Raw genomic sequence first — 125192 nt, forward strand, 5'->3', positions numbered from 1 at the left:
TTCACGCGTGATCACATAATTGACATGAGGGGCAGCATGCCTATAGACAAAAGCAGCCAGATGGACTGCCAACCAATCAGCAATGCGTGCGCACACACATCAGAAAATGATTTTTGATTATCAGTTTTTACATTTTGCACTTGGTGTTCTCAGATTTTTTTTTTCTTTTCATTTTGTACAAACACAAAAAGACACACTTTATCACAATCTGAGCGAATGAGTCGTCCTTGTTTGTCTGATTACATGAGCAGCTTTTCATCCTGTGTCAGCCCAACAAAAATCTTCAGACACTTTCTCATCTTCCTCTGGATTCTATTCTCTTATATATGTTTTGTCTTATTCTTCTGGAGGAAGGTTTGGAGCTGCAGCCATCTCCTACCCTGACTGGGAGTTTGGAAATGACTGCACCTCCTTGCCTTTACTCCCTTTACTATCCTACTGTTCGATTAGTATCCCATTGCACAATATCCCTGTTGTTCCTAATGTCCAACTGTGCACAAAATTTGCAATTGATACAAGCTGAAAAAGCTGCTGTGTGTACAGTGACATAATTATTTGTTCAAATGTTTAAATATGATGTAAAGTGAATGTATAATAAAGAATAAAGCGAATAAACTATTTTTTTGGATATTTTCTATGTATTTCACAAATCAAATCCAAATTGATCCGATTTAATTACCAACCTTAGAATATTGACAAAAAAAAGAATTTTCTAAATTTGAATGGTTGACTATAATATATATATAGTCAAGCAATCTTATAGATTTTCTTGCATATATCCACATTTCTATCCTCTGCTATAGCCACAAGCTGTGGGTAATGACTGCAAGCATCAGCCTGCAGATGCGAGTGGTGAAAATGAGCTTTCTCTGAAGGGTGCCTCGGCTCAGAAAGGGTGAGGCGCACAGTCAGTTGGGAAGGGCTCAGAGTAGAACTGCTACGGTAATTATTAGAGGTGGTTCAGGCTTCTGAATATGATGCCGCCTTGGTGAGGTGTTTCAGACATGAACAACTGGAAGGAGAGCCCAGGACACTCAGCTGACCTGGCACCACCTCATTTTCCTCACAGAAGACCTGAAGGTGGTATCTGGGGAGAGGGAGGGCTGGGCATGTCTGCGTTGACTTCAACCTCCACCACCCCTAACCCAGATGAGGAGCAGAAAATGGATAGATGGATATCAGGATGGCTCAGAATGGCTCTTTGGGTGTGTCTACAAAATTATATTACACTACAGTGAAGGCAGCAAGACTGTATTATATTATCTTCACTAATATCTGTATATTTTTTGTCATTATTGGAAAAATAGATGATGATGATGGATGATGGATGCCTGACTTAATAAAAGCCCGATTATCAAAACTGCTTAAAAAATAATTTCCTTTGGGCTCTCACTAAAACCTTTTTGGAAGATGTGTAAATTCCCATTGTGAAGGAAAAACCCTAAATATACAGCATTTTGCCCTGCAGGAACCCAAACGTTGTCTGTTGGCTAATCCACAGTGTAATCCAGTGTGCTGATACTGGGTGCCTTCTTCTGTCTTAATTGGACAGATGCTGAGAGATTTTTCATCTGAGATGCCCCAGTTTCCAGACACCGGAAAACTGGATTTAAACTCTAGAATAAACGCTGGTAACGGAATGATTTTTGGCACAAAACCAAGGGAGTTGAAAGTCATAAAAATCATCACAAATGAAGCTTTAATCCAAAAAGCATCAACCTTCAACAACCTGCAAATCCCTGTGATTTCAAATGGAAATTTAAGATCCTGCACCTTAATACTGGTACACATTCAGCATCCCCTTTCCTCCTCCTCCCACATTATCCTGTGTGTGTGTGTGTGTGTGTGTGTGTGTGTGTGTGTGTGTGTGTGTGTGTGTGTGTGTGTGTGTGTGTGTGTGTGTGAGAGAGAGAGAGAGTGTTAGTAATGGCTGCCTTCAGGGACCAGCAAAGGCATGTTCATTACTGGCTACACACAAGCACACACAGATACATGCGCGTGTGTGTGTGTATCGCACACGCATGCCATACACACACACAGACAGACACACACACACACCAAGACACTGAAAGATAAACAATTTAAATGTAAATGTCAGTGGGAAAGACAATAAATTCAGACAGAATACTAATGAGAGTAAAAGCTCACTGTGTGTGTGTGTGTGTGTGTGTGTGTGTGTGTGTGTGTGTGTGTGTGTGTGTGTGCGTGCGTGTGTTTGTTTGCGTGTTATAGAAAAAGAAAGATAAAGAAAAAACAAAGCTCTGAAATGTAAACACCTTTCTTAGTAACAGCTGTTGCAAACACACACGCACACACACACACGCGCGCACACAACCACACGCACACACAACCACACATGCACCAGCCCATTTGTTTCTTGAAAGATTTGAACAAGAGCAGATAATAATGTGTACCAATAAGTTTGCAGGATATATTTAAACTCAGATGAGATAGAAAAAAAATCCGTTATTTATTATAAAATTGCACTACAGCTTTTATAATTTCACTGCACAATATTTGTTGTTTGGCCTGAGCTCTGCAAAAGGACTGACTTGAGTTTTCACAAAATCGGTGCAGCAATTCTGCTCATTTTAAAAAATGTATTCTGCAGTGACAAATCAATTGCACACTGCTATTTAAGCTGCTTTTTTCCACACATTTCCCAGGCAGGGCTGATTTTTAATGCTCACAAGGTTCATGTTTTAGTTCAAATGACACCCAGATACAGTAACTGCGCACACTTCAAAGTATTGTTGAAATTATGCTCACTGGTTTGCTTTCCTGCTTCTGCATGCTGCACTTCAGAACCTGAAACAAAGCCCCACACCCTACAATTTCCATCAATCCTTACCAATAAAAATAGAGCCAAGTTGCCACCAAGTTCGTCAACAAATTCCTGTTTTTTAATGCCAAAAATATATCCATTCAACTCAGATTGACTTCACATTTTTCCTCTCTTCATCTTTGCCCCACTTGCAGTAGATCCAAGCCACAAATGGGACCTGTCTCCTAGTTTCAAATCCACTGGTACCGACCATCCAAGAAGTTTGTGCTTTAGTTCTCATGGGTGAAGTTGCAGCATTGTTACCAAACACTAATTAGCAGATGTGTGTCTGTGTATCTATTCAGATTAGTCAGCTAAGAACGACGGCTGTTGTTAGCTGATAAATTACCAATCCATTGTCTCATCCAAATATGTTAATATCTGGCTCAAAAAACTAATATGATAGCAGTCAAAACACAGAGGCTTCAAAATGAGGTTACAGTGGCTACACCCACCTTATATATGTAGAATCTTTAGAAATATAAAGTACCAATAGAGTAACTACATCAGTTAGTCTATTGTTTTTAATTAAAATAATTCAGGAACCATAGTTTACCCTACAATACCTGCTCTGCAGCCTTTAAAAATATTTATTATTTCTTTCAATGTAACCTTTATGATCTTGTGAGTTTAGAGCTTTACCACAGCATTTATAATACCGCAATTTATGTTTAAGATATTAATGTGTATAATATTCCCAGTCCCACACAATAATACAAATCATTTGACATGCCAGAATTAAATTCCTCTTCTACTTAGTGCCAGCCATGCCATTTCAATTCCAGATTTAATATGAAATCATCTCAGAATGCAACAGCGTGAAAAACAAATGAAAAGGAATGAAATCTGGATCGCCCCCCCAACAATTTCCTTTCTAAACTTACAGGACTGCGGGGACACTCAAAGTGAAACATGCTTCCTGATTTAATTGTTGTTTGTGCTGTAGACTGTTTAGAGATGAAGAGCTAAAAACTAAGGACATTCCCCCCTGTTTCCACCAGCCAATCGCACCCTGGGCGTATCTGTCGGGACTGAAAAAGAAAACATAATAAGAAACTGCCTTAAGTGTGCATTTTTTGTAATGGCTATCAGAGGGCAAGAAAACGTATAGTCCTATGGAAGTCTACAGACTGACCTCAGCAAAGACTTTCCTGCTGGGTTTATGGTCACAGTCAGTAATTTCATACTGAAACACTGAATTTATTTTAATTTTTTCTCAATGTAAGTATCAGAAAGGAGGATTATCCCAGATATGTTCATTGGCTAACCACTTCTGACTGACCAGTCTGACTGCTTGTCACATTCAGTTTCATAACACCAGGACAGTGATGGCTTCAAAACGAGACTTCAAAAACTAGTGGGTGACCTCACAATGGCAATTTTCATACTGTTACTGGAATCAGTATACTGGTGTGTATAATCACAGGTGCGTGCACCAAGGAAGAGCTCATCAATGCTGTGGTGCCCAATATGTGTTCATGTATTGCATTTAAAAAGTCAAGCAACAAGCAGTAGCAGACATATTATGGGACTAAAAACACACAGACTATTTTCATTCTCATGCTTGCCTGACTTTGCGCGCTGATTTAAAGAAGACAAAACAGACTGCAGATTGTTTCTGCTCCGCATCTTGTTTCTGTGTTTATTCAAGACAGTTTCTGACTGTTTGCACTAATTTTCTTTTATTTAGTGGTAAAGAGCAGCGAAAGAGGTTAGAAAGCACTTCAGGGCCCTTCACATCAGAGACCCACTTCATTTTAGGTTTTGTGTGTGTGTGTGTGTGTGTGTGTGTGTGTGTGTGTGTGTGTTTGTGTGTGTGACTAACCAGCCTGCCTCCCGGTCTCTTCTCCCGCTCCCTAAATCCTGTCACAATAATAAGCCTGATCTCAGGACAGGCGTTTATCCATGGTGACATCTGTGGCACACACGTTCACACTCTCCATTAGTGCTGCTCTATTTCAGCTCAGGCCTACGTGTGTGTGTGTGAGTGAAGGCAGCCAGAATCAGCCAATCAGCACTCAGTACATTCCAGTTTATCTCCATGGCCTTTCATCACGCCCTTCATCGCTTTTTAATTTTCTGTAGTGCAGCCACAGATAACAAAAGAGAAACTGATAAAATAAGAAAGAAAAGAGTTAAATAAACCGATCAGCACTGAATTTATTGTTGTGTAATGAGGCTATACTGCGTCATTAAAAGATAGTCACCTCAATCCTATGAATCTGCATGATTTCCATCAGCCTATTCTGTAGAAAATGATGTGACTTTCAATAAATTTCTGCCGATCCGAGATAAACGAGAGCAGAAAATCTCTTACGTCACCCTGCACACAGAGCTGACAAAGTGCTGAGTCAGGCTCTTGCGTCATTGTCTTATATTTTGTAGCTATTTCATCTCCCTTTTTCCTTTACTTGGTTTTCTTTCACTGTTCATCAGCAGCACAATAAAAACCATTATGCTTGAAGGAAGAGCAAACTCCATGTAAACTGAAAGGATTAAAACTTTCCTTGTGTTAATTGAAAGCACGGGAAAAATTAAGACGCAAAATAACACCCAACAAACTTGTCAGATGTTTGTTGGGTGCAAACTTTTTCCAATCAACCACTCAAATCTGTGAGAAACATCCAGTCAAACTTCCCAGACTTAAGACTAGTAGCAAACAACAAAGGAAAAAAAAACTTCTGATCTATGAGATACAGACGTGGAGGTAAAATAGTTCAAGAAGATTCTTGACTCGATGCTGCCTAAAGCTGAGAAGTTGAATTCTCTCAGGATCTTACTGAGGGATCCTGGGATGGAAAGGTGGAGCATGAGTTGGACTGGTTAAAAGAGCTATGCCAAAATCACAGTGTGGGTAACACAGCACAGTTCTCAATTTTAGTAGTTGCCATTAATGGTTAAACAAGCGGAAAGCAGTCAGTAAACAGTAAAGTGCCAAAAACTCTAATGGCCACTTGAGGCTGGCTCCAACAGAGAATCAATCCCAAATCACATGTTAAAATGTCCAAATTAACAGGAAAAACAAACATGTTTACAGCCTGATACAAAATAGTTTTGGTTTATAAGCGTAGTTTTACTCTTCATAGCAACCGAATGTTCTTTTAGAACTCGTCCATGTGAATGGTAGAGTTAGGGGCGTGGCTACTCTGACTAACAGGTATGCAGATGCAGGCAGCTGGAGCCAATCAGCATCTGCTGGGCCTCACCTCTGCTAATCCAAGTGCATCAACTGGACCTTTGCCATGGAGCATGTAATCATCTGACAATTAATTTGAGTTTCCTATGTGTGCCTATCTACCGAATTTTTCGGACGATAAGGCGCCCTGGATTATAAGGCGCACTGTCGATGAACGGGTCTGTTTTCATACATATGGCGCACCGGATTATAAGGCGCATTAAGCAAAACAAAACAGTCAGATAAGTCACACTTTACTCAACTCATTCTTCTTGCTTCCTCCACTTCGGTACCATTGATTCATTAATGCTGAATTCTCTCGTAGCTGCTCTATTCCCATGTTGTTGCAGTATATTAATGACTAACCTCGTATTGTGGATGGATTATCTCAGTTGTTCTCCTGACTGAAGTTTTGGTCCATTTACAGCATCCTGCCATGCGACTGCAATTGTTCCTAACCACTGGGAATCACGTTAACTTTTATCGAGTGGAAAAAAGTTAGCATTCATTCTCCAGCTTTACTGTGTTTATAATAATGGATTGGATTTATATAGCGCTTTTCAAGGCACCCAAAGCGCTTTACAATGCCACTATTCATTCACTCTCACATTCACACACTGGTGGAGGCAAGCTACGGTTGTAGCCACAGCTGCCCTGGGGCAGACTGACAGAAGCGAGGCTGCCATATCGCACCATCGGCCCCTCTGGCCCAGTAGGCGGCAGGGTAAAGTGTCTTGCCCAAGGACACAACGACCAGGGCAGAGAGCCCGGGAATCGAACCGGCGACCTTCCGGTTACAGATACGCTTCTCAACCCCCTGAGCCACAGTCGCCCCACGTATGTATACGTAGCACATCATTATATTGCCCAGAGGTTGGCAACCTGCGGCTCGGGAGCCCCATGCGGCTCTTTAGTCCTTGTAGTGCGGCTCCGCGTGGTTTGGGAAAATAAATTAGAAGTATTTAGCTGAAGTGTATTTTATCTATGTTAGTTCTTTTTTAACTTGTAGTTCTAAATTGGAAGATTGTTGTGATATTGAAATATAAAAATAAAATTATATTCTATTATTTTTTTCACTCAAAATAAGCGTCACACTCGCGGAAGCCGGTGTACCCTCCGAAACGCTGTGCATTTATCGAGACTTTCAACCCCAGGTAGGCCAATTATGGATCTTTGTATCCACATTATGTCAGCAGCTGTTCTCCACCGTGAGCTATGTTAAAAACAAACACCGCTCACGCCTCACAGATGACAGCTTACAGTCCTGCGTAAAGATGAAAGTGACTTCGTACAGCCCTGATTTGCAGACGCTGTGCGCAAAGGTTCAGGAGCAGAAGTCCCATTGTAAACACGGCAGACCCGACGATGTTTGCACGAACAAGCTTTTCACACACAGTTGCTGTACGCATACAGCCGGCTGTAGCTTTGCAGCTCACAGCCCGACACACGCCAACACAACAGCAGAGAGAGCACAGACCTTAAGGCGGCGAGGCGTGATTGCGGGTGTCGCTCAGGTGCGTCCGCCTCCCCTGCAGCGGCGCTGCAGACCACGCCAGGTCTGGTCAGGTAAAATACATATTTAGGCAGAATTTTGCAAATATCTATCTTTCTTTTTTTAGCAGCATAGTGCTTTTTTTCCAATTATTTTTTAAAAGCCAGGCCAAGGCTCCAAAAGCCCAAAGGCAATATAAGGGTGGCGGCTCACAACAGTTGTTGTTTGCTACATGGATCATTTTAGTTCAGCTGGGTGTCTTTCCGTTTGTTATATTTCGTTCAAAATGTGTTAATTACATAAATAAAATATAATTTTCTCTGTAGCACTTCATGGGTTTCATAAGCAACACACCTTAGTTGTTCACACAAAGCATAAAGATAAAAAACAATAATTACAGTGTTATCTTCATTTTAGATGTCAAAAAGTATTTGCAGCTCCCGGTGTTTTCTTTTGCGTGGAAACCGGCTCCAAATGGCTCTTTGGGTCTTAAAGGTTGCTGACCCCTGAGCTTGCCCAACTTCAGTAACCCTGCAAAAGTACATGTTTGGTTTTCTGTCTTCATTTATGTTGGAAGTGGTGGCAGAGCTGTATGTTTTAATTTTATCACAAATCACTCAGTCAGAACATGCTATATCATGCTTAGGTAACTAGCGAAACTAACTTCCTGCTAACTTCGAACTCCATTAAATTTAATAAATCTACCTACGGCAGATGAATGGTATCTCAAAATAATGTGACGAGACATGGCCTTCACTGGATCCATCTACTGTTCGTGAAGCCTCATCAGAAATGGCCTCCATGGAAGGGTGGCTGTTAAGAAGCCATTCTTAAGGAAAGGAAGAAAAGGCTGATGTGTGCCAAATTACACAAGTGGACAGATGTTTCAATGAATATCTGCATCAATGTCTGATTTTCTGCGCAAAATATAAAGAAATTAGGGGTAATTCAACACTTTAGACATTACTATATGTACAAAAATTCCCACATATGTTTGTGGTTCTACAGAAAAAGTCTAAAGATCACTAAAGTATGTCTTCTTCCATTTTAACCTGTCTGAAGAGTGTCTATGCAAAATGTCATGGTAGAAACTTCCAATTACTGCAGTTATTAGCATTTGTCATGTGGTCTTCTTTTTTGTATTTCCTCCAAAATTACTTTTCTCTTTAAAAATGCTGCTGTTTAAGAAATGATTAGTATCTATATCAGTAAAATTGTAGCTAGAAATATTGATAACGCATCAAATTGAAAAAAAATTGGTATCGCCCATCTCCATGAAGAACCCCGCCTCCTCCCCCCTGGAGCTCCCGACTTGACAGTGATAAATGAAGCACTGCAGCTAATGTCTAGCTTGGGGAGATTGGAGTCCACACACACACACACACACACACACACACACACACACACACACACACACACACACACACACACACTCACAGTGAAAAGATTGCTTCTACTGCACTGCAATTAAATCTACAAAGTAACCTCCCCCCACCCTCGCCTCCTCTGATTGCCTGGTTTCTTCATCTTCCTCCTGCTCCCCCTTCCTTGCATCCTCTCTTTACCTCTCCCTCCTTCGCCCATATCTCTCTTTCCATTTATTTCTCCCTGCTAAAGGATTTCTCTCTCCCAATCTATCCGAGCCCCTCAATCAGCTGCTCTGATTGCCGTCATCATTTTTTATAACCGCCCATCATTACAAGCATCAGCGTTACCGTTATTGTTCTGCGGCTCGCAGACATACTGGACATGACAAGGAACCTGTACACTCACTTATTTTTAACACAAGGTTGTTGGAGTCCCCTGTGTATAATGGGGAAATATTACATTTTAGAGGGTAGAGTTTCCCCAGAAGATTATGTAGGCATTGAATTTGTCACGGTCCCAGGTTACAGTGTTGTGTTTATTGAGTTTTGGGTTCCTGTTTTGATTTGTTACTCATTCTTCTCTTTCTAATGTTCTCATTTTCTGGGTTCCTATGTGTCTTGCCTCTCTCTGTCTTCTCTGTGTGTCTGCTTGTTTATCCGCATGTGCTCTCCCATGACTGTCGTCTTTATTAGTGTTGATCTTCATGCATCAGTTTAGTTTTTTCTCTACGTGACTTCCTGTCTTGTTTTTCTGGGCCTCGCTCTAGTTTCACTTCCTGTTATTTCATTCAGTCGGGATTACCTGCTCCACAATTCTTAATTTTATTTGTGTTTGTTTGCCTTTACCTCGTACTAATGTACGAGGTAAAGGCAAAGGAATAGGTAAAGGTAAAGGAATCACAGTGTTTTCCCTGCATCCTGTGTAAAGCCACCTGATTATGTTCTCTTTTCTCCTGGTTACTTCTGCTACTGGTGTCCCATTTTTGGGATTTTGGTTACAAGTTTCCCTTCTGAAGTTTAACACTGCTATCAGCTTTTTGTTCGTTTTGTCTGGACGAGTTCTCAATTCCCCCAAACCCAAGAGAACCAGCAATAAAGCAAATGTTTCGCTTGAAAAATTACAAATCAAGCTTCATATGGAGCAAATTTTCAAACCTGATGTGCAAATTAAAAATATCACAAGCTGATCTGATGTATCGATATCAAAAGTACAGCAATCCAAATTCTGACACTTTCTTTGTTGTATTTTTCTTTTATTTCAGGTGCTTAAAATGCTGCTTTCCTTTATTAACCAATGTTTCATTTATTACTTTAGTTATTTTATTACCATTAATAAATATTCAGGTTTTAACCAACATTTAACGGGGCTCGGCAATTAATTTAATTCTCATTTCAATTACTAATTTGCCTTCTTTATTAAAACAAGATAATGGAGGGAAAAAATAATTATTATGCTGCATTTTGATTTGCAATGATTCCTTCATTTCACCTTTCAGCACATCCTTTTTTTTCTTCTTTTCTTTTACTGCTCCAAAAAGGTCGGCACTGACTCTCCACTGGACTGTGGCAGGTTTGGCTCAGTTCAGATTTATTTATGTGGTTCGTTTTTTTAGTTGATTTGTATTTAAAATTAAACGGCATCCACTAAATGAAAATGATGTCTTATAAATCATCACTTTTCCCAAAGTCTGAGTGACTGCGTTAAAATAACGTTTGGTTAGAAATGTTTGATTAATGCCATAATAGCCTCATTATTTGAATAACTGCAGGGTTTCTGTTAAAGTGGTCACCATAAATGTTTATGGTTTATAATGTGACAGTTATTCAGTTCAATTAAGTTAATTTGCATTAACTTTTTTCTTTAATTGCAACACCATAAACTAGAAATGGTCATCGGAAGTTTCTCTATTCGAGGTTCAAAAACAGTTAAAACTTCACATCTGTCACTGTAGGACAAAACAAGCATGTCCATCTTTACATATATGGATCAAAAGTGGTAACGTAATTGTAAAAAAAAAAAAGAGTTTAATGGGTTAATTGCACAAAATTAAATGTATGTGGTATATGCCAAACACACAACTCAATCAGCCCCAGCAAAACAATTTCTACACCTGAAGGTCTGTTTTCTGTTTTGCACTAATCTTCTTCTTCTTCTAACCTCTGAATCAGTGGATTGACAGCTATGAGTGTAGTTAGAGCGGGGGTGTGGGTTAATAAGCCTCCACAGGGCTCATATATGCGCGTGTGCACCTTCCTGACGGTTCGACTCGATCGATCGCTCAGAGCCATTAGTCTAGAGACAGTGTATGGTGCAGGGAAACTTGAAGCACTTTGCACTGGTGGAGTGCTTAGTGTTTTCCAGACATCTTTATGTCATAGTAATGGTTCTTTGCATTCATACATGCTTTAAGTACATGCTTTGGAGAATTTTGACTGCTGGTTAGAGCAATAATACTAACATGTAGCACACAAAATTAGGCTTTAAATTATACTTTTTACTACAAGATGTAAAAAAGCTTGATTTAAATCAATACATTTATGATATACAGTTATAGCCTGACACAAGCCTGAATTGGATAAACAAAATAAGATGGATGGATGCTGATGATGTAGTGCATACATATTTTATCTTATAAAAAGTTATTTTATTTAATACTAAAACTATTCCTACACTACTGTAAGTACAGGCTGGGTTAAAGCTTTAGTATATCTTCATTTACTGATAAAAGATTGGTGTGTCTACTGCACAAAAGGGGATGTTTTGGGGATGGCTAGGATGGGAATGAGGGACAGCTCAGGTTGAGCAGTTTAGAGACAAAGTTAGAGAGGCAAGGCTGAGATGGTTTGGACATGTGCAGAGGAGGAATAGTGGATACGTTGGACAAGGATGCTGAACATGGAGTTGTCAGGCAGGAGAAAAGAGGAAGACCTCGAGGGAGGTTCACTGATGTAGTGAAAGAAGACGTGCAGTGTGTTGGTGTGACGCAGGAGGATGCTAGGGACAGGGTGAGACAGAGGCAGATGTGCTGCTGTGGCAACCCCAGAATAAACAGCCGAAAGAAGAAGATTTATTTGTAAACATAAGCTGCCGTGGTGATCCACAAACAAAATTTTAATGGAGATGGTTACTGTAAGAGGCATCTTCTTAGCTACATCTATATCTGCATCTTATATCAGTGTAAGGCCAAAAACATATGACATGAAAAAAATCCCGGATAACTAACAGTGTGCAAAGCTAAACAGAGTTCTAGTCTCACAACAAGCCGACATCAGCTCATGATTTCTACATATGGTCATCTGTTACAACATCAAGTTGAGTCAAGTTGAATCAAATTGAATCGATTTGTTTTTATATCAGCACATAAACCAACAGCAGGTGTTAGCCAAAGTGTTGTGCAGCTAAAAAACTAAAAGAATAATTAAATAATAAGGAACATTTTTAAAAAATGCTGGGATGGGAAAACCACAAATAAAACAACATAATAACTCTAGGTTAAAAGTCAAAGATGGGTGTCTATTCTACAAATATACCATTCCCACAGAGCGCAGGAGTACTATTCACAAACTCCTCAGTAGTCTTCCATAACTTGGCATATCAGAAGAAAATGGGCTTTTATGGGGGTGGGTCTTAAAGAGACGAGAGGCAGAATGGCCTGTTTATGACAGATAATGAAATTATAGGCTGGATAAAAGGGCAGTAAAAGTCTTTTTTTTTTTAATCCTACAACAATAAACAAGCAAATGAGCAATAAAAACTGACAGTGATACATTTTTACACCATTTCAACTATCTTTTGTTTTAAAGATAAAAAAGACAAAAGACATTACTAAACTATAAATACAGGTACTCACAATGCCAGCAAACGCTAACTTGTGTCAAATGAGGGGCTGCATTCGGCTTACAGAGAGTGGTGTGAAGAAACAAATTTACAAACGTGATATCTGCTATTCAAAGCCTCATTAGCACAATATCACATCAGACATTTACATCACACTCAAAAAAAAAATCCCTGGAAACATTTGCTGTCAGAGTTATTATTATAGCAAGTTGCAATAATAATTATTTACACCTACAAGCACACCTGGTAATTAAAAGACATCGACACACCAGCTGCTGTGTGTCTGAACACATCTGACATTAAATTCTTCATTAGTCTTTTTGTTACTATTTTCCATCTGTGTGTAGGTGGCGAGAGCGGAGCTAAGACATCTGAGATGAGTCAGGTAGGAGTAGTAATGTCCAGATAACACCATTAAAAAATATTTAGCTCTAGACTTCTGACCCCAAACACGAACATCCCAGTAGGGATTCGCTTTTTGGACAACATATTGCAGGGCTAAGGTTACTAGTGAAGGTAGAGCAGATAAAGAGCGGATAAACTGAAAAAGTTGAGGAAAAGTTAATTAAAATAAATGCAAATATCAACTAGATTGATTAACCTCTAGACACTAGCTGTAAAGAAAAAACAAAGCCAATGCAGTGCCAAACAGTGCAGTTCCTCAAACGGCCTCATGGGCCTGTCTAAAACTCCCACATTAAAACGCTTCATAACTTCACAGCATTAAAAAGCATGTTTACAGACTGGTACAAAAATGTTTTGGTCTCTATGAATAATTTTCCACCTTCATAAAAACTGTACAGGCTTCCTTTTGATTTATAAATTTTTTGAGGGATCTTATTGATCTAGGCTCCAAAAACTTGGCTTCAGGCAAAACTCCAATGTTTTCCATGTTTTATATGTACCTTTATAGTAGAAAGGTACATATACCTTTCTACTTGTATGTATGTATGTTTAAGAATTGTTTGGTGTTTATCATAAATGTTGTGTTCAGCGTGTAAGAATTTCAAATCATACGTGTGGTCAAAGTTTGGAAATATTCACAAATGTGCACGCTACTATGACAATTACAGTTAAATGTTGCTATTATATGTAGACAAGTTGTTTGTTTCAGTCGGAGCCAACAGCTCTGGCCTCTATGGACAGTATCCCCAACAGCTCTCATTCACTCATCAGCCTAATAATTTCTCAGTTATAGCCCAATGAGCATATCTGGGATAATCCTCCTTTCTAAATCTAAAGTTGTGTCCATGCTGGATGCAATTTGCTCGTTGCACATCACTTTGAAGCTGATGGCTGGTGGATTTTCCAGGCACTGGGCCATGTCAATCACAGGTACCCTTTACTCTCATTGGAAGTCACTTAAATCCCTTACCTGGAAGTTTAGAAAAGTTTATCTAAGATTCCTGCCTTCATAATGTTAAAAGTGGTTATGCCACCCATAGTCACTCAAAGTCGCAGGATACCCTTGAATTTCTGTCATCTCTGGTTGTCACATTGCTGCAATGTTCTGCTTTAGAATGTCAAAATTCTAATTTAAGGTGCTGGCATGTTGGCTTTATTTTCTATGGGTCCAGATCATTCAGTTAGTTTATGGGGAATGGAATTTCCCTGTTTTTCTGTCTGTGTTGATCATGCACAGGTATGGCTGCTAACTGAGCTTCCTGATAAATGAGCACTTTCATTGGGATTTCTTAAATTATAAATTATTAAACCGTTTTATTTATCTGCAAGTATTTTATTTGCCTGATCAGCATTATTTAACTGATCAGCATAATAAGCTGCCTCTTAGGCAAGTTTTCCGTGGATGAACTCTACTTCCACGGTCATTGACTGCAGCTGTGAGCTCGGTGTAGCAGCACATAAATGAACCAGTTCTGGGCAGCTGGATGACGAATGCTAGCTGAAGTCCAAAATGGTGAAACTGGAGAACTTCCAACACTGCAGGATGAGACTGTCTCTGTGGACTGCCCCAAGAGCTAGCAAGCCAGCAAAACAACTGATGGGAAATGAAACATGGCGTGGCGGGAAGCACTGGGTAAGCAAGTTAGGAACAGTTAAACTTTCAAAATAAGAGCGAGGGGATTGCCAAATTTGTCATTTGTAAATCAAACACAGATGGTGCCATTCTTTCTAAGGGAGAAAGAAAAAATGCGAAATACACCTGTAGGGCCACACCTTTCAAAGTCTGTATGTAGATGAATGCAGATTAATGTGCAGATTTTACATTATTATATACATCTAAAACTAGGCAGATTTAAATAGCTGCAATTGGTAACTGTATTAATTGAGACCCATCTTTCTAAAGAAAATACCTGCAACCATCACTTTTTCTGGCCCTTTATGCTGAACCTTAGAAAGTCTGAGAGTTTAGGTGAAACAAACCACTAGTTAAAAACGACAAAGGAAATTTCTGAAAACTTAAAAATCATTATAAATTATTTCAGTCAAGGTTTAAGCTAACATTCCAAACAGTCCCAGGCTCCAGCTCGACTAATGTCACAATTTGATACTTTTCTTAGTCCTCTATCATAATAAAGCAAACATCTTTGACTTTTTAAAGTATTCTTGAAAAAAAAAAAGTTTCCATGACTTTTATCACTATTGCAGTTTTGAACAAAGTCCCATAAGTATTCAAGTACTTATTTGAACCCATTATTTCTGATCCTACTACTAGGCACACCTGGTCAGACATGTTAACATGATTAAAAATAAAGTTATAGTCCTACTTAACATTGTAAATACATAGTTCTGTGTAAAGTCTGATTGGATTCACTGTTAACCATGCAAAAGCCAACCAAAAGATCTTGGTGGGTATTTTGGTCTTTTTCTTAGGCTTCTGGCCCTGTTTTGCCTGCTTTGTTTCCTCAAGCTTGATCATCAAACACATACCTGGCTGCTCTTTTTGTGTCTACTCCCTTAAGCATGAAACCTCTTCCCCCAAACAATTACTATTGGTCTATGACGTTTCAAAGCCCAAAAAGCATTGATACACAAACCTCTTGCGCTGCACACAGATGGCCTTCCTCTGGCTACTATGAGAGTCTCTGAAGTCCAGTATCTGGCCTTGTCCAGTTCACAGATGCTGTTTGGCGCTCCAAGAAATACGAATGCTTTATAAACTACTTTTTTAGCATTAAAATCACAGGTCGACCTTTTGAACATTGTAGTCACGCTACACTTTGTCTCCAAAACCTAATCGCGTCCAATTGGTCCAATGCGGAATTTCGTTTAAATAGAGAAAAGGGCTTGTTTGTTTCTGATTTCCATTGACCTCAAAGACGCTTCAGTCCGTTGAAAATACTTTTTCTCTCCCGTCTTTTTGAAGCCGATGCAAAGCTTGTCCCCATCCACCACCACCTTCACCACCACCATGCCTGGACGTTTCTTGATTTCCTCTGGCGCTGCATCTCTGAGCCAGACAGACAAAGGAAGGGAAGTCCTGCCAAGTCTCTCGACTGCAGGCATGGCTTTTTCCTTTCCTCTCTGCTCCCTCGCTCTTTCTTCGGCTCTCTCTCGATTGTGGCAGTGTTCCCGAGGAGCCTTGGCGATGCTCCAGCATGTCTGCCACTCCGTCTGAACCTTTCCATCCTACCCTCCATCCCGATCGTCCTTTCGCTGTGGACCCCCGCCCCGCTAACCCCTCCACTCCCACATCCTCCTTCCCCAGTCCAACCCCCTCCAGCCTAACCAAAACATTAAACACACTCCAAAAAACAAAACAAAAATTTACATTCAACTCATTTATAATCAGTCAAATATTTGATTCCGCATCTTTTTCTTTCTCTTCAACCCTTAAACCAAAACTCACTCAGTATTCCGAAAAACTGTTGTCGCCCAACAACCTTTACACTTACCACTAAAAGGAAGTGACCGCGTGTGTCTCTGACTGTGTGTGTGAGTATATGTGTATCTCAGGTCTTTTGTTTAGTGCCAGTGCAGATCTATTCATCATGTGCCAAGACTCTGTGCCCTCACTTGTAGTGAAGAGGGGGCAGGTTGGTGCCAAGTGCCCTGACTGCCAGCTTAGTGCTGCTGTCGGTCTGTTTATGCTCACAGAAAGCTCTCTATCTCACACACACACACACACACACACACACACACACACACACACACACACACACACGTATAAGCACAGTTTTCTTTGAGCCATTTACAAGCAGGAGTGGCAAATATATTTGTAAAGAGGGAACAAAATAAACAGATGTATGGAATATTAAAAGCAAGTGCTAATATGTATAAAATTAAGCTGATATTATCTGATGCTTAATCGGAATATATCTCCCCTTAATATCCTCAAAGTATAGTTGAGCAACATTATTGTCTTATGGTTTATTGTATGAAATATTAAAACGTTTTAAAATTCTACAACATTATTCGGAGGAAATTGTGACATAAAATGCACCTTTTTTTATATACATGAACATGTAACATTCTGTTACATGATATCTAATTTTGCTGTAATTCTATAAAATTATACCTGAATTTTACATACACTACATACATTATTTAAATAGTTTTCTTAGATAAACCTTGCTAGTAGCAGGTTTGACCCCCTTTTCCTTCAGAACTGCCTTAATTCGCCATGTTAAAGATTCAGCAAGGTGCTGGAAAAATTCCTCAGAGATTCTGGTCCATATTGACATCACAGCATCACACTGTTGCTGCAGATTTGTCAACAGGACATCCATGATATGAACAACCTTTTCTACCACATCGCAAAGGTGTTCTATTGAATTGGCATAGCACGTTATCCTTCTGGAAACAAGCATCGGAAGATGGTACATTGTGGTCATAAAGGTGTGGACACAGTCAGCTACAATACTCAGCTAATTGGTACTAAGGGGCCAAAAGTGTGCACAACGCTATCATACAGTACCACCGTCAACAGCCTGAACCAAGGCTTTCACATAGTTTACGACAATTTCTGACCCTACCATCTGAATTTTGCAGCAGAAATGGAGACTCATCATACAAGCCAACGTTTTTACAATATTCTATTGTCCAACTTTGGTGAGCTTGTACTAACTGCAGCCTTAGCATCTTGTTGCTGTAGCACTTGTGTTTCAAGGTTCAACATCTTGTGTTTACATAGATCAGGGGTGTCCAACTCCAGGCCCCAAGGACCGGTGTCCTGCAGGTTTTAGATGCGTCCTTGATCCAACACAGCTGAACCTCCAGGACACTGGCCTTTGAGGCCTGGAGTTGGACACTCCTGACAGGAATATTCTTCTGCATATCTTTGATGTAACTAGTAGTTATTTGATTTACTCTTGGCTTACTATCAGCTTGACCCAGTTTGGCCATTTTCTGACCATTCTCTGTAAACTCTGCAGGCGGTTATGTAGGAAAATCCCAGCAGATCAGCAATTTCTGAAATACTCTGCACAACATCGGCACATTCAAAATCACTCAAATCTCATTTTCACCAACAATATGTAACTATCAAAGGGATTCCCAACATTTCTAACTTAATCATTTTTAAACATGCAAATATCAGAAAATATTTTGAGAATTAAATTGATTATACTGATACTAACAAGTTATCCAAGTTAAGTTGTACCCCAGCTCTTGCAAAATGACAGCTGAAACAGGCAAATGCATCCACAACACTGAATTTGGGCAAATGGTTGGAAAAATTGATGGATGGGTGAATTTTATAACACAATGGATTCAAACTTAAACCAAATATATTGCATAATGTTTAACTGCTGCAACTATCAAAATGCAGTTTTGCTGCAAACTGAATGCAATGTTTGGTTAGTCACTAATAAAGCATCATATTTTATATGTACTGTACTTAAAATTTGAGGAGCTGTTATCAGTTTAAGCAGTGGTTTATAATCTTTGGACCTTGTCAGATTAAAAATCACTTTGTACTTTTGATCCCGTTTAATCTTTCACATATCTGTGGGGCATTTCCACTCTAACTTTTTCAGAATTCAGAATTCAGAGAAAACAAATATCTAATTCTTTGCGAAATACAAACAATCGGAGGATAAAATTACAATATGTAAAATTATGACACTTTTTCCATTTTATTCACTTTCTATTGGTCTGATCTATCTTTAGATTTATCTACCGATGCTTAACTAATCATTAACCAGGTAAAGGCACAGCAAGCTGCAACTGTTAAATATTGTTTACTTTACAAACAATAACTTCACAATGTAATAATAAATCAAGCTTTTTTTTCCTGGCTCAAAATGGGCCTATGAAGCATGACTCTGCACATAAGCATGGTTTACCCGCATACAGTAAAAGTGTTATAAAGCAATATAAAGATATCTTTTGTGATTTCTGCCCATAATTACATGAAAATCTCGATTTTTCCATCACAAGGTTAAATTCTCACACATATTTTTCCTTTTTTAAATTTTACTTCTAATACTTCAGCATTTAAGTTTCCTTATTAGGTGCTGAAATATGTTTACATTCATACATTGGTATTAAATAAGTGAATTATTTACAGACCTCTACATTTGCGGATATTCGTTTTTTCCTCTACCACTGTTAAGAGACTGGGACGCGCATGCGCAGTAAAAGCATACTTTAACTGGGTAGTAGCATGTGTAGCATCGGATAAATTTGCGATTGTTTAACTTAATTACATTCTTATAACTGAAGCTGCTTTCTTCGTGAATGGATGGAAACACCTGGGAAGTAACCCACAGACCATTGTAACACTAAACAAACCAGCAAACAGCTCGTTTCATTTCGCTACATAACGCGGATATGTAGTAAAGTTATATCACAGGGCTAACTTAAGCTAGCCTGCTGAAGCTAACCGGGTCCACTCTTACCAGAGACTTTCATACTCTCAGTCCGGCCGGGCAACGCTGTCTCTGGGGTCGGCATCTGTGCTTTGGAGGCCATATCTCCCATCCGAATGTTGACAAAGTGACGCCAAACGAAAAGGATCCTGGATGGAGAGACCATTGACCCTCAGCACCTCTCACACCCTGCTGCTGCTGCACTAGCTAGCCTTACCTAACAGACACATGGGTTTGCGTAACTGTAAGTGTCGCCCCTTACACAATGATGACTGTAAACAAAACACATTTTGAAAATGTTTTATTGCACACTTACAACATAACATAGTGCATTTCCTCATTGAAGACAAAGTACACATTTTGCCACACACGATGCAGAAAGTGAAAGTTAACTACAAAAGTTTTTCATTGTTTTTATTTGTATTTTCTTGTAAATAACTGGGACCACAATAAAGACGAATTCACCTGCTGGGTTTGTTTTTCATTTCTTCTTGTTTCTGTGAACACTGATGAGCTGTATATTCACCAGTGGCTAAGTTAACATAAAAATTCCTATTATTTTGAATGGAGTTCAGTCGTAGTCTCTCAGATGTGAGCTGGTTTGTAGTTTTATATGACTGGTGCTCCGTCGCTGTTAAATACTAATATGAGAGATTTATGTATAAAGCTGGGGAATTCTTCTGTCACAGGAGCCAATCCACAAAAGTGTAACAAAACAACTTCAATAAGGAAGAACCACTGAAAAAATAAACACAACATGACAAAAATAGCTCAGCAAGTTTAAAGAAAATGGTACAATCAGAGATTTTTTAAATAAAAGTTCAAATATAATACAATAAGTGGCTTAAGTAAAAACAAATGCATTGAGACAGCCTCCACACTGAGCTGTTAGCTGTTATTTACTGATTCCACTCAGTTAAACTGGCCATCTGTCATTTTACCTAAACCTCTGTGTCAGTTTGAACTCATCAACACCAAACTGTCGAAAGAAACATTTGTCTTTCACACCATTAAAAGCAATGTCACTTAGTCTGTTTGGAGTTTGAGTTCCCTGTGGGTTTCAAAGATCTTTTTCTTCTTCTTTCAGCTGTTTCCTTTAGTCACTACAGCTGATCATCTCAGTCCATCTCACCCTGTTCCTACCTCCTCCTCTGTCACACCAATTCTCTGCATGTCCTCCTTCACTACATCCGTCAATCTCCCCTGTGGTTTTCCTCCTTCCTGGAAGCTTCATAATCAACTTCCTTTGGCAAATATATCCACAATGCCTTGTCTCCAAAACGTCTCAGCCTTGCATCTCTAACGTTGTGTCTAAACTTGTTTTTTTGCTGTTGTTTTGGCCTTGGAGACCCTGATGTCTGTTTGGTTCTGTATATTTTTTCTAGCTAACTTTAATACTGTACATTAATTAAATAAATGCTTTGTTGCTCATTCAGCAAGCTGATTCTAAGACTTGTGGTTTGTCCTCCCTAGACTTTTAGGTGAGGGGCAGTAGCACCCTATGGCAGGTACCCCTCTTGTGGGACAGATGGGATAGACCTCAGGTCCCCTTCATCGCCATGGTGGACAAATGGTTTAGAAAACTAAGAGACACATGATCAAATATGACTTATTTAATACATCTACATAAATACCATGACCCTGAAATTTACCTGAAGCTGTTCATAATGTAGATTTATGTCTACAGTAGACTAGAAGACTTTAAAATGACTTTTACAAAACTAATGTCTGACACTGTCTCATATCTAAAGGCAATCTGTCATAAGTCAGGGTTTTTAGTTATAGACTGTAAAGGCTTCTTTAAACCCGCCAAAGCTTTTTGCAGACAGACTATGTCAACATTAACTGCCCTTTAAACAACAGCATCTCATTTGTACATTTGTCAAATACGAATTAAGCTCTGTCTCAAATTATACATTTTAATACTTTTCTCACTGTTTTGTGAGCATAAGTGTTCACACTATTACAAAAGTATATACAACTACACAAACCCCAGTGGTGTACTCAGGAGGGTCAGAAAGTAGTCAGTAGAACACTTTTGTTCGATGTTATAATCACAAAGCACCTGAGGCAGTAAAGTTTTTCTCAGCTATTCAGGGACAGTTTTTTCATGCCAGTTAAATTACAACATACATTAATATGTAGATATAACGTACAGTAAGACAGCACTCTGAACTTTGTGCCAATGCTTTGGGGAAAAGGGTCCTTTCTTTACAAAGCTAGATCCTGTGTGACGTGTTTCACCCTCCACCTTTGAAGAACTCCACGAAAACCGTCTTTATTGCCCAGTGCTGCACCTCCTGAGCATGAATGGTAGCGCATTTCTGCAGAAGCCAGAGGCTGATTAACAGGCCTGGTTTGGGGACTACATCATCATAGAGCCACATAAAACGTAGCTTTGGGTGTCCACATCCTTTAGGACACAAAAGCTAATTGTATTGTTAGTTAAAACTATCTGGATTAAATTAACAGTTTATGTTGAGGTGGAAGGGGGCTCATTTCACCCTGTGTGTTTGGTGACGCAGTGGTCCTCAGAGGAGGACGGAGCATCCATGAGTGGTGTACTCATTATATATTGAACATTTCAAAGACTGTGGATCTTACACTTTTACTGCTAATATGATATTATTTCCCATCATGTCGTCACCATTATAAGAAGAAAAACTGCTGATCAGTAAGGCAGAGGCAGCTTTTGTCACTGCTGGCCTAAGAAGAAAAGACGGTGCAGAAAGTGGACACGGCATGGAAAGAAAGCAGAGGGGGCACTTATTGGTTACTGGCAGTGGTCACGGGATTGAACTTCACTGGTTTTAATTAAAAGCTTGCCCTAAAAGAGCTCCAGCTGAGTTTTGTAACCATTTTACACTAAAGAAACAATGTGACAGGGGCGCCAAAACATTAGAAAAATACAGCCATTAAAACGAACATGCACACAATATTAAAATGGATACGTTTTATTCCATACCTTGAAAAATGAAAGCAGAATATGAAAGATAAACAATGAAAATTGTAATTACAGGGAGTTAAACACCACACGGGTATAATGGTTTGAATTATGAAAGTAAACTGTAAATATTTGACATTTTAATAAAAATCCAAATAGCAGAACAGTTTAATGTAAGCTGTGAACACTTCAGCCCTGACAAGAAATGAAAAGTAAATATTAAATGATCACAAACATTACACAATGAATTAAAACAAAAAAATGTTCAAGAAAACGATTTGTGTGTTACTCAGATGGTTCAAATAAGGTTGTAGGGATTTCTTGAAGAAAATCAGGCTCCGTGAGATGGAAGATGATGATTATTTCATAGTCGGCAGCTATAATGGTGCAGTCAAATGAGCACCGAACAGCCTCCATCAGTCAACTGGTTCCCAGTACACTAGGTGGTGGTGGGGGGATGGATGGAAAGAGGACAGATGATGAGCCATATGGAAGAACCCAGGAGGAACGCTGCTAATGCTGGAAAAAATGTTAATTTCGGTGTCTCATTGTTCGTGTATGAAGGTGGGAATCATCAATAATTCAGATGGCAGGTGCACAGTTTTAGTTTTCACTGGAGAAGAAGACTTTTCTAAATGTACACTTCTCTGTTAACTCTTTCCATCCCTTGGCTTCTTTATATTAGAACCAAGCAATGCAGCATTTCTCCAAACATTTCTGAACATCTACTGATTGGAGCACATTAAATGAAAATGTCACCTGGTGCAACTCTGAGTGAAAATAATGTGCTGCATTTCAGCTAAAGTTAGTAGATATATTGAGTGGTTCAGGTGGGGGCAAAGAAGGCAGGGGCCCATTCGTACTCGAACTTTGCCCTGTCTGACTTTTTGAGGCAGGGATCGTGGCTGAATTTGTTTGAACATAAAGGGGGAAAAAAAGTTGTGCCAGTCTTCATGATGGCAGCACTGACAAAACTCAACCACAGAGACAAAAATCAATACTTTATCTGTTTAATGCAAACCCAATTAAACTGCTTTCTCATCCATAAAGAGCCTGTCATCTAATTTAACTTTTTTGGTTTGGTTTTTTATCCCTGTTGTTCCAATCACTTTAGGCTGGAGCCACAGAATGGAGATGCTCAGTATCTTTTATTTATACTCAGAAAAGGGAAGAATAAAGGGGGAAATTCTGAACATTTGTGAATAATGGTGTTTATGTAGCCTCTAAAGAAAATTTGAGCACCAAAAATGAGAAAATTGTATCCAGCAGCTCTACAATCACCTTATTATTGTGCATCTCAGCTGGGAGGCCATTCAAAATTCTACCAAAAATCTCGTCATCAAACAGGTATATAATTATAAATGTCAACCTATTTCTTGAATGGTTTGGTAAATATGATATTAATTACATACCCAACCATGATGTCAACATATCTCCTCTAATATGAATGTATTAATCCTATAATTAATCAGTATTCTGATTCTGATTCTGAAAATGTAAAAATAAAAGCCTTTACTAACTAATTTAACAAATAAAACAAAATAAACTAAATTATTACGGCTTTATTTCCCATTATTCTACATGATAATCACAAAGCACTTTTATTTATTTATTTATTACAAGACTACACTTTGTGGTATGGCTTTGTGGTGAGCACTTTACACATTCAGCGTGGCACCTTTTCATTTTTCTAAGCTATAGCCGGTTTGGTTGCTTCATCCTGCACCTTTGTTGAACTCCATGCAACCCGTCGTCATTGCTTATTTCAAGTACAATAAGCAAATCTCTGTAGACGAGTTTATAAATTCTCACAGCAAGCCTGAAAACACGAGAGCAGAGGCTGATGAATGCGCCTGGTTTGGGAATTACATCATCATTTAAAATGTAGCTTTGGGTGTCCGTATACTAGCACAGAGGCTAGCTGCATTGTTCCTTGAAGCCATTTGGATTAAATTAATGACAGTTTATGGTCAGATGGAGTGGGGCTTGTTTCACTCGGTGTGTTTGGTGAGGCAGATGCTTTCACTCCCCCCTCCCTCCTTTCTTAGAGGAGGACGGGGCGGATGAAAAGCGGAGGGAGGACGGAGCTGGAAGCTGAAACTGAGGATGTAAAAACCCGGCTTCATCTGACTCCCTCTCTTTCAGAGGACCACCCCCTCCCCTATCCTCTCTCCATCTGACTGCGCCCAACTTCTCTCCCTCCATCCTGCCGTACAGCTACACGGACTGCACCCAGCACGCACAAAACCTGATTTTGATGGGTTCGGGATATTTGCTTGACTCTTGTACTCTTTATGGGTCTGGACTATTTGTACTTTAAAGAGTGTTCTCTGGAAAGAGAAAGAGAGAGAGAGAAATACCGCCTATTCAGCTCGTGTGCAGAAGAAGGACGGTCCGACCTCCGCATCCCTCGCAACATCCCTCCGCTTCCTCCGCATCCTCAGCATCCCATCCCTGGGAGGACCTCCAGAGAAGAGGACCGCGGACCAAGCTGCAAATAAAGCCGGTTTACATCGTTCTCTCACCGGGCACACAGAGCCTCAAGAGTCGGTGTGTTTAATGGAGGTCTGGGCTGCCTTTTTATTTATTTATTTTTAAACATCAAACAATAAGAACGTGCTCTGTAATGGCAAAAGAAATAGATACCTGCGCCATTTATCCTGCACCCTGCCGCTGAAAGGTATTGTTGTTCGGTGTTACACACTTTTACAGCACATTTGTTCGTTTTAAAGCTAAGGTATTATAGGCGTTGTGTGTGTGTGTGTGTGTGTGTGTGTGTGTGTGTGTGTGTGTGTGTGTGTGTGTGTGTGTGTTTAAAAACCCTTTCATCTGCGTTTTGCTCCTGCGAACGCCGCAGTGTGCTGTCGTGCTCTGCGGAACTTCTCTTTTTTTCTGTTTCTGTTGCGAAAAAAAGAGCCAAATTCTGCATTCACGCCCAAATCCATCCACAAATACTGCACCAGATGTAATATTTAACTCTGGCAGGCCGTGGTGTTTTCTGGTAAATTTGATGTTATAATTGGAAAAACGCAAAAACGGAAATCTTTATTGTGTTTTACTGTCTGTTAGACCAGTTTTTACAGACTGTAATTTGACTTATTCGGTGCCTGCAGTCGTGTATTGGTTAAAAATGTTCAATATAAGCTCTAGCACACACACACACACACGCACGCACACACGCCCGACCCCCACAAAGGCAACCATCCACCCCCTCCCTCCTCTCTGCAGTTTTAGCCTACATGAGCTATCTGGGTCATTAGCATTTCAGCGGTTAATGAGGCTGCAGATGGGTCCTCCTCTCTGCCGGAGAGCCGCTGAGCAGCACAGATGATGCTGATGCTGCTGCTTTTCATCTGCACAAATCAAAAGAAGAGGCTACATGTCCTGATGCCCCCCTGCCCCCCTCCTCTTTTTTTCTGTTTAGCTGACAGGATGGTGTACTCATGTGGGATGAGAAGTAAAATTGCAGCAGCAGCTTCCTCCCCTGCAGCTGTGTCACTAATGCAGTGCTGTATAAGAACGTACATTATGGCTGCTGCTGCTGCCGGATAATGGAGGATGATGCTTTAATGGTCCGCAGTGCTGCCGTGTTTTTAATGATTTAAAACTGCACATCTCTGCAATACTTTTTACACATATACTGTATTATTTTAGATTTTTTATTTTTTATTTTTTGGCCTCTTCCAAATGCATTTTCCCCTCCAGTCTTCCAGTAAGCCATTATTGGTTTCCACTCATCCGGGGGTATGAAAATCAATTTGCAGAGATTTTTACACTTGCTCCATGCGGTCAATCAATTTCAGTGAGCACCATGTCTGCGTTTAATGCAGCTGAAGATGCATTACTGTTGCATGCAGCGCAACTAAAAAGCAAAAACAGGGTGAAGAAAAAAAACAGAGGGAGGTCACATGATGTAAAAAAAAAATCTTTTTACATTGAACAAATGTTAATCTTTTTTTTTTTTCAGGCCTCCAGAAATCCTTCAGATGACACTTTTTGTGGAACTTCTGCCAAATTAAGCCAATGAAATGACAATACCAGTAGAGATGACATTATTTCAAGTATGCTAGAAGCCAAAGGAGGAGATTGAAGCGATTAATATTCAAATGATTTGGATGGATTTTGACATAATTTTTAGTCACAGGGCTAAAATCTGCAAACTGTCCATATACACAGCGGATAAACTGATTGTCACTGAACCACTTCTAACACTGCACCCATTTACATCTCAGGGAAAAGAAAGATATGCACACACAGTCACATTTACGCCTATGCATGGACCACTACAGGGTCCTCCTGAGCTGCCTCTCTGTGTGTGGACTGCAGGAGGAGACAAAGCACTGCAGAGGAGCAGAGCTGAGTAAAAAAACCTTGCCGTTATTGTAACGAACCACTCTTTTGCTTTAACAATAATGTATTATAACGCTGTCAATAGATTGCATTCACAATATCTAGTACAATCAGCACCAATATCATCATAAATGTTGCTGTCAGTGTAATTTGATCAGCTGTATTCAATTTGTAAGGCAGTTTTAGCAGCATGCGGAGGCATGATAAATAATCAGTGCAGTCATAGTCAATATAACCCAACGGTGACAATAAAGCGTTCACTATATTGATATTTAATACATTTATAGCCCACTGAGTGTCATGGGAGATTTACAAGCTCAATATATTGAAATTTGTTTATCTGTTTATAGAAATACATTAAAGAGGAACCCCCTCAGCGCTTGATAACTTGGCAGCAATTTTATTTTCTGGAGTGCTGCTGTTGCAGAAAAACTACTGAGACAGATAAGGACGGGAATAAAGTGGAAGTGATTCAGTCAAGCTGGACAGAGAAAGCTCTAGTAGGACAGAGCAGTGCTGGGGAAAAAAAGAAAAGAAAAACAATGGTAAAAATGGACTCACTGGAAACGTTAAAGCGAGGTGCACAAGACCACAGCTGCATTGAAAAAAAAAGCAATAAATGTATGAAAACTGTACAAAATCACGATGTTGTGAGTCAGATGAGAACAAAGGGGAATAAGAGAAATATGGGTTGTCACTCCTCGTGTTCACAGCGGACCTTGATTTAAATGTCCATACAATTAAGGCACGCGGTGAATGCCAAGAGAGCAACCAAATATCAGCCATTACAAACACTTATTTGACTGTTCATGTCATGCAAAGATGTAAAGATGCATTTCCAGTTTCCAGTTTCTCTAACATGGCTGTCTTGACGGTAGACTGGGTAAGACGCTGCAGTACCACCACGGACCACTAGTGCACATATATATATATATATATATATATATATATATATATATAAATAAATGACTTTTTTGTTCCTTTATTATTTTTTATTAAAAATTATTAGATATAAGATTGTCCTCATATTTTTCTTTCATGCCGTTACAACCCTATCCATATTTAAGAGTTAACTATGACAGCGCCTTCTAGTGTCTGAATTACATGAGCTTATATTTAGTCTGTGTGTAGTATTATAGCACCAGTATTAGGAGGAGGTTGGGGTGGATGGATAGGTCTACGGTTCTGCTTTTGTTCTCCGAAACCTGAATCAAAAGATTTGAAATAAGTGCTTTTTGCCTTTAATCTCAATTGGAAATCAGAGAAACTGGAGTAGAAATAAGTAGAGAGTAATATTAATTGATTTTCCTATCAAATTAAATGATTAAATACAGTTTATCATAAAGTGCTATCATTTCCAGGCTCTTGTAAGTGTCTAATGCCACATATTGCAACTGTTTTCAAAAGTCATATTTGTAGCTAGCTGAGTTGTGCCAATTGGGGTTAAATATCAGCATACTCACATGTGCCAAATTTGGAGTAGTATTATATGTGCAGATTTGGCCCAGTTTAGACTGAGGAAATGACATTTATTTCTACTGGCTGGCAGAATTAGGACCATTTCAACCATGGGGAGCTGCAGGAAGGGACTAATATTTTGTAACTGAATGCCAACCACCAGTGAGCATTCAAAGAATCAGTATATACAGAGATTGGTCCAGAGATTGTGCCCAATTAAATGCTCACTAATAATGAACTTCAAGATCAAACTAGTCAGTAGTTTTATTTACAAAGGCCTAAATCCAACCAGATCATTTCTATCCTCAACTTCAGGTAAAGGAAAAATCCTCAAAAACTAATTAAATGAACGAGATAACGCTGAAAGACGCAAGATAAACACTTAAAATGTCTCGTTAACATCAGCAGAACACATCAGTTCATTCTGCTTTCATTACCATCGCTGCTCTGTTGCGTCTCGCTTACATCAGCCTCCTAAATCCTAAGAAATCCACTATAATTTGTAGTCTTTGAGACTTTGAAAGCTGTCTGACATGCAGGTCTAGTTAATGTCCTCACTGAAAGATCTGATTAATTATGTTCTAAAATGAGATTAGATTTAAATGAGATTGGAAGCACTGATTTGAAAAAAGTGGAAAAGGGTGTGAGCGGCCGGGTTAATACCCACCACTAATTAATGCCCTGTGTTTACAGATTAAAATTCGAAATGGAATTAAAAGTATGGACAAAGCGGGTCTGCTGGAGGCTTTAATAATGTATGCTTCACTCACATGCATGTCTATAACATGTAGCATGTAATATTAATAAGAACCAAGTGCAGCTACGGTGTTCCTGTGCTTCCTGTTAATTTCCTGTCAGCCTGTATGAATCCACCCTGGCATGCTTTGCTTCAGTGCTGCAGGATTGTGATTAAAGTAACTGTGTTTCACATGGGTCTCATTTGTTATGGTTCTGACATGCAGACAAGGCCAATAAATACTATACAAGAGGATAAAGCCTTCTGATATTGGATGGAAAACAGCAGCAGAGCAACTGCAAGTAATGCAAATAGGAAGAGATTTTTAGGCTTAAAATCTTTCATAGAAAAAGGATATTTTTGGACTTCAGCACAAAAAAACGGACTCCCAGCACCTCCAGGCTTTGTTCCCAGTATAATTAATGCTTGCTTGTATAATTATTGCTGTCCAATAAGCACTTTTTGCTCTGTGTGAAATAAGAGAATACATTACATGGATGTAGGTGAAGATTTTCTGATTCACGGTAGAGACAAGGATAGCAGCAGGACAGGAAGTCTCCCGAGTTATCACTTACTAATGCATTGTCCCCAAACACAGAGTGTATCGATCAAGGATGTATAGTTCCTCTGCTGGGAACGGAGGTCGTACACTGGATATTTACTGTATGCTGTTCTGAACATGCACAGAGAGTGAATTTAATCACTCTGGTGCATCTTAATGTATTTTCTTCAGACTGTGAATTTTGCAAATAAATTGATTTCAGCTTGTTAAATTATTTAAAGAAACCACGTTTTTGTTTTTTTCTGTCCCATACAGCTACTTTACTTATACTGGAAATTTGCTGAACTCTGGGCTTTTCTTAGATGAGCTAAAATATCTGTAAAAAACAAACAAACAAACAAACAAAACCTTCTCCTTCTTCAGAAACTGCCATGTACGTGGGAAAATACGGACGCATGGATTGTGAGTGTTATATGAGCACATATTAGATCTTGGGTTTGACAGCTGAAAGATGAAACAGATGATTAATGTACACGCACTGCAGAAAAAGACACCACGATTGCATTATAGTTTATCCTCTGGCTGAATTCTTTTTATCCCAGTATTTTTTTTTCGCATTTGATTAAATAAAAGTAACCAAATCAATGTGATGCAGTTTCCCTCCACCCTTGTTCACAGCTTTTGCACTTTTCTGCTATAGACGTGTTTTATTTGTTGGCTGCGGTATAATTTTGCAAGATTTATATACTCGGATCAACTGTTCAAGCACTGTGGTTAAATGATCTCAAAGCAGTCAGTGTTATGTGTCTGTGCGTGCTGTTTGTCTATTGTATGTTCTCAGGGACATAATGATACCCAAGAGTGTCTTATGAAGATGCTAAACAATAAAATACAATTTAAAAAATGACCTTGTTTTTGTCTTTATTCTTTTTGTTTCATTTTTTATATATTTAATGAGAACCTACCTTAACTTCTGTCACACAGTTTTAGTTGTGGATCTCCATATTAAATGGCAAAATCTTCATATAATGATGTAGGGACTTCCTGTGAGCCAAAAGCTCAGGCTTCAAACTCCTCTAAATGCTCTGTTGATTTTATTTTATTATTTGAGAACAGTGAGACGCCCTAATATGGTCATATTAGCTAGTTATATAGCATAGAAGCCCCACCCACCTGCAGGCTAAATCTTGTGTTTGTGAAGAAGGTGGTCTTAAAGGGAGAGGAGCTAAAAAGAACTGAGGGCTCGCTTCTTCTCCTCCAATCCATGTCCAAGTGTCCTTTGGCAAGATACTGAAGTCCAAATGGGTCCCAGTACATCCATCATAGAGTGAACATGCAGTAATAGAAAGCTCTTAATGGTGTGTAGAATAAAGCACTTTGAATGCTCAAAGTAGAAACATTTATAAGTACCAATCCAAATACCAAGACCCAGTAAAGGATGAATAAGTTTGAACCAAAGCTACTCCAAAACAAAAAATATGGAGCTCAGTAGGTTGATTTGAGCTACATTAAAAAAGAAAACACACACACCTACACACACACACAAACACACAAAACCACATAAAGCTGATTTTAACATATTCACAGTAAACCTTTGTGAAAGAATCTTAGCAATAGACTGTTTTTTCCAGTTTTGAGCTGATATTTATTGTATCATGCGTATGAACTAAACTAAATTAAACTAAAGACTCATGTTGAGGTCTAACTACTGATTTATACAATGTTTACAGAGAACAGCAGAAACAAACTGGTGTTTTTGTAATCACCAACCAGAGAACTAATCAGAAACGTAACGTCAGAAAGATGAACAAATCTTTCTGCTTTTACAGCTCTGAGCTGCTTTTCAGTCTTCTCACAATAAAAACGAATAAAAGAGGCTGAGAAACACAGGACTCATTGTTAAAACCCTTTCTCGAGTGTGATCCTAATAAGCCGAACCAGAATAATCCTGTTTCCTGAAGAGCCGAAGATCTCTCTAAAGATCCTTTAAAAGAGGGAGACAAGCAGCTGGTTTAAGTCAAGACTCCCCATAATGAAATGTCACTGACTGTAGTTGATAATAGTTGAATGTATAAGGTGTATAAGGTGTTGAATGTACAGTGGGATGCAAAAGTTTGGGCAACCTTGTTAATAGCCATTATTTTCCTGTATAAATCGTTGGTTGTTACAATAAAAATCGTCAGTTAAATATATCATATAGGAGACACACACAGTGATATTTGAGAAGTGAAATGAAGTTTTTTGAATTTACAGAAAGTTTGCAATAATTGTTTAAACAAAATCAGGCAGGTGCATAAATTTGGGCACTGTTGTCATTTTATTGATACCAAAATCTCAAACCACAGACCAGCACCAAAGACTTACAACATCATCTTGCAGCAGATGGAGTCGCTGTGCATCGTTCAACCATTCGGCGCACTTTACACAAGGAGATGCTGTATGCGAGAGTGATGCAGAGGAAGCCTTTTCTCCGCCCACAGCACAAACAGAGCCGCCAAAGCACATTTGGACAAGCCAGCTTCATTCTGGAATAAGGTGCTGTGGACTGATGAAACTAAAATTGAGTTATTTGGGCATAACAAGGGGCGTCATGCATGGAGGAAAAAGAACACAGCATTCCAAGAAAAACACCTGCTACCTACAGTAAAATATGGTGGTGGTTCCATCAGCTGTGGGGCTGTGTGGCCAGTGCAGGGACTGGGAATCTCGTCAAAGTTGAGGGACACATGGATTCCGCTCAGCATCAGCAGATTCTGGAGACCAATGTCCAGGAATCAGTGACAAAGCTGAAGCTGCGCCGGGGCTGGATCTTTCAACAAGACAACGACCTGAAACACTGCTCAAAATCCACTAAGGCATTCATGCAGAGGAACAAGTACAACGTTCTGGAACCGCCATCTCAGCCCAGACCTGAATATTATTGAAAAACTGTGGTGTGAGTTAAAGAGAGCTGTCCATGCTCGGAAGCCATCAAACCTGAATGAACTAGAGATGTTTTGTAAAGAGGAATGGTCCAAAATACCTTCAACCACAATCCAGACTCTCATTGGAACCTACAGGAAGCGCTTAGAGTCTGTAATTTCTGCAAAAGGCGGATCTACTAAATATTGATTTCATTTACCGTATTTTTTTGTGGTGCCCAAATTTATGCACCTGCGTGATTTTGTTTAAACAATTATTGCACACTTTCTGTAAATCCAATAAACTTCATTTCACTTCTCAAATATCACTGTGTGTGTCTCCTATATGATATATTTAACTGACATTTTTTATTGTAACAACCAACGATTTATACAGGAAAATAATGAGTATTAACAAGGTTGCCCAAACTTTTTCATCCCACTATATAAGGGCTTGGTAATTATGGTATGAACATGGTAAAAAAAAAACATCTGTATACTGCACATCTGTATTTGCATATTGTGCTAGGATTTATTTGTTTGTTGTTAAAGGTTTAACACCAAGCTTGGATTTCCAGACTGAACTCAGCTGGAACTCATGAAACCTAAATTTGAAGTCCCAGAAAGTTGATTCTGCTGATCCTGGACAGGAGGAACGCTTTTTTGAGCGGGAGGTCAGGGAGGCCATTTACGTGAAAAGGGGAAGACCGTCTCTGAATCGAGGAGGGGGCCTAAGGGTACATCTTTCACCATCTTAAAATGCTGTGATTGCAGCCATTCCCCTACTCTCTGTGAATGGTACTCATTGATCAATTGTGATTGATCAGTGGTTGTTGATCAATGGTAATGACAGTTTGAATATTAATGATCAAAAAACTGACCTCACAGCCCATTGTTCATCAATGGTGCTAGTTTCAGTCATTATACACGTGTACTGTTTGTAAGGTTGGGCAAACCTGCAGACACTGAGGCTGAAGAAGTCACTTGGATTTGGGATTTCTTGGTGCATGCTCAAACATAAGGAAATTCATATTTCTGCTGCAATGTTTCAAAATTATGAAAAAGAGTGTTTATATAAGAAATAACTAACTTCAGAAGAAGAGTGCAGTAAAAGAGAAGGTCTAAAACCAACAGTATGTGCCACCGTTTCTGTCATTTCCTCGTCTGTTTTGTAATCCCTGAACCTTTCCCAACTGGTGTCAATCATCCAGGTGCTCAACTGTTTGTATGTACTCCACAGTTTCTTTTTGCTCCCTGTCTGACTGCAGTGGTCTCTGTTCAGTACTCTTTGTGTTGCCACTGTTTCTAGTTTTTGTTCTCTTAGTCTCAGTTGCCTTCCTTGCAATTTGTCTAGCGGCCACTTAAGGTTGGCTCCAAAAATAAGGCAGTCTCCACAGACTCCTGTGTTAAAATGGTTAACTTTACAGCATCAAAAAACATGTTTAGAAGCTTATAAAAAAATGAAATTCGAGTGCTTTATTAGACTGTTACTTGGCGCTAATTAGTAGATATGTGTGTCTGTGCATCCATATGGTATATGAAGACAGCTTGCTAATTAAGCCTGACAGTTAGCTGATAATGTATTGCAATAAGTGCAGGATAAAATGCTCACGGTTGTATTTTCAAAACTGTAGTCTTCAAATTTTTGTGCAACTTCTATGAATATTTTACTATTCCTGTCAGTGCACCACAGTCCTGTAGGCCTGCTTCACACTATGGTTATAAAAGGATGGGCATGGTCAGCAATAATATACGGCAATAAGCTGTCACATTTAAATAATGCTTTATTGGTAACAAGCCCCAAGAAAATATTCCACACATCCTCACACCACCACCAGCATCCTGAACCTTTAATCCGAGGTAGGTAGGATGGATCCATGCTTTCATGCTGTTCACACTAAATTCTGACCATCTGACGGTTACATTTGCTGTGGTTTTGTTGTGGTTTTAAACTGAAGTGCATTAAAATGGAATTAAAAATTGAATAAATTTCCCAACTATGTCTGCACATATAAATTTTGTACTACAGAATTAGCATTTAGCATTATAGTTAGTGGATAGTGCTACACTGAGCATTTAAAAGAAATAAAATTATATTTTATTTATTCTTAAACTAAACCAAACCCCTGGTTTCAAAAAACCTTTCCTACTCCTCATGATCTGTAACTGGTGGCGTTAACCTTTAAAACACTAAAAACACACTCTTGAGCTTAATGTATTTAGTTTCTGACTGGCAAAGAGATCCAAGATCAGTCTGCCAGCATGAGTCAGCGTGCCCTGAAGGAAAATGGCAGTATCCATCAAACCAATTACGCTAACACAGAGGAATGAAATACACCCCTGGTTTATTACAGCTGAGCATTTAGAGGAAAACCACTGAGAAAGCACCTCCCATTCTCTGACTCACTCAAGTTATTATGTTTCCACTGGAAGGAGACGCACCAGACATAACCTGCACCTGAGCGGGGTGGTGGTACAGGGAGCCAAACTGGAATACTGCAGCCCGAGTGAAATCACGACGGGAAGTATTGCTATAGAATTAAGCGAAACACTTTTGGCAACCTGCTCGTTGTGTTTTTGGCTTCACTCAGAGAGAAAATGGCCTCCGGATCAGAGGCCAAACTCCACTGTCCTGTGTGCTGTGATATCTTTAAAGATCCAGTTCTTCTTTCCTGTAGCCACAGCTTCTGTAAAGTCTGCCTCCGGAGATGGTGGAGAAGGAAAGAAGCACTCGAGTGTCCTGTTTGTAAGCGCATATCTGGGAAGAAACACCCACCTTGCAACTTGGCACTGAAGAATCTGTGTGAGGCCTTTTTACTGGAGAGTGATCAGTTCAAGAAGCTTCACAAGTTTCTAGAAGAGGAAGAGAAGGCCAGGATTGCTGCTGTGAGTGCAGAAGAAAGGTGGAAGCGTGAGGTGCTGAAGGAGAAGATGGACGTTCTGAGAAGAGAGATAGCAGCTCTTTCGCAAATTATCAGAGCAACAGAGGAGGAGCTGAGAGCTGAAGACACCTTCTTCTTAAACAACTACAAGGTGTTGAAATCTCCCAATTCTTTGAATCTTTGGGCTGAAGGAGGGACAATACTCGGTGTATAAATGCTCAATCAACAATCATTTATTTCCATACAATTCAACAGTCAGAGCATTACAACGTCCGGACGGGAGAGATGCTACCAGAGGGTCAGGCACATGTCTCAAAATGGTGACGGGTTGCTCAGCTTTTTATAGTCTCTAGTGGCCCCCAGCTAGTCGTAAAAGCCAAAACATCACATTCTTTCTCTGTTACAGCGCCTAAGTTATGACCTCGGCAGTTGTTTCTCTGCTTTCTGTAAGGTGGGGGTGTGGAATGTGGTCTATCTATCTCCCCTGTCTTTAGACACAGAGTCTCCTGCTTACAACCTTCTCTTCATGATTCAACAATTAAGCATGTCAAGAAAACAGTGTAACACATTCCCAGCAGATCAAGGATACAGAGTGATGCACATTTATCTAATGAACTAATATGTGAATATGTTCTGTTAACTCAAAAGTATAATGAGAACTAAACTACATACAGCTCACACACTCTATATTAAAGGGTATAATATGATCTACAGCAGTATTCTAATTCAACTACTTTGATTACATATATAAGGTAACATATAATAACAGAATAATCTAACAAAGGCTACAGCAGAACAGGTCCAGGAGCAGCCCCTGATGGGTGATCCAGAGCTTCTTCTAGGAGTTTTGCTGGACCAGGCCAAACACCTGGGCAATCTGACCTTCAACATCTTGAACAAGATGGCTGAGGCCAGCTCGTATACTCCTGTGATTCTGGATCCAAACACTGCCCACCCAAGACTCAACCTGTCTGAAGATCTGAGTGGTGTTAAACGGGGACGGACAGTAGAGTGTCCCAACAACCCGGAGAGATTTGACAGCTTCTGCATCACCCTCGGCTCTCAGGGATTTAACTCAGGACTTCACAGCTGGGAAGTTGAACTTGGACACAGTTCACACTGGATCCTGGGCGTGGCACCAGTCAGTCAAAAGGAAAGGACATTTAGGCTCGCACTCTGGGTTATGGACAATGGAGTTTTGTAAAGGTAAATACAAAGCATCCTCACCATCAAATTCAGTCTCTGTTCTTTCAGTGAGGAATAGGATCAAGAGGATCAGAGTTTGTTTGGACTGTGACACAGGGGTGCTGAGTTTCTCTGATCTCGACAGTCTCATATACTCCAACTCATGTACCTCCACCGAGGCCCTGTTCCCAGTTATAGGCACAAGTGATAAACGCCTATTAAAGATACTACCTGAAACAATATTACTAAATAATACCTGTTAGATTCCAACAGAGAGGATAATGACCTATTGGTTTGTGGACTAGTATTTTAAAGCCTTTAGTATTGCACTCAGATACGGTCAAAATATCCATATTTGGATGATGGTGGAGTACCAAGTTATCAGCTAAAGCTAGTTAGCTTGGTTAGGCTTTGGACAATGACATATATTTTCTAGTTTTGCCTCTGCACACCACCACAGTGGCTTTTACATCTAAATAAATCAACATCAACTATGCTTCAGATGATGAGCTGTTTTTATCTTTCTAAAATGCTAAAATTGCTAAATCTACATCTTAATGGCTTAACATAAAGCTGAATGTGGTTCCACTCATTACAGTCACAAAGAAGCATGAAGCAGGATATGATGAATGCTTAGAAAACCACTGAACATTTTTATATTGCAACTTTATTAAACAAAGTATATTCCATATTGAACACTCAGTAAAAGCTTTGCCAAACATTACTGGCCTCTGAAAAACATTCACAGAGAAAATAACTCAATTTAGTCCGCAGACATTAAACAGTCCTAAACCGCCGCCACAGCATTATAGTGTCAGGTTATTAAGTATTGTAATATCTGCTGCAGGAGAAAGCCTTCACAGATGGAAACCTGAGACAAAGTCCTTCTGATGATGAGAAAATACATAGAAACAACTAGATGGATGATATGTGTTTCCATGGTGACTGCACCTTGGGATAAACTGACCAGTCAGAGGATAAAATAAATAACAAAAATGAAACATCGTGGAAAAAACAAAAGCAAACAGCATCACTTCATCCCGATGCATCGGATTCCTTGGTGCTTTAGAGCTCTGATGTTGAGTTTGTTCTGATTCTGCACCGCTCTCAGTAGAGCACCAAACAAGGATTAATCCGCCGCTGAAATTATTCCCCAACAAAGTTTATTCATTTTTAACTTAAACTACAGCACAAGAGCTGCTTCAGGAAATCACTTTTTTGTGTGTTTTTGCTCAGGAACTAAAAGGGCTTGTGGTTGGGGCCAACACACACTGAGCATATGAACAGGTTTTTGTTTTTTCTTCTGTGTTTTCAGCACTGTCTATTTTTTTTGTTGTTAGCTGTTTTATGAAACATTTTCGAGCTCCTTACTGATTTTCTGAGGTTGCTTCAGAAATATGTGAACCTGAATTCTAATAAATACTTACGAGTTTTTATCTTGTGCTTTTGCTCTGACAGTGGTCAAATTCTAAGACTAGTAATGTTAGAAAAATGCTTATTGACTCTTGTCAGCCTGGTATCTTACTCTAATGACCAGAAACGAGCAGAAACTGCTAAATCGGCTCAAAGTGCTACATTTCTCAGTCATTTCAATTTTCTAACAGGCTGCTAGCTGATGAATGAGAAATGAAATCAGAAAAATGAATCAGAAAAAAGCACTAAATATATTTCTTGAATTCTTAAATTGTCAACTGTTAAGGTTCAAAGTCATTTATATGTACTTTTATTATCATGTTACCAATTTACAGTTTAATATACAACGGTTTAACATATAACATGTAACACATAACATTTAACAGTTTAACTATACTTTTAAGGTGCCTTTTAAAGAAGAAAATCATGAACTGGTTTAAACTGAAATGAATCCAATCCAATCCAACTTTATTTATATAGCACTTTTAAAAACAACAAGTTGACCAAAGTGCTTTCCAATAATAAAACAGAGATAGCAGTTAAAAACCATACTGAAGGGATTGTGTATTCTCCTCTGGGCTTAGAAACTACTTTTAAAGTAAAAAAATGATAAAGTTCTGGGGACAATAAAAGAGTTGGTTTCCTGTGAAATGTTTGAATTTGCGGAAAGAAAAGATGAGGAAGAATAGAAGGAAGAGCAGGTGTTTCAAAGTGTGTAACAGAGTAATAAAAAGAAAAGGCACAGGGCAGAGCTGCAGGTCGTTCTATCAGTGGAAGGAGAATCCGGACGCCGGCAGACCGCCACACCACTGCCTGATGAACTCGAGGACGTCCTGACACTCTGGACTGTGAGTGGTCTGTGGGGAGGTGGAGGAGAGAAACACAAACAACAGCCCATCAGGAAACACACGTGAGAAGGGAGGTAAGGATGCTATGTATATTCATCTGCTGATTCAAACTCAAATAAGCACCACTGTTTTCATTTCTCTCAATGTGATGAACTAATTCAGTATTGTAAGACTCAGAAAGGTTAGGCCTCAGTTTCATGCTTTGCCAGTTGTGAACCACCAGTCGCAGGGGAAAAATTTGTATTCCCAAGTCAGTTAATGAGTAGCTGCTAGAAGTTGCTAAGTGAACTCAAACGCTAAAGCCCCATTCACCCAGACCTGGTCTCTAGCTGGTGGCCAGTGGCCCCAAGTAACCACTGATTGCTATGATAAAATATGTATTCTGCGACCAATTGGCAGACCATACCAATGTCAAATAGGTCTCTGGTTTAGCGCCTTCTTAGTGACCGATTTTACCTAGCAACTAGCCAGCAGCCTCCAGCAACTGCCTAATGACTGGTGGTGGTGCCCAGCCAATCTTATTTTTTGCAGAACATCTTGAAGTAACACAAACATGCTATAATCAACAGTAAAATACAATTTAGAGTTATAAGAAGCCAAGAAGTGTTGAGCTCTAACTCATGCACCATTATGTTTTTTTTTTCTAGTTATAATGAATCCAATAAATTACAATCCAACATTAGCATTTTCACTAAAGATCAGCGCTGTTTCAAAGAGAGTTGAACCTGAAAGAAACATTTTCTTCATGCCTTTGCTTTGAAAAAAAAAAAAAGAAAGAAAAGAAAAGCTTTGAGTACTGCTCCATGATGGGAGTTCCTTTCTCTCTCAACCAATTTTAAGTTGAGGACAGACGATCTGGGTAAGTTTTAGGAGTTTTGATTAGTTTTGAGTTCCTCAAAACTAATCAAAACTCTTCAAAACCTTGAATGACACTGCATTTAATTACAGTCCCTGTGGAGTCAAATACACTCCTGAGTAGAGCAGGGCGATACGACCAAAAATATTTATCACGATATACATTTGAAAATTTGCGATAACGATATAACTGATGGTATAATTGACACTAGATAAACTACTTTACGACTCCACAACTTTATTAATGTTAAACAAACCCAAAAAACCCATCAATGTATTTTTGCTTAAACTAGCAGCTGTTTTTTATGTGCAATAAAGTTATATAAAAATGTAACAGTGCAAATGCAAATTCCTTGCTGAAAATTTAACCAAAAGGAATTTCCAGTGGAAACTGGCCGACATATCCTCAGCATAACCATGTATAATATCCACAAAACTTAAAAGAGGTTATACACACAATACAGTAATATTATGTTGATGCACAGTATGTATCTCCTGCCTACAGTAGCCATAATGCTCCGACAATCCATCAAGCGGTGCGGCTTCATAGCTTAGCAAAGTCGTACTAAAACATTGGACAGATTTTTGAGCGGCGTGTACGACATAAAATCGTTTCGAGGTCAGTAAACACAACCAGAATTCATACATAAGGCACACGGGATTATAAGGGGCACTGTCGATTTTCAGAAGAATCAAAGGATTGATTTTAAGTGTGCCGTATTTTACAAAAAACACGGTAATAACGACGGCCCGCTTGCATGCTCTACCAAAAATAGTGCTTTGTTGTGTATCTGATGGATGAAAGCCAAACCAGTTCCACACCCCTGAAGTTGCAGCTTTTTTACATTCTGGTTCATCAGTTTCATTCAACGATCCTCTTTCGCCCTTCTCATTCTCCGTCGCCGAAATGCTTTTCCCGCCACGTGTCTATGAGAACAAAGGCACTGCGCATGCACGTTTTACCCATATTCTATGGGTATCGTGATATTTCATTTTCTTATCGTTGCCCAACATTATACCGGTATTACCATGAACAGTATGATATGGCCCAGCCCTACTCCTGAGGTTTTTCATTCAGAAAGAAGGAGAGATCCGTTTGTGTTGTTTTTATATGCACGGAAATTTCTCAGCTTACAAAAACCCAGTTTCTCTGTTTGATCTCACCTTCGTGGCCATGAGGAATTTGTTCCAGTCTTCCTTGTTGGCTGCTTTCCCCGCAGCAGAGAACTCGATTTTATTCCTCAGCACGGGGTAGCCTGAAAGCAGGAACACCACAGAGCGAGACTACATGCTGTGTATGACTGCACAGTCACGCAGCAAACTGGAGAATCAACACTTACAGCAAGGCCACAGCATGTTTTGTGTATGATAGCATTCTATTATACAGTAGCTATCATTTCATATTAAAATTTAAGAAAGAAAATCGTTGAATGGTCCATTAGGTTTTAAATGAAGGTTCTTGAAGTGGACCTGTTATACATTTCTTTCTCTGTCACATATATACTGTTTTATTGCTGGATTAATATTACACAAGGCCACAGTTTCATGTCAGTGCTGTTCACAGTGAGAGAGGATATGCTGATCAAACCTTCTGTTTTGTGACAGGTAGCCAATCAAAAGAACGTTGGCTTTATGGTTGTGGAACTAGAAAAAAGGTGAATTGAGTGGCTGCACTAAGGTTCAGTATAAGATATATAAGAGAATAACAAAAAGCTTCGCTAGTAGAGACCAAGAGTAAAAACATGAAGATAGAAATGAGCAAAATAGGTCTCCCTTAAATACAGATTACCTTCTTCAAATAACACAGAGGTGAAAATTAAACATTTATTTGAGAACAAATCCATCTTAAATCTCCAAAACACCTCAAACAACAGCTCTACACTTTCCTGAAATTAGATTTCATTACATCAACCTGCTCACGTTAAAGCGTGTGTGAAATCTCGTGCATTGCAAAGTGGATTAAGTGTAAATGTCAGCACTGTATGCAAACATCATGGGTGTGAGAAGAAAGTTTAACAACAGGTAAACTATAAAAGCTCCAAATAACAGAGAACATGTTGCAACTTTATGGTAATTACACAATTTTTTATTAAATTATTATTATTTTTTATTTCATTTAATTATTTCATGTTTTCCACAAAATAAATGATGAAACGTTTCTTCTTGCTTTTTGCTTTTCTCTGTTGCATCACATCAGTTTGCAATTTTTTTCCCCTCTGATCTCTTTTCAATCTTTGAAATTAACAAAACTTTGATAAGTCTTGGACATGCTTGAGTGTTTCTGTGTGTGTGTGTCTAACCGGTGAGGACACAGGGCATCGAGCGAAGGCCGGTGTTGGCGGCCACCAGCGAGGCTTCGTATGTGTTCCTCTCGTCACGTGGCAGAACCTGCTCGAGCCGATGGTCCATGGACACCATAAGCACCCAGTCGCGCATCTGGTCTCGCTGGGCAACCTGTAACACACACGCTGTTTTCAGACAGCTTTTCTAAACATTGCTCATTGCAACTGAGCTGCATGTCAGGTTGAGTTTGATTTTTTACATAAAAAAAATACAGTTTGTGTGATGTCAGCCTGCAGTGATAAGAGTTTCCTACACAGAAACTCAGTGACTGTGTCATAAACAGGAATTGGTTGAGCTTGTTCAGACAAAAGAAGACTTTTGGACAAAGTAATCTTAAATGGGCTGTTATATAGTTACTATTATTCTTTTCAATTTCTCTAACCCCAACTCCTAAACCACCCCAAATTTTGGTCATCATATTTAAGAAGCTATAACCAAGGTAATAAAAATAACTAATAAAAACAAGCTTTAATGTGACCTATAAACAGGAAAATGTGAAGTATGATTTTTGTTAAGAGGGCCTGATTTAGCCCACAGGCCACCTGTTTGCCTGCCGATACTTTCTAATTTGCAGCTACAGCGACCCTGCAGCTTAAGACTGGGTGCTTAAATGGAGCGATCTGTCATCTGTGCTCATTTGTAAAGAATATCACAGAGGAATGTGACACTAACTGCACCAGATCTGATTTGTAGCACATCACCAATATTGTCTTCATCTATCAGTCTGACCGCAGCATCCGGTGGGATATGTGTTTGGTGGGCGGTGATGATGTCTTACTGTGACGCAGAGTTTGGTGGGAACTGGAACCTCAAAGGGAATGTCGGTGTCTAGGAAATCGGTGTGGTCCAGAGTGTCCAGAGTCCCCTCGTCAATGCCCTGGACAACAAAATTAGCCAATCACAAATGAAAAGATTCAATTTTACACCTGTTTTACACATTAGAAGTTCAGATGGTGTAATGGTGTTATAATAGGATTTTGCTGGTATTCACGGAATACATAACGGAAAGGTCACAAATAAAGATTTCTACAATACATACATCGCACAGATCCAGGAAGTGGTTGAGAAAGATGAAGGCCATGTTTTCCCAGCCAATAGCCTGCCAGAATTGAAAACATAGCACGTAGAATCAACACCAGAGAGAGAGTATCTGCTCCTTCAAAAAGATTATCCTCTAATGGCCAATCACCAATAGAGCAGAGTTAAAGGCTTGTAAGTAGTCATGGACTACCTGAAGTGTACAATGCATTTTTAAATGTACTTCAATCATTGAATATCTGGGAATATTACCAACTTTGTGGAGAAAACTCATTGAATTTTGTGGTCTAGGAGGAACATTTTAGACTATGAACATGCACCTGGAACTAAAAAAAAAACAAAACATCAGCACTACCAAAGCAGAACAGCTGCACCTCATCCTCTCTAATTGGTGGACTCACCTTGCAGGCCAGGCCCGCCTCATAGAAAGCCTTGTCCGCAGCAACAAGCTCAGTGTGACGCAGCAGAGACACGGAGAGCTTGGTTGCTATACTGATCTGAAAATGCACAGCAGAAGAAGAGAACACTTAAAAAACCCCAAAGTAAAGCTTCCTACATATCATCATCAGTTACCTAGCAGAGGTTTAGATTTGTACCATGACATGGTCTTCTTTTTTGTCTTGTTCCCTGTTACAATTTAACTGATATTCATACTCGTGTTTCTAGGTGTTCACATTTTTCTAGAGTCTCCTCCTGTTTCGTCTATCTGTTTGTTTGTCTTCCACTGTTTTCACTTCCTGTTTTATTTTGGTAATTACCTCTTTGTGCATCCTTCCTGTGCTTTTTTAAGACTGCCTGGCCAAGTCTCAACTATGTTCACCTGTGCAAATTGAGCTCTGTGTATTTTTAGTTTCTTTTTGTTTGTCTACTTGGTAACTCCCCTCATGGATTCCTGTTTAGCTTAGGTCAGACTATCATCACTGAAGTCTTCTATAATGTCCTGTGGTGTCTGGTTCCTGGTGACGTTGTCTTCTTTCCCAAAATGAAAGGCAGAGATCGAGTATACATCACAGATGGTAATGTGCAGGTGGTCAGAAAGAAGCTTACAGGAGGACATCTAAAAATAGAAGAAGCAGTACTGGTAGCATCCAAGGTGTACCAGGAGATGACCTTGGGACCAAAATGAAATCTGGTCACGTTTTTATTTTTCTGAGCAAAGACACAGAACTTTTGGCAGGCAAATGTTGCCTTGCTGGTCACATTTTCTGCAGTTCACATGGTTGATCTACCCACAATACAAGGTGTTTTCACATCCGTCAATTCTCTAGCCCAACATCATCTATGCTGTTACCACAAGACTCCAGGCTTCACAGTGCTTTGTTCTATTGTTGAATTCTCACCAATTATGAGCAACTTTTACAAAGTCATTTTCAAAGATGTCCTCATTCTTAAATATTCTGTATTTAGGCAGGTGCTGTTTGCGTTTTCATACCAGCTGCTCGACTCCTTTAGCAGCAGATCTTGTGGCGTAGTAGTGAGAGATTAGCAGCATCTGTTCAAAATCTTCATGAGCCGGAGTGTTTGCCTCGGTTGATTTGGACATGTTCTCACACTGAAATCACAGCAAACAGAAATTAAAAAATTAAAAATTGATGCATTTTATGAGGACAAACTTATTTTCATGTTTTTTAAAATGGATCGATAAAGGCATTTACTAATTTTGATTTACCAGTTGGAAGAAGAAATTGCGGAGGTCGGCGAACATGCGGTAGGACTCTGGTCCATCGGTGTCGGGAAGGTTAATCAGGTCCAGGAACAGGCGTTTGTAGATGTTAAAGTTCTGATTGTAAAAAATGGCAAAGCTTGTAAAAAATAATAAACAAGAGATGTCTCTTTTTAATCATGTTGTTAAGGCTGTAATAGAAATCAAAATATCTTTTTTTTTTTTAAATAAAATACAGCTGCCTTTTCACAGTCAGTTTGCTTTTTATTTGTGTAAATATAATTTCCGAAAGTCACTGATATTATTGTCTATTGAAATAATCTGGAACTGACTGACTCAAGAACCATAAAAATCTGTAAACCAGGGCTCCAAGCTCTTAAGGTAACATAGAGTTTTGTTGTAAATACCGCTTTATAGCAAACAAAAATACTGGCAGTGCCACCTGCTACCCCTCAGCCTTCTAATAGATACACCTATGGTTTAATTAGAAAATCTTGGGTAATTTTCAGAAAACCTGCTGTCTGACCTTTACTTTCAAACTCGTCTGAGAATTTGCACCTATGCTGTCAATTTGAAAATCCTATATCGTCTCATTCTCAAGCTATTGCATTCACAAACTTAGGTGTCAACATGCTCACTTTGCAGCAGCTGCCTGCCTGCATGCTGCTATGCAGGCAGGTGGCGTGGGTAAAAACTGGAGAAGAAATTGGTTTATTATGCTTAAGAACACTAGCTATTTGGCTTTTGTGGTGCTAACTGAGACTCACACTGTACATAACAACAAAGTCGACAATCTTGGCAATCAATGCAATCTTGTCAACACTGAACTGCATAAAAACATGTGGGTTGTTTGAAACTATGCAAACATTCCCATCGTGCCAAAATCTTGCACAAAATACACCACACCCCAATCTGTTTGTGGTCTCTCTATGCTTACTTTATCTTTTCTTTGCCTAACTGGCCACAGCAGAGAGGCAAAGCGTGAAATGGACATGGTGGACTGGCATGTCTATAACACATTTTGCTGTGATACTTGGTTGGAATATTCATATAATTTCACCTTCTATGAAGACTACAAAACTAAGAGTAGATATTCTACATTAAAGAGGGAAACTTGGGTTATCACGCAGTGAAAGAAGGATAATGTACCTTTAGGGTACCCACTAGGGGGGAATGGAATTAGCTATAAGAAGTGTGTGTGTACCTGAGGGTTTGGTGGTACTCCGTGCTGTATGTAGAGCTGAACAGCCTTTGGAGCTTCCTTATCCTTGATGAGATGTGTTGCGTACAGAGCAATGTACTTATGGAGGATCTGAAAGGTCTGACAAAACACAACACAAAAATTATGAAGCCTGACAGAAAAAATGAGGTCAATGAGGCCTGTTAACGAGCAAACAAGACCAAAAAGCACGAGAGAAAAAAAAAAGTGTTGCCTCAGCAGAAATAATTGTCCATGAGCGCCCGGATATGCTTCATCTTGTGTGACAGAAATGCCCATGCAGGCCTTATTTGTCTGAATATTGCCACAGTGCGGGGATGAGTTTAGCTAGTTCATAAAAAAAACTGCACATTAAGGCCCACTGGAGGGAAACATAAATCAACATAAACTACTTAGCTGCTGCAAAGTTGCTTTTCTGTCTGATATCACCAAGGTTGAATCAGGGGGGACTTCGGATAGGACAGAACCCCCACCCAAAACAAGAACCACCCCCTCAGTGCCGAAAAGTGTTCGATTAATGTCTCAAATTAACTTGTAATACAATTTCAGAAAGCTCCAAAGTGGATCATCTCATTTCCAGACATGGACACTTTGGATTCGGCTCTAAGAAGGATTGGAAGTGCTTTCCTGGAGCCTTGCAGCACATTTTTACTGGAGGTAACAACAAATTACCCTTAGCTGCAGCTAGGACATGGTTAGTCCTCTTTGTTTCTGTTGTGGAAAATCTTAAATAAAATTGCAACCACCAGGTGAGCGTTTCTTTGAAGTGAGGTTTATTAAGGAAAAAGAACAAAAAACACTGCAGTGGAGAAAACATTCAAGTCAAACACCAAAACAGTTTTCTGTGGAAGGACGCCCCCTTGAACTCTTTTATACCTTCTCAAACACTCTCAAACAAAGAACACTTCACATCAGACCATATATTCCTATACCTTCAGTCCGGCTCATCCTTGACCCTCTCCCACTCTAAGAAAAGTTACAACCACCGGTCACCGGTCTGACTGTACATGTTGTTTTTGTCCATGCTTTTACAGCTGGGGCACCTGCTCATCATTATCACCTACCTGCATCATAAAGCTCCAGACCTGAACTCTGCTCAGTGATTGTTTCATCCCCTAGTGTAGTACTGGCATCATTTAACCTCTAGTTTATCAATTGCTCACTGCTTTGTCTAAAACTCTAACACCTTGACCTCACCTGGTTATCTGCTTTTGCTCTAAAATTGCCTGGGATTTTAGCCCGCTGCCTATATGTGTAATACCTTATCAGAATCACCGGATTCCCTGTAGATTTCCCAGCATCATCGCTCCATCCCTACTTCCCAACAAATTCGCACAAAGTTCCTGGTTGTTTGAAGTAACGATGAATGACTCTTTCCCCTGTGCCCTGCTTTAGAGTTCACTTGTTTTAGAACTTTAAAACCCTGATTTGAGCAAAAGCTGTTTGCTTAACAACCCGAAAAACAAAAGAGGTGACAATATAATATGAACTCTTAATGACATCAAACAAGACATACCTGTTTGGATGCTGTCTCCAGGCACTTCTCCCACTGGCCTCTTTCTGCGTAGATGTCCAGGGCTGCCATGACATCCACTCCCACCAGCTGAACGAACACAGTCATCAAAAATAAAAACAAACAGTTTTTTCAGCTCTAAGAAACACAGCATGAAACTTGAAATTAGACCATTACATTTTCTGTCTTTCTCTGCTCATATTTATCAAATGGCACTGGCAAAGTAAACAACTCGGAGGACATGTAGGGCTCCACAGAGCAGTGAAATGGTGCAGGAAATACAGAAATCACTGTAAAATCATCTCAGTGAAACTTAACAAATTCTTATTCTGGGAGGAACATGCTGCTGTTTACTACAGAAATGGATCAAATGAGAGATATTTATCTCTTTTTGCTTTATATAAACGTTACAAAAAGTTATTTTTCTGGACCAAACTGCTTGGAGTGATTTTGGAAGCTGAATTTTGTCATAATTGGGTCAATATTAGCTTGATAACATGTCAGCTTTTCTTTTTTTTTTATTTGTTTGGTTCAGGGTGTCATAGAGTGTATACTTGTACTTACAGACTCCACTCTGCCCTGGTTTTTAAGGTGCTCCTTGTACTTCTGGTCCACGTAGTCCTCATACCTGTCAAATATCAGATTCATAAGAAACAGGGCAGAGAGGCACGCATGCTTAATAAAACTGATATGACATTGAAAAAATAACCAGCATGTCTTAGCCTTTCTGTTCACTTCTTCTATTCTGAGTTTTAATTCAGTGTCGGCCCTTGTCTTTGTTGCTGTTCTGCCCGTAATAACTATGATACACTTGAGTGTTTGTGTGTGTTTGTGTGCTCTCAAACCTCGGCTCCAGCTCCTTGGCGACTCTCTTGGCTTTGTTCCACTCCTCACCCTCAATAAAGACATCGATTGCCTCTTTGATGAGGTCCATGTTTAAGTAGAGCTCAGCAGCCTTCAACAATCAAATACAAACAGGACACAGGAAAGAGGCAACCTTATTATAAGAGCATATATATTTGGATTGTGTGTGTGTGTGTGTATTGTTTTATTAACTGAATCTACGTGTGTTTTCACTCACGGCGTTGAACTTCCTCAGCTGTGCGAGTCGTGGTCCGACCACCTGGATCACCTCCACTGCTACATCTGCTGTCAGGAACTTGATGGACAGCTCTGCCGCCTGGACATATGCACACAGCGAGTGCACACGCCAAACAGTACAGGACACCCAAAAAGACACAAAAAGGAAAAATCAATTCAAACCATATATAGAAATATAACATTTAGCTTTGTCATTATTTTGTTATTCAAGTCTGCTCAAGACGTTTTCTTTTTTTTTTCCTTTTAGGGTTTATTTTTGCAATTATTTCATGAAATAGAATCGAGGTAGGCAACGTGTTTTTGGTAATAATGGGCAACAAATCCATGAAACCCTTTTGATAGATTCTGCATTTCCTTTTCAGCAACCTTTCTGTTTTCTGGTTTGAGAAAATGTAGCTTGGGACAAGAGAGTTTATTCTGGATAGGAAGACAGAAAGAGTGGGTACCATATGAAGATAAAGCCAGTACTGATTTATTTTATCTTCTTCATATGGACTCGGTATTAGTGGTATTTATATAGCACTTTTCTGCACTTACTGAGCACTCAAGGCACCCGACTCCCACTCACACATATACACACATCCTGGTCATGAACACATTTACACATGTCATCATGCAGATTGGAGAAGCCCGGGATCGAACCACTGACTGGACATGCAGCTGAACGTCTGTTTCTGCTCCACTGCCATGAGGATAGACACAGAAAAGCTTTACCACTTCCACAATATTCATTATGGACTTAAGCTATTTCCTATTTAACTACTATAGTTTTCTGTTGTTTTGAATCTGTTCTGTGATATTGATTTTAATGAACTACATTTTTTTAAATGTTGTGGGTGCCGTAGCACAATATTTTCCCAACTTTTTCGATAAAAAATATTTATTGTGTCTTATTTTTCCTACTTCAAGTGTATTTTATTCAAATTTTTTGCATTTTATTCTCAGTCACACATACGTTTAGTATGTGTGTACACCGAGACATATAATGTACAAAATTTTTTCTCTCCTTACAATATGTGTCTTTGGCATTTTTGATATTCTATACAGCAAAAATATTATAAAACCAAATTTTAACAAAGTAGCAGTTCTTTCATAACCTTTTCAGGACAAAGTTAAGAAAGTAGGTGGGGCTATTAATAATAATGAATTGCATTTATATAGCGCTTTTCAAGACCCTCAAAGCGCTTTACAATGCCACTATTCATTCACTCTCACATTCATACACTGGTGGAGGCAAGCTACAGTTGTAGTCACAGCTGCCCTGGGGCAGACTGACAGAGGCGAGGCTGCCATATCGCGCCATCGGCCCCTCTGGCCATCACCAGTAGGTGGTAGGTGAAGTGTCTTGCCCAAGGACACAACGGCCAAGACAGACACAGCTGGGGATCGAACCGGCAACCTTCCAGTTACAAGATGAGTTTCCCAACCCCCTTAACCACGGCCGCCCCCAAATTGATGTTATTCCACCAGTTTCTGAGCCACCGCAGTGTAAGAAATGGCATATATTTAAAAACTGCCTCTTATTACCACTGCTGTTTTGCCCTACCAGTACTGACACTGATGATGTCATACTTCGAGGGAGAAAGAGTTCAACTTCTTCAACTAATCCAGTTTTGAGATCCCTTCCCAGACGCCTTAACGCCCACTCACATCCTGGGCCATCTGATCTCAGGAATTCGCATGATAAGGTGGGGCCAGGTTTCACAATGAACGCACCCGAAACTCTGGCTGATTGGGACCCACGCCCAGTTTCACACCTTGGCTCAGGCGATTAGAGGATCATCAGGGGTCCTTTTGTCCCTCTGTGGGGGGTTACTCCCACTAGGTTTATATCTGGGACTCTCCACCATTTGACCTTAGAACTGAAGAAGCTTCTCGGATGAGAGGTGAAACGTCTTCAAGCAACTTAAAGAAGTCCAGACGCTTTTCTTTCCAAGCTCCTTTGACTACGATGACCTGGATGACTGAGAACCTTCACAGACAGCTTAAAACTCATCTGTTTAGACAGGCATTTGGGTAATGTTAATGCGTAATATGTTGTTTTATTTTATATTTATATTGTACTATTGCTTGTTTGATATGCTTTTATATTTCCTCTATGTTGCTATATTGTTTGTTTGACATGTCTTCATGTGAAGCACTTTGTAACAGCGTTTTCGTCTTAAAAAGTGCTATATAAATAAATTTTACTTACTTACTTACTATCTCAAAAAGCAATATAATGTCACCGTAATCATTATATAATCCATTTGATTCTGATTGTGGGGATAGTTGGTGATACATGAACTGACTTTGCTGTTTGTGTCTTGAAGAAAAAGTCTTTAATTCTTCTAATGCAATATTTCCAATACGGCTGTACCTTGTATTTCTATCTATTTTCATTCATAGTTAACTAGTTAATTTATAAATATATTATATAAATAGCACAAAATAAATGTCCACATTTCATTTTCACAGGTTTAAACAGAGAGTCCACAGTAATCTAATTTAAAAAGAAACAAAACACCATAAAGCAGGAAACGTGTCCCTTTTAAACCACATCTGTGTAATCTCTGATTTAGCACTTCTACATTTAAATAGACTAGAATCAGCTACTTCTGTGAGTCATTTGGCATGTTTGATAGCACTCACTTTCACCTATTAAATATAATGTGTCTTAAAAAAACAGATAATTGGAATAAAGGTCATTATGAAGCGCACTACAGGAAGGAATCAAAAATTCAAAACTTAAATCAGTGTATCGCCTGACTCATCTGTAATGCAGATGCAGCATTTTCTGACCTAATGAAACTCACTTGGGGAAAAAAACTACCTATTGATCTCTGTGATCTCTTCAAGACCGCTTCTTTACAATCACGGAGATTGACCATTCCCATTTCAAATAATCTGACCTCTGCACTTTAATCAATAACATGCAGTATGTGCTGCGTATCTTCATACTCACAGCAGAAATCACCTATTGATGTTGGTGACATGGTGACCTTTCGCCCTCCTCCACCTTTAGTGGTACTCTTGACTACAATTAAACATCTATTCTGTCCTTCACCCACTACAGAGCTTAAAGTAAAAGTGAAAAGTAATTACTGATGCTGTCTAAATATAAGATCTACAGTACGGCCATTAAAGGTCATGGTGGGAAGTTTTCTTTTATTTCTGGATTATTTTTGCAGAACCAGAGAATAAGTTACTGAATAATTTCCTTCTTTAGGGAAATAAACACTGTTTGAAATGGTTATAAATCACTGTCTGTAGTTTTATGTCATGAAAGTTCAAACAGTACAGCGATGCCAAAGATAAAACGAACACTCCAGGGAAAGCGGCTCAAAGGAAGACAGAGAAAACTATGAAGAGTGGACAGACCTTTGCAGAGACCTCAACCCTCGGCCGCAGCCTTGAAGCCAAACTGTCAACTTACTACAGATTGTGATTTATTTTAATTCAGACCGCCTTTTAAGATTTGACACAATGTAAGTAGATATTTTCGGCAGGTTGACAAATCGAGTTAATACTGTTAATCTATCTGAAAAGGGGATTCTCACATTCTGAGCTGCAGTAATGTTTTCATTTATGGCATTTCAAAATATGAATAAGGTTTCTGTATGCATCTAGGACAAAGATCTGAAAATAATTCATTTATCCTTTAGATGGTTTCGACCTTTTTGAGTGTTTGTGGTGTAAAAATACATTTTGTGAATAATATTTAACTGCAAAAGCTTGTGATGACTGTTGTACTAGAAGGTTAAACCTCCCACTCACTATCTTAACCCCTTATGTCTAGTCTATCATATTTGTGTAGTTTTTTTTGTGAGTTTTCGAGACTTCTACATCAGCAGTGGGATTCCCCCCCCCGATAAAACCTAAATAAATTGCACAATACATCCATCCATCCATCCATCGATTTTCTTCCGCTTATCTGGCGACAGGTCGCGGGGGCAGCAGCGTAAGTAGAGAAGCCCAGACCTCCCTCTCTCTAGCCACCTTCTCTAGCTTCTCCAGGGAAACACTAAGGCGTTCCCAGGCTAGCCGTGAGATAGTGTTTCCAGCTTGTACTGAATCTGCCCCCAGGGTCTCCTCACAATGTATATATATGTTTTTAATTCTATAAGACATTTTAATCTATATTCAGGGTAAGATCTTTTTAAATATGCCTAGGTTAAAGGCTAACGTTTTTTTCAAACCTGCCTCTCTAATAAACCCATAACAGACTTAAAAGCTCTTCTTTATTCAGTAGCAACTACACGTGTAAAAGACTTACTATTAATTTCATATTGTTAAAAAGAACTAATGATCATGTGAATTAACAGTTCTATGCAGTTGTTTTTCCTTTTTACCTTCATCCAACACTTTTCCATCAGCGCTGTGTTTGAGTCATCCTTAACCTTCAAGTAATACTCCACGGCCCGGGAATATTCACCCGACTGCTCCCACTCTCTCGCCTGCTCCAAGAAGCCCTCCACACCCCTGAAACCAACAGGCAATAAACTCTTTTTTTTTTAATTAAAAAAATATTAAACATTTCACAATAGCTTTATTTATTTTCTATGTTATTTTACCAGTTCATAACAATCATGGCATAAAATAGTTAATGCTATAATAATAATAACCACCATTACTAAATGGTAAATTGACAGTTAATTGTGTCAATGCTAGGGTTCCCTTACAGTCGATTTACTCCGTACAACACATAAAGTATGGGATATCCCGCCCCTGTTTGTCCTGGCTGAAGAAATCTCTATTCACACCTTTAAGGCGGATGGCCTCAGACAACATGTATAGGGCCCTGTCTACACATATACCCCCTGCCATCACAATCAGCCCTCAGTTCTAACGCTCTTCACCTCGCTAAGAGCATATCTACTGGGTTGGGCTAGCTAGCTACTGCTAGTTAGCTCCATTGTCTGCTGGCATAAGTTAACCCAACTGCCTTGTTGGTGTTAGCCTTCACTCCACAGCTGGTGTGTAGGCTGCCCACGAAGTGCTAATTTCAAATCTTCCTGTGCAGCACTTTGCTTTGCGTTTTGGTATGGATATCAAACCAAAGAGAACAAAACTGAAATTTTCTGTTTGCCACTGTCTTCAGTGGTGCAGTTTCTCTTTGCATGATAGTGACCAGCAATGACGCGTGCCCCATTTGCCTGGGAATTGTCCAAGTTAGGAGAACGCTGACTGACCTGAAGTCTGTGTGCTTCTTCACACCCTGGAACGATGGGTGACTTTGCGGAGAAAATTCCAGAGGAGGTTAACAGTAACCGCATCTTGCATGCTAGCTACCGGTGGGAGCCTGGGCTGTTGCACCAGGGATCTTGGATTGGGAGAGTGTCGTTTTACAAGGTGGTGTCCACAGATGCTTCCCTAAGAGGGTGGGGAGTTCTGTCCGATGGCGCATCAGAGAGAGGGGTCTGGACACAGAGCTTCACAATGATGTAAGGCTGCTAGCTGTGTTCTTAGCTCAGGCATTTTTGTCCAGTTCTGAGGGGCCAACATTTCCTAGTCAGGATGGACAATTCAACAGTGGTCTCCTACATAAACAGGCAAGGAGGGAAACGCTCCCTTCCCCTGTTAAAGTGGTCTCGCTCTCTGCTATTATGGTGCAGTGTTCGATGTCTGTCTCTAAGAGCAACCCATGTTCCAGGCCATCTCAACCTGGGGCCAGACCTTCTCTCCAGACCTTCTCTCCATTCCAGTGAGGGAATGGAGGTTGCACCCCTTTGATATTGGCCCAGATACGGGATCTATTTGGCGAGGCAAGTAGATCTTTTTGCCTCCAGGGTGAACACTCACTACCTCATGTTCTTCTCCATAATCGACAGTGATTCACCCGTGGGCATAGATGCACTAGCACACCAATGGCCAGACGTGCTCCTCTATGCATTTCCCCAGTTGAAGTGATATCTCCAGTTCTTGATAGAGTGCATCGGCAGAACATCTCACTGATTTTTGTTGCCCCCCTGGTGGCCAACAAGGTCATGGAATGCAGAGATAATCAGTCTACTAGCAGCAAGTCCTTGGCAGCTTCTTCTCTGTGGGGACCTCCTCTCTCAGGCAAGAGGAGAAGTGATTCATCTGCCCGGATCTATGGTGCCTTTATGGTTACCTACTGAGAGATCAAATTTGATAGCTAAGGTTCTGCCCCCATGCGTGGTCCTGTAGAGGCTTTTATGAGTACAAATGGCAAGCCTTTGAGCAATGGTGCCAGGACGGGCACATTCCCCCAGTCCAGTGCTCTATTGTGGATGTTTTGACATTCCTGCAGGAGATGCTAGATACTGGCGGTCCAGTGTCTTTTCATGGGACTTGTGTTTGGTGCTTGAGGCCATTTGTGCCTCCCTTGAGTCTGTGGATATAAAATGTATTTCATATAAAACTGCATTGTTTTTCACTTTGGCTTCTGCAAAGTAAGTGGGTGACCTTCATGCTTTGTCTGTGCAGCTAGTTGGGCATCACCGCACACTTTTTTTTTTCCGGTTCACTTGTTTGTACATTACAGCCCCTTCGGTGGCTCATACTGTCCTTTCAGCTGGGTCTACCACACACTAAGGTGGTGGTGGTCCAACTCCAGTTTGATGGATACTCTGCAGGGCGTGTATATATGTCCCATACTATATGTGTTGTACCATGTGAATCGACTGAAAGGGAACGAACAGTTATGTGTATAACTTTTGTTCTCTGAAGGAGAGGAACGAGTTACAACACAAGGTTGTCTCTGCGCAGCTTGGCTCGATGAAGAGTGGCTATCGAACTGAGAGAAGAGGCTGAGAGAAGGGGGTATATGTGCAGGCGGGGCCATACACATATCATCACAAATAATCAGCCTTAAAGGCGTGAATAGAGGTTTCTTCAGTCAGGACATGCTGGAAAGCAATATCCCATTCTATATGTGTGTGTGCCTTATTCCTCAACTTCATGAAGCATAAATTATACACATAAATGTTCATTTTGTGTTGTTTTAGAATTTTGGATTTTTGGGTTAATATATCAGAGTTTTGGTTTATCTTTAGTTGTTTTTGTTTTTTTTACAGTATATTGCAAGTTTCAGTGCTTGATAAACGACCGAGTCTGGTTCCTGTTTGGATTTCTTTATCATTCCTGTAATGAGTTTTCTGTAGTATTAAGTTTAGTTTTTTTTTCTTTAATTTTCTTTTCTTCCCTCTCTATCGTGCAGTATTAGTTCCTTTGCCCTCCTCTGCCCTGTTAGTCTTCAGTGAATCCATGTTTTTCTCTGTCTGGAATGTACTCTACATTTTCGTATTATCCACAGCCTTTTCATCTCAATCACTTAATATATTTACTTGTCCTGTTAATAATCGGTCTTTGTCATTAGCTTCCATTTCATTAGAAATTAGAGATTAGAAATGTGTTCATCCTCTACAAGCTGCAGTTCCATCACAGCTTTGCAGATGGATGCAGTGGGAGATGAGAAGCTTTGCACTTATCTGAAGCCTGAGCTGTAAAGTCTGCAAGAATAATTCATTGTTTTCTCTCTTCAAACCCTCTTTTTCATCCGTTTCCATTGGTAACTTTTGATGTTTCCTCCCACAAGTCATTAAAGCGGGAGAAACGATGGGAGGAGGGTATGAGCTGCATTCTGCTGGTTTGCTGTCTAATGAGCTGTTCCTCATCGGGAGTTGAAATTTGGGAGTACACGTGAGGTGTTTTTTAAAAAAATGAGGAAAAAAGCATCAAACTGATTCGTTGTGCATAGATGCATTTCTGGTAATGTTCAAAATATGTTAAAAAATGTCCCACAAATAATCACGAGTCAAGTTGAAAGGCTTTTGACTTCAAATGTTGTAACTAGATATAGCTTCAGTGACGGATTTGGGTTTTCTTTAGTAGGACTGTGCTTCATCTTTTACTCTGCCATGTTAGACCTAAAATATTTGAACACCACAAGAAATGAAGGTCAGTGGTTACTTATTTTATGGGCTTAATCTCACCTGAGTCCTTTCTTGGAGGCCTCCCTCTCATACTCCTCTTGGAGCATGGAGAGTTTATTGGGGATATACTCTTTACAGATACGTATGGCATCACTCCACATGTCTACATCCTGAATTTAAAACAGACACGAAATCAATTAAATAACTGACTATCAGGCAGATTGTCAACATCTGAAAAATGAAAAAGGAATCCTGCAACTTTAGACATTTTTCACTAAATTGCAAAAAATTCTACAAATACTTTCTTGTCTTTTTTCTGTATCAGCGGCAGATTGACTACACTGGTTCACCTTATACCTAAAAAAATAGATCTTCTCCTACATTACTGGAAACTATTCTTCTTCAACAGTAACAATTTCCTGTGGGGTACCTCAGGGCTCCATTTTAGGTCCCGTCCCATTCTCTCTACACATGCTTACTTGGGGTCAAATAATCAGTAAACATAATATAATTTTTTGCTCCTAAGCTGACAACATGGAATTATATCTCCCCCTCAATGCCAACAAGTCCAGGCTGAATAGCATCATCAAATGCCTTGTGGACATTAAGAACTGGATGGCACAAAACTTCCTTCAGAAATTTTCTGTTTTGGCTCTGCCAATTCCTTTGTAAGTTTTTCTGATCAACTTGGAAATCTGTCCACTTATGTAAACCCTTAGGCCAAAACTCTTAGTGTGATATATGACTCTGGCTTTAGGTTTAACAAGCAAATTAACTCAGTGGTTAAAACAGCTTTTTTCATTTCTGTTCCATTTCAAAAGTTAGGTTTTCCTTTCTGTGAGAGATTGCAAAATTGTGTTCATGCTCGCATTTTCTGTTGTCTGGTGCTGGTAGGCTGTCCACAGGTATCTTAGGCTACGTTCACACTGCAGGTCTTAATGCTCAATTCCGATTTTTTGATCAAATCCGATTTTTTTGTCTGCTCGTTCACACTACAAATAAAATGCGTCAGCAAACGCGCTCTAGTGTGAACGCTCAAAGCGGCCCGCATGCGCAAAAGAAGATGTCACACACAACGCGCTCTGTTTAGACCCAGAGCAACAGTATTGTTTGACTGATGGCCCTTAATATAAAGACTTCGGACTTCACGTTTCCCAATTTTTGCTTTAAGTTATTTTGTTATTTACATAATAATGTAAATAACCTAATAATGATCCTTATTGCTGTTTAAGAGAGGAGCGGTGCTTCAAAGGATAGCTGCAGATTTCTGTCAGAATCTGCAGATTATACAGTACAAATAAAATGTTTACGTTGTCTTCCCAACAGTTTCACTGACATCTACACTGGATGGCCAGGAAGCGTTCGCGATGTCTTCTCCGGCGCTGATAATTGGCTTCAGTCTTGTGTCGGTGACGTAAAAGACGGATTTAATGCGACATGACCGTTCAAACAGCAGTCGCTTTCTAAAACATCGGATATGTATCGGATTCAATACCACATACGAAAGTGACCCAGATGGGATTTGAAAATATCGGATTTGCGCCGTTCACACTGTCATAGCATGATCGGATATGGGTCGCATAGGGTCAAAAAAATCGGATTTGATGCGCTTTCGCCTGCAGTGTGAACGTAGCCTAAAAGAGAGGTCATATTACACATGTTTTAGCATCTCTCCACTGGATGCCAGTGAGGGTCGGAATCAGTTTCAAGATACTCCTGTTTGTATACAAGCCATTCATGGTTTGTCTCCTTAATACATCTATGATCTCTTACACCCCTATTAATCTCCCATGTCCCTCCAGTCAGGTGATTGGAATGCTTCTGACTGTCCCTAGCGCTAGATTTAACCTCAGAGGAGACTGGGCCTTCTGTGTGTTTGCCAGCAAACTGTGGAACAACTTTTCCCTCACATTCAAATCTGCTCCCTCCATTTGATCCTTTAAAACTAGACTTTTTACTCACTGACATTTGAGTGTGTCATTGGTCTTTGTATTTCCTGTGCTGTTTTCGGCCATGATTCTGTTTATCACCCACTAATATCTATTTTTTTCTTATTTCTTTATTTATTTCTATTCCCTTGTCTTTTTATCCACTCTATCTTTTGCACAGAACTTTGGGTAGTGTTTTTTTTTTTAAATGTGCTTTATAAATAAATTTGAGGTGGAGTTACCTTGTAGTATTTAACAGCTAGTTCAGGTCTCTGTGCTTGGAGCAGGAAGGCCTCAGCCTTCTTGAAATCATTCTCTTTAAAGCAGAACTTGGCTTGGCCAACCAGAACCTCAGACAGGCTCTCTGGATCGTGGCCCTCAGCCACCTGCTGTGCATTGGCCCAGTCCTGGTTGTGGACATACCTGGAACAGTTCACACACAAATACACACAGGAAATAAAATCCAAAAATAATCTGTTTTAAGATTAACGGAAACGATTTTTTAAATGTTTTTCATCAAGTACCAGAAAGGGGACTTTGAATAACTTCAGGTTCATAGAAATTTACTTACTTAAAGCTGTGGCTATCTGGGGGGCTGGACATTAATTTCAAGACATATCTGCTTTCAGTGGCTTAGGGAAGTAATGGCACTTCTCAAACTTAAACCTCAAATCTCTACATACTTTTGTGAACCGTTAAAACTGCTTTTACCTCTCTGACGACGAAGTCATAACCCTACCTCAATCCTATATCTTGGGGGAAAAAATGAAAAAAGTTAATTATTTTTGATGTGTCTGTTAGAATCACTATTCTCCTTCTTCCATGCCTGCTATCCTTGAAAGAGAAATTAAAAACAAAGACGATATTTTCTTTGCCCAGGGTTAGTGTTAACATTAGTGTTAGCATTGGGGTTGTCACTGATCATGGGTTACTCTCCATCATTCATGAATACTCACACACTCCCCAATTTGAATATTACCTAAAATGACTTAAGCATGTGCGTACAAGAATCATTGCTGCGCAGTGCTGTGTGGCTGGCTGTGGTGTAACTTCACTATGTCTATTTTTAGAAAGCTATACATACTTAGTATTTCTACTGCTGATTGCTATGCAGGCTGTTTCCTCAGTTAACTTTCTGCTAACACTTTAGATTAGGCTTTAATTATCTTGCTATAAACATGCTTATTAGTAGCCTGTTTACTCTTTATTAGTCATTGCAAACCACTTACTAATGACTTGGGCTGCATGGTCCTATTATACCCTTATCAGACATTTAATTAAGAGCTAATTAATGGTTAATATATGTAGCGTAATTTAAAGTATTACCAACTTATCAAATGATTTTGATGAGGCTTGGTTGTTTAGTTCAATTATGGAAGAAAGAACCCCTTAAAAGAGATATGTGATTAGTGAAACTAATCACATTTGGACTTTTTTTAATGACATGAGAAAGTTTAAAAATTGAAGTATTCCAATAATTATATTAACCAAAATTGTCCTTAAACATTAAGCTTCAAACTGAGCCTGAAACTGATATAAATCTGCTCCTCACTGATGCTGATCAGCTGGCAGTAATGATGGGCTCAAAGTGTGAGCACAACATCATCACCTCCAGTACTCACATCAACACAGCTTCTTTGGGTTTTCCTGCTTTAATGAACTCTGCCTCGGCTTCAGTGAACTTCCCCTGTAAGATGAAACCATGAAAAAATTCAGGATTAACACGACTTAATGTGTGCAGCATGCAGTGAGTTCAAGATTCTCAGTAACAGAAATTACGAACAATAACTCAGTGAGTTAGTTCACAGAAACAGCAGCAGCAGGTTTATTGTTATTCTCATATGAGCTGACTATGCTGGGCAATAAAAAGAAAAAAAAAAATCACATATTGATGTGCTTGGTCTGGTTGAATAAAGAAGACAGAGAATAAATTTGGCATGAAGCAGTTTTGTAGGAGGAAAACTGAAAAGTCTTCATGTGGGTAGTTGTAGCAACTTTTTTGAAAGTGTATAGAAAGAGCAGAAAACTGACTGTGTGGTAAAACTGTGATGGATTTACCTCATCTTCCAGGTACAGTGCATGCTTGAGGTGGATCTCAGGAATCTTCTCCTTACATGCAAGGCGGGCCAAGTCAAAGGCAAAGTCAAATGAGCTGGAGAGAACATGAGGACAGTCTCTGTTTATGTCACATATAAGAGATCTGGCACTCAAAGGATTTTTAGTAGAAATCTATGAGATAAGTGTGTATGCATGTGTAAACCTCTAATTGATATCATAGTAAGTAATTAGAAATGTGGATTTGACTGAGGATACATGCACGTTTTGTCCCTGTGACCACAAAAGTCAAATATATAGCTTTCTCCCCATTAATTTATACACGGTCTGGGAATTAAAAGCACAAATAACTTTATAAGATGGTTACTAAGTGACCTTGCTCATTTCCTTTTTAGGAAGGAAACAATTGATCACGTTTTACCGTTAGGATTTCCTTTCAGACAGTACAACAGATAAAAGATTCTGAATGAGTGTCAAACTTGTTTTAAAGCTCTGCAAAAGGTTTATCATATTTTAAGCAAATAAAAAGAAACTCAGTATGTGAGTAAATTGAACTTAGATAATTATTTGGGTCTTTGTGTTGTGATAATGCTCACGATTTATTTGAAGCAGACTTGATGGCGTACTCCAGCAGGCCAAACTTGTTTAGCAGCTTAACAGCTGCCTCTCCTCCCAGACTCCGGGCCCACAGGTAGGCCACCTGCTTCTGCGCATCAGCACCTCCGTGGCTTTTTGCCACCTGACGAACACACAAACACATTAAAAAAAATCATTACACCAGGCCTTCACTCCTGTGGCTCCCTAACCCCCTTACAACACATAATCCCGGGGAGAAACATTTGAAAGAAGCTATAAAGCTGTGGTGCATTCCCAACGAAACTACAGCAATAAACAGAGAGCCACACACCTGTAACAATGCTGTGGACATGAAACCCAGTAACAACAAGTCAAGCCGTCCTATTCTGTATTTAGCATCAGGAATAAACATTATAATATATGCAATCTACAGTATATGCTTTAACCTAAAACAATTACAACAACAGATAACAGCTGATATAAGCAGAGTGTGAGGTGTAAACATTTGCTGCGTGGGGACGAGGTTCTAGACTTTACTGCTCTCTGCCATATCTTATAAATGTAATGAGATTAAACACAAGTGAACAAAACAAAACAAATGTGGCGTTTGTACCCTGTACGCATCCTCCCACATATCATTGACACTGTACATGTGGACTGCAGCCTTCCACTCTTCAGCCTCCATGAAGTGGTATTCCGCCTCCGAGAACCTCGATTCAGCCTCCAGCTCCTGCAAACAGCACATTTATCATCACCGTCACTTACCATAACTTATGTATCACATACCGGCAGGCTCAACCAAACCACACAGCCCATTAAGGGTCGTTGAATTAGAGCTAGAATAGAATGTAGAGGAAGAATTAATGCCCCAAAGTTTGCGACACTGTGAAAAAAAAAGTTAGAAAATTGGTCCCAAAAATGAACAGATTCAGTAATGAAAAAGAAATCTAGAGCTCAGAGACTCAGTTTGAAAGCGATTATGTCGGGACATGATTAAAAGACTTTAAAATTTGTCTGTACAGTGATCTGTTGAACTTCACAATTCAGGAAAATGTTGAATAAATTATTGTTTGAGTTTAAACTGCTGCAAGGCATTTCTCCCAAGACAGCTGGACAGCTACAAACATTAGAAACAGAGAGTGGTCTCAGACACAGACCTCCCAATAAAAACCTCACACGGCTCTAGAACTGCAGCAGTTTCTGAGCCCGTGAGAGCTCTTCTGATGAGAAGCCCCAACCAGTCGTGCCTGCGTAAATGCTGAGCTGTGAAGTAATGACATGAACCAAAACGCAACCCTTCTCTCACTTTTAAACTGGTTTCAGATGAGCAGGAAGGATCTGAAGACATTGTTTTTGTTGCTCACATTCTTGGAGTTATGTTCCTCATCTCCAAGTAATTAAACAAGAAAAATAAGCAGATGAACTGCCACAAAAAAAACTTTGCTTTACAGTATAAACACTGTCACTGCAGTTTAATCCTATTTATCTTTCATAGCACGGAAAGAGAGAACAAATTATACCTGTCTTAAAGTCCTGCATTAGTGCTCTGGTACTTTCAGTGTATGAACCAGTACAATAAGCAGAAAAAAGGCAGCTTTTAGTTTCTGTGCTCTAACTGTTGGAGTAACTGAGAGCAGCTAGAAGTAAAGCTACCACTTCACCCAGTATTTTAAATAAGCAAGGTTTATAGACAGTGTTTATGTGACTGTATTTAGTTATTCTGTTGCATTATTTTATTTTATTTGACTGTTTTATTACATAAACAAAGATTTTTGTTTACTTTATTTACTACTTTTATTTGATTCATTTCTATTTAGTGTGCTCATATTATTCAGTCTGTTCAACATTATTTTATGTTATCTTATTAAACTATTCCTTATTTCTGTCATTTATTCATATGGTGACAAAGGTGGATGCTCATATAGAAGAATACCAACATTGTAGTTCCTCTAGCAGCCACTTGAAGCTGGCTCGAAAAGCTTAAAGAGGAAATAAGCATGTTTACAGTCTGGTACAAAACAAAGGTTTTAACATGCATCCATTTGCAAATCTATAGATGCATGAGGCAATTTGCAAATATGTGTGAAGAGAGTTGTTTTACACAGTTAGCATGCCCATCACCCGAACTCAGGCTCGGTTCGGGTCACAGTTAGATTTATTTGATTGTAACATGTTAAATCTGTAGGGCTTAACTCTAGGAGTAAAAACACTGTCGTTAGATTGTCACTGCAGTGTGGTGTGTACCTTGGCTAGGTGGACATGGGTCTCAGTCAGCAGGTCAGGGTGATGTTTGGCTACCAAACGAATGACATCGTCAAACATCCGGTTCTTCTTGTACATGGTGATGGCAAGGTCAGGCTGCTTCACTGTAGCAAACAGCCTGCATGTGTAAAAGGGGAAAGAGGGCTTTTTAAAACACTTCAGGTCTAAAATACTACGCCCAGACTTTTTCTCCTGCTGTTTTCAAGGTCAGAGATTAACTCAAATGGTGTCATGGTAGTTTGTCTCCCACCAGCTCGACTCCAGCAGACAATGACGTGACAAATTCGTGTAAATATGGAGATTTGTATTTACCTCTCGGCCTCCTTGAACTTCCCATCTCTCTCCAGCTCCTGAGCTCTGCTGATGTACAGAGCCATAACCTCCTCCTCCGTCATACACTTCACTGCCAGCTTTATAAGAAAAAGAATATTAAAAACACGACCTTAAATATTACATTTCTTAATTAATCCCACATTAGATTCTTAAATATCTATTCCAGGGAGATTTTCTTTAAAAGGACTCTGGAAAACACAGAATATTTAAAACTATGCTGTAATGTGTCCGTGCTGACCTTGTGAGCCTCCTCCCAATGCCCTGCTGCGGTGTACATCTCTACAGCATCTTTAATGTGACCTCCTTTCACAAACAGATGTTCTGCCATCTACAGGTCAATAAAAAAATAACAAAACACACAGAAAATACAGAATGTCACATTAAAAAAAAATTATATATTACATTACTTATACAGAGCCCATTCTGAGAGTTTAATCCAGATTATTTTTGCAGCTGAAATCTGCATATTCCCCCCCTAACCTAATCACAAAGTTACCATTTTCAAAATGGGACAGCTTTAAGGATACTCTCATTGAATATATGTGTGTGGGCATGCCTGCCAGTGCAAAACAAGCAGATTGTGGGTTCAGCTAAACAACATGAGTGATATATTAAAGTCATCTGTCACAAAGGCAATAATAAAATCTTGCCCAGCTATCTTGATAAGAAACTGTTTGAGGTTTAGCGAAACACAGTAATTATATTTTCTAAGTTAGAACTTTTTGGCTGGCTCTTTTTTTATTCTCCAAACCTCTTCAAAGACCTGTTTAAGGATAAAACTTGATTTTAGGTGATTATATTAGAGTGTTAACTAGCCATCCAGAGCCTGTCGGAGAAAAAGCAATGGGCGCAGAGTAGATCACTTCCAGAGTGGATGCACCTTTAAGATTAGGGTATGGAGCTTACTGATGTTGGCTTATTTTCGGGATAAGAGGCTTTGGAGTGCATTAATGTCAATCACAAAGAAACCTGTGTGTGTGAGTCCCCTCCCCCTACACACAGAGTGGATCAGGCAGCAGTTACTACAAATGTTTATATTCCTCTCTGTATTTAATTATTAGTTATTATTAATCACCGGCTCTCTTCCACAGTGTGTCTTTGTCCCGTCTATCTCCCCTCACCTCCAAAGCGGCAGATGAGCTTGCTCATAGGGAGTCATATGATTGTTGTGGTTTTCTCTGTATTATTCTGGGGTCTTTACCTTACAGTATAAAGCACCTTGAGGCAACTGTTGTTGTGATTTGGTGCTATATAAATAAAATTGAATTGCATTTAAAAAAATGTCGGGGGAACACTAGTAACAGAGAAAGCATGTAGCCAAAATATGTGAAACTCTCATCTAAATGAACTAAAACTTAGCAGCGCACTTTGTTTAGGTTCTCTGCAATAAGACCACCAAGTCGGAACCAGACTGGGACAGATGGTATATGACATGTTTGTATTTATTTGTTTTGTTGCATCTCTGCATGTTTTTGTTTATTATATAGTTTTATGTGATCTGCCTAGGGACTGAGGATGTGAATTAGGAGTATAGATAAAATCTGCCGTGTTTACATCTCATATTTTCTTACACTGCTGTCCATTAATGTGCACTGCCCCTGTTAAATAAAGACAAGACTGGAAACTTTGAATGAATACATCAAACTATGAAAAAACTCAACTTAATTTTAATTCAGATTGCAGAAGCCTTACTCTCGTTGTTCATACCTGAGGAGGTGAGAATAGAAGTGATATATGCAGAGACTTGCACAGAGTTCACCACACTCCAAAGGCTGCTTTTTTATCTGCACTAGCTAAGGATATGCAATTTGTGAAACCAAATTCTAATTATACTTATTCTGGTGGTAGACTTTTTCAATGTTGCAACTAGGGATGGGTATCGAAAACCGGTTCTTGTTGAGAACCGGTTCCCACTGTTTCAATTCCTTGGAATCGTTTGCCACTTTTAAAAACGATTCCCTTATCGATTCCAGTCGCCCCGAATGACGTCATCACGTTGAGTAGCGTCTTTTACCCAGTAGGAAACACGGCGCCTGAGCGGCACAAACGCTCAAAAGTTTGGTTACACTTTATGAGAAAGGATGACAACAGGGCAACGTGCAATACTTGCAAAGTAGAGATTTCATCAAAGGGAGGAAACACTACGAATATGCAAAAGCATTTGCTCAAAAAACACGCGATTGCTTTCAACGAATGTCGTGTTTTTGATCCGCTCCGGACTAGCGAAGCTCAACCCAGCAGCAGCGGTAGCGTTTCCACGTCCTCTCCCGTTAATACTGCAGGTAACTAATCAATTAGCATTGCATATTATGTTAGCGCGATTTACCTTATTACAAAACCTGCTATTACTGTGCGTTGCATTTAGATAACCATGATGAGAGAGACAGAGTCTGGCTGGCTCAGATGCTGGCAGTTCTCGCTGCAGTCTACCGGTAGCGTCTCCTTTCAGGCCAGGATAGACGAATGTCACCCAGCAGTGTCTAAGTTTGTGGTCAAAGGCTTGCACCCATTTGCCACAGCAGATGCCCCCGATTTCACTTTGGTAAGTGAATGTGTTTAATTGTAGGCAGGGACATTACTGGATATTCTTGTGTAATTGCTACAGAATAATTTATGTTAAACTTTGTTATTGCTACAGGAGAATATTTATTTTATTATTTTACATATACGTTTTTTTTCCTGGGGACCCTGTGACACCCCATTGAAGAGCCGTAGGCTGTGGATCTCTTAAGATCCCACTGTTGGGTTTGTAAGGCCATGTTACTCCTAAATTTCTATCTTGTTCAAAGAGAAGATATAAAACAAAGTTCTAAGCTAATCGACCTTAGTGTTCTCCTTTTTTAAAAATAAGAATCGATAAGAGAATCGATAAGGAATCGAATCGTTAAACAGAATCGAAAATGGAATCGGAATCGTTAAAATCTTATCAATACCCATCCCTAGTTGCAACTCGTGAGTTTGGTTGTAAACAAATACTGATCTAGAAAGGCTCGTGTAGGACTGTGCCATTACATGAAACATGTAATTACAACAGTGTAATATCAGACCTACTGAATAACACTGTTTTTTTTTTTGTTGTTGTTGTAAACTCTGCTGCTGGTTGCCAGTTTATGTTGTGACCAGTGATCTGACTCTTAACACACAGTAGAGACTAAGAGAGTGAATGAAGCAATTAAAATTTTATCGCATTTTAAAAAGTATAATATAATGAAAAAAAATCCCGCTACTTTACAGTGAACAGACTTTTGCTACATAAAGCCAGATACTCATAGAATCAGTCTGTAATAAAAGTCGCTTCAGTACAACAAACAGATGAGCTGGTTGTTTGCCATTCTGATTAAAAAGTGTTTAGTCACTGTTTTTCCAGGATACTTTCTCTATAGCTACAGCAGGTGCGTGCGCTTCATTGTTTATAGCTTGCACTGAAATTCACTTTCCTGCAACAACTACCCCCCAACTTGGAGAGCAAAGAGCTTGTTATCTTAATTACTTTCTGTGAATATGCCCATGGAGCAATCTGACTGAAATAGGCTGCTATTTTCAGAGCCTGGCAGTCTGTGGAGGCCGTTTGGCTCAGCTGAGCTCATCAGAATAAGCACAGCACACTGCGCTTCGCCACCATCATCTCGCTTCCTTTTCTTTGTATTCGTACCAGATTGCTCTCGTTATCGTTTTCTTTTCAACAGTCGTGTTTTTTGTGGTATTGGGGCAACTTTTAAAAGTATTGTTACAACTACCAAACTTGTCCTTATTGCCAAAGCACCCTGGAGCAAACATGGGTTACAGTGTCCACAGAGACTGCAGTAAAGTGAAAACTGGCCACCGTGCATGTGTGTGGGTGTGTGTACGTGTCCACATGAGATGAGTGGAAATTAACTGCCAGTGGCAAAATGTCACAGCCTCCTTCATTTAGCCAAGCCTGTACAGTATTTTTATGAGGTACATATATAACACAAGTGAAAGTGTAACACTGACTCAGTTCAAAGTATGTAACCAGCACAAATATTTAAAAATGCAGTTTCTCGTTTACACGCATTTGAAACGATCTGTAGTCGTGTTTTGCTTTCTTTTTGTTCCACTGTTCACCAGTTTCTTACTTTGCCATCTGTCTACTGCTGTGTAGAGCAGATTTATCTTTTTCAGTTAAAACACCTTGCCAGTGCTATCCCCTGAGCAAAACCTTGTTGAAATGACATTGAAAAGATGACTTTTCCGGACGTCTGAACAATGTTGATATTTGGTTGTAAAGTGAAAGGTGAACATGTTTCACGTTTTAGCCAACTTTTCCTGGCAGTTCTGCTGTTATCCTAGAGGTGCTCTGGAGGAGATGCCGGGGTTTCAGAGCTGGAGCTTAATGGAGAGCTGTGAGGAGGAAATATGAACTATGTGTTCAGCTATCATTGCGGAGAATGTGAGATTTTTGGAAAATCAAATGGGCGAGTTTTGCTGAACTGTCTTTTAGTTCCAGTGAATGGAACTCAATGTTTCAGCATACCAAGATATTTGGAAAATTTCATGCTCCCAGATTTTGGTAAACAGTTTGGGGATGCTCACTTCCTGTTTCAACATGACTGTGCACCACTGCACAAATCAAGGTACCTAAAGATATGGACGAACGTGTTTGTCATGGAAGAACTTGACTGGCCTGCATGGTTTCCTGTCCTCAACCCAAGAGAAACACCTTTGGGATGAATTAGACACAAGACTGTAAACCGGGACTTCTTTCCAAAACACCAGTAAGTGACCTCACAAATGTATTTATGGAAGAAAGGTCAAAAAGTCCCTTAAACACACTTCTAAACTTAATGAAAAGTCTTCCCAGAGGAGGTGGAGTTGTTATAGCTGCAAAGGGTGGGCTGACATCTTATTGAACCCTATGGATGGAATGGGATGTGTGAAAGCAGACAAGCATGTAAGTGCTACCGTCTCATATTATGTATAAAAAATACATTTAAACCTCAGTTCATCATTTATATCACGAAAAGAATAGTTTATATCAGACATTTTTAAAAAGTTATATTTACATCTGTAGCTTATTTTCATCTTACCCTTAAACATTCCCACAATTTAATAAAAGTCCAACATATAATCTATTATACAATAAAGACAAAAACTTGTACTTTTTGATGCCTTCCTTTTCACTGATCTGAAAGAAAACATGTTGTGGCTATACCTTCACCTGTTTTTGTTTTTCATTTAGGTTTTCCTCTTTACCTCCTACCTCAGTCCTCCTGTCTCTCACCTCATAGTCCTGCATGGAGGCGTAGTGTTGAGCTATCTTCACATAGTATTTTGCTGATGACGAATCCTCCTGTAACTCCAGGATGTGGACTGCTTTCTTCCACTGGCGAGCTGCGATGGCTGCCTCGATCGCTTTAAGAGAACAGCTGCATGGAAGACCATATGAACACGTTAATTGTTCAGATAGCAAGAGTCAGCATTAAAATGCAGATTGTGTTGGTAATACTAGTTGCATTTTTTAACTATTCTGCAGAGAGAGAACTTATAGTTAGCTTATAGCTATCTGAAATAGTGCCTGAAACTTTACTAACTATATTTAAAAGTAGTATTTTTAACGTCTTTGTTTCTGTAGAGACTTGTAGCCAAGTCAAAATTCAGTTTCAGACGCGTCTCTAAGTTCTTTCTGAGCTCTGACTACCTGTCTTATTTGGGATTTTGGGGCATTGGTATAGCGATTTTTTTAAATCTCATCTCTCCATTATCCTGGTGATGATTTTAAAGAATTGTTGGCCATCACTGTTGGACTGTTTTTCAAGTGTCATCTTTCTGCCTCTCCATCTGTCCTTATCTTTGTCTCTCCAGTCCTCTCCCTCCATCCATCCCTCCTCTACTCTACATACCCTGCTTCAATGAAGTGGTTGATGGCAGCGTCCATCTGTTTCTGCTGGACGAGGTAGTCTCCCCAGGACTCCTCCAGTTTCACCACCTCAGCGGGGAAGGTTATGCGAGCCAGCTCTACCGCTACAGGAAACAGGAAGGAGAAACTTTCTTACCAGAAAAGTTACAATTGACTTGATTTAGCTTAAACCTACCATCTAAAATTGTACAAAACATTGTAGAAGTTATCAAATGGTATATGCAGTCTAAGCTATCTAACTGTTTTACCTTTCCTGAAGGCACCTCCTTTACAGTAGCACTCCAGCGCTCTCTGGTTGTTCCTGATCTTCTCATACAGATCTCCTGCCTGGTCAGAAGAGATGACATACATTTTGCTGTCAATTGTCTTTCAACTTAGGGTCATATGGGGCTGAAGCATATCCCAGCTGTCAATCGACGAGAGATCTGGACAAGGCCATCAACTCCAGCAGCCAATTATCAGTTAAGCTGACATTCATGTCACTGGACTGTGAAGCCAGAGCACCTGGAAAGGACCCAGGAAGGCACAGAATTTGCTACTTATAATCAGGAGGTTTGAACTCTGTGACTCTGTTAACTGCCACACACCACTATGGAAATCAAATATTTCAAATATTTATATCAGATATTTATAATTGTTTCAAAATTTGACCTTATAGCCAGTAACATATTGAAACAATGGTGTGCAGCCAATCAGAAGACAGCTGTCTAAAAGAAAGAGAGCTGTGTGGGGCTATATCACGGCCCATTACAAGATGAATTGTAAAGTTACTTTAGTATAGTTTAGTAATGAAAACATGGAATGTCAAATGAGAATAATGTTTGTTGGTGTAATTAGAAGAAAGATGTTCCGATGTTCTTGGAACAGTGACTACTATCACTTTTAAATGTCTTTAGAAAGTTTGTTTTCTTATTGTGGATTTAAACACAGGTATCGATATACTCCTGGCCACTAACTGTGAATTTGGCTGAGGCTGTGTGAACTAAAGCTGCCAATTACACCGTGCTACATTTTAATTAGTTACCTCAGTTTTTTGTTTGTTTTAATGGACTGAGTGGGAACATTTTGTCCCTGTATTTCTCTGCTGCTAGGTATTTCATGATTCAAACAACATGATACCTGAATCAGATATTTGTTCCAGCTAAATATTTTCTTGCGTTTCTCCATCTGTGACTACCCTCAATTAAACATGTTCAACTCTTTCAACCTATAATTATTCTTACTTTTAAAAGGATACACACAATTCAAATGCTAACTCAGTGGGTTTTCTAACAATAAAATGCAATGAAGAATAGTGGCACTTTGTAAAATACAGAGAAGTTTTATTTTAGCTACTGCAAGTTAAATTGTAATCACCAACTTCCATATCTAATTCCAGACACCGAAACTGATTAGAACACAAAATATCAGGTTACAAAATTTGCTTTGAGGATCCAGTCTCCTTTTCCAAGCCTCTTTCCCACCTGTTACATAAACACAGATGGCTAGAGGAAAAGAAGTGAGCTTTTAGACAAAAAAAAAAAAGAAAAAGCACACAGAGAAAAACAGGCAGATGGAGGGAGACAGAGTTCAAAACTGAAAATAACAAAGAACACTTGTTCCGGCATTGAAGCTGAGGCGAGGAGAGATGGGCTCAGAGAAGCGGGAAACACAGGAGGAAGAAATGATCCACTCACTCTCTCGTAAAACTCTCCCTTGATGAGACTGGCAGCAATGCGGTCGACGGTCTCGCTGCTGTTGGTGATCTCCGACTGGCTCATGGCGAGGCGAGCGGCCTTAGCTGGCAGCCCTGCTTTCAGGTAGAGGTTTATGGCACCCTGGAAGTCTCCCTCGCTCTCCCTCACCTCGCCGGCCCTGTCTTCCTGACCCGTCTCCATCAGCCACCGGTAACGGTTTTCACGCAAGGTGTCGAGCTCTGGGTAGCCCTGCAGTTATTTTGCATTTAGAGTTCAACCAAACAGTTATCCTGTCCACAGATAACTAACCAACAACACTCTTGTGGTTGACAGCAGGTGTACATTGTAATTTGGTAATCCAAATTCTCTGAGAGGTAACGAGACTCCTGCCTCTGCTGTGGGTTCTGTTTTCAGAAAATGAAGCTCATAAGGACACTCGCTGTTCACCCACAGGCCTTTTCAGATTTGATAAAGTGAGTATTATAAAATAGTGTATGCAGGGAATAGATCTAAGCAAGACAAAGGCATAAATGGGCTAAATTATTTTGTTTTTAGAAATGCTATTTTAGGCAATTAAGAAGCCTGTGCTTGTCATATGAGAAGGCTGTCTGTTTACACATTTTGGGTTTTCCTCTGTCTTTTCCGATTTAAACTTACTGTAGCTTTATATACTTTATTAAGCAATAAATAATTTCCCTTTTTTTCTGTCTCTTGGGGAATGCATTAGATAGGGCATCAACCCTTAAAATCCCCCATAATATAAAATGTAATAAATATATAAATAGAATATGTGGAGCTACCCACTGTGCTGACCTTTCCCGAATAAAGAGGCAGTAAAAAACTAGCTTTTGGCTTTTATTCTGTAATATAAATATGATAAATAAATATTTAAAATGTGCTGAAATCAAAGTAATCAATATAAATACGCTACCTCGAGCTGATTTGCGACCACGTAAAATGACTTGATCAAATATTATCAGTAATTGCGTGTGATTCAATTCCCTTTTTTTACCTTGGCTTCGGCTACAGCAATGCAGTCATCCCACATGTGGAGCTCTTGGTACATCTCTATGGCTTCTTCGATGGCATTCTGCACAGCAAAAACAAAACAAACAAAAAGCCAAACGTTGGACTTTATTCTCCAAAAATCTAGTATTAAGGATGCAGAGCTGGGTTTATTTATTCAGTTCATTTTATTCCAAGACTTTACCAATCTCAAGTGTTTGGTAAAAGACTAAAATGACTTGCCACTGCAGCCCTCACAGGGATTTGTTGGTTACCATCTTGTAAGGTAAACAATACTTTTAGCAGTGAAAGCATCTCTGTGTTGCTTGTCCTTCCCATTCTTACATGGGGAAGAAATTATTAATCTCTAGTTTGTGGCTGCTTGTTGCTCCTAAGCCATATTTTACTGTGTTGAATCCCTCTTATAGCAGGTGACAGCATTTATGTGTGCTTGTGTATCTGCATTGTTCACTGTCATCACAAGTGAAACTGAGCTGTTTATGTTCGAGTTGGAGCTAATAAATTGTGAAGGGTTACTTTAACTGAAGGAGAGGAGACTTCAGAACACACTGAGTCTATACAAGTATCATCAGAGCTATGAAAGCAAGAAAATGTGTGTGTGTATAAAGGGACACCGTATTACTGACTAAATTAACATTATATAGCAAGCTAGAAACAGTTAGTCTGTTAATATTTTGAGCTTTATATTAAAGTGGTCTGTTTTTTGCTAATCTGTAGAATGAACATATTTGACTAAAAATGCCAGTTTACCTGCAGATAGAGTTCCTCATAATATGGAGCAATAGTTCCTTTTCTTTAAGGTATTACTCCTCTGTTACTAATATGTTGTGCTTAACCACAAATATTAATACAAGACGTTACTGTGATGCTGTTTACTTAAATTTCTGTGATGGTGCACATCAGGCTGTGCTGTAGACATGATGCAGTAATATAAATCAAGCATAAATACACATTTAAAAGCTTAACAGCTCTGTGAATTTTGGGGTGTTCTGTTTGTTGTAAAATCTGAAAAGGAATTCATTCTACATATTACATATTCAATCTTATTTCTAACGCTCTTTTTTTTTTTACAGCCCACCTGCTCTGTGTAGTGCATCTCAGCCAGTTTAAAATTCTTGTCCAGCATGGCCACGCGTGCTTGGACTTGATAAAATGATGTCCCATCTTCTCCCTAATAAAGAGACAAAGAGATTAAAACATACAAAAGCCAGGGAGCACTTTTGAGCTTTGCAGAGAGAAAAAACTTTTCAAGAATTGCAAAGCTGCATTTTTTTATAAGGACCACTCACAGAGATTCAGCTAAAAGGAATTTCATTAATATCAACTCCAGCAGAGACTTGCTGTACAATGAATGCTGGATTTCCAGTTCCATCATAAGACACATTTTTAAGAGAAGTGTTGAATTATTCAGGTGTCATTGCATAAAAATGTCAAATACCGTATTGCATTTCATTGGAGAATACTAATAATTAGCCAATTAGTCAGAAATATTATTGCCACCCTTAAAGCTCTTTATCTGCTATATTTGTGATCAGTGCGTTGGGCCTTTCCTCACCATTTCCTGTGAAACTTTGTCTACGATCTCGTTTGTTTGCCGCAGGAAGTGGAGGGTTGAGACATCACCCAGCGCAGCAAAGCACCTACAAAATAAAAGGGAGAGAAAACCATAGAGGAACTAAGCAATTAAGCAGCAGATGGTGACAGAGAAAGTCAAACAGAAACAGAAATAAAGAGAAATATATTCAGTTTAGTGGAGGAAGAATGCATTTCTGGTCAGTGAAAACTTGTTCACTTAATGAACTGAGATAAATTAAAGCTCTTTCTCTAATTAGCCTTTAGATTCAGTGTGAGAAGCTGAGAAATACACAGGCACATCTTAGCATTTGGCCACTTTATTACCAACTCTCTGTGAACAGTTGCATCAGATTAATGAACAAGTCATGAAAGAAAAAAAGTTTAAAAACTCCTACTGTCTGACTCTTTTTTTTCTGCTTCCCTCTCTCATTAACATCACTTCCCTCCCTCATTAACATTATCCACTCCAGACAAAACTGTTTCTTTCCCCGATTTCATGATTTATGCAATTCAAGACGATGCCTAACGAACAGCATATGCATTATTAATGACAGGGAATTCAAATTTGAAAGGTTTCTCAAAACAGAGAGAACTAAAGATGGAGAGAGAGGAATAAAATGATAGAAAATTAAAAACTGTCTTTGATGATAAATGAAGTTGGGGGGGGGGGGGGGGGGGCTCTGGCAGAAACACAGCCATCGGCCGTGCGTGTGCAGAGGGTATACTTCTATTATGTTGTGGGGACATTTATCTGGTTATAAAATAATATTTCAAGGAACTATCTGATTATCTTTAAGGTACAAAAATCAAGCTGTATAAGCTGAATCTGTATATTTTAGATAAAAGAATCGGTCAGAGGAGTACAGGTTATAGTAAATGTCCAGGAAATGATTGTAAGTCAATGTAATGTCCTCTGAAGTGATGAAAAACAACTGCCCGGGAGTGCGCAAGTGTGTCCAAGAGTGTATTTCTTCATTCCAGGTGATGAAGGTGCCCTTGTTGCCTCTTTCCTCTTTTTTTCTCTCCAGCCCCAGAGATAAGTCTCACTTGCAATGACGACTGATACTGAATGTAATTATTCCGGAGACAAGAACATTACTTTGAAAGGGCTTTGTGTGTGGCTGTGTGTGCGTGCGTGTTTGTGTCGTGCTGACCTTTCTGCGATGTGCAGCTGGCAAGCCTCTAGAGCCAGCTTGCTGAGTGTCTTCCACATGGCTTCAGTCTCTGGTGACATCTCCAGAGTCTCGAGGAAGGCTGTGGCTCTGGAAAATACACGCACATGCACAAGTAGAGCTGAGCCAGGTGGCAAGACAGAACATAAAGCAAGTATTCTGTGCTGCAGATACCGACCACAAATGGTGTGTAAAGATAAGGAGCGGCAGAAGAGCTGCAAATATCGAGGAAACTGTGTTACAGCAGCCACTCCCAAATTTAAGTCTGAATTGGAAAATCTTCTACGGCCTTTTCATCACTTTTAAATATGCTTTAATTCAGTTTAGTCTAAGTTTTTATCTTGTTTTTTAGTCAGACTTGTTGGATACTGGACCGTAAGACAGATAAAGTAAAAAAATAAAAATAAATTAGCCTAATTTGGCTGATGCAAATGTCCAAATGGAAAAAACAAGGAACTCCAAAGTAAGGATGAAGAGAAGGTTAGTGAACATGATACCAAGAACATTAAACTGAAGCAGGAAGATGGCATTATAGATACACACGAGGGGGACTGGTGATTAGACACAGGTGACCCAAAAAAACCCGTCTTTTCATAAATCTGGATCAAGTTGGTTCCTGAATGTCCCAAATTCATTCTTCATCAAGACAATCACAATAATAGCCCCACATATAGAGCCATAAAGAAGATGTTTTGTATTACTGTACGAAGTAAATCAATGAATAAAACCTATTCATGGTCCAGTGTTTCACTATAGCATGCTCTACAAAAACATAAAGCAAGTCACAATGGACCGTGAGATGTTCTGATCTAATAAAGTCTGCTGAGGAGATCAGTGGACATGTTAGAAAGATTATTACTGGTATGACCTGAAAAGATGCTGAACTTCTTCAATGTGACAGCTGCTAAAGAGGGGCCAGGGCTATCTTCTTAATCTAATTCAATCACATTCACCAACATTAGTAAAATAGAATTTAGAAGACTTATTTGACAGATTAGCAGATTAGAAAGATCATGATTTATAAGAATAATGAGAGGAATAACAAATAGCTCCCCAGAAGGCACAAAGCTGTAACATTACTTTACAAAATAATTGCAATAACACAGTGATCTTTTAACTCAGATCATGAGTGGATGAAATAAAATGCCTGATTTCCACATTCAGTGGTACTTGTCCCATTGTAAAGTATAATTTTTGCTTTACGTGATTCATAGCTTAAAAATAAAATCTGTACTTATCATATCTATTAGCTCACCCTATGTTCATCTAATGTCTGAAAAACAGAGGTTTAAGCTCCGCCCCCTTTAAGACAACCTTCTACTTATTGGCTACCCCGCACAAACAGAAAGCTATCTTCTCTCACTGATTTAACACAGAGACAAGTGTATATAAAATGTTAGGAAGAAAGGACTTAAAACAGTATGAAACCTAAACTTATTGGCTAATGGCGATTACTGGTACATTATGGACCTGCTAATATGGACATTCACCACTATAACTGAAGATAACAGAGTATTTAAAAGAACCAAGAAGATTCCCATAAGACCACAGAGAGTGCAATTAAACTTTTCTGTCTCTTATTACCCAAAATTATGCCAACCTAAACTTCACAGCATTGTGCTGAAAAACCTGATAATGTAACCTTGACTGGAATAATCAAAATAAAACAATTGATTCCCTAAATTTATTTACATTATGCCTCTTCCAGAAGCTTTTCTACTGTAGCTGACTTTAGTGACATTGTCAGCAAAGGCCTGACGGTGCTCAGCGGAGGACCAAATGACCTCCTCCACACACAGTTCCATGTCAAAACAATACTATATTCAGTTAAAAGTTGTAAACTGTTTCTCAAAATATATGAGTTTCAAAAATATAGTCATGATTTTTCAATTCCTTATTTGGTAGTTTGAGCTTAAAAATTTTAATTCCAAACTTTGTATGACAATTTCTTCCTATGAAAGAAGACCATTAAACATATAAGCAACCAAATTCCTCCTAAAGACTCTCAAAGTGCTAGAGGAAGGAGCTGAGTTGATGCTCCTCTGAATAAGAGAGGTCAGTTATAATTATTTACTCCATCTGATGAGGTGGCTTCACACGAGCATCCTTTCGGAGGTGATCAAATCACAACACGCTGAAGGGAAGGATTATATCTCCCAGCTGGCCTGGAAGTGCTGAGGAAATACTCGAGAAGAGCTGGAGGAAGCTGCTGGATAAAAGGACATCTGGCCTGTTCTGCTCACCCTACTGTCACTGCGCCTCTGACCCAGAAAAGTGACGGGTGCAAGGAAGGACGGACGGATGTTCACGCTGCATCGTCATTTTGATAGGCTGTATGGTTTTATTTAGTGGGCTGTACTCACCTGTTATAATCTCCATCATCAACAGCCGTACCAAACTCAATGAGGCCTTCGTCGAGTGTGTATGTCACCATGTTGACACCCTCTGTCACAATCACATCCGTCTTGCCATCGGCTCTTTTGAGATCCACAATGTCTCCCTGACAAAGAAAGGAGATACATATTATGCATAGGTATGAAACCTCCGCGCTGTGTTAATAAAGTGGAAAACGTGTTTTTCGTGCTACTGCATTTATTAGACAGTTTAAGCCAGAAAATGCTTAATCGATGAAGCTTTTACTTATAAAAATACATTTTGTCAGGTTTTTATATTCTGCAATTCTGCAGTATGCATGGACACAGGTTTACAACATCACAGCTTCATTAGTGGGTCAGTCCAGTCGACCACCATAATCAACTTGCACCCTCCAAATTCACATTATGGATGCTTTTAGCCAAGAAAAACAATATATTTAAGAAAAACACTTAAATATACTTGCATAATTATAATGAAAGTTTTTGTTAAACCTTTATTTAACAAGATAAGAATGTCTTTCTTTTTGGAGAGTGTTCTCAGCCAATATATGCAGCATTAGCAAAGCAGGGTTTTTTTCTAGAAACCAGAGTGCGTAAAGAAAAGTTTCACAAGTACGTGGAGAACAGAAGTGCACACAGATTGGCCTTGGAACAAACATGATGGGCGTATGTTTCCCAGTTTGGCTCTTCAGAAGTTTTACGCTTTTGTTTTTCACATATTATTAGATAAAGGCATCAAAATAACGTTCCACATATATGGCTGGATGTATCACCAAGATAGCTGCTGAGTAGCAAAGTATATCAGAAATATTAAATTTCAAAATTCAATTTATTTTAAGCCAGTTTTAGTTATACTGCACCCCTTCACAACTACAGTCATCTCAAGGCACTTTGGTACCCAATAATATGGTGATTATTAATGAGGATTTCCACTAAACACTATGAAATCAAATACTTTTAAAGGAATTATGACCAGCTCATAACAGCAGCAATTCTTTGTCCATTACTACCCTCTGCTATTGTCTACAAAATAAAAATGTCTTGCACAAAGCTCAGTGCACTTTGCAAAAACATAAATCAGCCACACAAGAGGCTGCTGCGATGGTTTTTGTTATTAATGAGAACAGCAGCAAGTGTTAACGCAAGCAACTTTCAAAACCCTGCGCACACCAGGGGCGACTAACTGCCTCAGGACAGCGGCACAAAAAGCTGGTTCTCTGTTAAGGCTTTGCCAGCAACACAAAAAGGCTTGAGAACAGTAAAAATACAAAAACATGCAGCTTCAGTATAAACACTGTGGAGATATTAAAAATAAAAAGGTTTATCAAAACAAGCCGACCAGGGCAGATGCAGAGCCTCCAGTTAACGATGCCGACCATACTTAAATCACACTTACAAAGAAAACAAAAGCTCACCTTGACGGGGAACATGGTGACGGTCTCTGGGCTGTCAATGCTGTACCAGATGCAGAGGTTTCCCCGGTTTTGGGAGACCACCACATCGCTGCCAGGCACCCACTGGACGTAAGAGCAGAAACTCAGCAATGTGGTCTTCACGCCAGACTGTATGTCGTACAGATGGAGCTGCAGAGGACAGAGAAAGATAGAAAGATATAGAAATTCCTATTTTCATCATCAGGAAATGGTTTCAAGTCCAACAGTAAAGGCAAAGTCCAGCAAGTGTCACTGTACATAAGAATGGATTTCTCCAATTCCAGCTGTGACCATTAAATTTAAAGTTCGTAAATATAGAGTCCAGAGAGTTAATCTGGTTTATCTTCGCATAAAATAAAAAAATAGGTTCTATACAAAGGTAACAAAACCACTTTACAGTCCATCAAAGCTCATTTGTATCCACAATAATATTATATTTTTATTATATACTGTATAATTTAAATGTTTCATAGGAAGTTTATGCCGACAGTACTTTGCACCAGATTATCTTTTGCTATCTTTAAAATAGTCATTTCAAGAGTATTCAGAGCATCATCATCAGTGTGTGAATGGGTGAATGACTGAATGTAGTGTAAAGGGACTAAGTAAAGCGCTATACAAATACAGGCCATTTAGCATTTAGCATTTTACCATCATGGATCACCACTTAAAGTCAGGCTAAGTTGAATTTATTTAGATTTATTTTATTTGAATCATTGATTTATTTTTTGCACCTGCATTTGTTGGTTTAGTTTACTTATAACCTCATTAGCTCAGGAATGTAAGTTCCAGGCCCACTGCACAGCAGACCCACACTCCTTCCACCTGTTTGTTTCCTTTGGCCATGTCTCCATACCTTATTTTATTTTAATTCTTGAACTTCTGTAGGTACACTGACTCTTGGTTGTGACATCCTCTTTATAGCCAGTCTCTGGAATAAGCCAAGCCTTTATGTTTTCTTTGTTGTGGCAAAAATATGTAACTAGTACTTGGATTTTGGGGTGCATTTGAAGATATAATGTGGTTATTCTTCGATCTATAGAAAACCTGGTTGGTGAAGTTTGTTACCTTTAGGTAGGAGACCTTAAAAGTGAAAGAGTTGTTTCTCCTTGTCCACAGTACAAAAATAGGCCTTATGCATCTTCTAGTGTTAGGTCCATAATTTGTTGGACCTTTTGGCACATTAGGTCATTGTCAACCGTCCTAAAAATGTTTGTAAAAACTCCTTAAATTAAAGCTGAAAGTATGCACTTCAAACGCATCTTAATAGTCTTGTTTAAAACCCACTGGTTTACACAACAGGTTTTACTTCTTTTTATTCCATCCATCTGTTCTCTCCCACTTATTCTTGTCTAGGGCGAGAGGCAGGGTACACCCTGGACAGGTCGCCAATGTGCCACAGGGCTAACACACAGAGACAAACAACCATTTACACCTATGGGCAAATTAGAGTTACCAATTAATGTAACCCCACTAACTGCATGTCTTTGGACTGTGGGAGGAAGCCAGAGTACAGAGTACAGAAAACCCAAGCAAACATGGGGGGAACATGCCAACTACTGACAGCAAGACCCAAGCCTGATGGTGGAGCTGAACTCAGGACCTTGCTGTGAGGCAACAGCGCTATCTACCATGCCACCATGCTTTTTAATTCTTTCTTTTGAAATATACTACCTAAAATATCATGCTATGCATGAGAAAATGTGATAGATTAGATTGCATTTTCCTTTTCATCTTCCTTTTAGACCACCCTTGTTCTAATTGGCTGCTACTGGAAACCAAAATGTTTGAAAAGCAGGTAGAAGGGTACCCCAGCTCTGTGTGCCTGCATTTAGAGCAGTCTAGCCTAAAGCCTAAACACTTGGCCCACTTCCTTCTTTCTTTGAAAATGTAACCATGTTTGACATTCCACATACACTTTATGGCTTTATTATTACTTACATCCTTTATAGTATAATTTGTTGCCGCTGTACCATCTCTGGATTAACATTTTAGGTTTTCGATATATGACAGCAGAACACTTAAAGTAAAGATTCGATAGGAAACATTTTGCTAGCAACCTGTTCTTGTAGGTTGAGGTTTACATTAGCATAGTTAAACTCATTTGGCTTGAACAAAGTTGATTAACATCCAGCAGCTCCACGTGAAAACTCCCACTGCAATAATCTGTTCCACTGTGCACTTGATGAGAATGTAGATTCTATAAGCTACAGAGACTCCCGCAGCACTTAATGTGCATGTGTGAGTATGTCAGACCGCCCGCTGATGTAATCAGCTTCCTTAATGCCCTCCCCACACCCACCATCACTAATTTTAATAATGCTTTGTCTATAGTCTCACCCGGGTGCTCAGCTTGCCAACTTTAAAATGCAATGAGGACAAGCAGCCTGTTGATAAGGTCATCTGAAAGCAAGGAGCAATTAAAGAAACATTTTATGACTCTTTACTGTTGAAAAAAAAAATGGGAAAATGAAATTTCTCCCAGATTGTGGAGTATACGGAATTGCAGTTGGGAAACCACCATTAGTGCTGTAATAAAGGTAAAAGTTAATAACCACTGCAGATCAGATGAATTAACATTTACAGTAAACCTGGGCATAAAAAACATTTCACTGAAAAAAAAATCTGCACACGAGCCACAAAGTTTTTCAGTGATTGCAGAGATTTTTTTCTGGCACTAATTACCGTCAAACTTTTCTATTCTTCTACTTCTTCTTCAAGTCATTGATGGTCATAAATATTTTACAATCTCTTTCGCTAAAGTTGATTTTGCATATACTAAAAGGAAACTTGTACACTAGATTTGTAAAACTGAATTATGTGTCACAGCAAGTCACACTGGAGGAAAAAGTTAGACTCCACAGAGGGATTCTCAATTACCTGAGTTCTCCTTGTCTTTGCCCCAAGGCTTAAACATCAAACTTTTTTTTTACCCCGAGGCAACAACTGACAGCATCTCGCTGCTGCTCTCATCCTCCACACAAGGCCTCTGTGAATCTCAGCAACCTCTTACATATAACCAGAGGAAAATGAATACTGTTTTTTAAATGGGGTCTATGACAGCAAAATTAATGTTTTCCCACTTATATGACATAAGACGTAACTAAAGGAAAAAAAAATTAGTTTTGTGCAAAAAAAAAAAAAGGCTTTTAAATAGGGACAGTTCAACGTCATGAAGAATTAACATTTAAAGGCCTAGTTTGCTTTTACTCCATCCAGATTATTATATACAGTACGATCTATATAGAGATGTCTGCCTTCCCTGGAACATATCTGTACCAATTAGAGCTCAACTTGTGAATTTCTTAATACAATATAATCTTTCCCAGACATTAAACATCGTTATAAAAGCAGATTAAATGTTCACGCTACACCAGAAAGCACTTTCCAATTTTCCTCTAGTCTTATTGTTTTATTCTTTTGTTGATTAATCTTACTCCTTTGGGACTCAAAAACAGCGGGACAAGTGGGAACCGTGTCATTTAAAGGGATCAAAAGCCAAAAAAAGAAAAGTTGGTAACCTCTGATTTAAACCCTATAGCTAACATTTCATGCCTTTCATGGTTAATTTATGGCACCCCCTGGTGGCAAAGACGGTTTCACATTTATCTTGACTGTCAGTCAGAAAGGCTGGATGACCAAAATGGTTCAAAACAGAGCCACAGCGCCTGTTTTGGATGATGGACATGGCCATAACTAAAGAAATGCCCCTAGCATTGACAGCCTTTTCTACTTTCCTCATCACACTGTCTATCATTTGCCCCCTCGCTCTCTTTTTGCCTCTGGGTCTCTATCTCATTGTGCCGAGGTTTTATTCTTACCCGCAGCTTCTTGTCCCTGAACAGCAGTTTGCACCCAGTTTCATTGAGCTCCAGCCAGTCAATCTTGGAGTCGTGGCTGATGGTTCCCAGATTGTAGCCTCCGGCCAAGTCCACTGAGGGGAGAAATAAACCGACAGATTAACTGAGTCAGACTGCCAGTGTCTAGCTAACGCTGGCCTTTTATTCAAGATCACAAATCAGCTAGTTCTTTTATAATTTTCCATAATTCTATCAGGCAGAGCCTGAGCTGTTTCTCTGCTCTCAAAATGTACCTGCTTTGGGATCCAGCTGATATTAGTGTGCTGATGTGAGGCCTATACAGTCTTTTTAATTAAAATGGGGGTTTATACTGCAGTTATTGTAGGTATATTACTTTAGGAGTTTAATATTATGGTAAGTAATCATATGGGCTGGCTGAGTTCCTATATGCTATGACTTGGTCAAATACTACCAGTTTTCACTGAGTTGTATTTGGAACAAAAAGGTGGAATTATCCTCTTTGAGGCACAGGTACCTGTGTATGGGCCTCAGTAAAGTGAAGTTCAGTTACATAATGATTTCATTTATGCCTGTTTGCTTTCCTCTTGTGAAGAGTCTCTGCAACCTGCTGTTACCCGTAACACCCTCCTCTGCGTAGCTCTGGGGAGACATTTACTTTTGCGCATAATATATGTACAATATGACTGAAAATGTCAAAAGCAACAATCTAGATCCAATTAACAAGTATGACTTTAATGTCTTATTTATAAATGCTATTAATATATGTTATATGCTCCCCTCAATGACCAGAGGCAGACTTTCATTATGAAGAACATGGCCTTATAACTTCATTTTTACTCAGCCCATCATACACCATGCTCAAATCAAATCAAATCAAATCACTTTTATTGTCACATCACATGTGCAGGCACACTGGCACAGCACATGTGAGTGAAATTCTTGTGTGCGAGCCCCACAAGCAACAGAGATGTGCAAACACAACAACACAAACGAGCAAAATACAAGAATGGCCAACCTGAAACTAATAAATATATGTACAATATATAATAGTGTATGCATTTCTGGATGTGTATACTAAATATTTTCCTACGTGTGTGTGTGTGTGTGTGTGTGTGTGTGTGTGTGTGTGTGTGTGTGTGTGTGTGTATACACATTTTTACAAATTAAATAGTAAAAAAAAAAAATAATAATAATAATAATAATAATAATAATAATAAAATATATAAAATATACAGAGTTGAATATGTGCAAAACAAGTGGCATTTATATACAGTGTGGAGTGCATAATGTTGCTGTCTAGTAGGCCTCCATAATATATTCACCCGCTGCTTAGAATAGTCCCCGAAAAATCTACTGTTTCGTCCTGTTTACATAATATTAGCCTAAAACACTTTTCAGAATCAGAATCAGAATCAGAATCAGAATGGGTTTATTGCCAGATGTTGAGGTTTACAACATTAGGAATTTGCTGCGGTGCTTCAGTGCAAACAATAAGAATTAAAGTGCTATGTAGAAAGAAAGATATGTGCATGAGATATACATGTGATATATACATGAGAATAAGAATTATGAGTGCTACGTAGAAAGATATATACATGAGTGCAGGTGGTGATCAGTGCCAGACATGAAATGATGCAGTGACACAGCGTAGGGTCATGTGTTAGTGTGTTAGTGGCGGGGACAGTCATGTGGTTATTGTTCATGTGTCCAACAGCAGAGGGGAAGAAACTGTTCTTGTGGCGAGAGGTTCTGGTGCGAATCTTATAAGCACATTTATAAGATAAAACTTTCTTGAGGATGTTTTATGTTTTCAGTACAAACCAAAAGCCTTCAAGGTGTGGGCCAAAGACAAATAATGATTATTTCATGGGAAAATGTAATTAATTTATGAGAACATGAATTACCTTTATGTTTAACTATTACAACTAAGGGTGTACTCACAATATGCAATCTGTACCATGCTGAGCACATCTGACACCCAAAGTTTCTTTAACTGCGACCTGGCCACTGAAAGACTCAAGCACAGTATTCCAATACTTCCTCAACGACAGCCTCCATTAAAATCTCTGTGGTAAATAATTAATAAATATAAAGGGAATGTGAGAGAACAGCCTGCCATAGCTCACAAAAATGGTCCAATTAAGCCACAAACGCATGAAGCCGTGTGTGCTTTTGAAAGAGACAGACAGCGAGCACAAGGGGGAGGAGCTAACATGCTGAGACTAACTGGGGTGTGTTCAGTCACTGAGCGCAGCGTGAGCTCAGGTCATTGGGGGAGTGGGGAGGGACTATGCCTACTGCAAAAGCACCCTGAGTGTTAAATCCTTTTCTGAACCTGGACAGTCACATTTTGAATAGACACAATTACAGTCTCACTTTCTCTCTCTCTCTCACACACACACACACAGAGTTTTTTTCTTACCAATAGCAATAGTCTTTATGTCAATCAGATAAGCGAGCTTCTTGTTGTCTTCAACTCCTTTCTGCTTCCTCTCATTTAGTCGGACACTAGACACACACACACACACACTTGGTTTAAATGACATGACTGCATTCAGCGAGATATGGTTTTATCAAGTAATAACCCAGCATTAGTGCAGCGTAACTGGCTTCAGCTGCTCTTCATTATGTTAAATCCCAGGATGAACCTGGTCATGAATTTGTCATGCTGCAGTGTCCAGCCGGAGGCGAGCAGCAGCCAGAGTATCCGACAGCCATCAGTCACAGAAAGGCTGACAGCGCTGACACTTCTGACAGCTCTGAATACATTAACATAGATGTGTGCTGAGTAGTTGGTTTAGCCTCACTGACTCCTGCGGACTCCTTACTGTAATGATGCAGAGGATTTCTCCAAAACTCAATACCGCCATCTAATGGTCATGGCTGAAAGCACTTATGAGAACGCATCAGGGTTAATGTTTGTGTCTCTGTTTGTACCTTATGTATATAAATTTGTCATTTTTTTAATTGTTCAAGACAGGAAAAAAATTTGGATTTCTCTTTAGTTTTTCAGTATATTACAAATGCTGTATTCAAAAAGATAATGCATGTTTGAATAATCCAAAATATTCCTGTTTGGAAGTGAGATATTGATTTCATTGCCAATATGCAAAACTATCATTCATTGCAGGTTCAGGCTATTACCATAAATCAATTTTTGGACAATTTTGTAAATGGATGATGAAAGATGTGCTCGTGACACTGCTGCTGAATCGTTTTTGTTGCAGGGCACGGTGACATAAATGTTTGTAATCGCCTGAAATTTCTCCTAGTGTGACTTTTAATCAGAATTATACAGTTGCAACCCCCATCAGCAGATCACTAATACTGCATGCGTGGGACTGTTTCACATCTGTTCCTTAGAACCAAACAAACCGGTTGAGGTGCTCGAGTGTTACTCAACAGACTGCTTCTGCATAATTATGAGGAACGGAGCCAACCTGATGAGGTGGGGGTTCATAAATTCCGTGCGAACTGATCCCAGAATCTCGTTGCTGCTGTACTCCACCAAGCTCAACTCCCCGGCATTAAATATCATGCACACCTGAAAACAGAAACAAGAACAGGGCTGTGAATACAGCAGAGTGAAGAATGTACTTTTATGGACAACATGACAGGACCTGATATATAACCTCCTTCGCCGAGATAATTATATTTACTAAACACTAGGCCTTTGTGCTCCTTGGCAAGCCTCTAAATGTGGTTTGGGGTTTTTTTTTAATAAGAAAACAAAAACAATTTGCACACTGTCTAAATGGTTAGTGTGTACTCACTGTTTCATTTTCAAAGAAGAACTTTTCATTTCCCCCAGAGCCAGTCCAAGGCACCTGGGAGAGGACAGAGAAAGCAAAATTAACTGTAATACAAATATTACAACAATACTGCGAACATAACACAATTACACAGTGTGAAGAACGCATTTACTGTGAGAATCTGACATTAATGTTTGTGAACCACACACTCTTATTGCGCCATAATGATGTGATTAACTGATTACTCATGTTTAGTTGTTAAGTATATGTGACAGAGAACAAAAATTGACAGTTTATGACCAAAAAAATGTAACAGCATGTCAGCTTGCATATTCTCTAGCATGGGGTTGCACGCCTATAAATGTTGGGTCTCTCTAGCCCATTGAACTAAAAGACCTTTTATTAAATGCAGAGACCTAACTTCAAAGCCTTCACCTGAATTTTTGGTCACAATGTTTCCCTTCTCCTATATTATTCCCTTCCAAGAGTACCACTCCTGTTACTTCTTTGTTTTATGGTATATTCTTTTATGGTATAATACTTGAGGTCCAACCTCGCTTAATTTATTTGTCAGGAGATCTCCCAGCAGGAGAGTATCTGATGTGTGAGCCATCAGGTAGCGATCTTTCCCCATGATCTTCACTTCTTCTATCTCATAACCGTAATAGGACTTCAGGACAACCCGAGTTCCTGTGGAGAGGTTCTTTACTATCACCTAGAATTAAAAGAAACAAAACAAAACATATTCCATCTTTACTTACGGTTTTGAAATCCAGTAACAATCGATTCACACACACTGATATTTGATACTTTCAACCTGTTAGTCCTGTTAAAACGACAGTCAGTTCAGTGTGGTGGTCATTCCAAGCAGCAAAGTTAATCGCAAGAGACTCCTTTTTGTGTGTGTTCATAATGTGTGTATTTATTGTATAGTTTTAATTACTACTTTGCTTTTGCAAATTAGTGTGGCCTACAAGTAATGTGGTGTGCGGCACAGACTCATGCTTATTCCTATAAAAATAAAAATATTAAATTAAAAACATGGCTTTTTTTTTTAAAGATATTTTCTTAGAATTAGCAATTAGTGTTGTTTTTCCCTATTTTCTAAGGGTAACATTATAAACAACAACAAATTATCTATGGGAAATAATAAAAAAAGGCAGATATATTAATGTTTGATGGCTTAAAAATAATGAAAAACAAACAAGATGTGTATTTCCAGCATGGCTTTTTTTCCAGACTACTGTAAACATAATTTTCTGCTACATTTAATTTGTCAATTAAGAAGAAAATCAGATAAACAAAAAGGCTGGATGATTGTTTTCGGAGCTCATCTCTTTCTTAATCATACAGGGCTGCTTGTTGCACCTGAATTCATTAAGTCTGCATTACTGCTCTCACAAAATCAACGGGGCTGTTTTCACATCGTCTGTTAATTAGCAGAAGAAGGAGAGCAAAGAGACGTCTGAAATTGCCTATTTGGTTGTCTGTTTGTCTAATTTAGTGAAATTACAAACACTGTGGTTCAGCACTGATGATTTTCTTGTTGCCTGGCTGTTCCTACCTGGCTCAGGCCAACGTAGGTCACTTCATACTTGTTCTTGTAGATGGTTCTTCGCAGGCAGCAGTCAAACAGCTCCACTCCCCCACACAGTGTTCCCTGTTGAGACACAATCAACAATTAAACACCTAAAAAACGCAATTTACATTTTCTAATCTGTTTTTTTTTGGTCATTTTCAGATGGTAGCAGCACAGAAATAATAGTTATTGTAGAACATACATGCTTTCAGAGTCATCATAGGCTGTTGGAGTCAAGAGTTGGTGAAAAAAATGGACACCAAAAGGCATCTTAACACAATGTTGAACTTAAAGTCACACTGCAGGTTAAAATAACGTTTTTTTAACCTTTATTTAAGCAGACAGTCACAGAATGCGTTAGATCAAGTATTTACAGCGCAGAGGCGTGATCCGTCTTTCTTCCAGGCCAAGCTGGTGATTGTGTAGAGGTTGGAAATTTCTTTAGGTTTGGCTTCATCCCACATTCCTCTCCTCGGAGCCCAATTAAACACCCGCAACCTGGACAAACATCACAAAGGAAAAACAAACTTAGCAGAAACATCATGATAAACTTTCACTTTAACTGTAAAGCTGCCACACACCGACCGGTCAAAGCTGCCAAACACCACAGATTCCCCACTGGGGCTGGCGACAGCCACGGTGAACTCCTTCTCTGTTCGGTCGCGGCTGTAGTCGAAGGTCTGCAGGATGTGTCCCTCTCTGCTGTAGGCCACCACCTTCTTGTCACAGCCCCCCACCATGATGCTGTTTGCACCCCAGGCTAGAGCGTAGGGTGGGCACGAGTGTGTCAGAAGCTTACCCTGTGGCAAGTAAACAAATGTGTGAGAAGATATGTGTTGAATGGTGTAGAACTTTTAAAATAGGAATAAAAAATGCATGAAGGCAAACAATCTGTAGCTGTGTTCACTCATGCACTGAAGACCTGAACTTTTCCAGACATGCTGGAGGTGCAGTCACATTAAAAATTAAATCTTTTCTAACCCTCCAGCTCATTAATACACACTCTGTGTGACGTCTGATTGCATCAATACGAGAACAGTGCAGGTAATAGTCTGGTAAATTTAAAGCATGTAAGTGGTCATCCTGTTTCCTGCCTCCTGTGTGCTGTATGCAGGCAATACTAGACTAAACGTGCCATGGTTCTTGTTATATCTGTGTCTGTCAGCAGGTTTATTCTTTTAAGTCTTCCTGGTACTTTCTCTGTTTGTTTTTTTCTTTTAGTTACTTCCTGTTTTACTTAGTTTTAGTTTTTTTCTTTCTTCTTTTGCTTCTTTCCCTCCTTCATCATCAGGAGTCTCTTATTTGTGCCTCCTCTTCTTCTGCTTCCACCAGTCGGTGACCTGAAATTCAGTCTGATGTTTACCATGCTGCAAAATCTCTCAATTCCCAAAATGCATCTAGAGAACAGAGGATAACAGAGGAGGCTTGTTGGAATTGCTGGAGGATACACAGGTGTATCCTTCAGGGAAGTGTTTTCATCTTAAGTGTATAAAAGAGCTGTGACACACAGCTGGAATATACGGACCAAGATTATTTAAATGCTTGTTGCACGCATCTTAGATGGGACTAAGACGTGAGCAGAGGTGTTGATGATGTGCAATTTGGGAAATGAGAAAGGGGAATTATTTGCCCCACGCTCATTAGTTCACGTGTTTGACTGTTTCCACTTGTGCCTAGGGTTGATGCGTGTGCATAGATTATCCTGTATTTCTCCTTTTCTTGGGTGTTTCCCAGTTTGCCTCATTATGCTCTGTGTTTTTTCTGTTTCATTCACTTTAAGACTTGATGTTCTTGTTTTTTGTTTTCTGTTCTTTTTTTTTAACCACTCCTTAAAGGCCTGTTTTTTAATTCATTCTGTGTGACTCCTGCTTCTGCTCATGACAAAGCAGAATTTTTCCTATAGTGAGAATGCGTCTGAAAATGATCATTTCCATCAGTGAAAAGAACAACTTTGTACAATGTCTTAACCTGATTTCCCAACATTTTCTGGATTTCATGTGTGAAAAAACAGCTCCTGTAGGTGAATTGTACCTGTGATTCCCCTGAGCCTTCATCATCAAAGAAGTACCGCACAACTGTCCCATCAGCATGGCCCGATATGATCCCTTTACCAGAGACACTGACACAGAGCAGAGATCTTAAAAATGACACGCAGTCCCCGCAGAACAAATGCAGCAAAGCAGACAATTATTTCACAAGCTATACACATGGGAAATAGCTCATAACTTTAATAAGGTCAGCCCACACTTCACGCTGGGACCCTTGTACAACTTTTTGGTAAAAAGAAAAAAAATCTTTTTGATTTTGATTTTATGGTATTTATACAAAGAAATCCTAATCATAAAAGCAGTTTCTGCACAGTAGTTCCTATTTTCAAGTTTATCAGCTCATCTTCAGACTCAATACATATATGTGTGTGTGTGTGTGTGTGTGTGTGTGTGTGTGTGTGTGTGTGTGTGTGTGTGTGTGTGTGTGTGTGTGTGTGTGTGTGTGTAAAGATATTTTAAGCACTCACTTTGATGCCAGTGAGACAACCCAGGATTCTGTGGCGTAGATGGTTGAAGATTTGTTTGTCTGAGTGTTGGCAAGCCGAATCTGTAAAAAAACATCAGAGAACTTAAAATATCCTTAAAATATCCAAGTACACTGCGGTTGGATTTAGAGAGGAATACAAAGACTTAACATCCCAACTGGAAAAGGCTGTGAAAATATTTCACATTTACTGCATAAAGATGAAGTAATACAGATTTTTCCCAAGAGGTTTTAATGCATCTAAATTATGTTCTATAAATTCACTGATGCATATATTTCTTTTTACTAACATCTTTGTATTTGTATGTATGGGTACATTTCTAAATGAATTATTTATGATTCTGACAGTTTTTGAACTCTACAGAAAAAAGCTTTGACAAAGAAATCAGACCATGTGGAACTAAAATGTCTACAAAAATCTAAAGGATACAACTGTTATTCTACTACACCCATATATAATTCCTGATACTTTTACTTAATATTAAAAAAAAAACGTGAAATATCCAAGACATACCTTGCCTTCAACTAATCCGTAGACAATAGCATTCTCTGCAGGCCAAAGAAGGCATGTCACAGCACTCTGCAATAAAGATAAGAAAATAACACAACCATGTTGTTGCAGGTGATGACACAAAGTTGAAAGACAGCTGAAAAATGTAATGTCATGTTTATAAGGAAAACAAAACTTATAACCCAATTAAAAACTAATACCAGAATAGATTCATCAACAGCTAAGCCCTGCAAAGTGTATTCACTTTGAACTCTACAAACAAAAAGGTTTGACAACCAAATCAGACCACGTGGAACTAAAATATCACAAAAATTTAAAGAACACAACTATTAGTCTACTACAATTATACACATGCGTAGAAAACAGAACATATCTGATCATTTTTTAATTTTATATGTCTAAATGATTTATAATAAAATATTTTAATCAGTCCTCATTTGTTATCCATGTCTTTGTTTTATGTAGTAGTAGATCGTAGTAGGTGCTCATATTAAACATGTTCAAAGTTTGAAAAAATAAAATGACCACAGTGTGTGTGCAAATAATCCCTGTGAGCCAAAAACTCAGGCTTTAGATTACTATTAACTCTCAGATTCAACAGCACAGAGACTCCATCGACATGCCCTTCAAACCTTTTGTTTGCATGCAGCAGCCAATTAAACACAGCTGGCATAAAGAGAGGAACTAAAACTACTTGCTTCAGAGGTGAGATTATCTGAGACAGGTGGACTAAATGATGATTAGTCTGAACTTTAAACTAAGCAAAGCTACACTGTGCAAAAGTATAAAACCATATGCTGAAAATGAGTTTAATAGATTCCTTTTATGGAAAGAAAAGTTTCAAGTTTTGACAAAAAGTTTTGACAAAAAGCATAGTCACTGCCACTTTTAGCGTGCTCCTCAAGGCAATAACAATGCATTAAATCACGTTTTCTTACCGTCTGAATAAATTTATTGCAGATGACTTTCTTGTCCCCCCTAGGAGAGACGAGAAAACCGATTAAAACTTCTGCTTCGAATTGTACCAAAATGTAAACTATTGAGAAAAATGGAACTAAGCAGAGGTAATTACCAGTCCTCTCCGATTCTGTAGACAAAGATGATATTGTCGGATTGGCCGATGGCAATTTTCGTGGAATCTGGTGAGAAGGCCATGTCATTTACAACATAGCTCTGCTTTCCATACTGAGAAAATAATACATATCAGTAATTATTATTATAGAAAAGCACTATAACATAATAACACACCAACAAACCCACAATGCTTCTGGCCTATAGAAATCTGTCATGGGGGCCCCGCGTGGTAAAACTGTAGGACCTGCTTGGGCAAACACACAGGGAGGCCCCACAGTGTAGGGCCAAGATGTGCCCTACATTTCAGCCCACAGTGGGCTGTCAACAGTGTGGGTTTCTCCACAGTGGCCTCACATGGGCCCCAAGAGGATATGTTTGCTGGATAGATACCCAGTTGCATTTAATATAGATTTTACAAAGCCACTTGGTGTAGGCTACAAATACAAGCACAGAGTTCAAAATAAATGGGTGTTGTCACAATGGCTACACCCATCTTTTATATACAGTCTATGATTCCAGCGACACATTTGGTTAATGGCAAGTAATTCATCATAATTTCTTTACATTATATACAGCACCTCCTTTCATACACACATGCAGCTCAAAGGACAACGGGATTTGTCTCACCTTGGCGTCCACAGGTTTTGTGGAGAACTTGTCCCTGCTCTCTCCATGCTCATCATACAGCAACACCACCCTGTCCACAGTGCAAACAGCGAACTTGATGTTGTTTGGTGCCCATGCCATGCAGGTAACTTTGGCAGCAAACTCCTGTCAAAGCAGGTAAACAAATCAGTCCTAAAGCACTTGTTTTATAGACTTGCTCTTATATGATGTCCTCTTTTAAAATCCTTCTAATGATTGTGTATCTGTTACACGTGTCTTTATGCTTCTACTCTAAATGAAAATCAGTGTTTCTCTCTGTTTTATCTTGTGTTTGGCCCTGATTTCAGTCTTTCTATAAAATCATGCTTTAACTGTCTGCCTAATTGTTGTCTATTTTTGCCAGTAGAGATACTCTTGCTTATGAGCGACAGATAGATGTTAAATTTGATCAGACACGATAGATTTAGGTGTTTTAAAATCCATTTAGCACGTGCAGACTTTTGGCCATGTATTAATCATAAACGCAGCGTTTATGTGCTAGCAAGCCTGGCTAGTGCAAAAATCCGCTTTCAATGACAGTTCAGCGTGGGTCAGTAAAATCAAATTCATGCAATAAATAAATAAATATATCACGAAACTGGTGCGCAGTTTCAGCTTTCTAGTATAAACATTATTATCTGGCTTCCAGAACCAGTTATTGTTAGCTAACTCGCGCTGGCTTCCTAGCACTACTTACCGTTAGCTCACTCGTCAACTTACCCGGGAGGTTAAAAGTGTCTTGATATACTTCAGTTGCATTCTGAGGGAAGCTCGTACACAGAATGGTATTATTACTGCTGGAATATTCCTCAGATTTTGGTCATTTTGCTAGCGAGCCAGGGCTAGCGCAGAGGAGGTTGGAAGTAAACTAACTGTGATCTCCTTAGTTACCGCTGGGGCGGGACTTGCGGTGCGTTCATAACAATAGGAAATGTGAATGTTCTCGGACAGTTTGCCAGCTCTCGCGCTTTTGTTTCTGCAAAAGGATGCCATTAAATAATTAAAACAATTTTAACCCGGTAGAGTCGTTCCAGGTTACGCCACAGGCCGTGAACAGAACTGCTTCGATTATGTGATTTCTATCCGTTTATTCTGTTTACTCTCTAAAGATGCTACGATTTCCGTCATTATATATCAGCCGTCAAATGACAGAATTCCCGGAGCTAAAACATGTCCACGTTTAGTAAGGGAAGAGTTCAGTTTAGATGTGATATTTAAATAGTCACATTTTAGACTAAGATTAAAAAGTTTTGAGGAAATTTCCCCCAAAAAAGAAAAGAAAAAATATGGAGATGCCGGGGATTGAACCCGGGGCCTCATACATGCAAAGCATGCGCTCTACCACTGAGCTACATCCCCTTCCGTATGGGAGCCGCGAATGTAGTATATTTATTCGCATACATCTGCACTATACCCACATTTGCTAACTGTTTCTTCGCTATATCATACTTGTTTAAAAGACAATTTCAATTCCTCATATATTATGTACATTGCTTAAACTTTCTTCAGGCATACCAAACCGTTGAATAAAAATATTAAAGTTAAATAAATGTAAATTTATGAATAAGTCTGGATTGTAGCCCCCACAAACTCAGCCTGCCAGATTGCGCACTTGTGAAATTTGCTGTTAACATCACTTAAGATTTATCTTTTACTTTTCATAATCTCTATATATTATTAGCCATTTAAATGGTGAATACACATCACACATTTTACGTCAATATCAAAATTGTAAGAGTTATAAGAACGTTTTTTCCTGTGCACAGAACAAAATGTTAAATTGCCGCTGCAGATACGCCCCTCTAGCGTGGTGACGTAGAGGTCACGTGGAAGTGTTAATTTTCCAAAGTGTACCAAGGTGTACCGGAAATCAGCGAAACCCTCAAGTGTATGACGAGATGTTGCCAATTTTTATGTCGCACAAAATCAGAGACAAACACATGTAAATTGTTTACTAAAATTTAGGATGCATATTGGCTCTAAAACAAAGTTACTCTAAATTTTTGATTCATGTAAACAATTTACTTATTTTCATGACAATATGCATTTTGTTGACTTCTAAAGATAAGAATTTATATACTCTGAATACTTGGCATTGGAACCAACTATTGAAATTATTAAGTTAAAGTATAAAAACTTTTCAAACACCTTCTTCTTATCCCATACTTCTCCAAATTCCACAGTAATTGTGTCAATTTTGTATTGAGGCAAAAACCTTTCATTAGGTTAATAGAAACACTAACACTTATATTGTAAGGTAAATACCGTACAATAATAGCGCCTACATTTTCCTAAATCATGTTCTTTTTAAGGCATAGAGATATAATTTTTTTCATTAATATTTTTTGTAACATTTTTTAAAGTTGAGAGTTCTCTGGTGTTTGGGCGATCAGATCCCAGCAAACTAAACAGGGCACGAACGAATGTTGGACAATGTGGGTATGTCAGTAATGATAAGTGTTAGTGTAATTTATGGGGTTTATTTATTTAAATTATTATTTAATAAATCTAACTTGGGAAAAATATTGCAAACAGCCTAGTCTCAAATTCTACTAAAAGTTGATTCTGTTCATCTGAACGTAGCGTTTTGTGGGAGAAACGTTTCGTCACTCATCCAAGTGACTTCTTCAGTCTCAGCTGACTGCAGGGTTCTCCAAATCTTATAAACAGTAAATTTGCATAATGACTGAAACCAGCCCACCGAGGGAACAATGGGCTGGGAGGTCAGTTCCTTAATCATAATTATGCAAATTCTCATGACTGTTGATCAACAACCACTGACCAAAACCCATTGATCAAAGACCACAGATCAATGGCCATGACTACCATTCACAGAGAGTTGGGGAATGGCTGCAATCACAGCATTGTAAGATGGCGAAAGATGTACCCTTAGGCCCCCTCCTCGATTCAGAGATGGTCTTTCCCTTTTCACGTAAATGGCCTCCTTGACTCCGCGCTCAAACCAGCGTTCCTCTCTGTCCAGGATGTGCACATCCTCATCATTGAAAGAGTGTCCACTGGCCTGTAGGTGTAAATAGACTGCAGAGTCCTGGCCTGACGAGGTAGCTCTTCTGTGTTGTGCCGTCCGCTTCGCCAGAGGTTGTTTGGTTTCCCCGATGTATAAATCCTGGCAATCCTTCTGGTACTTAACAGCGTACACTATGTTACTGTGTTTGTGTCGGGGGACCCGATCCTTGGGGTGGACCAATTTTTGACGCAGCGTGTTTTGGGGTTTAAAAGCCACAGAGACCTGGTGTTTAGAAAAAATGCGTCTCAATTGCTCTGATACTCCTGACACATATGGGATCACTACAGGTTTTTGCTTGGGCAGTGGTTGTCCTTCTCTCCTGGATTAGCTGGAGCTTTCTTTAGGTGCCTTTCCCGCTTTGACAGAAGTCCAGCTGGGATAACCACATTTACTCAGGGCCTTCTTGATGTGCCGTTCTTCTGCCTCCCTGGCCGCTGTGTCTGTGGGGATGGTGTTTGCTCTGTGTTGTAGCGTCCTAATGACACCCAGTTTGTGCTCCAGTGGATGATGAGAGGCAAACCTTAGATACTGATCCGTATGTGTAGGTTTACGGTACACGTCAGCTTTTAGATGTCCCCCATTCCTGATGGAAATCTCACAGTCTAAGAAGGCTAACCTGCCCCTTTTCATATCCTCCCTGGTGAATTTGATGTGTCGGTCCACCGAGTTAATGTGATCCATGAAATGTAGTACGTCCTGAGATTTGATTTTCACCCAGGTGTCATCCACATATCTGAACCAATGGCTTGGTGGTGTTCCAGGGTAGGATAGCAAAGCCCTCTTTTCCACTTCTTCCATGTACAAATTAGCAACGATGGGTGAAACTGGGGAGCCCATGGCACACCTGTGTTTCTGCCTGTAGAACTGACCCTTGTATGTGAAGTAGGTGGAATGAAGACACAGCTCCAAAAGCAAACACACTTGGTCGTTGCTGAGAGTGGTCCTGTTGCTGAGGTTGGGGTCATCCTGTAATCTCTTACGGACTACCTCCAACGCTTCTGTGACTGTTTCAGTCATTATACAAATTTACTGTTTATAAGATTTGGGGAAACCTGCAGTCAGCTGAGACTGAAGAAGTCACTTGGATGAGTGACGAAACGTTTCTCCCACAAAACGCTACGTCCAGATGAACAGAATCAACTTTTGAAGATTTACTTTCCTGGATGATTGAGAATGCATCAAGATGTTATTTTAATGTAATTTTCCTAACCTGACATTTAGCTATTTAGCTAAAATTTGCTTTTATATTCCTATGGAAAAGTCTATTTCTACATTTTTTATTTATTTATTTTAATACCAAATATGATTTAAAAAAAACTTTTTCTGTAGACACATCTGGCTTCAGCTGGACTCATGACATCTGTTTTTGAACCATAAAAAATTTCCGAATCTCGTTGTAACGCTTGTATTTTATGTTGAAAATCCCTAGCGGAAACGTGAAGCCTCAGTTCGTCAAACTTACCGTCGCGGCCTGCTGCCCGACTTCCACGCTGCTGGCGGCGCGTGTGGAACACATTGGTCTCATCTTCCCGTCCGAACAAACTCTAAACTGTCAACCTAAACATATTTCCTTTGTTTTGCTTCTCCCGGATTGAAATTGGATTCGTTTCAACATTCAAAGGTTTGTTTTTGGCCACCAGATCTCATGTTTATTGGTGTTTTTTGAAGTATTTTGTGACTCAGTCTCATCTACATCTCTTGCTTCCGCGCGGCAGAACGTTCACGTGGAAACTGGGACTCGTCACAAATCCTTCAGTTATCGGTATCTGCAGTTAGTTTCAGCTGTAATCACTACAAAAAAATGGCAAATATGGCAACCCTGATCCTGGAGGACGGGACGACGTTCAAAGGCCGCCAATTTGGTGCAAGCGTGTCGGTATCCGGAGAAGTTGGTACGTGTTTTATACTGTTTTAATTTACCTCAGACTCTCAGTTTATTATTGTGCATAATCCACCTGTGTATAATATAACTCAGCATGGGTTAAACATTTGCTTTGGTACATTGTGTAATCTGGATGTGTGGTGTGGTTTGCCCCTTTGTTCCAAGACGCTCATGGTTCAGAGTTGTAAAGCGCCAAATCCTCCTAACGTCCCCCCCCCCCCGTGCCAAACTCCATTGAAAAAGAGTGGAATTTAGTGACGCCATCACAGCCATGCGCCCACCTCTACCTTCAGCGCCCACCTGTGTGTATTTTGGCAGGCAGATGTGACTAGGAAACTGCTTGCTGTGTCGTAATAAGCATGCCGAATTAAAGATAAGATAATAGTGATTTTGGATCAGGTCAGATTTTGACATTCAGTATGCGTGACTGCAGAGATGAGTCACGCAACGTTAAAATGATAAATAAAAATGTAAGCGTATGCTGGATGGAGGACGTATACCCGGGTGGAATGCGACTGTATTCCAGCCAGGTGTTATAATCCCTTCAAACGTTTATTACAGAAACACAAGTAGGTAGAACACAATAAAATAATCGACTATAGAGATCGAAAAACACATTTCGTTCTCAATAAACAGTCATCATATGTAGACAGTTAAAGATGCCGCATGAGTTCATTTAATCAAATGGGAAATACTGGTAATTAATGCACTTTCTAGTCTGAGTGATCACTCAGACTACAAGAGACTCCACATTTATCTGTATTTTCCAACAGCAACGACTGAAATAATTTTAATATCAGGTAATATGGGATGTCTTAATAATGAGACTGTTTATTATGAACTACAAGAAAAAAATTGGATATCGTCTCATGAGATACAACACTTGAGATACAAAGATATAATTGTACTAAATATGAGAGAATCATAATTATGAGATAAAAAGTCATCCAAGTCCTAAACCATAAGAGTTTCATTGTTATTGAAAGTGCATCAGTGTGCATTAAAAAGAAAAGAACTCAGTTTGCTAATATTCTCTGACTCTAAAGGAAAAAAACTAATTATTATTAACTGTCTGGCAGATTTAAGCTCTTGTAGTTGATATGATGTACTCAAGAATGTTTTGTGTGTTTAGTGTTTCAGACGGGGATGGTGGGATACCCCGAGGCTCTTACTGATCCATCCTACCGCTGCCAGCTGCTGACCCTCACTTACCCTCTGGTTGGCAACTATGGTGTGCCAATGGATGAAGAGGGAGAGTTCGGGCTGAGCAAGGTAAGCGGTTATTTAAACTCCAGGTGAAAATTAATTTGCAAACTTATTAACATATTTAAAGTGGAAAAGCGAGTCAGGATTTTTCTTCTTTTCTTCTGTGGGACGGTTTTATCTGAATGAAAGAAGTCTTAACTCTGATAAAACACACTGTCTCATCTGTTGTTGTCTTGTTCAGTGGTTTGAGTCATACAAGATCCACGCTGCTGCTTTGATTATTGGAGAACTGTCTGAAAGTCCCAGTCACTGGAGTTCAGCCAAGTCACTGGACCAGTGGCTCAAAGAGCAAGGCATTCCTGGATTACAAGGTCAGAAACCCAGAATAAAAATGGGCGTAATTTAATTGGAAAACTGCTCAGCATCTGTAATATATATTAATGCATAAAATAATCAGATGCAAGCTTTTCAATTTAATGCTACAAACTGTTTCCATTTTCTTCAGGTGTTGACACCCGCTGCTTGACCAAAAAGATCCGAGAGAAGGGGACCATGTTGGGGAAGCTGATAGTGGACGGGACTCCTGAGGAAAGTATTCCCTTCGATAATCCCGACAAGAGGAACCTGGTCCGAGAGGTCTCCATGAAGGTAACCCACCAGGAGTTTTGTTACAGTCCCATCGAAGCTCTGCCAGCTCTCGAGTGCTAATGGAGGGCGTTATTTATGTTACTGATAAACTAGAAACTTGGAGATTTGATCTGTGGATCTAATTTTGTGAAGGTTTTTTTTAAAGCTCTAAAACATAGGAAAAGTTTAGCGCTCACACTTCAGCTCAAGTAAGAGGTTTTAAACTAAATAAAAAGCTTTTGTCTGTAGTTGTCTCAAAACATATTGTTTAGCAGGTAGCTTGCTGCTTGTTTTGTGCCTGTCAGATATTTAGATGTTTCTCTGTTTGGTTGTCTCCAGGAGCCAAAAGTGTTCAATCATAGCGGCAGCTTTCGTATCACAGTGGTGGACTGTGGCATCAAGTACAACCAGATCCGCTGCCTGGCTCAGAGAGGAGCCCGTGTTACTGTCGTACCCTGGGACCACCCGCTGGACACCGCCGGTCAGGAACACGCGCTATGTCGGGGATTTTTCTTCAGGGGAACTCGTACCACTTTTATCAGTGGTTACATAAATAATTGTTTCTCATCTTTTTCCAGATTTTGATGGTTTGTTCGTCAGTAATGGTCCCGGGGATCCCCAGCTCTGTCAGGCCACCATCAACAACGTGAGGAAGGTGATCTCTGTGGACCAACCAAAGCCAGTTTTTGGCATCTGTCTCGGACACCAGCTGCTCTCTCTGGTCATTGGAGCCAAGACCTACAAGATGAAGTGAGTACCTCAAACTCAACACCTCCGTAACCTGAAAGATAAATTGTTAAACTTTGATTCTTAAGTGATTTTAAACTTTTACCAACGTTTACTATCAAAAAGTAATGGTGCTCCATTATAAGAAAAATGTATTCAATTATTTTCAGTCCTGTAAACTTAACATGATTACTAATTTCTTCAATTTAACACACCTCTTTCTCTTTGTAATAAATTCGAAACCCTTCCGCAGGCTTGTTAGCCAGTGCTTGCTCTGGTGTTGTTAGCTGGAGCTGGACTAAACAGCAAGTGATTTAAAAGCACAAGAAAAAAATATCCTTCATGAGCAACAACAAAAAAAGATCCAGAGTGAAGGTGGATGGTGTGAAAACATTTTATTTAAATTTGTTTAAGTTACCTTTGCTCCATCTTTTTACTCCGGCCCCACAGCTGCACTGTTGTGAGAACAGCTGGTCAGAAGCTGAATTTCATGACCTTTGGTGGAAAGGGTGAGCACATGTGAATGAAGAACTCACTGTATGTTCTAGTGTAGATGTGGACTTGTCTTAAAGTTGTGAAATAGGACGTCCTCATATTTTGCAAGCCTTCCTGGCAGGATCATTGTGTTCCTGTCGCTGACATTCCAGTCATTGCATGACTCAAGCAAGTATTAATATTGCCTTCAAACTAAGATTACGCAACACACATTAGCCAGCCTGAACGCACCTTTTAAAGGTTGAGCTGTAAAAAGTTGAGTGAATCTGTAGTGATGCGTTCACTGACGTCTGTCTTTTGCTGAGCCCTCGGGTGACTGAGGGCACCCTCTACTCTCTCTAGATACACAGGTTTTCACGCTCTCACTTTCTTTGTGAAATGCAGATTTTTGCTGTTCTCAGCACTCTGGCGTCTCCCTTATGATCACTAGAGGGTTGGATTGAGCGTCGTTGTTCTGAAAAAGGCTGAATAAACACGTCTGCCAAATTCTGTAGCCATATCTATTATGGGAGACTCAGCCTGATAAAGCTGCCATCGGCAGAGTCTGAAGGTCGGAGTGGGCAGCATGTGTCCTGCTGGAATGTGGCTGGCATCCCATCAGACAGATTACAGGTTGTTTGTGGAGATTCTTTCTGAAAGACTACAAGTGTCAAACAAGTCGTCCTAAAATGTGCTTTGTCTGTACCTGGATGAACAATCTAAAGGCCAAGTTAATTAAAGCTTCTGCTATAATAATGCCTCATTAGAGGGCACCTTGGTTAAGCTAAATGTATAATTATAGATTTTGTTAACCGTGGGAAATGTCTTTTATCCATCTTTTAATTAGTGTGTTATTTCCTCTTGTTTCTCAGGTATGGTAACCGTGGACACAACCAACCATGCATCCATAATGGGACAGAGCGCTGCTTCATCACCAGTCAGAATCACGGCTTCGCTGTCGACCCTGACACTTTGCCCAAAGACTGGGACGTGCTCTTCACAAATGCTAACGACCACACCAACGAGGGCATCGTACACAACACAAAGCCTCTGTTCAGGTAACAGTCGGTGAAAGATGGAGTCCAGTGGTGATTCACTCTAGAAGTGACTGGTTCTGGTGCCTTAAGTGCCTCTGTACTGGCCGGAAAAAACCCAATTAAATCATTTGTGGTCCCTTTCATCCAGTGTTCAGTTCCACCCAGAGCACATGGCTGGTCCTACAGATCTGGTCGGCCTGTTTGATGTCTTCATTGAAACGGTGAAAGACCATAAAGAGGGCAACACTGGAAAATCTGGTATTCCAATTTAACTTTCATTTTTTATCATCTTAAATGTTGTGGTGCATATTAATTTATGTCTAAAGTACTTTTGTAGTTTTCAGTAGTAATTGGTATTTAATAGTAGTAATGTAACTATGCCTGTGAAGAAGAGAAACCCTTGTAAGTCTGGCTTGTGTAACAACTAATAAGTAGCAATTTGTGTGATATTTTTCCAGTGAAGCAGCGTCTGATGGACCACCTCACTTTCACTGGTTCCCCAAAGGCTGAAGGGCATGTCAGATCCAAAAAAGTCCTCATCCTAGGCTCAGGTGGACTGTCCATCGGCCAAGCTGGAGAGTTTGATTACTCCGGCTCGCAGGTCTGTGAAACAGGAGCTATTTGGTCTTATTTTGGGCTGTGTGTAAAGCGGAGGGTTAATTCAGGATTTAAAGAAGAACACTTGAACGCAGAGGACTTTTTTCTGTGCCTCCTGATGTTACTCTGCTCTGTTTTCCAGGCTATTAAGGCTCTGAAGGAAGAGAATATCCAGACTGTGTTGATCAATCCCAACATTGCCACTGTCCAGACCTCCAAAGATCTGGCTGACAAAGTCTACTTTCTGCCGATTACAGCAGAGTACGTCACTCAGGTATGGATTCTCTCTGTTGCAACTCTGTGACTGATGAAAGAAGAGAAACTGTGGACACAGTGAAATTTGTAGGTCAACTGTTTTTTGTTTGTTTTTTCGGATCAGTCAGTATTGACCCCAGATTGTGTTTGTCTAAAAGACTGAGGGGTCTCACATAATCACAGCCCACCAAAGAACACAGAGCAGTTCTGTACAGGTGTGTTTGTAGCTTTGGTGACTGTTGAAGGTAGTTCAGTCTTCTTTTGTGTCTGTATTGTAGGAATTGGGACAGTGGGTTCTAGGACAACCTTTATTTTTATTTCTTTACTGTGGATAAGATACTTTTACGTGGTCCATCACTTTGTTTGGTTGAACACTTGAATGCAGCACAAGTGTTTAAAAGCAAAGGCAAAACATGAGCTTTGTGTTGCAGCCCTTAAATCCGCGGCTCCATGGAAGTCATCATGTAAGATAAAGGGTGGTGCTGGTGGACTAAAGAGAGCTCGTTGCTCCACTCTGGTTTTTATATAGATGCAATATAGAGACAACAGCCAGTAATTAGTAAGAGGAAAAATAAGAGTGCGGATTAATAATGATAATGAAAAGAAACAAGTTTGAGGACAAATATTCCCTCAGATTTTTACCGTCTTTGCCCAGGTTTATTTAATGTAGTTTATGTTATTATTTTTCTTTTTAAATTTCAGTGTTCATAATACGTTTCTGTAAAAATGTGCTGGCTCAAAGATATAAAAATCCCTGCTCAGCTTTCTACCTGCATCCATCATATGGCAGTATAGAGTGGAAACGAAGAGGCTAAAAGGCTTTTACAGTAAAAAATCAAAGATCACTTAAGCTGCTTTTAGTTCAGTTGCAGACTTCCAAATGTCTTGGACGGGATGAAATTCCCAGTGTGAAATCCACAGAGCTGTTTGTCTCATTTTCATGTGTTGTGAGTGCTTCGTGTCATTACATCTTGTTGTTACAGGTGATAAAAAATGAGCGCCCGGACGGCGTCCTGCTGACTTTTGGAGGTCAGACTGCTCTGAACTGCGGTGTAGAGCTGACCAAGCTGGGCGTTCTGGAGAAATATAAAGTGCAGGTTCTGGGAACTCCTGTTTCCTCCATTGAGATGACCGAAGACAGGAAAATCTTTGTGGAGAAAATGGAAGAGATCAATGAGCATGTAGCTCCCAGTGAAGCAGCTCTGTCGGTGGAACAGGTGAGGAGACGTGTGCGCTTATAAATTAATAGCTTCTGGATTGTTTTTTGCCCCAGTGAAGTCTAAATTTATCTGATTAACTCTGCTGTAGGCGGTGGCAGCTGCTGAGCGTCTTGGCTACCCCGTCTTGGTTCGTTCAGCGTTCGCTCTCGGAGGCCTCGGCTCCGGTTTTGCCAACAACAGAGAGGAGCTGACCTCTCTGGTAACGGCAGCATTCGCTCACACCTCTCAGGTGCTGGTGGATAAATCCCTGAAAGGCTGGAAGGAGATCGAGTACGAGGTGGTCCGGGACGCCTATGACAACTGTGTGACTGTGAGTAAAAGGAGACCAGAGAACAAACGGTTTATACTCACTAAAAAAAAACTGAGGGCGATTTAAAGTGGCTGTTGTTTCCTCTTGTTTAGGTGTGTAATATGGAGAACATCGACCCACTGGGTATCCACACTGGGGAATCCATTGTAGTGGCTCCCAGTCAGACGCTTAATGACCGCGAGTACAACATGCTGAGAAACACGGCCATTAAAGTCATCAGACATCTCGGCATCGTGGGAGAGTGTAACATCCAGTACGCTCTTAACCCCGAATCTGAACAGGTAAGCATATATGTGAAGACCTGGGTGATGAAAAGCACAAATAGGACTGTGTTCACCTATAAAGTGGATCTGTTTTGCATTTCCTTATTTTAAAGCCAGTGACATGCTGTAATGAATAGTACAGAAAGTGTAGGTATATTGAAATAAGCATGGGTGGTAACATGACTTGAAGTATATACAGTTTATATGGCTATAGGATGTACAGAGTGTGCGGCTGGATCTGCAGATAATGTAACAGCCAGGTATGTCAACGGCTTACATTTACTGTTTTGGCTCCATAACAAGGTTGTAAAAAGCCTTTGCTATGTAAATCCTAGTTCAATAAGTTTTAAAAGAAAATTGTTTTAGGTATCAATGTGACCAAGTTCATTTCATACAAACCAGGAATAGATTTGTATGAATAGGCTTTATGTATCAGAACAGGCCTTTAAACAGGTCTTGTGTGCATGGGGAGCTGGTATTCCTGCTCCTGGTCTAATTCCCGTAATGTCTGTGATTGAATTGTATCTTCTATGTATAATGTGTTGCAGTACTACATCATTGAGGTGAATGCCCGCCTGTCACGGAGCTCTGCTCTGGCCAGTAAAGCGACTGGTTATCCTTTGGCCTACGTAGCAGCTAAACTTGGTCTGGGGATCCCGCTGCCACAGCTCAAGTACGTCTCTCAGCTTAAGAACGGCGGATAATGAACTAACAGGGGCATCGCTGCTTTTACAGAATGATGACATCCAACAAAGACGTTCCAGTATTCTGCCAAACTGAACATTTTTTAAAAGTGGGGTTTAAAGTATTCAAGCTTAAAATCAATTTTTGTATATTAAACGACCAAAAAATAATTGTGATGCATAGATGCCTGTAAAGTAAGGCAGCACAGACTCTCTGCCTTCACTACATGTGGACCCCACAGTGTCACACAGACCCAGGAAACATGTAGCTAGTCAATCATTACACTTAAAGACATCTGATCATTGAAATTCAATCATTTTTTTTAGTATAAACGTGCTCACAATTTTTCATCAGCAAAGAAATTTGGAAACAAGATGATATTCATCACCTGCACAGCTGGCAGTTTGGTTAATTTGAAGTTATTGTTTTGACAAAGCTGCTTTGAGCAGTTGCAACATAAGCATTGTAGTTTTTTTATTTTTTGGCATAAATGTCTTAACTGTAAAGCGCCTTTAAATTAAGCGATTCACCAATGAAAAATATTTGCACTGCGTCTGTATTTTTGTCCAGAAACTCAGTGACAAACTCAACGACGGCAAACTTTGAGCCGAGTTTGGATTACTGTGTGGTGAAGGTGCCTCGCTGGGATCTCAGCAAGTTCCTCAGGGTTTCCACCAAGATAGGCAGCTCCATGAAGAGTGTTGGTAAGAGGCAAAAGCGAGCTTGGAACAAAAATATGTTGTAACAAATTGTAAATAGGTAGTAGATTTAGTACTGTTAGTATTCCAGAGCATTTTAAAAATACTTAGTTTGGTCTCAGTAAAGCTAACAATAAATTCACATGGTCATTTTTTGCACCTACTATGTTTCTTTCTTTTTTTATTCTTATTTATTCATTTTTTCTGCACTGCTATCACAGCAGATTTCTCCATGAGGGCATTAAAGTTTTACTCTACTGCTTTATTTCACAGTTTGATTATAAAGTTAACCTTTACCAGTGCGGGCAGAGAAGCCAGTAAGTCAGGTGCTTATTATGGATATTGTGCTCAGTGCTTGAACCTTTTCCTCGACAGGGGAGGTGATGGCTATTGGTCGTAGCTTTGAGGAAGCCTTCCAGAAAGCTCTGAGGATGGTGGATGAGAACTGTGTTGGCTTTGACCACACCATCAAGCCTGTCTCTGAAAAGGTAACCTCCCATAGCTGAAGTCCAGGTTAAATGGTTGTACTGGTTAAAAAATGCCTTGCTGCTGCACGACCTGTTCAGTGCACAGTGTCAGCAAATACTTTATCCCAGGTTGAAAGATTTTTAACCATTTTCAGCCAAACATGCAATGATTTGCTTCATATTTGGTCAGAACACAACATTAGTGCTTTTGCTATGCAATGCCATCGACTTTTAAGGATGAGTGATGGTGCTGCACATTAAAGCATGTTGATCTGTTTTACTACGCCTCTATTAGGATGGTGACCCTATAAATGATTGTGATAAGGACATTTTAAAAGGTCAAAACTGTATTGTTCTGTCTTAACGGGACCAGTAGATGGTGCCAGATCTCCCCTGAGCGATCTACTACTGTAATGCTTCCTGCTTCTGGGTTTTTTGAGGAATGTTTCATTGCATGCTGTTAATCATGTTCTGCTACTATGTGTGTGGCTGATTTATTTTTATTTATTTTGAGAAAATAAGCCCAAATGTCTGAGCTGATGCTCATGGCTGGCAAATAACTAGCAGCACTTTACTTCACAGTTAGTATGTTGTGCTCCCTCTGCTTACCAGGAGTTGCAGACTCCTACAGATAAGCGTATCTTTGTGCTGGCGGCAGCATTCAAAGCTGGCTACACTGTGGAAAAGCTGTATGAGCTGACCAAAATCGACCGCTGGTTCCTGCACAAGATGAAAAACATCGCCGACCACGAGCTGCTGCTGGAGACCTACAATCAGGTAAGGCCGATAAGACATAACGTGAAAAAACTAAGAGCTGTTCGAAATGGATTAAGATGCTGGATTAATTTCCTTCCGTCCAGGATGAGAGCTCCATGCCTCCAGAGGTGATGCTTAAGGCCAAGCAGCTGGGCTTCTCAGACAAGCAGATAGCACTGGCTGTACAGAGGTGGGTAGGAAAGGAAATAATCACTGTCTTATTTTAACTTAATGGTAACTTTCTCTGTGATTAGGGTATTATCAGCATGAAATGTTATTTTAGATAAAGTGCTTTTAAAGAATCCAAACTTCCTTGGTTTGTCCTCTATCACTGAATCCACGTTTCCCTCTAACAGCACAGAGCTGGCCGTCAGAAAGCTGCGTCACGATTGGTCCATCCTGCCAGTGGTGAAGCAGATTGACACAGTGGCGGCTGAATGGCCGGCTTACACAAACTACCTGTACCTGACCTACCACGGCACAGAGGACGACCTGAGCTTCAACGATCAGCACGTCATGGTGATCGGCTCGGGCGTGTACCGCATCGGCAGCAGCGTGGAGTTTGATTGGTGCGCTGTTGGGTGCATCACCGAGCTCAGGAAGGTAAGGCCTACGTGAGACTTTAATACCGGATGCTCTCTTTATGACTGAGTTAGTCTTTTACCTCACTGAAATTGAATCCAGGGAGCAGGAAGAACCGCCTCCATGTTCAGTTCATCTCTTTATTTCCTTTACTAGACTATTTTTTCTTTAGCTTGAGAGGATTAATTTACTTATTTATGAAAAAACATACAAATTTAGATCTTTTTTTGTCATTTATTGTGTTGATTATTACACGTATTATTACACCCCAGAGCCAGTAATCCAAATGTTATGAAATAAGCATCAAACCATTTGCAGATGAGCTATAAGACCATCATGGTGAACTACAACCCCGAGACAGTCAGCACAGACTACGACATGTGCGACCGCCTCTACTTCGATGAGATCTCCTTTGAGGTAAGTTTTAGCTGATACGGGAAAGTGTGATTGTGGTGAATGTGACTTGATTCAAGTCTCACATTTTGGGTGAAAGTAGCCTCTGGGCTCTTTGTTGCAAGTCATCCCCTCAAACTTTCTAACACTGTTATTAATTTCCTTGTACACGTATTAATCTGCAGTGTTTCGTGGTTAGAGATGAGTATTTCTATGCATCTTTCAGGTGGTGATGGACATCTATGAAAGGGAAAACCCAGAGGGAGTGATCCTGTCTATGGGAGGCCAGCTTCCCAACAACATTGCCATGTCGTTGCACCGCCAGCAGTGCCACATCTTGGGGACTTCGCCCGAGTTCATCGACAGCGCTGAGAACCGGTTCAAGTTCTCCCGAATGCTGGACACCATCGGCATCAGCCAGCCGCAGTGGAAGGAGCTCTCAGACACTGAGGTACAGCAGACTGACGATGAGCTCGTTTTATGTCACCGATGTCTCAGTCTGTAAAGTTAAAGATGTTTAACCCTCAAATGTTGCCTTAATATGCTAGTAAATTATATTTACTGTTATTTACTATTGTACGTTTACGTTTCTTCTTTGCTCTAGTCTGCTGTGAAGTTTTGCGAGACGGTCGGTTATCCCTGCCTCGTTCGCCCCTCGTATGTTCTGAGCGGAGCGGCCATGAACGTCGCCTACAGTGACAGCGACCTCGAGAAATACCTGAGTAACGCTGTAGCAGTGTCCAAGGAACACCCTGTGGTCATCTCTAAATTCATTCAGGAGGCTAAGGTAGTTAAAGACCCGATAATTACAGCAGAATTATTGATTATTATCAAGTTGAGTTGAGGCTGTACTGTTTATAAATTTCGCAGGAGATAGACGTGGACGCTGTCGCATGTGACGGTGTAGTGATGGGCATTGCGATTTCTGAACACGTGGAGAACGCTGGAGTTCACTCTGGTGACGCCACCTTGGTGACACCGCCTCAGGACCTCAATCAGAAAACCATAGAGAGGATCATGCAGATCGTTCACGCCATCGGTCAGGAGCTGCAAGTCACCGGGCCGTTTAACCTGCAGTTAATTGCAAAGGTAAGAAGTACATGGAAATACTGTTAAATGCTGTTGCTGAGGACGTGAATTTAAATTGTTACTCAATGCTGATACTTTATGTAGCTTTCTTACAGTATTTTCCAGATTCCGGTAATAAACAGAGTCAGATTTAGGGAGACTAGTCTTCTTCTTCTGGCATTTAAGGCTGAACGGGGAGTTGTGGTATAAAAACGTATAGTTTTGTAAAGTTGGCACAGTTGCTCAAATTAGCCAAGCATGATCGACCTTTTTAATCCCCAACCTGCTGGCAGAAATGTCCACCTATTAAAAAACACATATCTCTCTTCAGAACTATGACGCCTAAATAAAAAAACCTTAGTTTATATGGTGAAAAATTATTTGAGAGAATCTTGAAGAGCTGCTGCTCCTCCACATCGAAAGGAGCCAGATGAGGTGGTTCGGGCAACTGACAAGGATGCCCCCTGGATACCTCCTGGGCGAGGTTTTCCGGGCAGACCCAGGACACGCTGGAGAGATTATATCTCTCGGCTGGCCTGGGAACGCCTTGGTGTTCCCCCGGATAAGCTGGAGGAGGTGGCTGGGGAGAGAGAGGTCTGGGCTTCTCTGCTTGGGCTGCTGCCCCCGCGACCCGGCTCCGGATAAAGTGGAAGAAAGTGGATGGATGAATGAATCTTGAAAATGAACAAGTCTTCCAGTACAGAGTAAAATGTGAGAGTGAAAATATTGCGTGTACTTAAAACCCCTGGAGGGTCTTGGGTCGATTTGTGGCTATTTTCAAATTTTGATTACATGCCATTTGCACAGTGTTGAATGGACTATAGCCAAATTCTCCAAAAAAAAAGTTTGATATGATTTTATTTCAAAATTCAAGTCTGACTTCCTTCAATTAGCTTCAGTGGCTAAGCTACAGACAAACTTACACTATTGTGCTTAGTGGTCGATTTGTGCCCCATTGAAACCCATTATAAACGCTATTTTTCACTGCAAATTAATTACGGTCAAAGGGATCGTTGATGTTTAGCGTTCATTTTCATTTTGCAGGACGGGCCTTAGAGTTGTAATTTTTTTATTTGTCCACCGGGTGGCGCGCTTGCTCCACATTTGACCCCGGGCTGGAAAACAGCGGGCTGCTTAGATAGACCTGCGGGAAATGAAGCCTCATTTCCGGCGTGCAGCAGCGGCTTCGCCCGCTGATCGGGCGGGACAATTTTTTGGTCCCTAGGACCGTGAGAGGGTGCTTTTTTTTTTTTTTTTAGTCAACAGGAAATGACGTATTTGTTGTCACGTGGTATCGGGCGTGTGTGCTGGAAAAACGGGTCCCCGGTGATCGTGCCCCGGTAATCGTCGCGACTTACCCCGGCACGATGCACTTATTTCGGCCTAGAGGAGGAGCATTTGCCGCCTGGAGACCATTTTCTGGTCCTGGAAAAAAAAAATAAAAGGCGATCGAAATGAATGTTGGTGCCAATCTTTAGTCCATCTAAAGGCCTAATTATAATAACAATTGAATATTACCTCAAATGTTTTTTTTTGGAAAATATTCAAGTTTTATGTTTTTTGGGGCAAAAAAAGCAGTGCGCTCATGTGACCAAACCGGGATATAAAGGGTTAAAATCCGCGAAATGTAATTAAAACTTGACATGAATATTTCAAGGAGAAGTAGGTCTAAAAGATTGGCTAATTTAAAGTGGAATAAAATATTAATATATAAATTTTTTATAGCACTTTTTTGGGCGTGGTCGATTTGTGGCTCTAAGCCCAATAGTGTATGCATTTTTCTAGGACCCTCCAGGGGTTTTAATAAAAACCTAGAAATGTTTGGGGGTTATTTTCTGGTGTAACAGAAATATACAAGTGCTACATGGATTTTTTTTTTCAGGTGACCTCATTGTTGTGCTCCTGAAGCTTTTAAAAGGCAGCTGGGGTCATTTAAAAAAACAAAAACTATGCGTCAGAGCAGCGGTCCCCAACTTTTTTTGCGCCACGCAATATGACCGACAATATTTTCACGGACCGGCCTTTAAGGTGTCACAGATAAATACAACAAAATAAAACTAGTACCGGTACCAAAAAAAGATTTATTCATAACACACATGAAAAGATCCAGGAAAACAGAGTTAACGATAACAAAATAACGCTGAAAACTGAAAACTATACATTTCACACCTGAGCCTCAACTCTCGCGGCCCGGTACCAAACGACTCGCGTACCGGTCCGAGGCCCGGGGGTTGGGGACCGCTGCGTTAGAGCGAGTACCAAGGACACCAGGAAAGCAAAGATTAATGCAGTGTTAGTTTTTGAGAGAAGCTGAGCTTGGTGCCAGTCGTTCATATAAGAGTTATGTCATCTTCATGCAGAGCAAGCAAACTAACAAGTTACCTCCATGAAAAATAAAAGTAAATGTGATGCTTTTGCTGTAGATTTGGGAAAACAAGCTACAGATATGTTTCTTCCCGTTTACAGCCACCACAGATGGCATTGTTTGTCCGTTACTTTAAGGTGTTTACATTGTAAAGTACAGACCCTGAAAGTCCTCATTAAGTTGTGAAAATTAAGCTGTGTCAATAATGCAAAGGACAGTTATGTCTTCTATCAACACTGGTCAGAGCATTCATTCACCGCTGTGTTTTTCTCTCAGGATGACCAGCTCAAAGTGATCGAGTGCAACGTCCGAGTTTCTCGCTCCTTCCCCTTTGTGTCCAAGACGCTGGGAGTGGACTTGGTGGCTCTGGCTACCCAGTACATTATGGGGGAGGACGCGGAGCCAGTGGGCCTGATGAAAGGGAAAGGGATTGTGGGAGTCAAGGTAAGCAGTGTGGAAGCAATCATAAATTTCCCTTCATGTTAAATCACTTTTGTCTTCTCATCTGACTGAGCATCACAGATTGCTTCAATGTCCTCCAGGTCCCTCAGTTTTCTTTCTCTCGGCTGGCCGGAGCTGATGTGGTGCTCGGGGTGGAGATGACCAGCACTGGAGAAGTAGCTTGTTTTGGGGAGAACCGGTACGAGGCTTACCTCAAAGCCATGCTCTCCACAGGCTTCAAGATCCCCAAGAAGAACATCCTGCTCTCCATCGGCAGCTATAAGGTACTTAAAGGTTTCGACTGACAAAAACACAACAGATAGGGATCCAGATGTGAACAGTGAGTTCAGCTCACAAGTGATGCAGCTGGAAGTACGAATGATGCATTTTAGTGGCACATTAAAGGTGCAGATGTTTTTGTGGCTGATCAGTCACATGGGAATAAACAACAGATTTTATGCATCTGCTACTTTCCTAACGAGAAAAGCAACAAACCTTGATTATTTGTTTTTGCAGCAGCTGTTGATGATTCCACCAACAGCTGATAACTGTAAATATTATCACCATGAGACCAGATGTAGTTAAACTCGATCAAAACCATCTCAGCAACACAAATGGAATAAAAATCATCGGACCACATTTATTTTTCTGCGGCGTTGAAATATTATGATCTGTTTGCCTGAATATATAAAAACTATATTAAGGGGTGACCGTGGTTCAGGGAAGTCTAAAGATATGAATGCTGGGTTAAAAAAACAGCAAATGGAACTGTATGAAAAGGCCATCGATGTCAGATAAGATGAGCTGAAACTGAAACTGTCTGTCTACCACAATAGATTTAAGAAGTTTAAGAGTGATCTGATTTTAAGGAGCAGCTGCAGAGTGTTCCGGTTGTGTGAAGCATAGTAAACGAAATAGATTTTTCCAGCTTTCAGCACTGATGTTATGATTTTATTGTTCATCCAAACTATTTGCATTGACTTGTGTTTGCAGAACAAGAGTGAGCTGCTGCCCACCGTGCAGGCCCTGGAGTCTTTGGGATATGACCTGTATGCCAGCATGGGCACGGCTGACTTCTACACAGAGCATGGAGTCAAGGTAATTCTTTTAACACAGGCTTCGTTTTTTGGAGTAACAAACTTTATTTAAATCAAAATCGACTTATTTTGCAGTGGCACATCTGTGAGTGACTCATGAATATGGTCGTGTTTATGTGTATTTGTTTTTAAATGCTTTAATCCTGGTAACCCTTTACATCTTTATCATTCCTCTTGAATTGCACATTAAACCAAAGATTCCAGATGAGCAGCACTTATACATGGATACAATGTAGCTGTAAAAATGTTTTATTTTGCTAGAGCTTTTGAAAAACAGCAGAAATGTATTTAGAAATGTCATTGTTCATAATTGTGGCATTCACTTAAGTACTTTAATACTTAAAATATAGTGTTATTAATCTATGACAGGATGAAATCAGGATAGAAACTTTAAGTTTGTTTTGTCTCCTTGTACAGGTGACTGCAATCGATTGGCCGTTTGAGGAGTACGACAGCGATGAATGTGCCACCAAAGAGAAGCAGCGCAGCATCATGAACTACCTGGAGGAGAACCACTTCGACCTTGTCATTAACCTCTCCATGAGGAACAGCGGAGGTCGAAGGCTCTCCTCCTTTGTCACCAAAGGCTACAGGACCAGGCGTATGGCTATCGACTACTCTGTCCCGCTCATCATCGATATCAAGTGCACCAAGCTCTTTGTTCAGGTACGCGATCTGTTTTTTTTTTTGTTGTTTGTTTTGTTAGGATGTTTTGTGTGATGTGGTTCTATGGGAACATGATTAATAAAGGGTGACTCGTTTGCAGGCTCTTCGTCAGATTGGAAGGACTCCACCAGTGAAAACTCATGTTGACAGCATGGCATCCCAGACACTCGTCCGTCTGCCCGGTGAGTGGTCGTAAACGGCAACAACAACACTAATGTAATGTTAGATGTTTGTTTCTGAAACAGGAATTCTTGAGTCTTTAAAGCAAAGTTGTTCAAAGACTGAGGTTCTTTAAACAGTAAATACTTCATCCTACTAAAAGCTTTACTAATTACTTGCACTAATAGTTCAGCTTCTCATTTTAATTCTTTTTCACATAGTACTGTTTTTTTCTAAATATTTGAAGTCGAGCTATGCAGACAAACTAGTACAAAGATACCGGGTGAAGTATTTTGGTTTTTGATTGAATCACAGGTCTGATCGATGTCCACGTTCACCTACGGGAGCCTGGCGCCACCCATAAGGAGGACTTCTCCTCAGGCACAGCAGCTGCTCTGGCAGGAGGAGTGACCCTGGTGTGTGCGATGCCCAACACTTCCCCCGCCATCACTGATGCTAATAATCTGGCTCTGGTGCAGAAGGTAAACCCACGTTTTTAAATTGTATTCGCTTTTTAATCTGTTGGCTGATCCTGTTAATGCAGAAATGTTAAGATTTTTGTTGGCAGTGACCAGAAAGGACAAGATTAGAAATGAGTACTTCAGTTTTCAGTAAAATTTGAAGCGATATGACATTGACTCCTGTTATATTGTGTCACCAGTTAGCCAAAGCAGGCAGCCGCTGCGACTACGCCCTGTATGTGGGCGCTGCCACGGACAACGCTGCTGTCCTGCCGCCCATCGCCAGCCAGACCGCCGGTCTGAAGATGTACCTGAATGACACATACTCCACCCTCAAGATGGACAACGTCTCCCTGTGGATGGAGGTAGGCTGGATTTTAAGTGTTGCTGGAAGGCCATTAGAGATGCTTCAGCCCTAACCATGTGGATCTGTTTAAAGCACTTTGAGAAATGGCCCAAGCAGATGCCCATCGTGGCTCACGCTGAGAAGCAGACGGTGGCGGCGATCCTCATGGTGGCCCAGCTGTACCAGCGGCCAGTCCACATCTGTCACGTGGCCAAGAAAGAGGAGGTAAAGAGCTGTTTCTTATTGTTGTTAATTTTATGCAACTTTTACTTTATTTTAAACTATTTTAGTGGATTTGAGGTAATTTACTTTTAATTAGTTTGTTTTATTATCGATTGCTTCGGCTGTTAAAGTGCATCTTATCTTAATTTTTTTGATTCTTTCCTACAGTTTTAATACTTCTTAATGGTTTTCAGATCCTGGTAATCCGAGCTGCAAAGCAGAAGGGCATCCAGGTCACATGCGAGGTCGCCCCTCACCACCTCTTCCTGTGTGAGGATAATGTGGCGCAGATCGGCGACGGTCGAGCGCAGGTTCGACCCATGCTGGGAACACGCGAGGACATGGAGACACTCTGGGAAAATCTGGACATTATCGACTGCTTTGCTACAGACCACGGTCAGAGAGCATTCATTTTCTGTCACCGATCATGCAGAAAGACTTGTCTTCGACCTTCCTGAACTGTACGGTTTTTGTTTTGTTTTGCTAGCTCCTCACTCTGTAGACGAGAAGAACAGTGAGCGTCCTCCTCCTGGTTACCCCGGTCTGGAAACAATGCTGCCTCTGCTGCTCACCGCCGTCAGTGATGGACGTCTGACTCTGGATGATATTACCAGACGTCTTTATGACAATCCACGCAGGATCTTCAACCTGCCCGTTCAGGAAAACACCTACGTGGAGGTAAACAGACAAACACAATTAAAGGGAATTCATTTTAAGGAGACATTATTTTGATGCAGTAATTAGCAGCCTATCCGTACTCTGATGAAATATGTTCCTAATTATTTATCAATTACGTGTCTTTCAGGTGGACCTGGAGCAGGAGTGGGTTATTCCTCAGGCCATGCAGTTCACTAAGTCTAAGTGGACTCCTTTCGAAGGTATGAAGGTGAAAGGTAAAGTCCGCCGCGTGGTCCTGCGAGGAGAGGTGGCCTACATCGACGGCCAGGTCAGCATTCGTGCGTTTTGCTTTTGAACAAGAAAACAAAGAGAATAAATGTAGTTGATCTAATAAAGTACGTGTCCTGTCTCCTTCAGGTGCTCGTGCCTCCAGGTTACGGTGAGGATGTGAAGACTTGGCCCACTTCTTCCACCCATCCTCCAGAACCTGTCAAAGAAACTCCAATGGTAATAAAAGTGAATGCGGTAATAATGCAGCTGCCTTCCATGCTTTCTGTTGTAAGATAAAGACTCTACAATAATATTACATCACATTGGTGTTTTGGCCACCACCATGATTATTTTTGGAGCCAAAATTGACCAGATTTAAGAAGAGAGTGAAGTTATCTGCCAACACTAACACACTTCTTTAGCAGCCATAGCCATGAAGAACGTGCACACAGCAGCAGATATCGGCTAGTTGATGCTAAGTAAACGTAACTGAAAGAAAACACTAGAATTTCATTCAACAAATAGAATAAAAGAACTTCTTAGATGTAATTAGTTTAAAATGCTGTAAAAGACACAGCAAGCAAAATCGAGAGGTTCAGATCAGTGATTAAAGTTGGTGTTTCTTCCATGCCTGAAATGTCTGGTAGGAGGCAAACAGCAGGTATCAACTTGTTCCTTTTGAAATGTGGAGGAATAGCAGCTCCTCACTTTATTTCTAAGAAAGAGGTCTTAGACACCACCGTTTGGAGGAAGCTCTTTTCCGGTGCTTATATCCCCGGTCTTCTTTCTTATGAGCGTAGATGACATCTAAAAAGTTCACAGAATTTGAACGTACAGCTAACAGAGTTTAATTACAAACAAAAACATTTAAAGCCTGTACTTAGAACTGTTTTGAGTGTTTCTTGAACTCCTCTATGTGGGGATTATTTCATGTGTTTTGTTTACATTAATTCTGCTCCATCAGACTCCTGAGCGTCGGCGTCCAACTCCACCCCGGGATGGAGTGCGGACTCGAGCTGCGAGCCCACGACGCATTGGTGGAGAAAGCCGCTACCTGCTGCCGCCCCGCATCCACCGTGCCTCTGATCCCGGCCTGCCACCAGGTATTACAGCTCCCAGAATGCTTTGGAACAGCAGATTTTTGTTTTACCTCGAGGGTTTCTCCCAATGTTTCTACCAGTGTATTATCAGCCTGCCTGGCTGTGGTGGGGCGTGGTCTGCGGTGCCGTGCAGGGAGGGCGGACGTACCTGCACGGCATCCTTAATCACGCCCGCCTAGTTAAAAACACGGGGACTCAGGGGTTTGGGTGTGTAGTGGTGAGATGTAAATAAAGATGGCGCCGAATGATACTCCGTGGTCCCGCCGTGCCTTATTCTCGCCACACTGGCCTTAACAGGGGATTTTTAAAGCCTTCTTTAGGCAAAAGGTATCAATAAGTTGAAAGAGGGGTTAAAAAATGAAGCAGATGTTATCATATCATTTCACATGTTCAGCTGGTATGTCCATTAATCAAGTATGTCAAAACTGTTCATTGCCGTATAAAAACAAGTTTAATTAAAGTTGTTTGATGTTCTCCTGCTGATTCTCAGTGAAACACCTTTGCTGTGTTCCAGTCATTGATACACTGCGACTCTTATCCCCACAGAGATGGTCATGCTCCCACCAGCCGCTGCTGTTGACGGGTACAGCCATCCTCCCCCACTGTCCAGGCTGCTGTCCCCACAGTCTGGGTCAGGACAGGTGCCTCCTGGTCAGGTGTCACACCTGCAGATGTCTCCTCTGCTTCACCCACTGGTGGGACAGCACATCTTGTCTGTCAGACAGTTCAGCAAGGAGCAGGTACGCCGAAGAAGATGAAACACACTCTGGGAATGCTGACAGGTTTGAAACAAGATCTCGGGTCTGAACAAAAGCTTATTTTTGTGTCCTTCGTTTGTTTCAGATCTCACACCTGTTCAATGTTGCTCACACTTTACGTTTGATGGTTCAGAAGGAACGAAGCCTGGAAATACTCAAGGTATCTCCTAAACGTGCCTCATGTTACTGCACTATTCACTAATTTCAGTTATGTGCTGTTACAATGGTGGATGTTCGTATCAAACATGACCAAAGTTATAGAATGATGAGGTACCTTAAAGTAATCCCTCATTCCTCATGCCTTCCTGTTCAGGGTAAAGTAATGGCCTCCATATTCTATGAGGTCAGCACTCGCACCAGCAGTTCCTTCGCAGCGGCCATGCAGCGTTTGGGCGGCTCCGTCGTCCATTCCAGCGAGGCCACTTCCTCCTCGCTGAAGGGAGAATCGCTGGCGGACTCTGTCCAGATCATGAGTGGCTACGCTGACGTCCTCGTGCTGCGTCACCCAACACCTGGAGCAGTAGAGGTGGATTTTAGATGGATACTTTTTTTTATTAAAAGTTTTCTTTACATAACAGAAAATAAAGACTAATTGGTCATAAAAGTAACTGCAGCAGCACCCTGTTGTGTGTTTTTTGATGCTTGTTTAGTTTGAAGATGAGTTTTTAATCTTACGCACGTGACTCCTCCTTCTCCTCAGAGCGCGTCCCGTCAGTGCCGTAAGCCGCTGATCAATGCTGGCGACGGTGTCGGGGAGCATCCCACTCAGGCCCTGTTGGACGTCTTCACCATCAGAGAGGAGCTGGGAACGGTCAACGGCATGACGGTGAGCGACATGATTCCTTTTTAATTTAATCTTCAGCCAGAATAAAACTTTACATGAAAACATGTTAAAACTGTGGCGTCTGTCAGATAACGATGGTTGGAGATCTGAAACATGGCCGAACGGTTCATTCCCTCGCCAAACTGCTGACCCAGTACCGCATCACTCTGCGTTACGTGGCTCCCAAAAACCTCCACATGCCAGCAGAGATCGTCAGCTACGTGGCCTCAAAGGGCATCAAACAGGTGAGGACTAAACATGGTTACACAGCAAAGAGGAGTTTTCACAAATATGTACTAAAAACTGCTAATTTAAAAAAACATGTTTGTTTGCAGGAGGAGTTTGACAGCATCGAGGAGGCTCTGCCTGACACCGACGTCCTCTACATGACGAGGATCCAGAAGGAGAGGTTTGCATCTGAGGAGGAGTACAAAGCCGTAAGTTTCATTTCACCGACGGGTTTTATTTTGTGACACAGATACTTGCATATACTCACAGCGCATCTGTAGTTAGGCCTGGTGCTTCCTGCCTCATGCTGGCCCGGTAATCGTTTTTGATATCGTTCAGTTGGTCTCATGGTGACATTTTCCCTAATCCACTATTCTGCACTGCAAACTCCACTGACTCCATCTGGTGAAGCTGGGGTTTGTCTGCATTTGGAGTTCATCTTTAGTGGAAAGCAGCTGATTTGTTCAGTTATTCGTCACAAAGTTCTTTCCAAATGAAATATTTCTAGAGGCAAAACTATTAAATAGAATTGTCTTAAGAAAACAAGAAGATATGCGAGAAAGAAGGCGTTCCCTCACCCCTCTACAGATGTAAGCGTGTGGGGAAATATGGAAGTGGAACCCTTTAGCTAAGCATTCATAGGTGCAGACAGAACCAATCAGCTCAGGTCTCATGTGAATGGATGATCCCGGAGTATTTTTGATCTTTAACTGTGACTCTGTTGTTTCTCTCAGTGTTTTGGTCAGTTTGTCCTCACTCCTCACATCATGACTGGAGCCAAACAGAAGATGGTGGTGATGCACCCGCTGCCCAGAGTCAATGAAATCAGGTGAGACGCGCTCAGTCAAATGTCTGACAACAATATCAGTTCCGGCTGTGTTGTTTAAATGTTGCTTGAGCCCTTAAATGGGCTGCAAAAATGTAACGTTTTGTGTACAATGTCTAATTTCAGTACGATTTCTTTTAACTAACTTAAATTTGAACTGAATTTTATTTTAACCCACCTTACATTATTTGCTATTGTGTTGATTAAGTGGACTAATGATCTGTTTCTCTTTGTTATTTCTCTCTCAGTGTGGAGGTGGACACAGACCCGAGGGCGGCATATTTCCGTCAGGCAGAGAATGGCATGTACATCCGAATGGCCCTGCTGGCCACCGTACTGGGCCGATAACTCAGTGTGTGTCACAGGCTGGGTCTCTGACCCAGCGCTCTGAGTTCATTTTGTATTTGTCTCATTTTAGATATGTGATTAGTTTGTGTCATTCCTATTTGGCTTTAGTTAAGGAAAGGCAGTTATTAATTATTGTTTCCTTGGTTTCTATGTTTGAGTTCTTGTATCGTTCATCACGTGTTAGGTCTGTTAAGCTTGTGTTGTCATGTCTAGTTTCAGTGTTTCCTGTTTTATTTTGAAGGAGTCGTGTGTTCTTTGTTCATTGTATTTAGTTTCACTTCCCCCGTCCTGTCATTAGGTTCATGTCAGTCAGCTGTTCCTCCATGTGTTCCCACTTCCCCTAATCACCTCCTGTGTATTTAAGTCCTGTGTTTTCAGTGTGTCATTGTCAGATCGTCTGCTTTGTTTGCAAGCCAAGAAGTTGCGTCAAGTCTCCTCGCGTCAAGTCCATGTTCCTGTTGTAGGTTTTTAAGTTAATTTAGCTCACCCAGTTTAGTTTATTGTTAGCCTTGCATTTTGCCTTTTGTTTCCGTCTGCATTTGGGTCCACCCTTCACTCTACACACAATCAGCCCTGCTGATTGTGACAGTGTGCTGCTTCTTTGTCCTACAAACTGTCAGAGAAACAAAAATGTATCTTTTCTGAAATCTATACATTTCTCATTTCCTGCCCCCGAGGGGTGCAAGTAGGTTTAAATACTAGATTTAATAGTGAGTTAAAGTTTATAACATGCTGCTGTAACACAGAACTTTTTTTTTCTCCAGTCACACAAATGTTTACTTGTTTTCTTTCCTGCTGTATTTCAAGGTTCCTTTATTTTTACATGTCTTAAAACCATTAACATAATTAAAATATAGAACCAGAATCTGTCTTGTTTGAAATGGTTAAGAGATGATCAGTGTTTGTGCATCGATGAGCCAAATCGAGGAGCAGAGGAGCAAAGGGAAGAAATAGGAAGTGGGTGCTACTATCGATGTCTTTTTTACATACATATATATATATATATATATATATATATATATATATATATAATTTGCAGCTGCTGCATCTGATTAATGATGTTTAAAGGGACCAATGAGGATGTCAAAGAAGATAAATCCTGAATGCATTTTTACGTTTAGACCAATTTACTGGACCAGCTTCATCAGATGTTTGTTTGGGTTGGCACAGTCCTCTGAAAACCAGCAATGGTGGTTTACGCCTCGAGGTTTTTCAAAAGAAAATTTCTAACAAAATACAGAGAAAATATTTTTACTACACCAAACAATCCGATTGATATTTTGTTTTAAAATGAGCAAAAGCAAAACTAAGTGTCTCTAATATATTTCTAGGTTACCGGAAAACCTTCATCATTCCAGCTCTACATGAGTATAATGGTACGATACGACTTACTGCACATGTTTGTATCATGATTTCAGTCTGTTTCAGAGTCGTGACATCCTTGCTTGTATGAAATGGTTGTTTCCCTTTCTTCAAATGTGTTGCATTAACTGCAAGTGGAAACGCACAAATATCCTCAGAGCACAGTCTTTGATGGTTTTGGGGTAATCTCTGTAACTATCAGTAATTTCTTACACTGTTGACAAACTTTTTTTAAAATCAAAATCCAAACGGATGTTTGTAAAGTGTCGAACGACTTCTGTGTCATGTGGAGAAATAAATAATGAAAAAGGATGTTTCTCTTTGTGGTTGATTTCATTTAATACCCACAAATTATTTCAGAATTTTTAGTAACATAATTTAATGTCTTGTTTGGATCTTGTCGTTGTAGTTACGGATGATTGGTTGTGAGCTCATCCTGACTCAGTACTGGCAAAGGTCATGTCTAAATTGGCCACTTGATTAAGAACAAGTTTCTCACTATGTAAATTATTTTAATACTTCAAAGCTCATTTAACAGCTCAAGGATCCACAAAGGTTTATATCTTCAGTATTGTAGTTAGACTAATGGAAATTTGAAAAAAATGGCCATTGGTTTGTCAATGAGTTTTGCAACTAAACTGATTTCGCTTCAGGATGCATCTAAAATGCATTCAGGAAAAGTGGTACGTGCAAAAACCTTTTGCACGTACGAGGACGCGCACATGCACAATCATGCACGCGCGTTCACTCATCCGAAAAAGTGGCACTTCCGGGCCACGGAGTCCCCACTGCGCATGCTCTGTCTCCTCCGAGTCTAAGGAGGACTACGATGACCTGGAAGACTGAGAACCTTAGTGGGGGTGTGCGTTTTAATGAGGTTTATAATTCTATAAAGTGATATTTCAGTGCAAATTTTATACAAGATGGAATTTATCTTTTTATCCTAACACTATAAAAAAAAACTGCTTTAGACAGTCGAGCTGAAGCGGCAAATTGCGCGTGTTTTAACAACTGCGCTTTGGGGAGGGGGATAGTTAAGTCGAATTTGAGGTCTTCCCAAACAAATAAATAAACAAATGCCACCAGGATTGTGTTGCATTGCAGGATTGTTTTAACAACTGCGCTTTGTTGACTGTTTCAGACTTTAAGACGCCGTGTATCTCAAGAAATTGTGAATAGGGAGATGGAGTGGGGTTTTTTGTCTGTCTTTGAGGGTGGGGGAAGAGGCATAATGTTTTTTGTAAGTATGACTAATGTACACACACACACACACACACACACAAGAACAACAACATAGAAGAAGAAGAGGGGTATAGTTTACTACACGTCATAAAAACACAATCAATTATCTTCCAACTGCATCTTTCTGTTCTGACATTAGAGTCCTTGTTTGTTTACTGAACCGTACTTTGGAGTCATACTGTTGTGATACTGGAGAGGAAAGGGTAAGGTGTGAGAGACTAAACCCTCACACACAAAACTTCAAAAATCATGTGTCATTGTAGATAAACTGATCTACAATGTGTTAGTAAAGAGTGACTTGCACTGCAAATTTGTTAAACCATTGCTTAACGGGCCATTAAGCAATGGTTTAACAAATCTCCTTTAACATTCACAGTGACTAAACCAGCTGTCTTACCAGCTGTTATATTCTTTAAACTTAAAATAAACCCCTGAAATTAGAGTTTGGTGTTTTAAGTCACCTATTAAAAAACACGAGTGAACACTTCTTTCTCTCAGCAGCATTACTGAAGTGACACTTTGATGATGCTTCATATCACAGTCTTTATGATGGAAAAAAACATGTAGATGTCTGCACTGCCACTGTCATGAAAATGTCCAGAGCCAGGGTTCAAGCTTCCTCTTCAGTTATCATTGATCATTAATATGGAGGCCATAGAGCGTGCGCAGTGGGGACCGCGTGGCCCGGAAGTGCCGCTTTTTCGGATGAGCGAACGCGCGTGCATCAGTGTGCATGTGTGCGTCCTCGTACGTGCAAAAGGTGCCCTTTCTGGCCGTCACTGGTGGAGGTGTGGGGGGCATGCCTCCCACCCCCAAAGGTGCCCCTTATATTCTTCTATTGTTAAAATATGTTATGAATACATAGAATAAAGACATTTTCCATCACAGTGTTATTGCTCATCAAGTCAAGCTGTAAAACCAAGAGGGTATTTAGAAGTTCTTTGAGAAAATTCTTATACGTATCAGAGCTTTTCTATTGGGATAACAGAGACTTACAGAACGTCAGGTGGTTTTCATGCTAGTTGTAATAGTGAGAAGAGATTAGTAGTATAACTTTGTAATAAAAAATAATATTAATAAAGAAATGGTTTACAAATATGAATGTTTATTTATGTGCAGAAATAAAATGGAAAACAGCAGACTTAAAAATTGCTCATATTAAAATGTAACGAAAACAAAATTGAGAACTGAATGTGGAAGGAACTAAACAAAACTTAAAGAAGAAACCCGAATCACAAGATCCAACAAATGATCAGGGAAAGATAAAGGAGGACAGGACTTTATATACATCGAGGACTAGTTGAGGTTTAGGATAAACACAGATGAAGACAATATGGGCAGATTGAGAAATAACAGAATAAAAAGTAGGACTAATGCGAGACATGAAAGAAAAGTAAACTTCAAAGTAAAACAGGAAATAAAAAACTGAAGCTAAATTAAAGTGAACAGCAAGTGTAAGCAGGGTTTAAATGACATTTAACCTCCACATGTCTTCTGCTGAACTAACCAGGAACAACTTTTTGTTGTTAAGTTGCAAATATGTTAATAATGTACAAATGTTAGCGGAAATGTTTTTGTAAAATATAAATGTATAACTATATCTTTAATATCTATACCAGGCTTATGTGGGTACATTTAGATATTCACACTTCAATCAATCAATCAGAACTTTATTTGTCACATGTAAGTTGCCCTCCAGTGATCACATTCTGGAAACACACTGGTCTGATTTCATAAAGAAAATAAAGTTTCTATTTACATTTATTTATATAGTTTTAATGGAGGATATAAAGACGTGCTTCTGGATTTGAAACCAAATGTTTGTTATAATAATGGTATCTATCTAATAGTTTATGATAATTAGCACGTCGCTATCAATCTGTTGCATGCAAACACAAAATTAGTCTTTAACTTAAATGCGAGTCCTTTTTGTCAACTTGAACTATGTGACTGGGAAACTGAGAGTAGAGTAGAGGCTGCTGGGATCAGCAGTGGCTGCAGCAGAAGAGGAATGAGCCTTCACAGTGCTGTAGGTCACTGCATCACCTTCATCATCACCACGAACCTGGAAAAGTGACATAACACTGTGACCCTGAAGTGGATAAGCGGTTCGATGGAAGTAGTGGAAGGGCGCTTAGAGATCACATGCTTCTGTGTTCAATACATTATTTTTACTTTCAAAGAAATTGTGGATCAAATATGATGGATTCTTTGTTTGCCCATGCTCAGCCTCTCCACCAACGTCTATGAAGTTCTGTTTTGCAGTTAACAAGTCGCCCATCAAATGTTTTGTAGTTACTCACATGATTGCTGCAGGAGGACTCAGTTAACTATGCTCACATCAGCATAAACAATCCATAAAAACTCTGCATGGTGTAATAGCTGATGTATAGCCCTTGACCTTCAGAGAGGGTTGTGCTCTCTGTGAGCTCTCGTTACTGATGTTACTGAGTAAATAAATACATAAATATAAATATAGTAAATAAATAAATAATACACAAAGACAAAACCTTACCTGAACTTTACAGTTTTTTTTAATTGGTTTGGTACTATTTTCACAACTAAAGTGTGCATTTTCAAATCTCTCAGTACAAAACTCACATTTGATCACATTTGTAACACCACTAGTCATTCTTTCAAATCTGATGTCATGAGTTCATTGTATTTGCACATATTTTCATTCCACTTAATCATTGTTGCAGAACATATGATCATTGTGATATATACTGAGAACATTTGCTTTACTCACCCAAACAAAACAGTAAGATCTTTTTTCAACGTAGTACTTTTACCAATCATTTCATTCAGGAGCAAATAATACAAGGTAAGCGTTTCAAATTGTCCTTGGTGATGAATGAGTGTAACTGAACTGTAAAACTTTACACAGCAAGTATTACACTTATGTTCAGGCATAACAAAAAAAATAAAAAATAAAAAAAATAAAAATATATTCATATATATATATATACACATATACACACACACACACGAAAAAGGGAGAAAAAACAACAAGTCATTTACATAAGCACAATATATTTTTTATTTTATTTTTTATCACTTTTATACAATTAATCAAGCCGGTCATTAA

The 125192-nt window shown here is 39.9% G+C and overlaps 3 protein-coding genes, 2 long non-coding RNA genes, 1 other non-coding gene and 1 pseudogene across 7 annotated transcripts in view; 3 read left to right on the forward strand and 4 right to left on the reverse strand.

The window, feature by feature from the left end:
• msraa (methionine sulfoxide reductase Aa) overlaps positions 1-19702 on the reverse strand; it is a 62906-nt gene extending 43204 nt beyond the window's left edge. The window contains exon 1 of one of the 2 annotated variants that reach the window (XM_085432415.1): positions 19500-19702. In XM_085432415.1, coding sequence (XP_085288541.1) covers positions 19500-19635 — 136 coding nt within the window. In that variant the 5' untranslated portion in view covers positions 19636-19702. Of the gene's footprint in view, positions 1-15695; positions 16308-19499 lie in introns of those variants that run through there. The other variant, XM_085432414.1, reaches the window with a different exon arrangement.
• Positions 19703-24512: 4810 nt separating this feature from the next.
• On the forward strand, positions 24513-30366 carry LOC146692329 (uncharacterized). Its single transcript, XR_014915170.1, has 2 exons — positions 24513-25093; positions 26381-30366. It is a non-coding gene; the product is annotated as an uncharacterized LOC146692329 (long non-coding RNA).
• Positions 30367-34957: 4591 nt separating this feature from the next.
• On the forward strand, positions 34958-36689 carry LOC146692330 (nuclear factor 7, ovary-like; annotated as a pseudogene).
• Positions 36690-37075: 386 nt separating this feature from the next.
• Positions 37076-93401, reverse strand: ift172 (intraflagellar transport 172). The gene is made up of 48 exons (XM_085432416.1): positions 93220-93401; positions 92482-92625; positions 91853-91965; positions 91719-91758; positions 90784-90849; positions 90253-90332; positions 89769-89856; positions 88323-88537; positions 88112-88235; positions 87723-87818; positions 86712-86873; positions 86180-86233; positions 85847-85950; positions 84829-84914; positions 82407-82519; positions 78568-78735; positions 77141-77277; positions 74760-74867; positions 73586-73670; positions 73109-73201; positions 72017-72094; positions 71005-71253; positions 69577-69655; positions 69312-69432; positions 68693-68837; positions 63689-63778; positions 63430-63527; positions 63100-63235; positions 61469-61585; positions 60876-61018; positions 60283-60376; positions 59847-59911; positions 58467-58647; positions 56357-56466; positions 52751-52880; positions 48400-48498; positions 48164-48273; positions 47883-47946; positions 47322-47408; positions 45791-45907; positions 44593-44703; positions 44356-44475; positions 43325-43420; positions 42925-42984; positions 42664-42762; positions 41843-41996; positions 40707-40798; positions 37076-38696 (listed from the first exon to the last, which is right to left on the reverse strand). The coding sequence occupies exons 1-48, from the start codon at positions 93256-93258 to the stop codon at positions 38607-38609; spliced, it is 5250 nt and encodes a 1749-aa protein (XP_085288542.1). The 5' UTR covers positions 93259-93401; the 3' UTR covers positions 37076-38606.
• A 385-nt stretch (positions 93402-93786) lies between these two features.
• Positions 93787-93858, reverse strand: trnaa-ugc (transfer RNA alanine (anticodon UGC)). The gene has a single exon. It is a non-coding gene; the product is annotated as a tRNA-Ala (tRNA).
• Positions 93859-96993: 3135 nt separating this feature from the next.
• On the forward strand, positions 96994-121174 carry cad (carbamoyl-phosphate synthetase 2, aspartate transcarbamylase, and dihydroorotase). The gene is made up of 45 exons (XM_085432417.1): positions 96994-97148; positions 97243-97419; positions 98542-98681; positions 98857-98986; positions 99121-99263; positions 99582-99723; positions 99821-99992; positions 101315-101500; positions 101628-101737; positions 101938-102080; positions 102219-102350; positions 103315-103548; positions 103640-103861; positions 103954-104142; positions 104673-104797; positions 105379-105512; positions 105882-105994; positions 106586-106750; positions 106834-106919; positions 107086-107332; positions 107630-107728; positions 107931-108155; positions 108309-108491; positions 108575-108793; positions 111414-111581; positions 111680-111862; positions 112572-112676; positions 113093-113341; positions 113442-113523; positions 113816-113982; positions 114162-114326; positions 114401-114532; positions 114724-114925; positions 115017-115207; positions 115335-115475; positions 115565-115654; positions 116382-116520; positions 117064-117257; positions 117361-117435; positions 117589-117801; positions 117976-118101; positions 118188-118343; positions 118434-118535; positions 119061-119155; positions 119401-121174. Exons 2-45 carry the CDS (start codon positions 97329-97331, stop codon positions 119498-119500), a joined length of 6705 nt encoding a protein of 2234 aa, XP_085288543.1. The 5' UTR covers positions 96994-97148; positions 97243-97328; the 3' UTR covers positions 119501-121174.
• Positions 99962-100480, reverse strand: LOC146692334 (uncharacterized). Its single transcript, XR_014915171.1, has 3 exons — positions 100387-100480; positions 100184-100266; positions 99962-100023 (listed from the first exon to the last, which is right to left on the reverse strand). It is a non-coding gene; the product is annotated as an uncharacterized LOC146692334 (long non-coding RNA).
• Positions 121175-125192: the final 4018 nt, after the last annotated feature.

Source organism: Copadichromis virginalis, linkage group LG15 (assembly GCF_057382275.1).
Source record: "Copadichromis virginalis isolate Kocher_CV1m ecotype Utaka linkage group LG15, C_Virginalis_male_GT1.1, whole genome shotgun sequence".
NCBI lineage: Eukaryota > Metazoa > Chordata > Actinopteri > Cichliformes > Cichlidae > Copadichromis > Copadichromis virginalis.

Excerpts from the sequence above, each read along its gene's own strand:
- ift172 (XM_085432416.1), bottom strand. The coding sequence starts at position 93,258 with ATGCAACTGAAGTATATCAAGACACTTTTAACCTCCCGG. Across the intron at positions 90,333-90,783 it reads ACGGATTAGTTGAAGGCAAG|ATTCGGCTTGCCAACACTCA; the intron begins GTATGTCTTGGA and ends GTTTTTTTACAG. Across the intron at positions 88,236-88,322 it reads GTGTTTGGCAGCTTTGACCG|GTTGCGGGTGTTTAATTGGG; the intron begins GTCGGTGTGTGG and ends ATGTTTGTCCAG.
- cad (XM_085432417.1), top strand. The coding sequence starts at position 97,329 with ATGGCAAATATGGCAACCCTGATCCTGGAGGACGGGACGACGTTCAAA. Across the intron at positions 105,995-106,585 it reads TCAAGCCTGTCTCTGAAAAG|GAGTTGCAGACTCCTACAGA; the intron begins GTAACCTCCCAT and ends TCTGCTTACCAG. Across the intron at positions 115,476-115,564 it reads TGGCCTACATCGACGGCCAG|GTGCTCGTGCCTCCAGGTTA; the intron begins GTCAGCATTCGT and ends TGTCTCCTTCAG.